The 127,473-nt window shown below is 38.6% G+C and overlaps 3 protein-coding genes across 3 annotated transcripts; 1 reads left to right on the forward strand and 2 right to left on the reverse strand.

Moving 5' to 3' along the window:
* Positions 1–9,866: 9,866 nt before the first annotated feature.
* Positions 9,867–24,700, reverse strand: LOC139744572 (uncharacterized). Its single transcript, XM_071655005.1, has 4 exons — positions 24,362–24,700; positions 13,111–13,303; positions 12,401–12,561; positions 9,867–10,247 (listed from the first exon to the last, which is right to left on the reverse strand). Exons 1-4 carry the CDS (start codon positions 24,545–24,547, stop codon positions 9,867–9,869), a joined length of 921 nt encoding a protein of 306 aa, XP_071511106.1. The 5' UTR covers positions 24,548–24,700.
* Positions 24,701–51,349: 26,649 nt separating this feature from the next.
* Positions 51,350–75,269, forward strand: LOC139744573 (ceramide kinase-like). The gene is made up of 13 exons (XM_071655006.1): positions 51,350–51,373; positions 53,180–53,341; positions 58,380–58,499; positions 63,145–63,273; positions 64,141–64,204; positions 66,086–66,231; positions 67,537–67,611; positions 68,894–69,046; positions 69,657–69,762; positions 70,513–70,580; positions 72,063–72,283; positions 73,472–73,707; positions 74,909–75,269. The coding sequence occupies exons 2-13, from the start codon at positions 53,224–53,226 to the stop codon at positions 75,066–75,068; spliced, it is 1,596 nt and encodes a 531-aa protein (XP_071511107.1). The 5' UTR covers positions 51,350–51,373; positions 53,180–53,223; the 3' UTR covers positions 75,069–75,269.
* A 12,469-nt stretch (positions 75,270–87,738) lies between these two features.
* Positions 87,739–121,310, reverse strand: LOC139744561 (glucose-6-phosphate 1-dehydrogenase-like; the record flags this gene model as incomplete). The annotated part of the gene is made up of 13 exons (XM_071654994.1): positions 87,739–87,826; positions 89,087–89,256; positions 89,924–90,126; positions 90,689–90,718; positions 92,622–92,808; positions 94,182–94,275; positions 95,882–96,007; positions 96,606–96,764; positions 97,821–98,038; positions 99,424–99,532; positions 103,814–103,851; positions 118,275–118,355; positions 121,244–121,310. Coding segments are annotated over 13 exons (1,570 nt in total), but the record flags the coding sequence as incomplete, so codon positions are not given.
* Positions 121,311–127,473: the final 6,163 nt, after the last annotated feature.

The raw sequence follows: 127,473 nt of genomic DNA on the forward strand, positions 1-127,473 counted from the left end.
ATCAAGGTGAGATGTGAGGTCTCGTCTTCTCGGGTCCGGGAAGGCATCAAGGTGAGATGTGAGGTCTCGTCTTCTCGGGTCTGGGAAGGCATCAAGGTGAGATGTGAGGTCTCGTCTTCTCGACTTCTCAGGTCTGGGAAGGCATCAAGGTGAGATGTGAGGTCTCGTCTTCTCGACTTCTCAGGTCTGGGAAGGCATCAAGGTGAGATGTGAGGTCTCGTCTTCTCGGGTCCGGGAAGGCATCAAGGTGAGATGTAAGGTCTCGTCTTCTCGGGTCTGGGAAGGCATCAAGGTGAGATGTGAGGTCTCGTCTTCTCGGGTCCGGGAAGGCATCAAGGTTAGATGTGAGGTCTCGTCTTCTCGACATCTCAGATAGGGGAGACATCAAAATGAGATGTGAGATCCGTCATCTCGACTTCTCGGGTCTGGGAAGGCATCAAAGTAAGATGTGATGTCTTGTCTTCCCGACTTCCCTGCTCTGGGAAGGCATCAAGGTGAGATGTGAGGTCTCTTCTTCTCGACATCTCAGATAGGGGAGACATCAAAATGAGATGTGAGATCCGTCATCTCGACTTCTCGGGTCTGGGAAGGCATCAATGTAAGATGTGATGTCTTGTCTTCCCGACTTCCTGGGTCCGGGAAGGCATTAAGGTGAGATGTGAGGTGTCTTCTTCTCGACATCTCAGATAGGGGAGACATCAAAATGAGATGTGAGATCCGTCATCACGATATCTCGGGTCTGGGAAGGCAGCAAAGTGAGATGTGAAGCTCGTCTTCTTTTCCTTTTTGTTCTGTTTTGGTTTGCTTCTTTTTTCAGGAAGACTTTATTTCCACTCTTCCTGTTTATGATATGTTGCAACAAAATAAAAGCTCATCAACCTCAGGAAGAGACATATTTATATCAACGGTAAAAAGAGACAAATGTAATGAAGTTCATCAACAACATTAAAGAGACCAATGCAGAAATGACAGACAATAACTCGAAACAAAAATTACATGAATAAACTTGAAATCATTTTGCATTATGGGAGAACCTACAAAATCGGTATGTATAACAGGTACAAAAGTGTAGATGGCCTTCCGTTGTCCCGACAATGTCGCGTTAATCAGCCTGGACGGCCTTGCATGGGTAGTATTTGGCAAACGTTCTGACAACACAGGCAGCGTATAGATAGATTGTAAGGAAATAAGAGACTTCTTGAAATGGATTATACTCCTCTCTGAAACCTCCCATGGCTGCAAATGAGTGACTTTGGCCATTCTGAGATTTATTTAAAGATTTTCATGTGATGACTTCATGAAACGGACCTGCGGTATGTAGAGTTGTTACATCATTACGTAACCAAGATCGATACGCTTTACCAGCTCGATTTCTAATTCAGAATGAGCGACTTGACCAATGGTTCATACTTGGTTTTGCGTGTTTAAGTATTGTGATGTAGGTGTGAGAGAAGAATTGAAAGTCTAACATGTGGTAGTGACAAGACGGTATGACAAGCTCGGCTGAATAGCGAATGTTACCGCTGTTTGAGGACAAGGCTGGGGCGACATATTTTGCGACGGAAAGAAACCCTAGCTCCACCCCCGTCAAACTTACATTAGCCTCTTGGATAACTTAGACAAACATAGGTTACAGTCCCAGTGATAATACACATGTATATCTATTATGTTTATATCAGTTTATAATACACATGCACACACACACACACACTTACAGACAGACAGGCATAATACTCAAGACATAGATTATATTCATATATATAGATAGGAAAAGAGAAAAAGAAAGAAAGAGAGTCATTGGACAAATACACAGATAAAAAGAAAGATAAGGAGATAGGCAGATAAATACAAAATGTGATTGAAAGGCCAACTCGTGACAAATAGTGAGTTGGCCAACGGCCAAACACTGCACTTGAACATATTGAGAATAAAACTATACACGTAAATGTAGGCTCTACGACGAATTCCGAATGGCATATTAATCAGAGTACTTAGCTAATCAAGGCAAGGATATCGAGGTCATGACTGACGTCGAAACGGAAGTCGAGACAAGCTATCAATTAACGCAATGTACATTTTTGCTTCCTCACGATATGGATTATCGTTGTGGTACAAGGAGTGAGAGTGGCTACCGCCCTCACTCGACACACTGTCAGTAAACCTCACCGACCACGTGCATTCGTGCAAGCAAATCAATCATGGCATTACCGATACACCATCTAGTACGATATAGGCCTGATAGGCCTACTTATATTTCCATTGTCGTAACATTACTAACCGCAATAATGACTGAAAGAAGTATTCCAGTAGTACATTTGTAGTTAATTATACTGATAACAATGATAAATATAATCATATTTATCATTTATATCCTGCAGGTGATTATCATTAGGATAAAGATAATAGGAAACAGGGCAATGAATAACGACTTGACTATAACAACTTGTTTCAAACCTGGCCCCCACCTCCCTGGCATTTCAGTTACAGGAGGACAAAGTGGCTCAGGCCGTAGCATATCTGCCTTTCATTCGAATAACTCGAGTTCGGGCGCGGGTTCGAATCCAATGGAGTCTTATGCTCTCCTTTGACTGATCATCGGAGGCTTATAGTGTGCGCCCCCCCCCCCCCTTTAAAAAAAAAAGCAAAAAAAAAAAAAGTCAGCGTTCCGATAAGTTCCGATGAAATCTGAGCCAACAAGCTCCAGAGTATCGCACCAAGAATCACCAAGAGTGATACCAGAGAGATCTGTGCCAGAAGAGCCCCAGAACATGGAGTCTGCACAATGACTGTGGTCCCTTCCACAAAATGTGCCGTCTGTGACGGAGTTGATGTTCTGAGAAACAAAACGGCATTATGCAACATGGTCCGGATGCCAAATAATGACTGTTAATCATTGATACCCTCATTCCACAGAGATTTTCTCAAAGACTGGTGCTTCCGGTCACCCACCGAAGTGTATCGGATCCCAGTATGATGAATCTGACTTGGTTGGTCGAGTATCAGTTGAGTGTCAGACATGTCGTGCGTGATTCTCATCGGACGATCTTGCCTCATCGGATCACCACCCGACATGTCTGACACTGACCTGATTGTCGACCAACACAAGTCGGATTCATCGGACTGCGATCCGATATATTTCGGTGGGTGGCCTGAAGCGATAGACTTAGCTTCCGGTGAATGACCGATAAGAGAAAATCTCTGTGGAATGAGGGTATGAACATTGAAGAGACTGTCATAGGAAGTCGGCTGATCACGCCGGTGAAGACGCAGAACACAAATCTGACACATACTGCAACTGAGTCGACACTTAACCAACCGACTCATCACTTTATTCATCATTATCAATTTATCATTATTCGGTGCTGACTCGAACTGCAACCAGAAAAACTTTGCAGTGGATGACCATAAGAAGGAATTAAAGAATAAGACTTTGCTTCCGACGAGTGACCGAAGGCCAAAAAAATCTCAGTAGTGTGTTATCATGCCTTGTACTCTCGGAGAGGCAAAACATTTTGTCCCTCGGACAAATAAAATGGGTCTCCCGTGTGTGAGAGAGTCACAAAGCACGGTCATTCATTCATCGCAAGTGTGCAAGTTGCATCGCTTCGTGAAGTGGTAAGCCCCATATAAATGCATTTAGAAATTTGCGAAAATTTCTTTTTTTACTTTCTTCATATTGTTTTCCATACATGACGTCACAAAGTGTTGTAGTCTTCTCATCCCGCGATGGCGGCGCCGAAACTGTAAAAAATCATAACTTTTCAGTGGATTGTCCAATTTTCAACAAACTTTTACTAAATTTGTTTTACTAATAATGGTACATTCACTCAATCCACGTTTACTTATCGTATTACATTTGGGTCTGATACGGCTCTGACAGACATTGAGGGATACTGCCCTCTACGTCATCTTCAAGACGCAAATGAGAAGGCTCGTTCCGATTTAAAGAGCTAATTAATGGTCCGTTCAACTGAAATACATGTATTCAAATTTGCATATTCCTGACATCACGTTATTCCTGGCAATAGAAGTCTTTTCAGAAGATTGCCGTAAGTATCAACAATGGATGCAAAGTGGTATTGAATCAATGACTCAGGAGAGGGAAAAAGGGGGTAAATAAAGTGAAAATTTTAGGGGCTGCGCACAGTGGCAACCCCTGCCCATCAAACGCTGTGACAGGCAGCAAAAAGGTGTGGTTTTAACAATGTTTCCAGATTAAAATTTTGACTGTATGGTCATAGATTCCCATCAGAGTCTCATACGTTTATGTAAACATAGAGCTATGGAATTAAGGATGGTGGTTACTGGTTGGAAATCGACGCTTAATGCTCAAAAAAAGTACAAATCCATCCATGCAGGGGTATGCGGATGTTGTTTTTATTGGATTAAAAATGGAACCGCATTGAAAATAATTTGCCCCAGCCAAGCTTAACGTCAAATCAAACGATACTACAACTGTATAAACAAATCAAATGATTTTATTATTTAATCCCATGCTAGTAAGATGTCTCCACGAATGATGAGCTCATGTCATGATTATAATTGTTTCAATAGAAAAGCTCATCTTTTTAAGTCTCCATCACATGCCAGATGGAGCTCATTTAAGAAAACAAATGAGGTTAATGATCTCTATAAAGGAGCAAAAAAGAATACCTATGTTGCATCACCTGGATATGCCATACTCGATACTTCCCTTTCACAGTATTTCCTAAAGTATATCCCTGAGTAAATGTAGAGTGTATAGCATGGTGACATTAAAATGTGTTCATATATCTCTTGAGAGTGACAACATAGTTCTCAAAACTTGTGTGTAATAAGCTGGAGGGTGTTTTTCTTTAATTTGTACACCATCACAGAGCTCAGTCAGCAATACCTCGAGTCATGACAGTACACCCCTAAACTGTATCTTACCGATTTCGGGATCGCTGCTTCAGTGTAGAAGACCGCCCTCATGCGACAACTTGGAGGGATCCTACAGTGCGTGTCTATACATTGTATTATTTCCTGCATAGACTATACTATAGTTACCTTGACGTACCTTGACGGTTGTGTATGTTTTGATTATCCATTCGTCGTGGTAAAAGTGCCGCAGCGTTTTCCATCCTGGGCAATTTGGTATTAGCTTTGTCTAGGGACCTACGAATGCGTCGAGATCTACGCCTCTCAGAAAAGGTTTCATTAGTTATAATAAGATGAACGGGCTACTTTTGTCAGTAGACTCTTTCTACGCAGCCGGGGGCACTATTCTTGTTATCTTGTTATTCGTCCATCCGTCCGTTCCAAGTCTCGCTAACAATCTTATCTATGTTTTCCTTTTGATCGATCTCATTATATGCATTTTACTTTTTTTCGTCTTTCTCCCATTCATGATTTAACAATGTCCCTTTGTTTGTTTTGGGTCTTTGTCACGATGTATTTTGCAAAATAAATCGAAAGAGGAAATGGTTCTAATCGGTCATTCAATCAAATTCATAGAATGCATGAAGTTATATCAAAATGGCGGAAACACTTAAAAGTTTTCATGTCACATCTAGAACAAATATTTCCTCTGTTGTGCGCGGGATGATTATGTAAAGCCAGTTGGTATTATAAAATGGGTCTCAGAATGCAATTTATTTGGCTGATGCATATTCATAAGGATGCTGTTGCTGTTGCTGTTGTTGTCGTTGGTTTTTTTTTTTTCATAGCTAACTGTGTGTCCATATTCATTTACATTGTTGCCTGTCCCTTCACGAGTCTGCCAATACACCGAACCTCACATCGGTAATGTTTTTTTCCGGTAAATGCGAGCACGGCTTTGAGTTGTTGAAATTGCTTCCGGTAAATTTTTGCGTTAGATGAAGACTTGGTGTTCATATACTCTAATATTGTGTTACATCAACATCGTTAGGGGGGGTCATATCGCCATTTTGCACAAAATACATGATGCATAGGAGCATTCTATGAATCTGTATGCAGGCTGCTGCTGCGCATGCCAGACGTCTGATATATTCACGAATCAGTGATCATCAATCATTGCCAAAACGACAATCATGTACCAGTATAAGCGATCGGAAATTCGAGGCTCACTTCGGTTTGAATAGCCATTTGGCGTTTGAGTAAGAGACGTTGTGTGTGACAGCAAAACTATTGCAGCTAAATTCCTCTTTTGAGTGTGATGCGATGATCATACTTACTGTATCAGTGAAGTGTCTTTTATGGTAATCCACTCGAAACAATAACAACGCACACACACACATTTATGAAGGTGATGTTCTTTAACGATATTTAATCCAAAATATACACAAACCACTGATTTACAAGCACATTATCATTTCCGTAACATCATATTTTACATAGATACTGTTTTCCACATGATACAAGATAAGGCACTCACGGCAGGTAACTGTTTACATTTTTCTAACCGTACACTATATAGCCCCAGTAAAGGCCTATACAGCGGGGGCAGTTTCCCTAGAACTAATACAACTGCATGTACATATTTTGTGACGTGTGTGAAACGTACGCATTTTGTGCAAGGACGAACAGAAAGAACGAAAGAGAACCAGGCGGGTTGCATCCCAAAGTAAAATGTCTTGAAGTAGCAGCGAGCCCTCAGGTCTATTATCCCGGCGAGCTTCAGCCTAGTTAAAACAACAATAACAACACATCGGATACCTATACTTCCGGTGCATTCGTGGCTACCCACGTACATGATGTGATATACCAATTGAGCTGTGAAAAAGGCTGTAGTGAAATGCATTCATGAAGTATGTAACTTTTTCACGGAGGAATGTAAAGACGTTGGGCAAAGATATTAATAATCGACTTGCAAACCATTTTACCTCCAAGTCGAGACAAAATTGCAGTTTCTTTATGTATAAGAAGGTAATATTCTATCACATTATCATGTGGAATCGTGCTTTTATAGATTATATCCCTATACCCTGAATTCGACACACTTCCACGTTTTGCATGGGTTTGATTTCTCCCGAGGTGAAGAGGGGATATTTGTTTTGTTTTTGTTTGTTTGCTTTTTGTTTGGGGTGCATGTGAAGTTAAAGATGAGAAGATAATAGCGTCAAAAAGAAGGAAAAGTGTAAAACAACTTTGTGTCAATGGAGGCTTATTGTCAGTGTATACCTTTATACACTGTTTAGACCGGTGTAGGTCTCTGTTAACGGTAATGTTTACACACGTATGTTCGTGCATCGCTATACACATCTATACCATTAAATTTGTGTATACAGTATCTACACCATTGTACACTAAGTGTTCAATCAACTATAGGGTATACGTGTGTGTAAATATACTAGTTATTAATAGATTAGTGTAAACCTGTGGATAAGTGTACATCTCTCATTTGCCACATGCCTGAAGCAAAAAATGTACAAGACAAAGTCGTGTTGTTTGATTCTTGTAATCAACGTAAATCGTCCTGGGTTCTTTATAGGTCTACAACAAGGAAAAACGGTCGTTTTGTCATTTTATGACTTCAACAATCAATACTGTAACATTAATGTTGTAAGAGCCTACTTATTTTGGCGTGGTACTCTAAAAGGTAACATAGGAAAGATGTGGGAGAAGTATATAGAAAAATAGAAAGATAGACGGATAGATAGAGACAGACAGACAGAAAAACAGATAAATGGACGGACAGATAGATACCAGATAAAACAGATTGAGATAGATAGATAGATAGATAGATAGATAGATAGATAGATAGATAGATAGCGGTAAACGAAGAGGGAGGAATGGGTACACATATATTCGAAGCTCAAGGTTGTAAGCCATTAAATAGGAGTAATTGTATCAGTACGTGATACAGCTTGGAAATACTCATCCATTGTCACCACTACATCCAGATACTTAAAACTGAGTAAAATCTTTAGTTTGATTCATTAATGATAAGATAAGACGGACTCGATACTAGACTGGAGTGTATAATAAGAATGGGGCTTGTATATATATTTCATCGATGTGAAATAGGCGATGACTTATCAAGTTCCCCCCTCTAAGTGGGACAATATCCTGCCATCAAACTATCATGAACACGTGAGCAAGAGAAAAACAAACACTGAGTCTCGTGAATCGAAACCAGGTCTAGGTCTATTGGAGCAAGGATAGTGTCCCGGACTGACGCACTATGGGGGTCAATCTTTCTTGCAATCGGCCTCGTTTTCGGTTTTAAATACGGGAGCCATGTTGCTTTATGTTGGGTAGAATAGGCCTATACGGGGAACCGTTGGAATGGGGTTTGTGGACAGGGGTTGCGTCTGTCGAGAAATGGGTTTGCCGTAGATTTTGGAATGTTAATACATTTACTGTATAAGCCGTAACTTTCGAGAACAGGATCAATAAGGAGAACGACTGACAGTTAATACGCAGAAGCGTCGTGGATGACGTTTGACAACTCAAGATTTCTTTCTAGATTTCATGATAGGGTGGAAACAATGGTGGAAGCTTTATGGAAAATGAAATATCCGATATCGCACTAAATTGCTGGAAGACTTTTTTCTTCTTCTTGTTCATAAAAAGGGAAGCGTTGCAAACACGAACAATTCGATCGGTACCTGTTTTAGGGACCTAAAGTGCCATAAAGATAATCACAACTGACAGCGTATTATCGTTTTCATGATCGTACTCACAAGACCAACGGATTCGAGTTTTGGTCGGCCTCGGGGATTTTCAGTGTGAATTTTAAAAGAAAGGCAAGTTCCCACTACCGTAGGACTTCCGCGATGGTATATCATTATCATAATGAATTACAAAGCAGGAAGACATTAGAAGAGATGAAAATTGCCATACATGTAGATTAGTTGATCGTTTGATAATTTGGGAAGTATTACTAACCCTATAATGCTTTACATCATTATTGTTAAAGGAAGAAACAATGTGCAATGTTTATGATACAAGCGTGTTAAATACACAAGGAATCTTAGGAACATTTTTAATCGTATTTGGCAGCGACGACACGTCCATTTCTTTGTTCCACAAAATTTGATATCAAACAGCTGAGATTCATTCATATATGAATATAAGTTTGTAGAGCAGTGACTCTTCATATAACGCAATGAATATCCGGGTTATTTCTGTGTGCGAAAGACTCTGCGCGTATTGCCAATAAGGAGCGACACAGCCAGATATGTCACAGCCTCGCACACACAGTCATGTCACGAAGCACTGGAAGAAAGACGAAGTCAGGTGGTAGACGTAGGCAGTGGAGATAATTTTCGCTGCTGTTTTCTTTTCAGGTCTAATATCTTGCCTCAAGGTACAAAACCAGAACCAGTCCCCAGAATAGCGGGACCTGGATCCAGAGTGGGGCTCATTCGCTGGATGGTCCTATCTCTTGGGCAAACACAATGTTTTAGACCTGCACGTTGCAATTCAGGTTTCACAGATAACGTGTTAACGAATGTATTGCTCACTGCAAGAAATGTCTTCCTATACAAGAAACGTCAGGTACAGAACACGTACCGTCGAATTCCACTCTCCTCCGCACATAGAGTTGGGTTCGTTCTCAACATTCTGATTGGTTTCTTTCCAAAGGGTTTCACCTTCAACACTTAATAATCTGCCATCAAAGAGTGCAACAGTCATAGCGGGAGTGTCTATTCCGTTCACACATGCTATATGGTTATCACCGCTTGAGAAGCAGTACAAACTTCCCGCAGCAGGAAGAGTGGCGTATTTAGCCCAGATACTCTCGATAGACACTGTCCTTGCTCGCTTGGGCGAAGCCTTGTCCGAGGTACTAAATAGCATAGTCTGCTCACACACAGGAAAGACATGTGGTAAAAAACAACAACAAAATACTTTCAAATTATAGAGTCAAAATGGAATTGTTGGGAATGTTTCCATTTTCAATCTCCGCGAGTTTGGCACTAGAAGAAGAAGAGCGGTACGGGAACCCTCTGCTGGGGAGAGCCGCCATCGCGCCCGTGCTCGACGTCCTGCTCGCGCCTGAGGAAGGGACCGCGGTCGAAGCCGTCGACGTGCTGGGGCTGTGCCTTGGCCGCCCAGACGGAGAAGCAACAGAGGAGGAAGATGCCGAACGTGGCCGTGGCGATCATGCACACCGACACCATGATCTTACTCACGCTAGAGCCATCCTCGTTCATGTCGCCCGCTGCGTCGCCACTGGCCTTGTCGTCGTCTCCGTAGGAACCCATGCTCAACTGCTCGCCCAGGAGAAAGAAACCGACGATGATGACGATGAGGAGGGGGAGCGATGCTGCGCTACCCATGCACATCACCTGACGTGTCTATTAGAATAGGAGAGATGATAAACATTTGTGCGAATTTTATAGATATTCTAATTTTGAAATACTATAGAAGTTACAGGTATCATAAAGGCAGGAAACAAATTCCTGGTGTATCTGAGGAGAACTGCTTAGTTTTCAAGTGTTTGAATTTTCTCTTTTTATTTTTTATTTCAGGTATTTTGTTTTTCTTGCTAAAATATTTTCCTCTTCTATTGCAATGATTGTGTAGGACTGAATAACCTTGATTTGGTTCGTCAGTTTTTGATTTCCATTCATTTTCGTCTTTGCCTCATTTTTTAATTCTTGTTCAGGCGTTCAGTCGTAAATGATTTCCGCTGTTTGACTTGTCATTACCCATGCACTGAATATGACCCCAAAGACTTCAAACAGAATGATTAAAGAGAGAAATGAATATCTATCATTTTATGAGGTCGGCCTTCGAAAACCTCGTTGCTGAGACGGTTGCTTAAAGACACCTTGTCTCGATAACTAAAAAACCCAGAAATAATCTAGGACACAAAATTCAAAGAAGGAACAATTTTCTATAGAACGCACCTTTTTTTTTCTCTCTCTTCTCAATGGGGTGCTTAACTACAGTTTTGGTTGAGATGGAGATTCAGATTTCAACTTTTTGACTTGATGACTAGAAACCATTCACATAAAATACTGAAGATATGCAATTCTGAGAGGATGAAAACCGTGGGTTTTTTTTTAATGACTGCGATATTTTAAAAAAAAGAGGTCTTAATTAAAGGTGATACCAACCTTTTATTAGGACCACATTGTTTTTTCTTGTTTTTGGATATCTCAGCCATTTCAAAGCCGATTTTCATTAAATATGTTTTTAATTCCTCTCAGAATTGTATGCTCTGATAGTGGTTTCTAATAATCTTGCACAAAGTTAAAACCTGAATCCCCAGCTGAACCCAAACTATACCATCCCTTTATGATTTTTGCCACGCCGAGGAATTCTTTGTAATTCCGGACATAAAACGTGATTGATTAACCACACAGAACCGAATACGTCTACCAAGGTTATACACGACTTTGCACTACATTGCACTTGCACGAGATACCATCGTTTTGCTGTTTTTGTTTGTTACTTAAAACACACAAGGGTGGGTTGATTGGTACTGTCTTGCTTCTTCGGAATATTAATGTTTAATTACACGGTAGGGATGCATTTGAAAATATTTGCTGGTAAAACATCCAGTACATGAAATTACATCAGGAAAGAGAGCTGGTGTATTAGGATATGGATGTAATTGCACGAAGTATAATTTCATCGTAAACATAAGTATTCATTACTCCTGAGTTTACCCACCTATCTCTTAGATGCAGTTGTTATTGATTAGGTTTACGTTTACGTTTAAGTCAATATTTTAAACATGAAAGAAACAATTTCATTCCCTTCACAATGTGACTGTAAATTCATTAATTTCTGCTGAATTCAGGTCAGACAAAGGGCACTGGAAATATGAACGGTTTTGCTTCTGAATTTTAAAAAAAAAGTACTCAAAGGAGAAGGAATTAATGTATTGTATATATTTTGCTCGGGAATCATGCAAGTTTACCCGCATATGGCTCGAAAACTATCTGAAATCCGTGATCTAATCGCACAAAATAGACTTGGGTTCAGATTACATGTGAAAGGGACGACAATGGGTCTGACAACAAGTTGATTTGGTGAGGTTTCCTCTTATGGGTCATTCCCCCGTTCCCAGAAATACACCAAGAGGTCTTCGTGCGGGCTGGTTCAGCCTCTCGCAAAATTCGAGGACATATTGTGAAAGTGCAGGGCACTGCCCGCCCGGGTTCAGGTAAAATTGGGTTAACAGGGCAAGCTGACATTACAGGGGTTCTACAATGAGCATGATGCAACTATGAGAATCTAATATATGAACAAACAAGGGCCCAAAGCCAACATGAAGCGGCGTAAGTACTGATTTTGAAGTGCAACCTTGAGAGAGTTCATGGCACAGTTCCTATCACATACAGGTCTGCATCCATCAATGTGGCCCTAAACGAGGGGAAAAGTTGGCAGGATCGTGCACATTGTGGCAGAAACAGATTTCCCGCGTAAACAAGGACATCGGCAAAAGTGATAACGAATGATTATCTTGTGCGGATTCACATGCTGAAAATACACTCACCAACAGCTTCTGACGAAAGCGCATGTACTTGGGCTTGTACGTCTGTTTGCATATCTCACATGAGGTGGCCCCTTTCACATTGGTCCACTTCTGGAGACACCGTTTGTGTGTGAACTCTGCCGATCCGGTGCAGCCGCAGGGAGATACCAGTTTCTTGCGACCTGACAACAGGAAGCGCGAGTATAAACATTTATCTGTGTCTCGCGTGACATGTGAGGCACGTGCGTTTATGCAATTAACCTTTTGGATGAATCTTCTGACCAACTTGTTTACGGGAGTGCACTGAGCTGAGAGAATGTCCATAAATAATTTAATGTCATGTAATGCGATGTAATGTGATATAATGTATACATGAATACATTGTCATATTGCACGAGGTATTAGCATGTTATGGGCAGTACATGTATTTTGATATCAGACAGTATCAATGCGACCTTTAAGTCTTGATCACGTGACTATGGACGTATGCTACTGGACGTGTGAAACTAATGATACGGAAAAGAATATCACGAAAACAACACATAGAATGTAAGATCCAGTATTCATGAACTTCACTCGAATTGGCACCTATGGACACTACAAAAACATGCACCAGAAAGCTTGAAGAATTTAGGGTGATCAACGACAAATGAAACGCGCAGTGATGCCAGTGGTCATATAAGAAACCAGTTGTGAGAGGGTTGAGGTAACGAAAAACGTTCGGCCCGTACCTTTGTCGTCTTCGGTGTCATGGCAGATTCTGCATACGGGCTCATCTTGCGACGTCGTCGATATCGTAACGCGGTCGCTGACGACGGCGGTGGGTTCGAACTTCGTCTTCCCCTCCTCGTTTGTGAGCGTGAAAACTGGTGTTTGCGTCGACGTAGTCGTGATCGCCGATACCGTCTTGACCTGGTACACAATCTGTAAAGATTTGAATGAAAGTAAGAGAGAGGGAGAAATCGTTAAGGAAATTTGTCTTACTAAAACAACAACAAAAAACATTTCAGGTAATTGTGAATACATACTGTAATACACATAGTTGTCATCTATCCGCGTTGCTATAATATCAAGATACGGATCACATTACACTGCATTTTCTTCACTTGAGCACCTATGTCTTTAGAAGAGTACATGGGTTTGTCTCTATATAATAATTATTATGTTTGTGCAAGTACATTGACATGTACCTGCATTACTAGTTCGAAATATATCATTAATGCTACATCAATACGAAGACGAAACTCCATCAAATAAGAAGACAAAAGAGGAGGAAGACGATGACGATGATGATAATGATGATGACGATGATGATGACAATGAAAAATTAAAAGACGTAGAAAATGGAGAAGGTGATGACAAACACAGAAGACAAAGATGACAGCGAAGGAGTTGGAAGAGGAAAAGGAGGAGAGGACGTCGGCAACGACGAATGCATTTACAATGACCACAGAGACTCCAACTCTCCCGCTTTCGACAGGAGATCTCCCGCCGAAAGCCCATTTTTGCAAAATCTCCTGCTCTCCCGCTTGAGATTTAATTTCTCCCGCTTGAAATGGTTTCTTACTTAGTGTCATCTTATGTTGAATAATAAGCCTTAGATAGCATGAGATAGCATCTGGAACCCTAGAGCTGGACCCCGGCCACAAGGAACTTCGCACTTCGCGCACATAAAGTTGGAGTCTCCCGTTTGCTAAGAGTTTCAGGCGGGAGAATCTCCAGATCAGGGGGGTGTTTCATCAACGTTTGTCAGCGCTGACAACTTGAATCACCATAGTAACAGTCAGTGACCAGAGCATCTCAGCCAATCAAAACCAAGGATTTTGCTGAAATTGGTCAGCGCTGACAGTTGTCAGCGCTGACAAACGTTGATGAAACACCCCCAGAAGGTGCTTGGGGTTGGAGTCTCTATGACCACAGTCTGCCTGAAGACATCAGAAGCGCTCACAAGTTTAGAGCTTCACTGTATAGATCCACCGTCCTCGAGCCATCGGGGACTGCATTTGTATACCTATTCGGGTTTAAAACACTATAATTTATGTTGGTCATACAAGGGGGCTTCCAAAATAAAAAGAAAAGATGATTTCAATGGCTTATACAAAGTCAATGAGTCTGGGGCATTGTCAGTGTCTATGTCAGTGCATAACAAATTACTCAGTAATAGACATTGTTAGACATTTTGAATTCGTCGTTTTGTAATCGTCCAAAGAAAGATGTTGCACGAGGTTGCAAAATTCTGCAGCCCGGTTAACCTTCACTAAAAAGTTCGATTCAATATCATCAATTCTCCGTTCTTTAAATTGGGTGCCTGTAGGGAAAAAAAAAGGTGTTTTTACGATTTTGTTATTAGTACATCATTCAGTTTATTCCCCCCCTCCCGTTTACCTATACGTGACTCGATTCCCAAATACAATCCGACACGAAGTCTACATTCATCATCAGATGCATTGCTACTCCAAACACCCAGAATAAAACATGGATGGAGGGATCGTGCTTTCTCCGTTATGGGACCAAAATAATGGATTCAGTTATTATCATTATTACCATCATTATTGTTATTATCATTATCATTATTATCATCATTATCATATGACATACTTAGGCCCCCCTATATGGCTGAAATAGACATTAGCAAAACATCGCCCAGATCGAATAGGTCTATTAGCACCATAACATTTTGAGCCATGAGGAGGATGCTTTCGTGAGATGGAGAGAAAGAGACGAACAAATTTATTGGTGAACGTTGATTGGCGCTGAGAGAACCAAGGGGGGGGGGGGGGGGCGGTGACACAAAAGGACAAATGATGCTACTCATGACATATAACTTGTGATTGTATGTACTGGAAGAATGTAAAGCAAGGAGGAAGGGAAAAGCTAATTATCAATGTCTTCCGACTACTCCGTCGACCTGCTTGGCTGTAGGAAAAGTCTAAGGATCTCATCATATGTCTTCTTATTTTAGGTTTCGATTCAATGCTGAAGACGATGTTTCATCATTTTACACATCAGGCATTCATTTTGTTATTTATATATTTATTTCTATTTTTATTCATTTATTTATTCATTCATTCATTTATCTATTCATACATTTATTCATTTATTTATTTATCTATCTATCTATCTATCTAACTGTCTATTTATTCTCATGATTCTCATTATTTTCTTTCCTCCCCCCTTTTTTTTTGGGGGGGGGGGGGGGGGGGCATGCAGAAGACCCATATTACTCCTACGGGTTATCCTACACAGGATTCTATGGTATGTCAGCCGGTGGTAGGTAGGCAGGGGTGGATCCGGGAATTCCGTGAAGGGGAGGCGCCTTTGCAAAATTACAGGTGGGTGCACGTACCCCATTCCCCCCCCCCCCCATTTTATTTCTTTTGTTTTAATGAAAATAAAGAGGGCGCCCCCTCTGGATCCGACACTGGATAGGCGAACGGCAAAGGAGTTTGCAAGATTTGATACGAGGTGACTAACCACAGTGATATGAAATGGCAACAATATATATATGCAAGGATATAATATGCAAGGAGGCATTCATTCCCGTGTCTATTTCTCGCAACACTTCCCGTTCTATATAGACGCTCGTACCAGTTGGAGCCGACTTGGTCGGTTGCCTCTCTGCAATGTCCTCTGTATGTAATCTAACTCCACCCCTTAGTATTTGCAGTAACGAAAAAAAAAATCCTGGATCTTTCTTTCTCCTTGGCTGTCCCATTGTATTGAGACCACAAACCACCTTACAAAATGTGTTGTGTCATGGCTGATGTACAGTAGTTCTATGCGCCTTTTAGGCCTACACAGCATGCATAATGACGTCTTGTTGTGTTTTGTGCGACCTCAACGGCGCATGAAAAAAAAAAATCTCCGCCGTTACGAGTGTCAAGAAAGCAATGACGCGGGCAATATACCGCCCCCATGCACCCTGAATATGCCAATCGGGAAATTGACAAATAAATGAATAATAAAAAGATCTGTAACGAAACAAATTCACTGGCTACGAGTACCCGCACAATCCTTGTATGTTTAAGGTCAGTAGTCAGATTTACAGGTGTAACATTTCATTGTTGATATCGGTAACTGAAAACCTACCGGGTGATCATGAGCGGTTCGATGCACGAGTTAAACTTGTATTTTGGAACTTGCAAACACGATGTGTATACATGCATTATTTTGTTAGTATGTTTGGCGACGATCGGGCAAGTTGTCTAGTTATTAGAGGCAAAGTTTCCTACAAAGGAAGTGATACACAATGTTTGCGCGACGTATAACTGACAAACATAACAGTTGATTACAACGCAGAATGTCCTTGCATATTTGAAAGCAAACAAAGATTCTCGACAACGTTGCCAAATCATTACTTTATGCACATTTTTCCGGATCAGACCACCCCCCCCCCCCTCCGTCCCCTCTCTCCGGATGTTGCCTTGCATGATACTTCCTTGATTTGGCAAAACGTCTGACAAGGTAAGAAGAGATTCATGTAGTCCACGCAACGGGTTTATGTGATGTGTGTGATACCTCATTGGACTACTACAGAGATCAGTGCCATAAATTCATAATTGTATGTCCCATGTATATTATACTATATAGGGAGATTCACCTCCCTGATTATACAGTCCGTACAGACTTAGAACTGTTCAAGGACTCGCTGCATTTCTTCGCATTGATCACGTGATGTGATACAGAGCATGACACTGAAGGGTGGAAAGAAAGGGACAGTATATACAAAGCGCATTAAAGTCCCTGCCGGAGGCCTTGTATACAGTATAAGACAGTTGGACTGGGCAGCTTCATGGTTGGACAGAAGGCTGAACAATGACAAAGACGATTATTTGAGACGATTTTCTGTGTCGTCCTTTGTGCTGAAGGTACACATAGTTTCAGGTCGATGCGTGCAATGGAGATGTACACTGTTTTTAAGTTGTCGATCGCGCGGTGCATTGGCCCCGGGTATTGGCACACATTACTGACAGCAGTTCGAATTACGCCGCTTGCAAGAGGACCTAAACACAATTGACCCCTCCAAAGATATAGCGAAAAGACTGATATATCATAAGTTAGTAAACACTTAATGATATGTTCTCATATCCAGATCATGGTAAATCGGTCCTGATCCAGTTCCTCGGATAATTATATCTCGTTTTAGGACAAGGTGTTGGAAACTGTAAACATCCATCGAATTCCCGCCGTCTGGGACGACGAAGAATGAGTTATCGTAAAGCGTAGACATCCGCAACAATAATATTGATTGGGTGCCGAGTGCTCAATGAAATTGTAAAACCATGACTTTACAATATCATTTGAACACAATGTAACCATAAAAAACACACACACACGAGAGATATGTACAGTACTTGGTGGTCGTATCCTGTTCAGCGAAATATTTACTTTTCTGACGAAATTCTTACAAACAGGACTATGGACAATATTTTTTCTCGAATAGATTTCAAGAAACTCGCGAACGGTAACACAGACACATGCACCATATAGTATGTTTCCGTGGAAACCACATCCGTCTCGTATGGTACTTCAACTTGTACATGAAACTGATATGCAAATTAGGTTTTCTTTGTCAAAATGTCTTATCTTCTGCTCCGGGAGAGGTTCCTCCATCGTCGGCACAACACATGGAAATACGCACAAACTGAAGTGTCCACATTATTTCAAACCAATGCTTCCTACACCGTATGTCAAGTAAAACTGATTCATGTGTCGGCTAAATTCTTCTAACAAAGTTCTTCAGCTAAGCATGTCTTTCGTCATGCTATCGGCAGATTTTCCAGTTTTTTTTTCACTGAATGCATGACTAATGTATTGCTTGACATTGAGTCGCTGTCATCAGGCTCCCATTTCATGAAACATGATGCACAAGTTTGCTTCATGAAATTGTATGAAATTGGTGGAATTTGGACGGGCGCATGCAAACTCCACAAAACTGCGCCTCCTGGGGTGTTAACCAGTCCATGAGAGTCACTTTGTGTATGAGATTCGCACCGACACACCAACACCTGTGCATCAAGTCTGTAAACCACCTGGACTGCCCGCTCAGTGCAGGGTCTTAATATCTACGCCAGATGTCACAAGGCGAAATGTACCAACGAAAACACACGTGAAATCGGCATATCTTGATCTACCCAGCACTGCTTTGAGGCCTATCCATACTTCAGACAAGAATCTCTGTGATTTTAACCGCTTTTATAGACGCACCGTGTCTGATCAAGTTTTGTCTAAATCCGCCAAGGATAGGCATGTAGAAGCGTTCCTTAATTTGTGGCAGATAGTTATAACAGGGAGATACGTGCTCGTCTTAGTACCTTCATTGGTTGCACCCAATAGGGCCTACAGTTTATTGAAAGATTACTTTGGTCTCAAATAAATTTGCCTCGAAGTACAGAAAACTCATGTTCATGACTATGTGTTACGTACGAGTATGTCATAAGAGCCAGTAGGCCTACTGGCAGGTATACCAGTCCGGCATTATAGACCTGCGCCAATGTGCTGTGAAACGTTCCACCCCTACCCCCCCCCCCCCTCCCATATACCCCACCCTTCTCTCTCGTTTGTCCCAAATTTGGAAAATTACGCGATGGCAAACCACGGCTATCATAGCAGCGCGATAACCGTGCAAGCTATACAGAGATTGCTAACAAAATGAATATCATCCCCTATCTCATAACTGAGTTGAATTGTCGGACAGACCTGATTAGTAAGTCCACGTCACGTGACAAGTTTTGTGTTCACGTTCGCACATTGATCCATGACTTGTGTTCTATGAAGCGCACTTTTTATACTGATGGTAATGTTTGTTTTACACGGTGAAACCTTAAAATGCTAATAATTACCATGGAGTTACAATAGCTCTTTTATGGAATTACAGAGACACATGGCAAATATTTACCGTATGCGTACTATAGCGGCTGTTGTCCCTTTTGATAACGCTTCATTGAGATATTGTATTTTAAAAAAATGAGGGCAATTAAGTATATTGGTCTAGATTGATTTCCAAAGTAGCAGTAAGTTGGCGGTTTGGGTCTTTTTATATGTTCTTTTAACTTTACATTCTTCCAGTTTAGATTAAAGTGTAACTATACGTATTTTCCAGCGATATTAGAACTCTAATCAAGAATTAGTTAGTTGAATATAAAGCTTTACTATAGATCTTAGACATGAGGGACCCACATACTACAAGCTCTGTCTTTTTAGTGGGTCCCTCCATTTTTCGCATTTAAAACAACGGTATACATGTATTTCACTTTGATCACTTCTGTTTCTTTCTTGCAATACAATGTATGATTACTATAGGTCTTCAATTGTTGTAGTCTTTTTATTTCACTATGTTCTACTTACCTTATTTTCTGTTACTAAATGAAGTGAAACATATGTTTTTGTTGAAAAATGAAATAAACTTTGAATTGAATTGAATCCGATTTCATGTCAAGAAATTCTTGATAATGACACATCTTAATCTCATATAGAATCTCATTTGAGAGCAGGTTTCAGGCAAAAATTTCCGGACATAAAAGAAGAGAATAAAGAAATTAATATCTATAGAGAAGGTTTGAATTGAAATAACACACGACATACTGTTTGCAACGCAGGGAAGTTAAATTCATGCTCTGAACTTTTGACCTTACATAAGGGGCCTATACTGATGCAAGCTTTCTATCAACGGGTAAACTTGGGGAAGGTTAAGCCCTGAACAAAAGGTTTACACAACAATACCCAAACTTGGACTCGTTAATTTTTAATCCCTCGGCACGGATTAACGGTTGGTCAAACGCCATTCAAGTTCATGGCTAACTGTTAACGGTCGACGTGAGGTCCAACAAAAGTCCATTATCGTTGTGAAAGTAAACGCTCGATTGAACTTTAAGACGTTCTTTACTCTACTTTACAATGCACTTTGTACAAACCATGCTGAACCTCACGTGATCTCTTCGCAAAGAACCGCTGTAAACATCACTCTATTATATTACTATAGGCCTACGTTGAAAGGGGGTTATGGTTTCTTTAAAATAAATGACTGTATCATCAAATGAAACATGGTGAATAAGTGTACTAACTTCTTAGCGAAACAAAGAGCAAAGTGGTAAATATGACATCACAACATTGAGGAGATGAAAAAGGTTTTGATGAGAGCGCGCGTTGAGCGCTGTCACAGAAGTGGGGAGGACTACTCCGTATAGTGCAGAGGAACCCGGGAGAGAAAACAAAATCGGATCAGAATTCCACACATGCGCCCGTGCAGAACTCGATGTTTGCATAATGGAGAGGTAATTCCCACTATTATACCTTGCACGAGAGAGTTTAATATACCTCCTTGCTCTTGTATACCATCTTGACTTACGCAAGGATTGCAGTGACAGTTTTGTAAGTTTCAGTAACTTATACATAATGTCCCACTATTTGCGCAATCAACCCCCAGTGAGCTGTACTCAATAATTATTTCAGTACTATTCTGTAATGTATAGATGATACTAATAATAACTATTTTTACAACATTGATATGGTCTCCTTTATCCAGGTTATAGCCTCTTCAGTGTTGTCACTCTATCCTCTACCAAATGGCCTGCCAGTGTAATTACCCTATAGCATTGCCATAATAGTATATACCTATATGTATTTGTACCCGTCTCGAGAGGGGCATAATGGATACTTGACGGGATTTGAACTCGGGAACTGACTGTGATAAAACGTACTGCGATGAGAATAATGATAAATATACCATGTGAACGGTCACCACAGTCTTCGTGTCCAGTGTCAAGGCTGTGGGATACATGCATAGTGATGACATGTCCAGAGAGATTATGGAGGAACGCCTTTATTCCTTACTGATCAATGTCATTAATTAGCGTCATTAACTGTCATGCTTTCTCCACTGTTGCGCTTTCACTAAAGCAAAGGATTTATAAAAATAAATAAATGAATAAATAAACAAATAAATAAATAGATAAATGAATGAATAAAGAAAACGTGCACTATCAAGTGACTACTATAAAACCTTCCGTAAACTTTGATTTGTAGACTATTATATACCATAAAATGAAAGCTGATAACAATGATAATATTTGACTGACATTGAATCTTGGTCAGCACATAACAGATAAACCTCCATAACTTAGTTTTACCAGTCAATAAAAAAACACAAATTTTGGAGATAATCTATCAGAAACACTTTGGCGAGCTATATGAATTAAACTATTTGTTGAATTAAACTATTTGTTGAGTTACAACTGGCTGTCTTAAGACTACACTGGCAAAGACTGGATTTTGCTTTTCAAATTTGTCTGCTCAATACCTGTAAAAAGTATTTGCAAGTGGCATCTTGTAATTCGAGTTCATTGCTCTGTATGAGGGACACGAAGAAAACATAGACCGCTTTCACCCAACAAGCATCGAACAGCGAAAGATAAAAGTTCCTTTATCATACACATTTGCTGCACCGTTTAATTCGACCATGGATCTACAACAGAATCGACAATGTCAACGGCTGTTGACTCATATCATACCAACTATCTAGCACACAAATAAAAAACGATAGCAAATCATCATTATTTAATTCCCCCAGATCGGCGCCATCAACACTTGTACTGTTTTCAACGTCATGGTGGTTTGTTGTTTTCAAGCTTAAGGATCAGAAACTATATCGGGCTGTTCACCATGATTTTTAAAAAGAGGGCAAACCTTAAACGTCTGGCAACACATAACATGCATTTCAGCAGATGGGTCTATACGTACAGCCTGTCTGAAGACAAACTAGGCTATAAAATGGAGATAAAGCGATGGCCTCTGTTTCTGACGTTCTATTGACATAAATACATTTAATGTAAATAATGTCTCTTCGATCTACCTACTGCAAAGGACTATAGTACCATGTTTAATATCAGTTTAATTGTGGACTTCAACACCTTCAAATACAAGATAAATTCTGAAGCACAGTGTCAAATAGAATGAAAACATAGATAATGACATTGGATCTCTTGAAAACGTCGTATATTGACAAGTCAAACTGAATCATTTTCGACTTGCACATCATGAAATTACGACCTTCAATCTCGCACGTGGGTTTAAAATCGGCTTTGTTTCCTGCCCTTTCTTTCGACATTGTCTGTCTCAAGTATCGTTCTTCTTTTTAAAAAGTCACCAACGACGTGACCGAGGGATGATAGCGGAATAATTGCTGATAGAGTTTGTGGTCGCCGAGAGAGGACAAGGTAAAACAGTAAAATAAAAATGTCTATACCCGCTGTGATAGGGCCTTGGACTTCCCTCTTAACCAGCAATAATCATATTAACCATTTACAAGCCCTCGGTGCGTACATTTTATTATTTCTATGCGAGGTCGGACCCGATGGTGTATGCCAAATACGAGAGGCCTTCAAATCACGTTCGTCGTCCCATACATTATAAAGACGATATCTACCATTGATACACGCTTATTAGCCACATCACGTGCTTTCAAATTAAGCCCCTCTCTCTCCCACCATGTCAAAAATTGTATTTACATCACATATAATTCATATACAGTTTACCAAAGGTGATTGAAGGGATAGACACCCTTTACAATCATACCCACATCTGTTGCAGACAGATTATCAATATGCAAACTAGAGAAAACTCGCCAGATCATGCGTCAGAATTTTCATTGGAAACGGTCAATCTGATGGGTCACTGGAAAGACAGATTTTTCTCGAGCCATGGCATATGCAACAAAGATAAAGATGGCCAATAATTGACCAATAACATGATAATTATGTAATAAGCGCTGTCGTGTGGACGATAATGAATGAAATCACTTCTTCTTCAAAATAATGACGAATATAATCATAAGAGCGAGAAATGGAAATGTTTGTTTGTTTGTTTGTTAAAATATATTTATTCAGGATAAAAAGTTCAGCAAAAGCTGTTTTACAACAAAGTCCTGCACAAATGTAGAGCAGCTTAGCCTGTGTGAACCGTGCTACGTGATAAATCTGCACAGAATCTTTTTATTTTTCCTTTTTTTTTGTTAGCATACATGTATTCAGTCCAGATCCAGATGAACAAGCCGTTGCTCAATCCTAACTGCTGTTTGAGACATGTGCGTCTTGTACTTTGAACTTTTTAGATTTTCATTCAGTGCGTTTTCTCCTTCCGTCTTTGCAGGGAGGTGGGAAGTCCACCTCCCTGGTCTGTGAGCTACCACTATCACAACGCACCATGCAGCGAGTGACCTGTTTGCACCACGATCCCAAACTATACCGCATCTTTATGTATTGTCCCTCACTTAAGAGAAATCTCCACAGCATGAAACCACACGGTTCAGTGCCATCATAGGCTGAACGGCTTTTGTAAGCAGCCCATAAATTTGGCGCGTTGATATCAAATTTTTATCATAAAAATATATGTGCCAACCAGTATTTAATCAAACCGGGTCACAAGACAGATAGGCCTATACCACACAGATGTATTACAGTTCATCTCGCTGACCAACGGCATGAAAGGGGATTGGAACTAGAAGGGAAATATGGGAAATGATTGTAAGAATTTACTAATGCATGATATAACTTGTAATGAAAACAAATAATGATAATAGTATGGTCTTCTTTATTCAAGATAGCTTATTCGGCTCAGTGTTGTCACTGCTCTACCAGAGGGTACGTACGTCCTGCCACTAAGGATTGATACCTAAGAAGCGCCGACAGGTACCCGTTTGAATACGCCTGGGTCGAGAGGGACAGAGTGGGTAAAAACGTCTCGAAGGGAGGCATTTGACGGGATTCGAACCGGGGATTTCCTATGGAATGTCCAGTGTCTCGTCCACCCTCACTCACAGTGCCCCTCCACAGGCCAATACGATATTTTGGATTGGCAACTATTTTTAGTACAGACGACGGAGCGGAAAGGAAATTTTGTAAATCATGCCATCCTATGACATGATTATCTAAATTGCGTGAATAGGGCACACCACACATAGTATGCAATGTCAGCCTACGAACTCACCGATTTGGACTCCTCTTCGACAATAGGTGTGTCCTTCGCGGGAGCTGTCCCGTCCATGCTTTCGGTTTGTTGTGTCGGAGTTTCCGCCTCTAGCATTGGCGCTCCCACTTCTTGTCCGGTGGTCACCGCCGTGGGACTGGGGCAACCTGTGGCTTCCTCCGTTGTATTCGTCGACTCTAGCTCCATGTCCACCCAATGCTCGCGTGACCTGAAAAATAGACGAGCGAGGAGAGAGATCGGGGATGGTTTGGTCAGATGATAGCTGGACAAGGAGGTACAAACGAGCGTATTATGCGATTAACAGTGTGCCGTTATCATCTACCACAAGCGGTTGTCCGTGATAATCTGCACGACGTATTATGTGGATATGACGACCAGTGTATTATGTGCCAGTTGATATCGTGAGACTCCCGTCGTCTGCATATCAGTCAGTCATGGTTGACTGAGCGAGGGTCGCATGAACGGTGGTGGAGTTTTGTGTACAGTGGTACTGGGTACGCGTGATGAGGCTGTCACGTGTGATCTAGATAGAGGAGGAAGTTCAACCTGTAAACGTGCAAGTTACACCGAGGCGAGGGAGCGTGGAGCGGAGGAGTGTGAAGCAGAGGGGTTACCTTGTTTATATACAAATCCACGTTTTATATATAAAAATAATGTATGTGTATGAGTGTGTGTGTGTGTGTGTGTGTGTGTGTGTGTGTGTGTGTGTAGGCCTATATTGTATGTGCATGGAGATGTGTGAGTGTGTGTATGTGATGTGTGTGTGTGTGTGGGGGGGGGGGGGGGAGGTATGAAAACGTGTCAAACGTGGTGCATGGTGGTATAACCATAGGTCCATGGTATAACCGCAGTCATGATGGGTCAAAAATATTAGTCATGGATGTAACTTAGTAACTTAGTAACTTGCATGAATGTTTCCATGTTACTGAATTTAGAACAAAAGATCGTGCAGGGAAACACGTCTGTTTAATCATAATCCAATCAGTGCTTTAGCAATAACAGACAGGAGATGATGATGATGATGATGATGATGATGATGATGATGATGATGCCACTGGCAGAATCTTGGTTTGGACGATCTTTTTTTTTCTTCTAGACGTATCCAAGTAATCTAAAGAAAAATAATAGAAATATTATCATAAGATATAGGCCTTTATGATACATACTACAAGTATTTAGATATCGTTTGGCCACGGATTAAGTGCCGATCAAGGTGCCATGAATTAATTCAAACCAACGTATTATTGGACTGCTTAGTTTTTTAGTACATGTATATGTCAGCGGTGGTGGGGAGGCACCACATAATCGCGTAGTATGATGTGGGTAACCAAAACATCCATTTCCAACAACAATGAAGAAGGTTCATGTTCTGTTATAATTGTATGTCATGTTCTGTTATAATTGTATGTCATGTTCTGATGTGCTGCATATCATGTATACCAGCCACGTAAGGTGAGGATTCTCCTCTTCTTCATTTTCTTTCCAAATCTGGAACTATAATCAACAGGAAAACAGTCTAAATTGCCGTGAGACTCATACTCTCTGATCATTCGCCCTTGCCACCAATGGTCCTGCATGCGTTTCAGAATTATGTGGTTTTCATGCACGTGCCTTTCGGTAATAACATTTTGTGCCTTTGTGTGTAGGGGGGGGGGGGGGGAGGGGGACTGGTACATTATTGCTCTCTTGTGTTTGGGTAGAGTTTTGTTTTTATTCAGTAATGACGTCATCTCAGTATAGTTTCGACCTGATTTCTTCCTTTCAAGTTAGTAAATAAATTAATCAGTTTAACTTTTATAAAGTGTGGAATGGTTTTAAAAAGTTACAATAAAACAGAAAGTTTATTGGTCCAAGTACCAACACAATCCCCTGACAAGATCAAGTAATCACGATCATTTACATATATTGCATATATGATTATATATATATATATATATATATATATATATTATATTTGTTGAATCAGAAAAAAAGAAAGTTTGCACATTTCTCTGCTCTTTCAGAGCCTGTATACTACGCGTTATACGTGAAAGCGAAATGGCATTCCCCGTCCAAGTTGATTTTCGGTATATAAGAGAAAATATCAGACAAACATGTCAGGAAATCCCTAAATACAATCTGACGAAAATCATCAAAGTTACACACGGAATTTCAGTACTTTCATAGAAAACATATATATTTACGAAAGAGTGATATTACTCACAAGCATACCGAAAAATATCATGCCTGTAAAGAGTAAAGAAATGTGCCTGAAAACGAAACAATCATGTTCTCATACTTACGAACATTCTCGGGATGTAAATCAAGGAAAATAGAAATGTCGCCCATAAACAGAACGTAGCCAATGTCCCGTCTTTTGAGAATATTGTATCTGTTGTGATCACGACAAACAGAATGTAGCTTTGTCCTCGCACTTCACGGATCAATGCCACTTGAGATGAATCAAAAACTTCGCACGCCATTGAAAATCTTTACGAAATAAAGAATATATCTCTCTAGGTGGTTGCTCCAACCCGAACGCCATTCATTCATGTCTAAAAATGTTCCATGTCAATTGAAAAGACCGAGCCACGCCGTTCCTTCTAATGGCATTGAAAGAAAATAATTATCTTTTATCCAATGTTAGCCACAGGCAAAGTATTCCCATCATGTGGCATGTTGGCACGTGAGCTGGCGGTTATCGAGCATACTTCGCAAAAGTATTCATATACTGAGATTTCATCATTTTTCGCACAGGGATGACGAAGAAGAAGAAGGAGGAGGAGGAGGAAGAGAAGAAGAAAAGATTATTGGAATGAGCGAGTGTCCATGCGTGATTGGTTTAATGGTCTGCAGACTGAAAATTTTGACATCAAATTCTCAGAGATCATTTCCGACATTGCGCCAACAAAATACCCAGAGCAGTATACACGTAAACTAAACAGTTTCTCTCTGAATTTTTTAGTTTTGTTACATATCCCGAAGGTCCGTGTATCCGAAAATGAATTAAGTTTCGTTAATCCATAAACTAAAACTAAAAACAAAATAAAACAAAACACTCAAGGGCTAACAAACCTTCGGAATTAATTACGAACCTTCGAATATCATCTGCACTGTCCATACAGAACCGCAGTAAATTCCTTGATATTATGCATTGGTTTCACACAACTATTCGTATATCGTTTTCATCTCCACCGCTTAATTCGGAGGTGCCTACAATAGTAGTACGAGCCTATAAAATGTCAACTATAATAATGTTGGATAAGACTGTGTCTTTAGACCAATCGGTTTTAAAAGGACATTCCAGACAATTTATATATTTCACATTATTTAGTACATAGACTGATAATGCCTTGTATAGATTTGGGGAATTTATTGTGGTCTTTATAGGCAAACAAGCCAATACTCTGAAAAACTCAAAACACGTTACACTGAACACAGATGATGGCATAGACTAGAGGTTAACATATTTCAGAAATATAGCAATGTACTTCCTATAGGCAATACCACTTGCTTAACAAGTTCACCCATGTTGAATTTATGCATTTTTTTTTCTTTTGCGCTGATTCATTGAGTACCCAATTATGCATTCTAAATAATATGTGAAGCTGGTATGTCATCGTCCTCGCTCATTGTGATTTGTTTTGAATTTTGCAAACATTCTTATTCCGCAGCCCAGTCAATATAAATTCTGAAACTCTGTACCCAGTATAACCAATTACTATTTACAGATGTTCAGATGCAAAAGTCTGAAAAATCATCTGGAGGTCTCCTTTAAATCACTGTAGTCTGTATTAATGTCGGTCATAACTGGGGCGGGGGGATGCTTCCAACATAGAAAGAAAAGAATCTAATGATTCATTGTGTTATGCAATGAGTGAGGTACATTGCTATGTCAGTGCATAAATGAACTTTTGTTAGGAATACTGATCCCCCCCCCCCCCCCCCCGTTTTGGCTGAAATAGATATCAACATAGAAACAGCACCCAAACAGAATTGGTCCATAACAATTACGGACCGATTCTATCCTGTACATCGCAATATAGAAGAGGCAAACATTCGCTATATCAAATAAACACGATTTTTAGCCATGATATTACACGCGTTTATTACCACATGATAATTCTACGCACACTACACATCTGATGTAATTGTCAATAGTCTACACATTATATCAATAGGGTAAAGGCCTATTAACCTCCGATACCTCTATAATGGATGAATACAAAGGTAATGGAAAATTACCGTCTTGTCTGCGCTCTTTCGAGCATTACATTCACGACTATTCACCGTGAAAATTCTGTTTACGCATTTGATATGTGTTCAAATCGGGAACTTATAACATTAATTCTTTATTTTCGAGCGCAGGCGATGTCACGCATGTGTGCGTGCGTGTGAGTGTTTACAGGCCCTACTTATTGTTAAATTGCAATTAGGTTGATTTTGATGGACAGTGACTACAAAATAGCACAGTGACATTTCCGTCATGGATTGTTTATGGGGTTAAAATACGATATGAGAAAACTGATTTTCGGGTATGAATACGATAGGAGAAAGCAATACAGTCCCCCCCCCCCCCCCCCCACACACACAAATAATAATAATAATAATAATATTATCTAATGCGTAAGTTTCTGTGCATGTGCGTGTGTGTGTGTGTGTGTGTGCTTGTGTGCTGTGTGTTTATGCTGGTGTTTGTGTAACCACATCCGCAGTTTTAATTTCTACTTGGTGAAAAAAAGAAGAAGCTCTCCGATATATACCATATATACAGACTTACATAACAATAATTTATTTACTTATATTACTTGTTTCCAAATTGTGAGTATTTTGTTACCTGTACAGCAGTGACAAGTTTACAACGGTAATGAATGAAACTACCACTGAGGAGAAAAAGCGACTTTATCATGATTGCCATCAAAACTTTTGTGGAAATGTATACGCTGTTTGCCTTATGACTTTGCTGTCAGGTGTCCTGATATTCTAGCAAATCGCCAAGTGGTGCCTATTTGCCATAATGTTCTGCTTCCAAGCTAGACTCGTTCCTTTGTGCGTGGTTTCCTTACAGAGGATGGGCTTTTAACTTTTTGCGAGATACCAAGAAACTACTTATGAAATAGTACGGAGCATACCATTCTAAAAGGAATTCAAAGTTTATCTGATGAAAATTGGTTTTGGAATCGCTGAGATATCCAAAAAATAAAGTAAAACAAAGCGATTGTAATAAAAGGTGGGTCCCACCTTATATAAGGATCGCTCTGTTTTGGATATCTCAGTCATTTCAAAACCAATTTCCGTCAAATAAACGTTGAATTTCTCTTAGAACTACATCCTCTTTCACATTTCAGAGGAGACTTCTCATTATCTCACCAAAAATGTTAGGAACCTGAAGTTAGGTCTCAACCAAAACTAAACGATCTGTTTACATTCAAATACAAACACGTATATCATGCGAGCTATACTAGTCGTCAATTCCAAGGTCCACTGTGTTATACAGGCGTGAGTAGATCGGCAAGGTTAAAGCGGGTAGATGGAATAATAATCTCCTTGCAGCCACTACTTTGCTCTGGATCTTCGCTCACGTGAGCAGGCGCGAAGGTTTCTTCTCTGGATCAAGGATATTTCCTTGTTTGCATCAGAAGAACCTCAGAAGAATGAATAGATAATATACTCACAACTTACAATACATAAAAGTTTCTTTTATGGCTATCAGAACGCAGTCATAATATACTGACTGCAATGAGGAAATATAATATAATATATATATATATATATATACATTACATATATATGAATAATATGTGTTTGTTACCAGTGTTGGTGCATGTATTAGTAATATAAAGATATGCCCAGCCGTTAAACCAATTATATCGCAAGAACAATGACCATATACCAACATGTGCTTTCATACAGTCGCATTGTTACTGATATTCGAGATTGGTTCCCCCTCTTTTTCTGTGTCAGGATGTGATCCCACAGGAAATAAATCCTGCGAACAGAGGGCATTTCACATCCGAGAAAGACAGAGGTGATACTGTCCAATAAGCAGTGCCACGTCTGTTTCATACTGTGATGATCACGGTTCTCCATATTGTTTTATTTTTATATTGCTATTGTTTATAATGATTTTTTTGTTACAAATGAATTAATTTCGAATGATATATAGTGCATTTATTATTAACCCTCAAGTGACCCACATCTTACGAGCCCCTGCTTTTCAGTAAGCCACTTTTTTTCCATTCTAATGCTTTTCTTTTTGTCAATCTTGAAGTGTACTTTGATATCTTGGTGATTTGATAAAATTGTATGTATAGTTTAGTATACTTCATGATACTTTTATTGCGTATTTTCTAGAAAATGATTTCAAAAAATGATTGTATGATTGTATACTCTGTATTTTAACTGGGTTTTTGTTTTGTTTTGTTTTTTGCGAACGAATGGAATGGAAAGAAATAAGAAATAAATCTCAATTGAAGTGAACTGAACTGAACTATATTCCTGTCTCTAGTCACGGAAGGGATGATCTATAGCGGTCTCCCACTCCTTGACAGTCCGTCAACCAAAGTTCTATGCCCTCCAGGTCCCAATGAATGGCTGCATGTCTATGCTATAGGGTGTGACCATCGCTGCATCCACTTAGAAAAATGGTCCTCGACATTACTCGAGGAGAATGTTCGAGGTTCAAGGATTTACCAGCTGGGCATCAACATCCATCTTATATACCGAAAAAGGGAGACTACCATAAACCATAGGGTTGGCGTCACACTCTCCCGAAATAGACACAAGGATGGCCATATACGAACATGAAATTTTCAATTTCGCACTAAGTTGGCCTCAAACTCGGATTAAAATCCAATCAATAGCCGAAGCAAACACGATACCTACAGAAGACCACACGATGACACCAGGGCCACGAAGATGTTGATGTTTATCATGAATGAACCTTCGCAAGATCTTCGGGCTACTTTTTATTATTTTCTTTTCTTTTCTTTTTTATTTTATCACTGGGTTTTTGTTTTAGTTTTAGTTTTTGTTTTGTTTTGTTTTTTCTTTCTTTTTGCTTGGCGAAGATTTTGCAACCGCTCACGAAGTTGCCGCCGGATCCTGAAACACTCCATCGGCGGTCATAGTTTATTACAATGGCTTGAGATGTCCTCATGAATGACCTGATAAGTTTATATACGATCGGAGCCGAATTTGAACATTATTTATTTATCGTGTGTCCATCTTTATCCAGTGTGACATCTGCATTAAAACAACAACAACAGCAGCAGCAGCAGCAACAACAACAACAACAACAACAACAACGACAGCAATGGCAACGACAGCAAATTTGAGACTGTGGATGGGAGAGAGTCAAGACTTGATTCGAGAGAATAGCTCAATGGAGTTGGAAAACGTCATGTGGAGCACTTGAGACGACTTGATCACCGGTGAGATGAATGGGGGACCGGAAACAGATTGTGTCAAAGGTCAAACATCATACGTAGATCATTACAGATTACAGTAATGACTTGCGAGAAGGTTATCTGGGTGGTTTTTTTTTTTCTACAATTATATAATAAATTCTCTAATCGTCAAAAAGTTTTATTTGGTCACATCATTACATTATCATCAAATGGCTAGTGTTTTGACTCTATTATGAAGTAGGGCAATTCAATGGGGCATGTACAGAGTCATCAAATCATTTAATTGTAATTTGGTGCTCGGTAGAACAATGATTGGCAATGTACAATCTCCCCACAGCTGGTGTAGCAATGTAGCTTGTTTGGGACTCATTCTGTTATTTGCATTAAATTATGGCAAATGACACGAAGGGTTCAAAGCCAAACCAACAGGAACTAATTATCAATATAGGCTGCCAGAATAGTAGCCTTTCCTAACGTCATGGGTCCTGACATTACCTCGGTCAAAATATCATACATGATCGTATACCCGTATATGAGAACGCACTGCATGAAATAGTCGTTTGTATGACCAAGAGGGTATGGTTTAGTACATCCTCGGTATGGCCAAATATAGGCTTAGTGTGTGAAACTTCCTTGGTATTGGGGCAGCGAAGGTAATTTCAAGAATAACGAAACAATACAACGAGCACCTCCTCATGTACCGCCTCTTGAACGGCCACCTTGTCACGCTGCCAACTGATAAGGCGCCCTCTATTGACTCAGTTGCAATACATCTGTATGTGTGTTTGTTTGTTTGTTTGTTTGTTTGTTTGTTTGTTTGTTTGTTTGTTTGTTTCAATTTTCCAACTGAGTGGATTGGCAATATTCAGCTGCAAGAGCTGGTCTTCCATGGGTGTGAAGCGGACCACTTCACTGATGAATGAATGAAGCGGGATCTTTTATTATCCCCATCGGTTGTGACTCTCTCACACAAACGGACCTCCATTTTATGCCCTATCGGAGGCACAGAGTGTTTTGCCTCTTTATAGAGACAACATTAGGATAACAGGGCGATTGCACATAACATTGTATACAAATTTAGACTCATGAATCGAACCCGGGTCCTTTGGATTTGGAGACAGACGCGCTACCGACTGAGCCCAGTCACCGCCCTTTATGACTTCATTCATGGAAACTTCCGGATGACTTTCGGACTTTGGCATTTGAACATTTATAAATTGGTAATACTGGGTCATGGGATAACGAATAAGGGAATTTTCAACGTTCTCGACAAATCACAATCAACAAGGATGATGGCATACATGTATCAGCATACGAATGCATGGTTGGGTGCGTCAAGGAAGCAGAAAAAAGAAGAAGAAAGCATGCATAAATTCTTCACAGGTGAAATTGTTGAGCAAGTGGTATTGTATAGTACCAAGGTACATTGGACATTACTGGAATATGTGAGCCTCTGTGTCATCATCCTTGTTCAGTGTATCATATTTTGGGTTTTTCAAAGTATCGGTTTAAGGACCACAATGAATTCTACAAATCTCTACATGGCACTAGTTATTTAGTGTATCTGTTGCCTGATGTGAAATTATATAAACCATCTGCATGAAATACTCCCTTAATTGCTTAGCGCACAATAGACCAATTCGGTTTGGGCACTATTTGTCATGGTAATTTCTAACCGTGGGGGTGGGGGGGGGGGGGAGGGGCTTCAAGTACGCCTAACAAAAGATGATTATTTTATGCATTGACATTGCAACGCACCTGTCTCATTGCATAACCCATTGAAAGTGTTTTTGATCTTATTTGGAAGCCCCCAGTTATGGCCGCCATAAGACTTAGTTACATCGCTCTAAAATCGGATTCATCTATGTTGGGGGGGGGGGGTGGTATCTGTTTTGTTGTGTGTTTCCTTTTCCCCTTTATTCGTTCTATTTTTTTTTTTTTTTTTTTTTAACGGGATGAGAATGCCCCGCGTCTGCCTGACCTGGGAAAGATACGCGTCTTCCTTTCTAGTAATTTCCGTACAGGAATATAAATATCCCATCGCGGTAGAACAACAACCGCATCAAAATCAAAGAGCGTGTTTCTCCGAACATGGCTATACTATCGCATTCACCATACCTGGTGTTTGTTCCGTACCTCAGTGTTTTCATGTACATCTCAACAAGACGTCTCAGTCATGGAGACGGCTGTGTAAACTCCAATGTCAATCCACTTTTGATAAGGATGCTGTTTGTTTTGTTGTTTTCGTTTTGTTTTAATGTATACTTACTTACGCAGTCTGCCCAACATCCGCAATGGAGATCTAGATTTCAATTCAATTCAAATCAGATTTTATTTCCACTACCATGGATTCTTTCAGATACAATCTAATCACGACAAATCACTGTAATACAATATAGGGCCTAAATATAGATTTGATGCGGAAAAAATGAGCGGTGCATAAACTATTTGTTCAAAATCATTGTGTTGTTGGGAAAGAGAGGCCCACGTAAAAGACAAGCTAGTAGAGAGGTGTGATGGGCCATTTAGTGAAATAATTGGGCAAACAAAAGGAAAAAAGTGAAGTAGACCTATAAATGGAAGCACACAGAAGCACACACACACACACACACACACACACACACACACACATACATACACATACTGCACAGAGACATGCAGGCACTCAGATATGAAAGTGCCATTGCTGAAAAAAGGAAGCGATTTTCTTTTTCTTCCACAACCCTAACTTACTTTCAGGTACATTTAAGAAATGACCCATCTAATTTCTATACCTACGTTTACTTTTGTGTTACTTGTTAACACATGGATTGTTATGAAATGATGTTCGTATGATAACCCTTTGACAGCCCATCACATAATTATAAGGCACACTATTCTTCTTGTTATGGTGATGATGATGATAATGATGATGATGATGATGATGATGATGATTATTATTATTATCATTATTATTATTATTATTATTATTATTATTATTATTATTATTATTATTATCATGTAAGTAGTAATAATAGTAGTAGTAGCAGTAGTAGTAGTAGTGTGACAAGTCTTATATATCATCATCATTATCATTATCACCATGATTTTTGTTGTATTATCATCATTGCCATCATGAGTATGAGTGTAACTTCTGTTACTAGGTTACTATTACGGCTACTGCTGCTGCTATTACTACTACTACTACTACTACTACTCACTGGCGTAGCCAAGGGGGGCGATGGGGTCGGTCGCCCCCCCCCCCCCCCCCCCCAAGATTTGGACCGGGGATTTGGGAGGCGGGAAATAAATGTGTACTGCATGCATGTACACGAAGCTGGTCTCCCTTTCAACCTTTCATCAAGTAAGATCATTTTTTTTTTCAATGTTTCACTCAAAGTGTGCACCAGATCGTTGAATTTCAATTAAAAAATGCAAAATCTCTCGTGCTTTGGAGGGGATACCCCCCTCCCAAACCCTCCCCCTCTGTGCCCCATTCCCTACCCTTATAGTACCCTTTTTAGATTTACAAAAAAAACAAACAATCTGAATGATTCCGAGTGCACAAGACTTATAACTTACATTCCGAAAACTCACAGTTCAATCATGTACAAGGGGAATATCCCCTTTTAATCAACCCTTTCCTCCCTCAGTTCCCCCAGATCATTTTTTTTTTAATTTCCCAAATATTCCATCAAATATGCGTAACCGAGATATCTCAATTTCAACTTTAAAAAGGCAAAGGCTCCATCGTACGGGAAGGGTGGTGATAACACTCGCCCACGCCTTCTCCCTGCTCGCCCGCCCCCTCCCCCTCCCCACCCCCCCCCCCCATGCATAGAAGTAGACTGTGGCTACACTTTGAACATAAACAGTTCTCCAAATATGCCACAAAATGTGTGCACAAAAACGTTTTACTGCAATCAGAAAATTATACAGAATCTCCTTTCACAGACTTGCTACTATTCCAACAAAGTCTGCGCCAGATTGTTGAGTTTCAGCTCTAAAACTGAAAAAGCGCCCTTGAACATGTATGGGAGAGCTACCTTGCCACCCTTCCATTGCTTGGTTATACCCACTATAGACTTAGTACTCACACTTTGGGGAATGACAATTTCGGAATTTTCCACAAAAAGTGTGCTCCAGATCGCTTCATTTCAATTCTAAAAACGCAAAAGCTCCGTAACACCCTCCCCCTAAGCTCTACCTCACTAGACTTTGTACATACACACAGGTGATGCACATTCGGAATAAGAGCTAAATTCCGTGATTTTAACACTTTCCTGAAAAAGCCCTATCTATTTCCATTACTATTTGGCACTGGAAAAAATTCTAAGTATATACTGCACCAAAAGTTTGCACCATCGCTGAATTTCAGGTCTGGAAAAATGCAAAATCACCTTCGTGTGGGAGGAGAAATGCCCCTTATCTACACCCTCGTGTGCACGCTTTTTCTGTTTAATTGCTGAACAGACAGCGTTCATGATATTCATTGTAAGAATTGATACAAGAAGTTTATTTAAAAGATACCCTTTTAAATAGGCAAATTGTTTAATGACAATCTACATCAAAATAATTGCAACCTTAAACAAGTGGGACTGTTTCAAGTCGATAAAACACGCAAAACATGCATCAAATTGCACCATTTGAATTATCAAAATGCAAAAAAGTTCTCACCGTGGGAGGGGGACACCCCTCTCCCACACCCTCCCCTCCCCCCTCGCTCGCTCCGCTCGCTCGGGCTCAGTCGCGCTCATGATATTCAGTGTAAAAATTAATACATGAAGTTTATATAAATGGGTGCGCTGTGGCATAGTGGATAAGACTCCCGACTCCCGATCGGAAGACCCAAGTTCGAATCCCGCCCAGTGCTTACGTCCTTGAACAAGAAGTTTTTACCCACTGTGTCCCTCTCGACCCAGGTGTATAAATGGGTACCTGGCAACGCTAGGGTAATGATGATAACAGGCCCTCTGGTAGAGCAGTGGCAACACTGAAGAGGCTACCCTGGGTAGATAAGACCTTATATTATTATTATACATTTTATAGGCAAATTGTTCAATAATAATCTACATCAAACTGTACTACTAAATTAAACAAGTGGGACTGTTTCAAGTCGATAAAACACGCAAAAACATGCATCAAATTGCACCATTTAAGACACAAAAATGCAAAAAGCTTTCACCGAGGGAGGGGGACACCCCCTCCCACCCCCCCCCCCACCCCCCGCTCCGCTCGCTCGGGTTCGGTCGCGTAATAGAAGTTAATAGAAGCCAAATTGTTGAATAATAATCGACATGAAAATATATTGCTACCTTAAACATTTAGTGGGACTGTTTCAAGTCGATAAAACGCGCAAAAACATGCATCAAATTGCACCATATACAACATCAAAACGCAAAAAGTTCTCACCGATTCCCCCCTCCCACACCCTCCCCCTCGGTCGCTTCGCTCCCTCGCAGACTAACCGCCCCCCTCCCCCCCCCCCCCCCAAGATCAAATCCTGGCTACGCCGTTGCTGCTACTACATTGTACTATATACTATTACTACTATACTGCTGCTGCTGCTGCTACTACTACTGCTACTACTACTACTACCTGCTAGTAGTAGTACTACCAGCTTGAGATAGATGACCTCGGACATGACAAAACATTCAAAAGCATAAAGATTCATCATCTTTGGGCATGACAAGACGAGCCAATGTCTTAACTTTCCTTCTACCATTTGCCATTTGGTCTTTTTTGTACCTTTCCCTCGCATGGTTTCATTCAATTACTCGTCTCTGGACTGAACATTGCACTACGAGTAGAATGGAGTTTATGGGATCCTCTGGTCTCGTGGACTCGATGCGAGCTTTCGATGACGAGATCTAAGGTTCAATGCGCTTGTGTCCCAGAGCAAGTCACTTATTATTCTCCTCACTCCCCTCCCAGGGTTTTCATCGAGTGTTTGTCGAATGTGCGCTAGCTAGTTGAGAGCCCTCTGTGTGTGGGTTTCGACCGTGTGTCCTAGACCAATGACAGAGGCAGAAGTTCGAGGTTGTTGACAGACGCTTTCACAAACGACATGACGACTAGGATCACATTTGAGTTCTACATTATTTTTTTTCCCTTGACTTACTTTTTAAGGTGCCTCCCTGTTTTTCGAGTTAATCTTGACATATAGATTGAACCCCCTGTAGATCAGTGGAGTCAAAACGCAGCTGTCATTTCGTTTGGTCCTCTAACCTTTAAGTAATATGATGAGTTACTCGTAGCCACTTTTGGGTTAGGCAAGCAGGCGACACATCCCCTGGTTACAGCGGAAACTGCACCGTGCTCTTCTATCGGAACCGAGAGAGCACCCTGTCCTCTCCTTTCTCTATGCACGTAAGAGGGCGCTATTTCCTCTCAGGATACTGATCTTTGATAGAGTTACATAGAGATTAGGCCAGTCACCACCACCTAGAGTTCTGTGGTCACCACTCGCCGCGTTTATACCCTCCATATCATATTGGCAAACATCACGAAATTTAGAGCCAAAACGTAGTTCTTTACGTAGGGCTTGCAGAACTGTCGATTTTTTGCTCTAATTTGTACACTTGTGTGTACTCTTTTAAGTAACGTGTGAAGGAACGACATGATAACACGATTACTAGGCACTGGGTAATGACGAAAATGCGAAATATTAGCCAATAGGGTTTATCGGACGGACTACAGTTTCAGAGCTTACCCGATCATGGTTGCTACGGAATGTTTTACATTCGATAACATCGATTACAGACAGCGGTGTCTATCGCTCGCGAGAGTGAATTGAATGCACTTTTTTCTGCGTGTGGTTATACTGCTAGAACATGATTCGATCATCACGTAATAGCAGCGTTCTAGGAATGAAAGTCGGTATACTGACTTTATTATTTCACAGTTTTAATCTAAAAATACTATAAAATCACTTTCGATATACTCGCAAATCGTACCAGCCAGACAGTTTCATTGTAGATCTTTCCTATAGGAACAATCAAATGTTTTAGCTTAAAGGGAATGTCTAGTAACTGATCAGTGGGAATCAGTGGGAATGCTGGAGGATGATTGTTCCAATTCTTGTAGGATTCATTTAAGAGTATACATCTATTGTTGTGTGAAAATTATTTGCTTCAGAATGGTCTCATATTCAAGTAATGTGCAGTTTAATGGTTCCAGGCTAGCATGCCTGTACAGTGATGGGACATTAAACTGCACATTACTTGAATATGAGACCGTTCTGAACCAAATGATTTTCACACAACAATAGATATATAATGTACTCTTAAATGAATCCCTCAAGAATTGGAACAATCATCCCTCAGTATTCCCACTGATTCCCACTGATCAGTTACAGCCATCCCTTCAAACCACTGGTTACCATTCAGAGCAGTGATTACAAAATGTTCGAGTTATCACATTTGATTCTTATGTATACATGTAATTACTTATACAGAAGTGTTGTATCACAAAACGTCGTACCGTATAAAAAATTCGCAATAAAGCCACAAATATAAGGAGATATCACAAATTTTCTCAGTAAGCCATAACTGTATAAACGGCTTATTCTATAAACGATTTTAATTAAAGGTCCTGTTCACCTTTGGCAATAGTGATTTTAAATTTTCAAGATATGACATTTAATCCATTTCTGTAGGTCTGTTAACACGATATCATATAAAATTTTTGCACTAAAGCTGAAAATGTAAGGAGATATCTGCATTTTTATCAATAAACCGTAACTGTAGACGGTTTAGTCTGGAAACATTTTATTATAAGTATTGTTCACACTTGGTACATTTAACAATACTTCACATTGATTTTTACCAATTCACGTCTTCACAGTGGTTGTTTCTATACCCAACTCACATTTAAGAACTATTTTAAAACACTAGTGCTGTGTTTTTGTTTCATCTGCAAATGGTAAATATTATGCCTTTAGAATATTGTTCACATTTTGTATATCTAACAATACTTTTTTTTGATAGATTATTATTACTGATTAACATTTTCGCATTCGCTGTTTCTATTCGTTACTTACATTTTAGAACTATTTTGAAGCACTAAAGCTGGGTTTTGTTGCTATTGTTGTCTTCCATCTGCAAAAGGTACATTCTGTGGTGGCTTTTATATTTTGGAGTTTTACCAGTGTTACTGCAAACTTCTCCAAAAGTTGTCGCAAACTTTCTCCCGTACGCTTCGCGGACCCCCGCCAATCTTCTTGCAGGTTGGGCAGCCTGAACGCCCGCTGCTGAAACTTTGAGAAGTTTGTCACGTGACCTGTCTACCACCTGTTTGTGGGCGGTGCCTCGGAAGAGCGCGCTCATTGGAATGTTTGTGTGTGAACTGTGACGTCACCTGTCACACGGCGACAAACGGGCTCTTTTTTCTTTGTTGCGGCGATGCGCACCAGTCGCCAGTGAGGGCCTATGTAGGGTGCTGTTCGTTATTCCGAAGGTTTGTTATTCCGAAGGTTCGTTAATCCGATACACACAAATTCCCTATACCTAGAGGTTCGTTAATCCGAACATTTGCGGCGTTATTCCGAAGGTTCGTTATTCCGAAGATTTGTTAATCCGAAAATAAAATTCGGAATAACGAACCTTCGGAATAACGAGCTGTAACCGCCATTGACCGTAACTTCGAGAACTGAAATATCGAGAAGTTTGGCTGCCAGTGTGGACGGGTGAGGAGGACTTCTCGAAGTTGAGCTTTGGGATGTTTTGCCACTGACTGTGACCGCGGCTAATGATGTCAGTAAACTTTGGAGGGATATGTCGTATCCAGGGTGTTGTTTTCCACCCTGGTATGTTGTAGGATCCTACCGCGCCTGAATAAGCTTATCCCATCCTTTCTTGCTCTTTATCAATGTGGTCTCAATAGTCTCTGTTTACTTAACCTTACGATACTCCATCCGTTTTGAAACATGTTCATAACTGATAGCACAATGCCATGGTAAAGCAGTTTGTCTTTCTGAGTGGGCCGAAAGCTTTTTGTTTTCAGACCTTTGTTTGTTTTTTTCTGGTTGTTCTGGTACGAAGCTTTCTTTTTCCCGCTGCGCCGTGGTCCTCAAAGCATGTTATTCCCGCTGCAGTTGGTATTAGTTACCTCTTCAGCGCACACCCTTTAGGGCGCTTTTTTCAATTCAAATTAAAATCAAATTTTATTTCCAATATTGCATTTTTCCGGTGTAATGCAAAATGTATAATATTCTACCATTCTACATTCGCATTCCACGCATACATTGCAGTTGGGGGCATGGTCTTTCTCATACATTGGACTTCATTTATGGAACACTCTCCCACTCAACATCCGTCAGGAAACTTCAAACTCTCATTTCAAGACTTTAGTTAAATCGCATTTGTTTAATTGTAGTTTTGGTTAATTTTAATGTGATATCGGATACGAACTGGGTTTGAAGGGTTGTACTGTTAGCTGTCCATCTGTACACAGCATGTGCTGAATTATACAGGCTTTCATGCGCCGAGAGTATCAGTAATGATAGATACGGCGCATTAATGTACTTTATCATTATTACTATTATTATTATCATGTATGTTCACAACCAGTTGTAGCCAGTCTGTCACTTTGGGCCACAACAAATGTCACTGCAGTTGCACAAAATTCTGTATTTCTTGCCTATCTACACACGAGATGGGAAGGAAAGAGCAATATGAATAATGCTTTTCCCCTCATGGACACGAATTCAATGCCAGGACCAGATTGTTACACTTTGAGAATGTGATATATAAGTGTACAATCGAAAGGACCCCTTTAGAACCAAAACTGGTAGATTTATTTGATTGTTTGGGCTGATTTCTTGCACGAAAACATAATTATAACCTATTTTCACTTGCAGAGAGTTTGCTTCATCAATGCTTCAAACTAATGATCATAACAATGCTTAATCAATTTCGGCAAGCTGGAATAAAATTTCATTAGCACTTCGTACCCACCGCTGTTGAATTCAGCCACGATAACAAGGCGCGCAGCCTGTGTGCTAATGATTCTTTTCCGCGAGTGTCCGTGTATCTCTCATTCAGAAGACTTACATTAACATCGATGCTCTCATTCTTCCAACAATTAACACATTCGTCCAATCAAGAAAACGGATAAACTTTAAGTTATAAGCAAGGGATGTTTACGACATACACAGATCTTTACTCCTATATTTATGCTTCCTGTTTTGCTTCAAAAGTTGAGGGCGCCGTCTTGCGGATTAGCCACTGAACTTAACCTGCGAAGCGATACACATTCCGCACAGTGTACTCTTTTATCTTAATCCTTATTTGCCAAGTCCTGAAATAATATATACATACGAGCAAGATGCTAACATTGGCTGACAACAATGACATCAAACAGAAGCGGGGTACACGCGCTTTGTACAATTGTTTTTTATGTCGATCGTAAAGTGACCCACGAAACACCGTGTAAATAGTTGCGGAGAGTCTCCCTTATAATTGAAGGTAAACTACCCATATTATTATCATAACAAGTAAGGAAAATAAAATCCGTGCCGTTACATGCTAACTCATGCTTAATAAAGCAAACTCATGCAATACTACTACTAATAATTAATAAACTTTTCGTCTCATTCTCAAGCTGAAGAAAATATGTACATTTTAAATGTCTCGATCCCATGTGCTCGATTTTACATAATCACGCCTTTGCACCCCTCTCAAAAAAGTAGTATACAGTGTACAGTAGACTCACAAATTATTTTTTGTTGCTTCTGTTTATGTTTTATTAGATGAAATCGCTTCACTCCCTATCTAGGAATGCCCTTTGTCGTATTGTTCAATCTATTTTCAAATTTCTCTATTTATAGTGATTATAGCTGAGTAATTTTCTCGCTTTGTGTGTATGTTTATCAGTTTGTATCAGGCCAGTTCTTTCAGACTTGTTGGAAATCTATAGATGACTACATTAAAGAGAACCTACATGTATACGTTGTCAAAACCCTCCCACACTTCTTATTGTCATACTTTTCCCCATTCACTTGACGTTCATGACACTGAGGTCGAAACTGCATACCAGTGTATATCCCATCCCTTCTCACTTTTCCCTTCAAGAACGAAGTGGGTAACACAATGTTTTACCAAAATTAATTAGTATTTTTCTTACATACCTCTCAACACCAGTCAAAATCTGCAAGAAATATCAGCATGCATGTGTCTAATGTTCCCAACCTTTGATAGACGATACTGCGTGTATTTGCATACTTTCATATTTGATTGTCATACAGTTAAAAAACAAAAACAAAAACGAAACACAGACACACACCCACACAAGACATACGAAACTGTAGATTTTTAAACATGTTAAAAACAGGGGGTGGGGTAATTCACTTTTTTCATAATCTGTCGAAATATAACTGTCGTTTTCGGGTTTTGTTTTCCCTTTCCCGTGATCATTTTCCCCTCACATTAACAATGAATAACAAAATTATATTGTGATACATTGGCATCAAGGGCACAAAACATCCGCAGATTGATAGACCGTCGAGTATGTTGCAATCCTTTTTACATTGTACGTACAATGACCGACGCCAATATGTCAAAACAGAGAGATGAGACTACAATGTCCATCTCCCTGGTCAAAAGAAGTTCACAGCATTATCTCTGGTCACAGTTGCATACACCGTATACATACATGTAAACACTTACCCCTTGGTGGTTGTTGGTTGAAATCCTTGATATTGAAGTTCAAGTTTTAAAATGAAGACGAAAAGTATTATTCTCGGGCTGACTTTACGAATCGTCGAGCATGCACACCTGAAAGATCAAATCTTGACTGAGCACATACCGAGGGGAAACACCGTCCACCAACTCGATATTACATCAACCATCTGACACGGCCGCACTTACTCAAAGGCTCACCGGGCTATTCTTCGGCAGGGGACGCCCCAGAGTTAATCCTACTAATTCAAACATCATTAATCCGTCCGTCTTAAAAACCGTCTCAATCAAAGCTAGAAGAAAAGGGGGTACTTTTACCAGAAAGCTCTAGGTGTCGTTCTTTGTTAACGATTTTGACACAATAGCTACTTAAACTTCTACAACGAGGTCTGAAACAGGGAGGATTATTAGCGGCATGTCGCTATGTAATCGCTCGTTATATCTGACAGATCGGCATTGATAGCAAGATTGTGATCAGAGATATCGCTGGTTGATAGCCTGTTGAGTACTTAATCTTCACTGACGGCAGTCTTTGAAATGCGGTTGAAGTCCAAGAATTCGGGATTATGTTGCCTTACCGAAATTCCAGCTAGCTCCGAAATTGACGGACTTCTATAAGACCAACTATAACAATAGCAATTCGTTGACATTGAAGGCCAGGATTTACCGAGTGTGTTGCGTAAATCAGCAATGGATCAAATCAAACTGAGTCCCACTGTGCCGTGGCGAAAACATTGCCAATGTGTTAGGCTGTTACAACTTGTATCTACAACACCTACGTGTAGAGTGGTCAGTTGAGAGTATGCAGGCATAGCATTCTTCCGCATTCAGTTCAGGAACCTGTTTCCCTTTAATGTGATGGCTAGATCATTTCCTGGAGCAAAGATATTCAAGGAAATCCTGATTGGCTCATTTCCTTACATCTTTCCAACTTACAAGACGTTCACACCTGCATGCTGCAAGTCGTTAATTGATAACATTATAATATCATACAAGCTTCTCCTACTGGTCTACAAAGTAGTCAACAATACAGCTCCAGAGTACTTTGGGGAGTGCCTGGTACGATACTCTCACTCTAGGCGCACTCGTCTTTCATCATCAGTTAGCTTCACTCACCCACGCACGAACAAACTATAGCTGGCGATGCAGCTTTCTCCTCTACTGCTCCTAGGCTGTGGAATAAGCTCCCCCTCTTCTGAAATCATCACCATTACACTGGATCACTTCAAACAAAATTTGAAGACCCAGTTATTTTGATATCCCTATATATGCACTGGACTTGTACTGTCACTGCCTGATAATCAATATCTCCTATGGCGACCAGGGATGACGTCTCATATCGTTTTGTATCCAGAAAAGGCGCTCTGAAAATGTCAACTATTATCATTATTATGCATAAAACAGAGACTGATCGGTCGAATTGAACCTCGCAACCACTGCAGGTCTGTGTCAGTACAAATTCAATTTGTTATATGATAAACAAAGTTCGATGGATATTGAGATGTCATGGGCTCAACTGATTTCAATTTGATAGAGTGTTTGACGTGCTTCGCTGATTATAATCTCGTTACAAACAACACTTTAAAGAAAAATATAATAGTGCATAATCTAAGGAAAACCAACACTTGTTCAGAAATATCGCACATGATCGTTTTGCCGCTTCGCGACCAATGAAGTATTACCACTACCCAATGATGATCAAAAGAAATATATCTGTATGTCAACTCACATCACCTATACACCACACTTTTACGACTTGTGTTTATAAAACGCTACACACACTCTCACCGTCGTGTTTTGAACAATAGCATGTTATAGAAATGATTTCGAAGTCATTACTAGAAATCAATTAATGTTCACAACAGATTATTGATGCGCTCCCCGTTTTTGAAAGGCAATCAAGTCTGGGTTAATATCAATAATTGTCTATACTTCTTCTTTTTTTTTCCAACGACAGGCGCAACGTCTATTTCTTCTTGTGTGTGTTAATCAAATTTAATGTGAGAGTTCGTGCGTGTAAAATGTGCTGGGTACTATGAGTGCAGCAGGCTTAATAATTATACTGAGATTATCATGGCACAACAAACTGGATTCAGACATTTACTACGTAACTATGTCAAAAAAGCAATCCGTAGAATGTAGCTTTCAGTAAGTGCGACATCTACGGTCCCAAAGTGTGCAGTGCAAAAGAGTGAGCGCAGGCTTGTTGTGATAAGATATTCCCACCGTTGCTTTCTCTATTCTCTTTTCTTTCGTCTTTAAAATGTTCGACTCTTTTGCGTCAAGTGTGTTTTTCCTTTTCATCATTCAGAAACAGTACTAAAATGTATGTCTGTTACTTCTGTACTAAGGTTACTATCCATACCTGGTGCAGAGCCGGTTTATGGGAACAGGGACGTCGACTCATTTGGAGGATGGAAAGGGGAAGACATTTTGGACGACAATTTGTAGCAACAAGGAAAAAAAAACAACATTACCTCTTTTTTTTTCTGGTGCCACCCCCCCCCCCCCCCCCCCCGGTTGCGTCGGCCCTGTGGTATGATAAATGACAGTCTTCGGGGTTTTCTTTTCTTCTTTTGTTTTTAATCATAAAGTTTTCCCCAAACATGATGGTTTCACTAAAATGCAGAAATAAGAGAACACATAAGTGAAACTAAAGGAAAATGGGACAATCCATTCGAAAATTTTGATTTTTTTTTAAAGCTAAATCCAAGTGTCGTCATTGCTATAATAAGAAGGGCGCATTAGTTCATGACGTTACAGTAGTGGATTGATAAAGAGAATACAAACTAAATTCCACAAAGTTTCATTTTTGTTCACGAAAAGCACACATTCCGCTGACTTGTTATTGAAATGTGTTGCGGCTTAAGATATTAATAATGGTAATAATCTCCCCTGCTTTGAGAACTGAAAATAAGTGAAATTATCTTTATATTCTCTTTTTATCTTTCAACTAGTAAGGCATCACAAAATTGTTGCAGACTGCTTTTCTAACAATGGCGTCACCAAAACCTGAAAAAAGAGGATCATACCTCATGAACAAATTGTCCGATTTACCACAAATTCCATCATAATATTCTACCAATATTGCAGCAAGCAGTGAATCCACACATATAGGGGTAAAATCCCTTACAAGAATATTGATGTTTTGAATACAACACAAAACTTTTAAATCTGTGATATTTTCTTGAGGGCACTGGCTTCCCAACCTTTACTGAGATACAGCGTCTTTTAAGCCCGCCGCACACTATCCGCCTCACGACTACTAGTATACGACTGACAGACTTTGGATTCGAAATAAATCATAACAGCCTCATAATCAACATGCTTGTTTATTTCAGATCCACTTTCAGTCGTGGAGCAGTGAGTCGTATAGTGTGCGGCGGGCTTTAAAAAAATATAGCGGTTCCTCTAAGATCCTCAAGCATATAGGAAGGCGAATTATCATGATATGATACAAGTATTTTGGTGCATGGAGGTTATAGGAGGTTTGTATCAGGTTCAAAGGTTATTTTCTCCGATGCCAGGTAGCAACCCCCCCTCAAAAAAAAAAAAAGATGTATTGCACGTTAAATGTCGACGAGAGGTATAAGGAAATTGCCTTCATTTGCACTATTCAAGACTGTTCTCAAGACCCACTTGTCTTCACATATAATGTAGAATACCAGCTAGAAAGTTTCCTGTTGCTTTAGCAATACTGTTAGAATGTGTGGTTTTTTTTTCACGACTTTCTGAACAGTAAGTCTACGTGACTGTAAAATGGTAATTATGAATCCCAGTATACTTGCATGTAAAGGGAAAATATGTTTGACTTATGATTCTATTAAATGCTCTATAAAAATCACAATTCTTGTTCTAATTATTGTTATTATTATTTTCATTATTATTTTTAATAAACAATGATAATAATAATAATAATGATAATTATTATTATTATTACTATTATTAGCATTATTATTATCATTATTATTATTAGCATTATTATTATTATTATCATTATTATTAATATAATAATAATTATTATTATCATTATTAATAGTATAATAATAATTATTATTAATATCATCATCATCATCATCAGTATCATCATCATCATTATTATCATTATCATCAGTATCATTATTATTTGGTTGTATATAGCTCAGTATATAAGACCACGGATTTTTAATGTCGTGATGTCCCTGGTTGAGTCAGCTCACAACAGTGGTCGTAGACTTATTTTGGCAAGGCCTTTGTACTACTTTGTCCCCCGAAGTCGGTCTCGTGGGAGCTTACTCATGAGGCATCAAAGTGCTTCGTAAGTGATGGCCATGTTAGATAAATCCAAACCCACAAACAGCTATTTCCGTCAGGTCATTCCACCGCGGTAGCCGTATAATGTTGAAGACTTGTCGATGACGTCACTATGAGCTTGTTGGGCAGGTACTCGTCGGAAGCACCCATTGAGTTAGAAGAAGGCAGAACAACTAATGGATTTGGATCTGTGCCTCTCTTCGCTTGCAGTCATCACTTTTGACACCATCAGTCTTCATTACCATGCACATTTCTGTATGACGGCAACATGCTGCTGATTAACTTTATATTTTTCGCAAAGAGCAATCAACTATACATCGACAATTGATTGTCACGTCTTCCAGTCGAAATTCTATTTGATGGCTTAGATATTTCGCAACTACGTGTTAATACGGACATGCATCAGTTGATGAGTCAAAATTACGTATTTTTCTTCATCACCATGTGCTAATCTCAACAACTCATTAGTACCACTTGATGGCTTGAAACGTTTTAAAATTGAAATACCCACGGCATGTCCAGTAAACTCTTATGATCGAATAGATCAAATCACACAAGAATAAGACAGTGACTATCGGATCAAAATAAGACAGTATTGCACACAATCACATTGTATATCCGGTATACAAATTAGTTTAGCCTGATGATATCATCATTCAAACAGCCTCACAAGTCAACCACTTGATTGGAAACAAATATTCACTAATTATAAGAATTTCTTTGTGTGTGTGTGTGTGTGTGTGTGTGTGTGTGTGTGTGTGTGTGTGTGTGTGTGTGTGTGTGTGTGTGTGTGTGTGTGTAATGAATGCAAGAAGAAGAAATGACACATCAAATTATGAAGAGTTATAACAATTTGTCCATAAAACTTCGTAATTTGAAAGGGGTATAATAGCACTGTACGGTAATTTACTTACAAACAAGACACGAAATGTAATGCCCTTGATATACCTTACATTATATTCTTGTGACTGATTTATCTCTTTCAAAAGTGTGTGAACTGCAAAATTCCATAATATTCTTATATGTGGTCCGACCTATAATATATTGACATTGTAGCTGCTCTGTTTGTTTGCCTTTACTCTTGTTTATTGAAGGTCAACTACGGTCGATCAAGTATACAGGGCGAGTTGCAATTCAGTGACTTCAACGCAGCCGGTTCGATAGCATTATTTTCTATGACCAAGACTTTTGGGCCGAATGCATAAAACAAGCAATTGCTTGTAAGCAATTGCTTCAAGCAAAAGCACAAGCTCGTCTAGCAGAAGGTCTAGCTCAAGCAATTGCTTAAATCCATATGCATAAACTCTTGCTTGTGCTTATACCTTTTGCTTGACCCGCACAAGCAATTGCTTGCGTTTCCAACAAAAGGGACGTCACGCCTGTGCGAACACAAGAACAAAGGAGTGTGGCAGCATGTATTTGAAAGGGCATGTGTGTGCGACAACATTTCCTGACATAGCAGAAGAGCTATGAAATGACACTAATAAATGCACACACAGAAGCACACACACAAGAATACACACACACGTGTATTACTGGCTGATTCCCATCACTGCTTACAGCAGCCCGGATCTTCCAGATCGCACGTGGAGCGGGTCTCTTTGCTCTCCACCGAAGTCAGACGTCTTACCTCTTTTTCATCACATTTTGCGTGCTAACCACTAGACATTCCCTTTGTTGAAATAAAAAAGTTTTTTTACTCTACTTATGAGTAATTTCTTGTAGATTAAGACCACTCCTTCACAAATGTGGTTTTTCTTCCATGAATATGAAAATGATACTTAAAAGGGAACGCTAAGCAAAAGCTCAAGCTCATTTTACAGAGCTTGGAAAATCGTAAGCAATGCTAGCAAAAACTAGCAAAAGGTATGTTTTATGCATACGTTTTTAAGCAAATGCCTGGTCTCTAAGCAATTGCTTGAGGGCAGTAAGCAACTGCTTGTGCTTGCTAGCAAAAGCTTCTGCTCGCAAGCAATTGCTCGCTTTTATGCATACGGATTCGAGTAAAAGGCTAGCACAAGCAATTGCTAGCGTTTATACATTCGGCCCATTAATGACACTGGGAATTTTAGGTCTTCATTTTATGCAGCAAACATGCAGTCTAATATCCATCCAAATACATATATACACATGATTACGTTTAGGCCATACACTTTTTTTTTTGTTCTCTATACCTTTTCCTCGTGTTTAGGCCGACCAGTGAGGTGGAAGAGGAGATACAACTTTCTACCATGATGTCATTTTTGCGCTGAAATTCTATAGTCCATTGAAATAATGAAAGTAATGGCGTAAATTCTGTGTACAGCGATCTACAAGTCAAATCAACCTCCATGATCAGAATTATGTTTTATCATTATGTTGTTGTTATAGGTTGGGCCTGGGGATCGGGTAAGCACCCACCAGACCCACTGAAAGATTATTATGTTGCTATAGTGTGATAGATTTTTGTCTTTCCATTGATGACCTCATCGTTGACGTCGAGAGAGATCGCAAATGGTCCAGTACAACACGAATTACTTGTTGAAACGCATCGAAAGATTAGTATCTAAATATTCCCTTCACTGAGTGTATATTCACAACCACGGTGTTTCGCGCCGAAATTCTCCTTTTTAGGGAACACACCACACCTCTCACACACCCACTTTTATACTTTCTTCAACACTGCGTCACAAAGCACCGTTCTTTGGGTGAACAAACTTTCCGGGCTAGCGCAACATGTCAACAATAGAGCTGAAAGTTTGTTCACCCGTTCTGGCTCGATATTAACATATTAGATTCTGGACCAAACCCTTTAATCAGAATGAAAAAAATAATTGTACAATACCATGAATTTATATAAGTGGATGTACTTATATATGAATTCTGCAAAGGCTTATACTGTTCAAACTTTGAGTGAATTCATGTGAGAAGTTCTACGCATTTACATTGAGAAAATTATTACCAATAATCTACGGTTAGGTCTAGTAATGTATCGGCGTCTAGACTATGCAAAGTTTGTTGGCCTTTCACTGCCGAGTCGTTTCCCCACACTAGGCACTGTATCAGTGTGTGCACTCGTACTCCTCCACGGAGTTGACACACACACTCCGCGATCCGCCATCTACTCTCTGCTGTGTCCTACAAACAGACATGAGACCTCAGACGCACCGGTAGTGACTGGATGTGAGCATCAGATTCTCTGGCGTTGCTGAAATTCTGCTATTCATACATACAATTTGACAAAGAGAGGGTGAGGGAACCCGAGGATTTGCCACTTGACCATATCTTGTGAGGTCTGAGGTTGACAAGTTTAACAATTTTCATCATGTAAAGAAGCTTTCATTTGCTTGATGCAGTCGCCAATGTAAGACGGTGTCTTCAACGGCAGGTCATCCTCAGGACAAACGAATAAAACAAAGAGAGCAGGTTGTAGGATTCAGGAAGATTGGTTTCTCGATCGGGATCGGTAAAGATCAAGAAAGTGCGATCGACGTGGGGAGGTAACCAGCATAGAAAGATGCAGTTAGATCTGCATCCCAACACCACCAGCTCAAGCGAGCGCGAGCGAAGCCTGCCTGAACTTCAGGCGACATTTGTCGTCGATAAGAAGTCTTCTGTCGTGCGACTTTCATCGAATTGTTTAAGCTGGAGAGAATCATCGTCATCACAGCACAGGAAATCATTCAGACATCGTCGTGAGTAAATTAAGCATGTAGAATTTAGATTCTATGTAAATTTTAATTTATTCTATAGATTCTTATCTTGTTGCATGTAATGATGGATCTAGTGTTAACACAGTTAAATTTAAAGTTAAGTTAAGTTAACACAGTTAAGTTTAAAGTTAAATTTAATTTAAAGTTCTAATTTAACACAGTTAAATTAGAACGTATTTTCCTAAGTTTCCTTAATCATATATAACGTTTAGGGCTTTAGCTTGAATATTTTATTAGGCAAATTGATGCACAGCAGGGCTCCAACACTTGAAACTAGTTGAGAGTGAGACTCCCATAGGCCATGCTATAATTTAGGAGTCAAAATGAGTGAGATCAATAGAAATGCATGCAAATGAACTAAAGTTTTATCTGTTAGTGTTAGAGTGAGAAAGGACCAAAATGCGTGAGAGTTGGCAGCCCTGTGCACAGTCTTTGAAAATTTATGTCAAAATTATAAAAATCGACCTTGTATGGATTTGCAGAGAGTTTACAAATCTGTTCATGGTACCATTAAACATAGATTCTAACTTAATAGAAGGTTTCTAGACCCTGTGTATGATGTATTAATTTTATTCAAACAAGCGAGTCAAACTCTTCTCGGTTGGTTGGTTGTTCTTTATTTTTTCCCATTCAAATTCTTTTTTGGCAACGATGCACTAACACACACCACTTTCTTCGTTTATGTCATTAAGATTCTCGGTATTGCCAATACCTACGTGCCTCGCGGCAAGCAGGTATTGCCAATACCTACGTGCCTCGTGGCAAGCATCGCTTTAGATGCATCATGTTGGGATAGCTCAAGGGACAAACTTGCCCTGGTTTTGGCTGCATATGCACTCGGGTCACATTCCGTCTTTATCAAGGGGTATTTGTTGTTGAAGATTTCTTTGCTTTTCATCATGTGACCAGCTTTAATGAAAAACCTTCAATACAGTACAGTCAGTAGTGAACCATGACTCTAGTGACCGCAAATCAGTAAAATTTAGGAGTTTTAAACTTTTTTAGCTTAATTCTAACCAAAGGAAAAGGCAGGAACAAAAGAAAAACAGATGAAAATTGCATTGAATCGCATGGGAACTGAGACACGGGCAAACCAACTGGAAATGACAATGCTTCAGAAGAATCCCACAGTGCATCTGCGACAGGGCTCTGCAGCGTGCGCAGAAGTTTTTTGCGCATTGGCAAAACCGAGAATCGGTTGACTATCTTAAAGGCATTGTTTGTTGGTTATCACTTTGAAAACACAATTAGGAATTACCTTAGTCTAGAGTCTTGAATCAATTGTTTATATCCCTCCTAGATTATCTATTATATAATGTTAAAGATAATATTCACAATTGGGGATTGTGAATATACAAATAATTGGCGTCTACTTTATATGAGCTTACACTGTAGGAACACTGTGATTTTGTAATGACTGTGATTTTTAGCTTTTATTAGTAGTCTAACATTAGTATTGGTGTTGATATTAAAAAAAAAAATGATGTTACAGGGTAGCTGTTAGCATTTCCCAATACTAACATTGATAATTAAATGCAAATATCTGCATATCATCTGATATTTGAAGTGTTTGTGGTTGAGTTAAATCTGTCTATTTATAAATAGAATTTTACTCTGCAGGAAAAGACTTGCAACAAATTTCAAAACAACAACTGTCACCAGAGTCCCCATCAAATACTGGTCCTGTATTTGTCATTAGGTGTCAACTTACAAGTTGAGGTTACTTAATTGAAAGAGGTTGACCTTACTAGATTACTATTGTATGTCTTTTAAAATTTGACCATTTAGATGTCCATCGATGTGTTCAGACCAGTCATATTGTGGGGGTGAAGATGAACGCCCCGTCTGATCAGCTGACCAATGGGAGTCCAGTCATAACCCTGTCAAACGTCGGTCAACTCTTCCATGTGCTGGGCACAAACCAAGATGCGGCCAATGCCAGTTTTACAGGTGAGATTTTTCCTCTTCTTCCAGGTGATTATGGACAGACAAAGTCATATGACAATCGTACCCTATTCATACAGAGTGGAGCCCAGGAGCACTCCTGACGTGCTACAAGTTATGCCCCTCTGAGTGTGTTCATTCATACAGTAGAGAATCACTGCTCTCGGAGACCACAGGCAAAGTGGCTGAGAGGGGCATAAATTCCACACTGACCTTCTGGTGTGCAGGAACTTTGAACATTCAATTCAATTCAAATTATTTCACATGTTATCTCTTAAAGATGCACAAACAGAGACATATAACAGAACATAACACAGAAATATACACAAGACAATTTCAAAACACGTAAACTATGCACAGCCAGCACCGCATGCTACTTTCAGAGCACTCTAAACATTGGTGACCATTAAATAGAGTTTGGAGGGCTTCAGGAGCGCTCCTAAACATAATCTTGAGAGGGGCGCAGCTTTAGAGGACCGGATTGTCTGTTTGTACAAAGTTTAGAGGGGTTCAAGAGCACTCTTGGAGCGCTCTACGTAAGTGCCCTGTATGATTGGGGTATCACAATCATCATCATAACACTCAAAACATGCTAGCAAGTCCAAGGTGTTAATGTATACGCTGTTCTTTTTGCGTACAGATATTTCCGCGAATGAGGAGATCACAGACATTTTTGCGAGATGTTGTTTTTGCGAATTGATGCTGTGCTGTTAAACATTATTGCTCTAGCGCATGGCGACATTTCAAGTGTTGTTAAATTCGCAATCCAACTGTGAATTGCGAAATTCACGAAAATTAAACCCTTGCGAAAATAACAGCTTGTACAGTAAATGATTGTGACTTATACACTTAGACCGAATGCAGTACACATTGGGGAAAAAAATGAGTTCATGCAGTCCTATGGAGAACATCTCATGTAGAAAATCTGGACTGCATGCATGTACATAATAGCACTTGACAGTATTAGGTCCAGTTGAGTACTCTTTAAAATATCAACTTTAGACACTGTAGGAGATAATGCCTGGTTTTACAATATGTACACTTGTATGTATGACAATTTGTTAAGGTTACATGTTACTTTTTATCACGATGATGTAAATCTGTTCTACTAGTCTGTGATAATACGTAAATTCATAGAATGGCACATAGGGTTCTATTGGCAAGGAATACATTATTTTTTAAATTTTATCAACAGACCAGCAAGTAATCTACATTGTAAGTAAACTGTCAGTTTGAGAAGCAAAGACATATTGAAAGCTGCAATTAATCTCAAATTATACACACAAGAGTGCCCAGTTTACAATTTAGGTCTCTTTACACGGAACCATTCTGCTAATATACTCCGATCACTCAAGTCTGTGCAGCAGTTGCTTTACAATTTTTCTTTCTCCGCAGTTTATGACATTAATCTTCCATCCTTCATGTACAGTGTACTTGGCTTCACCATTTGCTGGCCAGCTAGCTAGACACACATGATTGATTACAGTCTAAGTTGGGGTGATTCCTAAACTGCATTTCAAGTGGAGTGCACAGCAAACATTTATCAGCTACTACAGTAGTCGATACTGTAGCCACTTCTGTCGTGGGCAATCAAGACATGATTTCAGATAAGCCCGCTGTCATGAAATTTGCCTGATCTAGCAAACCATTCATTTGTGTGTGTGTAGTGTGTGTGTGTGTGACTTATCCTTACGTAAATTTTCTTTCGAAGCTATGTTGTTATGTAAGTTAAGAAAAGAAATAAAGTGCTACTGAATATTTACTGAGTAAACTTATTTTTTGTCATTTTGGGTGTGTGTGTGTGTGTGTGTGTGTGTATTAGCATGTATTTGTTTATCCCATGTAAGCACATGTGTGCTTGTTCCTGAGGGCAGAGGAACCATGTCTTCTCTACTGTGAAAAAAAATATACTTGTTAAAGAGACTGTACAGTACTGGTTGAGGTGAGGATTCAGATTTATAACTTTTTTTGGCGAGATAATGAGAAACTTCGTATGAAATATTAAAGAGCATGTAATTTCAAGAAGGATTCAATATTTATTTGATAAAAATTGGTCTTGAAATGGCTGAGATATATCCCAAAAGTGATCCTAATAAAATTGACATGCCATGACGTTTATTGGGATCTCTTTGTTTTTCCTCGTTTTTAGATATCTCAAACATTTCAAAACCGATTTTCATCAAATAAACGTTTGATCCCCCTTGGAATTGTATGCTCTTTAACATTTTATAGAGTGGTTTCTAAATATCTCGCAAAACGTTAGAAGCTGAATCCTCACCTCGACCAGATCTTCACAGTCCCTTTAAATAGGGCAATTGTGGTGGTGAGTGCTTTGTCATCCTGGACAGGGGATCCAGATTCTGAACATGACATGACATGACATGACATGATAAACTTGGTTAATTGACAATTGATAAACAGTGACTAATTGTGGCTGTGATACAAATTGACCACGGTGTGGACTGGAGGTGGGCAGTTTGACAGCAAACTGTGTGGCTTAAAACAGAACAATCACATGTGTGTATTGAAAAAGTAATTGCTTCATGTCTGTTTCATAATGATAACAAAGATATTTTATAAAGTGCAAAATCCCCTCTTTCTTGTCGTGCAAAGCATAATGATACAAACCTATGACTTTGAAATTTTCCCTCAGATGTCCTATTTGCTGTGGAATTGCCCATTTACTCCACACTGCTTTCAAATTGTGACAGGATTTTATATTGTATGATGGTAAATTAGTCATCCACACACTGTAAGACACTGTATTTGCTGCAAATTGCAGTCATTAGACAGTGATTAACTTGCATACACTGCTGAGGATAGTGAATAGGATAAATTGTTCAATGTGTCATGTGTTATTCTAGGCACAGTGATGAACTCCAAAAAGTGTAAGCAATAATGACATTGCCACAAATTCCCAAGGTATGTCTGCCAGAGAGTTCATTTCAAGGTGACTGAACTAAAAATAATGGCAGGAAATCAACACAATGAAGTCATGTTGAAAAATACAGCTACCAGTGCAAACAGAAAATTCCCCGTTCATTGTATTGAAATTGGGTTTCAAGACACAGAAAGCCATTGATTTACATATTGTATGTACAGATGGTACCAATTTTACAATTTAATTTTCAACTCTGTACTGACTTGATTCCAGCTTACATGCAGTATATGAAATATTCAAATGCAGTTGTGTGCTGTTATTGGAAGAACATCAATACAGTCTGGATATTAAATTCCACTATTATCCCCGATAAGAGCCATTTCTACAGAGATTTTGGTGGTGTGATACACAGAGATATTGTCTGCAGCAAAGTAACCCTGTCTGTGTAATTGAACACTTGCTGCATCTAGATGGCATGGGCCTATTGAAAATGCATGTGCTCACTGCACAATCAGGAAGATACAGCACGGTTCCTTTGTGTTTCTAAGACCAACATCATACCAATGTGCCAAGATTCATGTCAAAGTAAAACAACTCTGTGTGCAGCCACCAGCTACACAGGAAATGAAATCAGTGGTCATGCAGGGACATGAAAGGGAAATTCATCCAAAACTGAAAGCCACTTCGAACTTTAAAGTGATACAATCAACACAGCAACTCGGTGAAAAAAATTTTGACGAAGGTTTGTACTGCACAGCTTTGAAATGTTTGCATTATATACCGGTAACCAAGTCATGTAATGCAATGCACAAAAGAGTCCTCAGCAGAATATCAATCTTGGGATTTAGTATTTTTTCCCCCTTTTTTCAACAGTATTAAGTAAAAGAGTATAGTATTCTCCCTACTTTTGATTTGATGGAAAAAAGTAGAAGAAAAAGGAAAAAGAAGGAGGCACCTTTGAAGAGATTGAGCGTATTGTTTACAACATGTATGGTACTCTGGAAATGTTGCTGGCAGCAAGATTTTCACTTTTTTCCTCTTTTTTTTTTTGAATCCCAAATTATTTTTTTTTCATGAAAATGATAGTATAAATGAGAAGTCTTGACCAAGCAGAGCAATTTATGTTTCCTCTTATTTGAAAACTCTATGACAGACCTATTCAGACATTGATATTGGGATGACTGTGTCTACACTGTACATAATTTTGCTGAAATATTCTCCAATGTATAAATGTATGTACATGTATGTGCAGCATAAGCAATGTCTCTATGTTTCTTGTACATGTATATATTATACTATCTTAGCAAAGAAAGCAAGTACAAAATGTAAGATAGAGTAATCTGGACGCTTACAGTGCACATGTACACTGTACTCGGGGATTTCCGCCATTGTTTGAGAGTGAAAGTAACAATGCATTGATTAGAACTGTGTACGTAGCAAGAAGCCACATATCTCATTGTATGGTACAACGTTGATTGTTGCTCTGTCTCTGTCACTGTCTTCTTACATGTACGTACGTCATCTTGATCATTCATGCGAATGAATGCATCTGGAACAGAATCAATGCGGATGTGGCACTGTTTGTGCTTCAGTCTTCGTGCATACATTCTATTTGTGTATGCCTTACTTTGGTTTTTTTTTGTACAGGAAGACTTTTACAGTAAGAAAGGTCTTTCATAGCCCCTAACCCATCCTTTCTCTGAAGCAGTTTACTGATCGTAACACATTAAATTCCTGTCACTCTTGTCATTGCATTCATTTTGCAGGCTTTTCTTGTGAACTGACGTTAGACAAAGCCAGTGACTATGTTCTCTTCTTGGGATGAGATTAAAGCACTCTAGTTGCACCCTATAACCTCCAAGTTTTTGTTACATTCTTGGTTCAATCTAAGCATTACCTTCAATGTTTTATCAGATTTCTGCTACAGTTTTATACATGTATACTATAAAGATGCATGGTCAACTTGCCTCATCTAGATGGAATGTAATAAACTCCCTAACAGATTTCTGTTCCATTCCTTGAGGTTCATGCATTCAGTTTCTATCTATCTGAGCCTTGCCTTAAATTGCAGTATGCAAGACCATCCTTTGGTGAACATGCAATCTATCAAATATCTGAAACTTGAGATCATGTGTCTTTAAAAAATTATCTTTATCTCTTCAGTTTTTGTTGGCAAGAGCTGCTCAAACATGAAATGGAAAGTCCAAGAATTTGTCTTCTCATCCCCCGACCAAGAACTCTGCCAGAGATGGGTTGAGAGAATCAAGGAAATAATTGAAGGAGGTGAGTAAACTTTTTGTTTCTTTCCATTCAAGATTTTGATTAATATGTCTAATTGTGTCATGAATATTTGTAGCTGGTTGTGATACTGTAAAAGAGGAAATTTTCTTGGTGTTGAAATTTTCGTGCATTTTGTGCAACCAGAAACAAGCGCGAAAATAAAAGCACACGAATAATTTTGCTTGCCATATGTTCCTGTGCGTGATGTTTTGATTACGCGAAATTAAAAACATGTGAAACGCTTCTTACCCGGCCAAGCGTGAAAAATTACTCGCGTGAAAATATCTACTTTTACAGTTAGCGTATTGAAAAACATCCATACTGTGATACACAGTATAAGTTGACAGCAACATGCGTTTAGAAGATGGGGAAAAGGATCAATTTTCAAACATGTGATTCCAAAAGCCTGGCTCAGAGTGCACTTGCTACATTCACATTCTATGAATTTATCAAAATCATTTTTTTTTTCTCTCTCTCTCTCTCGCTTTCCACACATAGTCTGAGTTTGCTTTCACACAAGCTTACAAACAAATTGAATTCACTAAAAAAGATTTTGTGACAATGATAGATAAAACATATACATGTATATGTGCCACCAACTGACTGTAGATCATATTATATTAAACTTTTGTGTGTATCTTCCAGAGTCCTAGTAACACCCAAAGCTTTGTATAGGAAAAGAGATTTTATTTTTCTCGATGTCCATTCTAGCTGTTTATCTATAGATTCGGATTGTACACAATGTCACCATTCACAAAAACTGCTCAAGTATAACATGGAAGGAAGGTTGACTTCACAAGTACAATGTTGCCCATGTGAAAAGCTACTGTAGTTGCGGAATCAAATTATAGGGACCTGTGCCAGCAGCTAGCATTCCAGGGTCACTGGACAGTGGAATCTATTTCGAATTCAGTGCAAAATGTGGGTGCACAAATATTGGGCAGTTTTAGAGTAAACATGAGAACAAACTTGACCCTATCAAGGTATCAAGAAGTTCTTGGAGAATGGTAGAGGAGGTCACTGCTAAAAATCTACTTGTGAAATGTCAGTAGAACTGCACAGTTGTGTGTGTCTACAATATTTAATAGCCTCTCATCAAACCATCTTTTTATGCCTCCGCCACGAAGTGGTGCCGGAGGCATTATGTTTTCGGGTTGTCCGTCCGTCCGTACGTACGTCCGTACGTCTGTACGTCCGTACGTGCTAACGAGAGTATGCTTGTGTGGCTAGGAGAACAATAGTGCACAATAGATGGCCTTTATTCCGTCAGGCTTGTGTGGCTAAAATTTTTGCTTGTGTGTCTATTTTAACAAAAGGGAGAACAAAGGGGTAGACACACAAGTATATCACCGTAAGGTTGTCCGTCCGTACGTCCGTACGTCCTTACGTCCGTCCGTACGTCCGTACGTCCTTACGTCCGTCCGCTTTCGTTTACGCGATAACTTGAGTAATATTTACTGGAATTTTACCAAACTTGGTCCAAGTATGAAGTATGATAGGGCAATTATTTGATTAGATTTTGGGTGAAATCGGCCAAAGGTCAAAGGTCAAGGTCAAATCATGAAATTGTATCCGTTTACGCGATAACTCAAGACTGCATCAAGCAAATTTCACCAAACTTTGTTGGAGGATGATGTATGATGGGACAATTACTTGATTAGTTCTTAAGTGAAATCGGACAGAGGTCAAAGGTCAAAGATCAAGGTCAAATCCTAAAATTTATCTGTGTACGTGATAACTCAAAACTGGATGAAGCAGCTTTCACCAAACTTGGTCCAAGGATGATGTATGATGGGACAATTAGTTGAGTAGATTTTAGTGACATCGGCAAGAGGTCAAAGGTCAAAAGGTCAAGGTCAAATGCTACAAATGTTGCAATTTCCCCCATATCTATGCAATGCCCAAAAGGTATTTTCTTGAAACTTGGTGTGGACATGTACTACTGCGTAAAGATTCTCCAGAGAGAGTTTCATGTCATAAGGTCAAAGGTGAAAGGTGAGGTGAAAATGTTGCAATATCACTTTTCTCGCAAATGGTTCAATGTATCTTCGTGGAACTTGGTAAATACGCATGTTCTGACTGGCAGGGATTATCTAGGGAATTTAGGGGTCATGGGTCAATAGTCAGGGGGGTCAAAGGTCAAGGTCAACTCCTCAAAATTTTCTTATTTCCCTCATATACTAGTATATGCAATGCTTGCATTATTAGTTTCAATACCGATGCATTACCTAATGGAGATTCTCCGGGAAATTTCCAGCCAGAAGGTCAAAGGTCAGAGGTTAAGGGTCAAAGGCCAGGTTTCAATACCCCCCCCAAAAAAAAAAAAAAAAAGAAAAGAAAAGAAAAGAAAAAGAATCTATTTTGTACCATCATTACACTCTTTCTTCATACCTTGGAAATTACTCAATGCATAAACTAATAAAAAGGTCCATCAGAATTCAAGTAAAAATTCTCAATTCCCCAAATATGTACCTGCACTCTTAGAAAATTATAGCAAACCCAGATCAAGACATTTCTGACAGACCTGTCGTTTCAATATTTTGCCAATTATGTGAAACTGTCATGGATCACACATTGTGAAGACATTGTACTATACGCCTATTGGGATAATCATGCATTATGGCGGAGGCATCAGTCGCCATAGCGACATTTCTAGTTCTTTAATACCTCCCTTGTTCTCATAATGTGCTGTATGCCATGCGGAGGCATAATGTATTTGTCACTGCTTATCATTTTCCTTGCTTGTGTGTGAGCATGTGTGTCTTTTGAATTGTATCCCTCTCCTTGAATGTTTATGGGTATTACAGGCAGCTTGACCTTGTCATCAGGTGCTAATTTTGGATTTACGCATGCTGGTAGCTAATCACTTTTATTATGTGTAATGACCCAATTTACAGGGTGTTCACAACCATTCAGCCATAAACAAATTGTGCTATATATCATATCTTGCTATATTTGATGAATGGTTGTAATAAAATAGATTGAGTAGGGATTAAAAGCTGGAGTAATTTTGTACATAGTGAAGACTATGACGCTGAAGTAAATTGTGGCTATTAAGGACACACATAAACAGCAAGCAGATGGCATAGTTTACACTCGGTCGTACTTGTGCAGTCCCTGTCTCTCTTTTAAGAGGAAGACTTGAAGAGTTAAGGTCAGGTTAGTCTGAACACCTGTCCACACTACCTGGGAGTCTCCCTGCCTCTGCTGGGCCAGTGCACATCCTCCTCAAATGAATCGCTGACTGATTCAGAACATTTTTTAAAATAAATACACTGTAGTCTGCCACCACTGATGCAGACAGTGCAAACTTCCTCTGGGTGCCAGCATTGCAAAGGCCTGGCAAAGTGCCAGCGAATAATCCATCCTCGTCGCACCTCATGTGATACAGCCGACACGTTGCATAAAAAAGGACCAGCATCGTACCAATTTTGTTCAGTGGTCCTCGTTAGTCGGTGTCACGCAGCAATGACTTTTAATTTAGTCGCTGACGGTAGATGTATCATATTCACCCAGCAAGTTTCATTGCTTTGCTGAGAGTTATGGGCATAGTGACAAAAGAGTGAGGGAAGAAAAAAGGGGGTGGGGAGGGAAACAAACAGGTATCAATCAAAGAAAGAAAGACAGACTGGCAGAGCAGACAGGGAGACATACAATGTAATGCACAGACAGACATCATACATTGTGGGGCATGCCATCTGGAATAACACTGTCAGTGTTTGTGAAATATCCATGCTGTACAGAATTAATAAAATGACTGCTCTCATCATGGCTACAGGGGTGTATCCAGGAATTTTTCTGGGGGGGTCGTAATCCAAATTTTTGGACCTTTGCACCTTTGCGAGGGAGCGGAGCGACCGGGCGAGCGGGGGAGGGTGTGGGAGGGGGGTGTCCCCCCTCCCACGGTATGGAGTTTTTGAATCTTATATCTTAAAATGGGTCCATTTGGTGTATACAAAAATGACTTTTTCGGCATGGCAGTGCGGCTTAGAAATAAGGTACCAGTATGGCATATTAAAACTAAGTTATGAAATTTACGAGGTTTTTGACAATTTGCTGGTACTCCACCTGGTCACTTTTTGTTCCTGTTGTATAGGGTAAAAAGCCCTCGAAAAACAAAAATGTCTTTTACAAAAAGTGGACCTTTTGAAAATTTGGGGGGGTCGTACGACCCTCCCGACCCCCCCTTGCATACACCCATGGGCTAAAGATTACATTGTACTTAGAGTAGAAGTGATTGGAAATTTAGAAGAGCTCAGGACTTAACCTGGAAATCATTTCCCTTGAAAATTATACTATTTAGATTTCTGATGTGATATTGATGAGGGAGCACACTGTTGAGTGATTGAGTATGGTCAACTGTAAGAGGTACATAGTATATGTATTTGTGCATGCAGCATGGTGTTTTTTCCCCATAAAATTGTTTGATTTGAACTACACTATACGAAAACTCCAGTACAGCTTTGGTTTCAATATGCCATTATCAATGTTCCTCACACATTTCCTGAAATTCCCCCTTGGCCGGCTATGTAAGAAATGAATTACAGGGGCTAGAAAAAGAGGCCTGTTGTATTGGGACAAATGTAATCTGTCAAAAGTACTGTACAATTTTGACACATGAGCCTCATACTTCCTTGTATGCCTACAGATCCGGACAGGCCACACAGACTCCAAGTCATAATTAACCCATATGGTGGTAAAGGCAAAGCACCTTCGATATATGAGACCAGGGTGGCGCCCTTATTTGAAATTGCTGGTATCAAGACTGGTGTTACAGGTAAGACTTTACATCCTATGTCTGTTGTCTTGTTCGTCTATCAATATTTTTACATTGATGCAATGATGTCATGCTGAAAAATACACTTTTGTACTGTCTGTCATTAGAATGCATTCCTTGTTTGAGTACAGAATTGTTCTTTTCTTTCCTTTCCAGTCAGGGTCTAGATGTCTGCCAAAGTCTAAATGAGAGATTTAAATGCAAATTTTCAGGGAATAATTTTTCTGGTGTGGCATCGCAATTGGCTACGCATTTTTGATGATGACTGCTATACAAAATTTTTTGTGTGTAGCAAGTTGGGTTTTTTTTTTTTCATAGGACTGTACAGAACTTTGTTAAGTATTTTCCCATTGATCAAAACTGCTAATCAAATTTGAGAAATAGAATTATTCCCTGATTCCCAACTGTTACTGCTCAGCCCACTGATATTTTGTTGAATTGAATGGAATTATTTTTCAGCTTCGATTTGATACCTGCTGTTATGGTGCCATTCACATTTTTCCTGGTGAAATTCTGGTCAAAGTTGAGGTTTTCAAGGGATAGCTCCTACATGTACCTCAGGGCAGTTTCCCATATCTGGAATTGATGTTCATCACTATAATTTTTTATTCATTTATTTTTTTTTATAGAAAGCCAGTATGTACAGCTGTATCATTAATGCTTCAATCATTAACTGAGTAGTATAGATATCTAACATTGCACAGTCATACAAGTCTACATTGTGTACATTGTACATTTGCACAAGCTCAATATTAGCAATCTCGACGACTGATAATATATGAAAAGAAAAACACAATAAAACAAAACGAGCTTGGGTCATATGCAAGAAATGAATGAGCAGTTCCTATTGTCATGCTTTATTCACAGTGACTAAGAATGCTGACCATGCAAGGGCACTAGGCGTTTCCATGAATCTGCATGGTGTTGATGGGTAAGAACCTTTTGCCTTTCCTTTTTTTTGTGTGCGGAACATCTTTCTAAATGCACAAATCCCTGATCCTATTCATATACCGTTGAATACTGTTGTTATCACTGATACATATACCGATGGTAGCCTTAGGAATATGCTAAAAAAAAAAAACATATTGCAAAATATGTAGGGTTACAGCTTCCCTAACAAGAATCAAGACTATGACATACATTATGTATCATTTACAACTTGTCTGTTTCATGTTTTGCCCAGACTTTATTGCGCCATCATTCTCTAACTCATTAGGTACTATCAATTCAATTATCGCGTATATTATTTTGGCTTTTCATGTACTTAAACTTTGTGATAATGTTTATGGTAGTGAATCTAGTATCTCGTTTTAGCTTTTTGTTTAGTCAAACTTTGTTATCACACTGGAGTAGTTTGATAGTTAATCATTAAATGAATGTGGACGTCAAGCTACTGGTTTCATTCTCAAGATGATAGCGCAAGTGTCGAAACTGTCTCTTTCACTCCGATCGTTTGTCTCAAAAGTCAACAGACTTTGTTTTGTAGTGGGAAATTTGTGCAAGGCCTTTTGTATCATCAAAGGAGATTATATGCAGACTTGATTGGAATTCAGTTTAGTCTCTTCCTTACAAGCATTTTCCATCCGTCTGTTTATTTTTCAATTACTTATTGATAGCACAAAGAAAAACTTTGATTACTTACAGGCTCTCAAATTAGATGTGATTGGTGATAATTTTCCTGACATGGGGAAATATGCATTTTAATATACACCTGGCAATGGGCCGTTTATGAATATCTAGTATTATGATCAGTGATCAAAGATCAACAAACTTTCCTGGTCAAATCTTGTCAGCACAGTTGGATGACCTGCTGTGCAATTAGTCAGATATTAACCCACATGTACACTGTCAAGTTTTGTTTTGGTTTGGTTTTGTTTGGTGTTTTTTTAATAGATATTTTATAGAGTTTGGCAAAGGTAAAGAAGTAATCTACTGCATGAAGTACCTTAGAGAGCCTTGTTTTGTCTCTAATTGCAGATGGATATTGATATTACTTGTTTCAATAGGCTGTGAAATACATGACCCTACTGCATGGTAACAACTATGTCTTGGCTATGAAATTGTGTTGCTATGGTAGTTACCATTGATTGCAGAGATACCATCAGTTGTAAAGTTACAATATTATTATGCAAAGGGGGCCCAGATGAGTAAAACTGATTTGTTGTTGTTGTTGTTGTTGTTGTTGTAAACATCCAAACTTCTAATATTGTGGGACTAAATTTTTCATTACTGAAGTCACACATAGGCACTGTGTGTGGAGAAATAGAATGATGATGTTGGAATCGATTGATCTTATGTTAAATATGTGCAATGCGAAATTCTAGACTATGCGTTCTTCACAGAAATAGTGTAAGATATATTATGTCACGTCATGAGTACAAGTGACATTTACTGATAATAAAATGTAAGCACAGCTACTGTAAATATCAATGAGAAAAGTTGTGATGTGAAGGAAAATGAGCAGTGGTCATTCCAGTTTGTCTGTTGATGTGACAGATACACAGGTAACACAAGAAATATGACTAATAAAGCATGTTGTTGTAGGCAGCACTTAAGAACATACACATTGTACATGTATGTTTGCAGGTGGAATAGTCATATTGCCCTCAACAGCAGCTACTTATGTACTAGCTTTCTTACATGGAGCCCCAAATTGTTATTTTCAATACCCTTTCATTACTTCTGCTGCGTGAATCAATGTTCATGGAGACAGTATTGATGAGCCTCGCATTATGGGAGGATGAACTTTGACATGCACCCAGTCCCAGCATCCTTTGCCCTCCATGCGCTTTATTGTTCATTTCATCTGCAGCGTCGTGTGCGTCGGGGGCGACGGCACGTTTGCCGAATTTGTCAATGGCGTGCTGGTGAGGACCCAGAATGAGAATGGAATCGACCCCGATGACCCAGCCTCTGTGCCTGTACCTCCAAGTGTGAGGTTTGGGGTCATACCTGCAGGTAAGTCTTTCTGAAGTTGTTGTTGTTGTGTTGTTATTTTGATTTTTTTGGCGTGTGCCCTGGTAGTCTACTAGACTTGCTTCCAGGCTTTTCCTATTTCCTATCAACAATGTGTCATTAGGTACTGAATGCCAAATCAAACAATGTGTCATTAGGTACAGGATGCCAAATCAAACGAAGTAAGGCATTGTCACTTTAAAAAAAAAAAAAAAACTTTCCAAGATGAAATGATTTGAATTATGATGGTAATGATTTTCAGTTTGTTTGTTGAAGTTGTGTCAATGTAGGAACATGCCTATCTAAAGCACATATGCTCACAATAGATGTGTGTTGATGTTTCATGAAGTAAGACCAGTTGACTTGTTCTCCAAACAGAGGTATTGTGATCCATTTTTATTTTTATTTCTTTGTTTTTTTATAGTTCTAATGATATTTCAAGGAAAAGGTAAAGGAGTTATAAGGGCATTCATGTTTCATTATGCATTATTGCCCACTTTGCATGTACAATGTACATTATTGATATCCTTTTACTTTGTGCTATGAGGTATGCAGTCTGTTGCAGGTGTTATCTGGTTTTGAAGTGTTCGGCATATTCTAAAAGAATGACTCTTATCAGGTCACGAATTTCCACAATAGTTATCAATGAATGATTTATAATTGTAATATAGATGTATATAATGGATGCTATATTGTTACCTTACTGTTGTGACTAGTTCTCATGAGGGAATATATTTTTATTATAATCTTGATTGATACAGGATTGATAGCTGTTCATAACAAGGAATAGGAGCATCTATCAAATAGATTGCTTCCAATCAATTTTGCTTTCATTTTTTTAATAATTCACTTAGCATGCTTAATTAGTAACAGAGTTAGTGATCATATGTTTTTAAAGACCCTCAAATACCAAGTGAGAAGTAGATAGCAAATATGAAGTCAAGTTGATATGAGTGCATAGTCCTCTCAACAGCTAAAACGTTTGTGTCAACGGACTTTGACATGTTCCCCTGCATTGTCTAAAAAACACTGTCAAATCATGGAGTGTATTTGCTAAACAGTGTAAGGTAGTTTTGTTTTCATTACTGATAGCTGTAGGTCGATAGTGCTACGTCAATGTTATTGTGGTACTGATAGCCACGTGGGAATTGCGTGCCCATTTTGGAGTTTGCCCTTTTGGATGGTAGCACAGTTGAAACAGAGAGCTGTGTTTATCAGGTACTTCTGTGCCAATCTTACCTCGTGTCAACAAACTTTCATGTGAGAGTAACAGCTTTGCCTGGGTTTATTCCCCTTTGTATTGTTTAGGTTCCACTGATGTGATCGCCTACGACACCACTGGCATCAACGATCCCGTTACTTCAGCACTACAGATTATCTTAGGTATGGTGACAGAGTAGATCTTGTTTGCCGTGTTTCGAGGAAGTGTTGTTTCTTCTTCTTTATCATTGAAACAGTGACTAGTGAGAAGATAATGAAATCAAAGAAATAGGATGCATGAGGAAGAGGGACACAATCAAGTGTTGCTGAAGATTATTGAAGTTAGAAAAATGAACCATTGCATGGAAGAGAAGCACACAGAATCACACTAGATCTTGGGAAGATTCAGCTGCCTTGTACAATGTTACTGTAGTGCTGCTCTGAATGATTGTGGCCTATTACATTTATTTTAGCGAAAGAGCACTCATGATGATATGGCAGTCGAAGAAGTAATATTTGTAGTCCCAGCTATTTTAGAATATTAGTGGATGGGAACCAACAAAGACACATATTCACGTCCTGTTTGCTAAAGTGTATCGATTCTCAAGTTCCATCTGTAATTTTTGTGATTTCTTTGTCTATTCCATGCAGTGATTTTTTAAAATATAAATGTGTAAAATTGGACAGATGCCTGTAATCTTTCCAATATTTGTATTTCATACTAAAGATTCGTTGCTTTGAGCCAAGTCAATAATTTGATAGTGTTTAACCATTATTGTGCTTTTTTCACCAATTGGCACGCACGCTGGAATGCTTTTTTTCACAGATGTCTGGAAACTAATTGTCAATGAATAGAGATTACCTTATCTCCCTTTTGTGTCATCATGGCCTCCCTGTTGGACCGAGGCACATTTCTACACCTGAGTAGGCTTAATAATACTACTGGGTTTAGGTTGGAGGGACTACTGAATGCTAAAGAAAAAAAAAATTAGCTAGTTAAACTAAGTGCCTTTGCACATTAAGGCCCGAATTACAAAGGTGATACAAATGAAACCATGGTTTAAACCATGGACAAAAACCATGGAGCGCCAAGTGTCGCACGGAATATTTCGTCGACGAAATTGGTCATTTCGTCGACAAAATGACCGATTCATTAACGAAATAATCATTTCGTGGACGAAATGTTCATTTAGTTACAAAATGTTGTCATTTCGTTACATAATAATCATTTCATCAACGAAAAGACTGATTTCGTAACGAAATATTCCGTGCGACACTTGGCGCTCCATGGTTTTTGTCCATGGTTTAAACCATGGTTTCATTTGTACCACCTTCATGAATTCGGGCCTATGTGTTTAAAAGATGGTTGAGGACATTTCATGTATATTTGAGTCAGCAGAATGAAGTTAACCTAAAGAGAAATTATCAAGCAAGCTGTTTATTTGATGTTTGGATGCCTGTCCAGGTTTCTCCCTTGGTCTGGACGTGTGTTCGGTCCATCACAACAACTCCCTGCTCAGATACACCTTCTCCTTCCTTGGATACGGTTTCCTTGGTGACGTCCTGAAGGAGAGTGAGAACTACCGGTGGATGGGGCCGGCTCGATATGAATTTGCAGGTATGTAGAACATCCATGGTGACAGTGTGCATTGGATAAGATGTTTTCATTAGCAAGATAGATAATGATGAAGAAATGCATGTTACATGTGATTAGAAAGAAACATGTCTTACCTGTGATATTACATTTGATGTTATTCCCATGTGTGTAATTTTGAGGGCTCATCAAAAGTATATATACATGGAACAAAACAAGCAAACAAACAAATGAAAAAAATACTTTTATTAGCACAAATACAAGTATTGTATGTGCAAATGTGAATCTCATTCAATACTGTTTTGTGATGGTTATGATGATTGCATATCTCTATCTTTGTGTGCATTATACATAGTCGGCAAAACATGCAACTTTTTCATTGTATAGAATTTGTGTTTTAGTGTGTAGTTGCAGAGCCTGTTGATCTGGGTTACGTATGTGACCAGTTATTGATTGTGATTGTGGATTACATGTAAAACAACTTGCCATCTGTATATTGATGATAAAAAATGAAAAACGGTAAAGAAAAACATTGCACCAGAAAGGAATATTTCGGATGAGTTCAGCTTAAGTTGTGTCTGTGTGTCTGCTGGGAGTGACCTTAACGCCACAACGTACTCTCCCCCCTCTCTAGGTGTAAAGGAGTATCTGAAACATCAGGTGTACCGGGGTGAGGTGGCTTTCCTGCCCAGTAAAGATGAAGACAACTCGCCGTGGGACAAGGAAGGTTGTAGAATAGGGTAAGAACACTAAATCCCCCACCATCACAGCACAATTACCTTCACCCATTGTAAGGTGACCCCCATTTAAGGCCAGGTCAACCATTAATCTCTCATAATCCACACGGCATGGAAGAATTGGATGTGGTATGAAGATAACTTGTAGGAAACAGGAAAACATTCAGATGCCTCAATGTTTCAACACTAGCATTGAGGTATGACAATAATTGGATGAAAATTACCGTAGCAGTGTTGAGTTTGACATGTATAGTTTTTGTCAGAAATCCAAACTGTGAGGCACTTCATTTGTTTGCAGTGTTTTAGTGGTCTAGGAATGAAGGGTCCAAGTTTTAATGTGTAAGTTTTTAGAAACGACACATCTATAGGGTTCTATCACACAATAATGATTTTTTACTTAACAGACATTCTTCAGAGAAAATTTTGTGTCTGTAGCCACTTTTTTCAAAGCTTAACTGTAACATAAGTCATGTAGATAATTTGATATACACTGTATCACTTTTATTAAATGCGGCAGTGAGTGGTCAGATAAGCACCCCCTCCTGCTATCTTTGAAAGACAAAACTAAATCATCTCAACTACCAGGAACTACCATTAGTTCAGCCATGGTTGAACATATGGACACATCGTGAAACACTTGTCATGTGCATGAATCAAACTAATAAGGCCCTCTGTGATGTTTGGTTGGTGATGTTGGGATCACATGCTTTGGAGATTTGCTGCTTCAACAAACATACTTTCTCTTCCCACCAGATGTGGTGTGTGCTCAAAACGAAGGTCACAGAAACATCGAGAATCATATCACACACCCAGGAAAAATGGTAAGTTCTGTGGTTTGAATAGTGGCGAGCTGCCAAGTCTACCCTAATTGTGCAGGAGACTTCCCGGAAACTTCTAATATTTCTTCATGACTAGATAAAAAAAACCATCAAAATCTCTCTGATTTGGAAATCATTTTTGCCTATTGAGTTGTATGTGATACAAGATTTCTCCCCGATTGCTCTTTGGAATCTATTTGATTTTGGTAGGTGAAAGTTGGCAGCCCGGCTGATGATGCCTATTGTTGTGCAAGAATCGTGGTCTAATATTCAACATGCATTTATCTGTAGCAAGACTGTTCTTTTTTTTTTTAACATGATGGTATAAAATGTGACCCGCTACAACAAAATGGTCCTAAAGTCGCGCACGGTCGAAGCCGTGAAAATCGAGTTTGAAGTCAGAGCATCAAAATTGGTCAAAACTTACGATTTTCTGAATTTGACATATCATTAGAGTCTGACATGTCTTCTATCATCTGTCGAAATTTTGAAGCAAAATGATGAAAGGAAAGACCAAAAAATAGCGTTTTTCTGGGCCATGTTTTTTGGCGTTTCAACGAAGCAGAAACTGGTTCGAACATTTGGATTGAGCGCCACACAAAGGCTCCGCCCCTAACAACAACCAGCGTGATCTCATTGGTCAGTTTGCCGCTTGCCGCTTGCTGCTAACCGAAGCGTGAAGTTCGCACACTGCCCAGTCGACTGGTGCGTGCTGGCGGGGTGCTCTATGCCCAGCCGGCCCAGCTGCTTCTTCTGGCATCCTGGTCACTGATTGGTCGGTGAGGAGACCGCCGACGCTGTGTTTGAATGAGCATTTCGGGGGTTGCTAGGGCTTACCTTCTATTGTCCGGAGGTGAATACTGACTGCGTGTCCCGTGATCGTGATTGCGTCGCAAGGAGAACTTTTAGGGCGCTTTTCTCGAAACTGTGATTTCCCAGACGTCTTGACATGCTCTCTTTTAAACATCGATATCTCCGCATCCGATTATTTTTATAAGATGTGTTATATATCAATTTAAAGCAGAAAGATTAGGGAATTGTGTCATGCAATTTTCAAATAATCGACCTCGCCCGACTTTAGGATCATTTTGTTGTAGCGGGTCACAAATGTATTCCCTGTAGATGTGACTAATATTTCTAGCATAATTCTAAATATGAGTATCTGGAGGTTTAATTTGTACATTTGTTTGCATGAGAATGTATTTGTTCATCTGTAGTTTAAGTGAAACAAATTTAGCACTTTTTATCAGTACATGCATATTTTTGTAATTGCATGAAAAAAAAAAATGCAATCTCATATGTGCTGTAAAATGTGCATATTATGTAGCTGAAAAGTAATGTTGTAAGTAGGGTAATGGCTCTTAGCATGTGAAAGGTCTTGCTAGATTTAAAGTAAGATCCTGCATTTGGAATTGCAATTGTTATCGTGAGATCATTACATGCAGAGTGAAATATTTTTGTATCTTCCCCTTCTCCCAATGAAAGACTTTGATGACATTGACACTACCTCCAAGTGGCGCTACGTCACCGGTCAGTTCACGGCCATCAACGCTGCCCTCGTCAGCGGCCGATGTTCCAGGACGGTCACCGGCATGTCTCCGGCCGCTCACCTTGGCAATGGCTGCATCGACCTCGTTCTGGTCAGACAGTGCTCCCGCTTCGACTACCTCCGACACATGCTCCGCCTCGCTTCGTCGGGAAACCATGTAAGTCTGAAACTCAATCAATCTTGTCAGTGCTCCAATCACAAAATCATTATTGATGTATGATTATGTTTGTGAAATGATTATGTAGCTTTGCTGCCCTTGAAAATTTATGAACCCATTTCAAATTTACATTTTATGTCTTTGCTTTATGAGCCAACGTACAATTAATTTATATGGAAGTTGGCATCATTTTCCAAGCACTACTTTTTGGTGGATTTTCCCCAATGTGTATTATTTACTACCCCTTTGAAGACATTAAAGAGCAAGTGGAAGTGAAATTTGTGCCATGTGACTTTGGCTAAAGTTTGACAACAAGCCATGTTGGATTTGTCCGTGCATGTTTAGATTTACTTGATGAGGCATGCAATTTTTGACCATGTTTCCTTGATTGTTTTTTAGTGATAAGTAGATAAGAGAAGGAACACTATATTACAATTAAAATAGTTTTTTGTCATTTGTCAGGGGATTTCCCAAGCCTGTAACTATTAGGCAATAGGTATCTCATGATCCATGTTCAAATGCTTGTCAACAAGGAATCCCAAGTGTGACAAGGGTGAATAGGATGCTCTTTCAAAAACACCCCAAGGGAAAAAATAAAAACAAAACAACTCGTGTACTGTTTTTCTGAATGGGTTATAATTCTCCAGTTCACCAACTATAATGCTGTTCTCAAGATGAATCAAAACGTTTAGTAATGGAAGGCTTCATGGTGTATCACATATTCTTTCTTAGGTATGTATGTGGCCCTGAAGAGGGCCTACCCACTCGCATTGTATCAAAACTGCTGTAGGAGAAAGTGGTAACATAAACTGCCTTTTGTCAGTCAGAAGGTGAAGAATTTGACTTTTAAATGCACCTAGCTCTTGAAATTTTAGCCTTAGGTCTTAAAAGGACACTTTGTAGAGTTAGATTATTGTCAGAACGTGAAGGGACATGAATTTTACCAGACAGAGAGGATGACAAGGAAATGGATTGACTTCTTCACTTCCCAAAACAAGCAAATGGCCTCAACTCTCAAATTCCCAATTTGACAGAGAGCTGACCTTGTTCGGAAGCAATTTTGTGTTGCCACGGAAGTCTGTCTGGCAACTGTGGTGCCTGTCATGTGCTAATCAGGCATTGAAAGAAGTACCCCACCCCCTCTGTGTATGCAAGCTGTCACTATAAGTTTTCACGTTCATCCTTCAGTTCAACTTTGACTTCGTGGAGGTCCACCGCGTGAAGGCCTTCAAGTTTCGCTCGCTCAACAACGACCTGGAGATGGCTGTGCCAGCTGAGTCGGAGTTGAATGACCAGAAGAAGAGCCTTGAGGAAAGCCCGAGGAAGGGCCGGTCTTTTCGGGTGAGGAGTGTCGGCAGCGTGGGCAGCACCAGCTCCTGGAACATTGACGGCGAAGTCGGGGAACCCCCGGACATCGATGTTAGGTATGCCATCAATGTGTGAATGTGAGAGCCGTGTGTTGATGGCAACATCGTTTTAGGAATAGTGAATGAATATGAAATTGGTGATATCTGCACAGGTGATGATGATAATAATGATGTCAGGAATATAAAATAGACATACAAATCATCCTAGTGTGTCAATCATTGGGCAAGGAGCAACTTTGGGGTTCAATAGCGAGGATTTGGAACAGTAAGAGCTTGATACTCTATTGTGCTTCTGCATACTGTGACATTATCTCTCGGACTGTGACAGAAATAGCATTAGCAGTTTAGGGAAATATATTGATTCTCCTTTTGCTTTTGAAGGTAAACATTGCTTTTCTATAGTCCATTAACAAGTTTGAAAACGTAATGCCTCAGGTGACACTTCGTGGTGGAGGCATAAAAATCGCAACTTGATGAACATCATCTTATGGCAGGTTTTCATCTTGTGGCAAGGAGCAGGCAAATGTGAATATCAATCTGGTCATGTGACCAATTTGAAATGCTATAGAAAAGGAAGGTCTTCATCCTCTGTGGTCACTAATTCCTTTCTTATATGCTTGACAGTAGATGCATTGGCGAAACAAGGAAGTAGATAGACAGATAGAGAGGAAAACAGACTAGAGCAAGGCTAGGCCATAGAATGAGGAATAGTTGGGCTATGAGAAATAAATTGGACTTGGCAAGAAAAGGGAAAAGAGAGACAATAATGCTACGACGAGAGACAAATGCTGTGCTGGGTTGGCGGAGTGACCAGGGGGCGCAAAAAGCAAACAAAGGCTTAAGCGGTCAGTTGATCACAACCAGAGACTTACACAGTCAGTTGGTCACAGACAAAAAAGGAACAAGGACACCATCTGATGGACATTCATTCAACCCCTACACATTTCAAGCAAGTGCCTGGCATTATGCCCTGTCTATCACTCTTGCTGATTTTAAAGTGGTGCTGCACCAGCATTACTATGGTATGTCTGTGTTGACCCTTTTAGAGAAGAGCTGTATGAAGGTTTATGGTATTTGCTATGTTGGATACTTTATGCCTGTGTGTTTATATTGAGAAATATAATGAGTAGTTACCAGGTAGTCCACCTACATGTAGTTGTAGTCATTTTGCATAATATGCATATATTATATGCATAGTACCCTGTAACCACACAATGGTGTTCAAAAGATGTTTATTCATTATCTTGTTTTGTCTTAGGGTCCATTGTCAGCTGATCCGAGTCTTTGCCCGTGGCCCTGAGCCGTCCGAGGCCAAGGAGATGTCCGTGCCATGCTGCTTCTGTCGCATTCCCAAGGCTGACCCTTTGGACGTCTACACGCCTCACCACGACAACGAAGCCATTGTCGATGACGACTGAGTGTCCAGTGCCATGTCTCGTGTGATGGCACCTTATGGTGAAAGGGATAGCAGTGCAATATTTGCTGTGATACAGGAAGACATCACGTGGGTCTCCCTTGTTGCCATGGTTACTGTGAAGACGTCTTCTTCAGTGATATTCATCAGTGTTTTGGCATCATTGATGTCTTTACTCCAGCAAAAAAAAAAAAAAAGAATTTAAATGCGGGAAAGCATTCTGCCATGTCTGTAGATTTCTTGCTTCATGAACTGTAAAGCTTCAATTAATAGATATTTGCTTGACATCATTTTTTTCTTCAAACATAGAAAGTGAGTGTTGTTTGTTATTTTTATGCTGTGTGTTAATGTTTCTATGCACTTTGGTGATATCAAGTGAGGGTATTTTGGGGGCATCATCATTCTTGCCTAATATATGCACACATAAGCCATGAGAAGTCTTCTTACTATAGACACAATTACTCTGTCACATATTGGAGTAATTTTCTGTAAGATTGTGATCCTGTAAATTGTGCAAGGATGCTGAAAGTACCTGTCTGTATGATGAGAAATTGGACCACGTAGGAGATATCAAAACAAACGTAGGAGTGGTAGAAATCTCATACTTGATACCTCATCGGCGACAGTTCCCTTTTCACTGACATTCATACCTCTGCTTGGTTGATAAGTCACATTTCACATTGACCATTTTCTTTCTTTTTTTTTGGCAGTCATTTTAGTTTGGTCATCCTTGGAGCCATGTGTATGTATGTTTATGTATAACTATATATATATATATTCACCCACAGTATTTTTGCACACGAGGAGCGATTTTATCATCCGACGAGATGTACAATTTCTTCCAGTCATGTACAAACTTCACCATGCCCATCCGCACAATGTTTTCACCTCCTCACAAACGTTTCCATGGAATGCTCCATGCATTGACTGTTCACAAATTGCTGCAGATATATACAGCTGGTGTGTCTATCTACACATATTATATGGACAGCTTGATGATTCTGTGGTCATCATGTTTGACACCATGCGTGTCATGCACACCTGAATCTTGCCACATCCATACTACTTTCACACAGATTTAGGCAAAGAAGATATGCTTGTCGACCAGTCATCAACGTAACGCTTAACTTTTTTCTTTGTCTTCTGTATTAGAATTCATTCAATAAAGGAATCATTTGGTGAATTTGTTTGGAAATTGTTGCTGAGAAAATGACGATGATGTCTGCCCTCAGTTTACTATTAATGAAATTATGTGTAGAGATGTAATATTGCAGATATTTAAAGATGACTTTCTTGGAAGTAATAGTCTTTGTAGGTAAAGGACAGAAACGTCACATTTTTCTGTTTTATTTGTCATTTGTTTCAAAAGTAACAATTAGGCCTATAGGGCACAGATAATTTGAAATTTTCAGGATTATGGAGTTATATCATCTTACATACTTTTATGTACAGCTGTACAGCTGTAGACCCTTGTTGCTAGACTCGATGTGTTTGACTGCAACATAAGAGAACAAGTGAAACCAGAAGCTACTGGTTGATGTTCGTTGGCAGCACACCTTGATGTTAGGTTATTTTATATCCAGTATGTAGGAAAACCTGTGCAGTGTAAATTTACAAGAGTATCAGAGGTCTTGTATATTAGACAAAACATGTCACAAAAGAATGGCTGGTTCCCTTCAAAGTATACATGATGAAAGTGACACAAAATGCACCTTACCCAAAATAAAACTGAAATATTTCCAAAATTTACATTTAACATTAATTGCATTATTAACACCAATGTACTGGGCACGAGTATTAGCTTAGAAATATAACCCTGCTCAAAGTAATGGCGATGGGTCCAGTGAGCACTGATTGAAATTGCTTGATACATGAAACCTAGGCTGAATTTTAAATGCTGCTGTCATATAGGACTGATACAGATGACATGAAATGTGGATTTAAATTTTCTTTTATGAGAGTGCTTCTGTGTTTCAGATTCAATGTTTGCAATTACATATGATAAAACATGGCATTTGATGTACTTAAAACCTTGGAATTGTACTTAGAACTCCAATTGCTATGCCAAGATTAAACACACTATGACTGGTTAAACTGCAGAATCATTGGTATAAATGTGCAAGAACAATACCAATGTAAGCCGTAAATAGCACAATTGAAACAATCAGGTCAGGGGATTTTTACAAAATCTGCTTGGTATTTTTATCTCTTTTTCGGTTGTTGTTTTTTTCCCTTCTTTTGTTTGTTGATACAATCAATGAAGGTTAACTTTTCACTATAGTAGGCGAAGTAGAAAATAAGAAAAAAAAAATGACTTTTTTTCAAAAAGGATATTTCTGATATAGCTGTGATGATTACAATTACAATATATGATCTTTTACAAATATTCTACCGATTAAAATGCTTTTTTTTTAACTTGTCTTGCAGGGTATTTATGGTAATCCCCAGTGGGTATACAGCTAGATTTGCCAAACGATAAATCAGTTTTCCTGTTTCATGGTAGACCATGAAAACACTTGTATTGCTGCATCTTCGATACAGTTTGGATCAATGAAACAGTTTTCACGGTTATGGTCACATGACAAACAGCATGTGCTGTTTCTACATTTTCGTTTTAGTTAATGTCAATCAGGTTGTTGTTTGGTGGAAAATTGTTATATAATCATACAATCAAATTTGTGTAGTGTATCATGTACAGTATCACAGGGGAGTTAATGAGCATGTGTTCAGCTAGTACTGTTATTATGAAGACACCAAAGTCTCTTCGTTTTCACCTTTGATCACTGTATGATGCTCTCAGCAATCATTGTTCAGGCAATTTTCTGCAGACCAAACACCTATTTTACATATTTCAGCTTGCATGGTGTAGGATTAGAAATCACAGCTTCGTGCATTTAATCATATTTGTGAATCTTGATTATTATTCATAAATTATTTGTGTAGTGACCTATTATTTGTCATGTTTTAAATTGACAGTTCTGTTTACGTGATTCAGTTGCAGTCAGTACATAGTACACTCATTCCAGTTTATGTTTACATTCCACATAGATGATGATTTAAGGATGATAAGTTGATGCAATTGTTAATTGTTTTTATTCATCCTGTGTAAGTGCACAATGCAATGTAAGGTAAGGCTGTGGAGTACTCAGCGACAGGGTCTTTGTTGTAAGGCTTGGGCATTATGACATGATGTTAGTGTGTGAATCTTGTGGGTCAAACTGAAATGAACTCGTGTTGAAAGTCATAGCTGGCAGATGCACAGGGCTCATCGCTTGATTCAAGTCACTTTCATAACACTGAACTTGCACAATCATGTCATGTCATTGGTACTATCGTTAGGAATCATGGTCGTAGGTTAGGTTGCACTGTAGAATGCATGCTGAATGTCATGAATTACAGATACCCCAAGTGATCTTGTGATCTTGCTCGTGATCATTGCATACCCTATTTTTGTGTTGTTAGGAAAAAGATTGAAGAGCATGTGTAGGTCCTTTTCAGTTCATTGATTTCAGAATGATTCATACCATGAATATGTAGTAACCGTAGAATCAGCTATCTTAAAAAAGAAATGAAATTATCGCTTAAATTCTAAACCTGGCTGGAAAAAAACAATGAACAACATCCCACAAATGTTTTTTTGACATACTGTTTCAAACTCAAAGAGAGAAAAATATTTGCCAAACACTTAAAAAAAAAAAGAGTAATTATGCCAATAGCATTTCCAATCAGTGTGCCAAATTCCGTCCCACAAAACAGAAGAAATGATAGAAAAAAAAATCAGAGACAAAAAAATTCTTATACTGTTGTAGTTGTCAAAATTTACTTTGATCACAAATGGTAAATGGTAATCTCGATGCTTGGTATTTAACCTTTCTACCCTTGATAGATAATGACAAATATTGATTTTTCTTAAATTCTTGGCTTAGAATCAGGAGAATGGTTATACTGTATTTATCTTGACATATCTACACAAGATATTTGCTTGCTCAGTTGGCTGAGAAACTTCCCAAGTAAATGAACTGCTTCGGATGGCTGCCTGCTGTATGAATACCAAATGACGAATGCTGAATTGTGTGTGATGGCAAAATGCAGGCAAATGAGTACCGCAATAGCTTGTGAGTGTGATCAGTTTCTGATGGTATGTAAATTGTCTTTTCGCTTTATCTCATTCATTGCTTTAGTAAAAGAAAAAAATGTGCAATACATCCTGAATGATGACACTCTGTATCTGATATTCAGACAGATGTGTTTGATAGTAATGTCTGTATTATTCTGTTGGGGAAATGGATTCATTGATCTACTTCAAGCAGCCTGAGAGCTGCTTAGGTATTGTGAAAGGTTTCCCATATGAGGTGGTGTTACATTGTGGTAAAGATTCAATTGATATTGGAACAAGGAAAATTGGTATTTCTTGATATCATTGTTTATGCGACTGGGGATCATGCACTTTGTGTTGTGTATTTTTGTGTGATACAGAGTCGGGAAAAAAATCCATGTGAATATTTTCTATTCCACCAAAGGCAGATTGAAAAAAAAAAACAAAACCCAGCTATGATCGTAATTTATGTATTTTGAATAATTGGAGCATTGTTGTGTAGATGACAGAATTTAATGGCATTGTGTATCTAGTAATCATTGAAAAAAATGGTGAAAAAGAGATTACGAAAGATTCACGCATTGCAGTCGTTACATTGTTATCACATTTTTCCACTCTTCAAACCAAATCCTGTAAGTCCACAGAGTCTATGTTTTTTCGAGATTTCAGTCATCCGTAGCTATGTCTCTAAGTTGTTGCAATCTCATGTAAGTTGTACAGTGACGGGCGATATTTATTTCTCAAAGTAACAGTCTTAAAAGCAGATATCTCAACCTGTTTGAAAGTGCATCAGTATTTGGAGCTTGTGCTGTTGTAACAGTTGTATTTCATGTGCCTTAAAAAGGTACTACATGCTTGTTTGTATGCTGCAAAATGCGAGCGAGTGCCAGCACCAAGTGTTAATCAAAGACTTTAATTACATGTATCTGCCTCCATGCATTTTGAGTTGAAACCGTTTTTACTGTTTAATGGATACATACCCAGAGACTAAAGGGCATGCCTATGAATTCACCATCACAAGACTCTCGATTGTGTCTGTATTTTGCTCATTGTCCAAGGACACAAATTGGAGGAGGTATCTTGTATATTTATATTCATGAATTTTGTGTCGCCCTCACAACGAAACCTTCCATGGGTGTTCACCTTTCTTTCTGAATTGAGAAGATATTAATTCCATTGCAGTGACAGACTAACAAATCTTTCTTTTTTGTGAAACATTGACACAATTTGCAGCACCTTCAAAGGGGTTGCCCTTGATGGTCGTGTCAATCTACAGATCTACATCCCTGGTTGACTTCAACCCATAGCAAGAAACATATTCCGTGTTGCAATCGAGTGTTTGCCAGGTAGCCTACATATGTAGGTACGAAATGATTGTTGAAAGAACCGCACCTCTTGGATGCTGGCAAGTACAACATCCAAATATTAGATAATTTTGTAGAATAGGTTGCCTGTTGTTGCAGTACGTTTGTTTGAAAGGACGCTGTTTGTTGATATTTCAGCAAAGCAGCAAAACATTCCTCCCCTTCCAACCCTAAATAAGTGTTTGAGCCAAAAGTAGATAAGCCTTTTAAAAAAATTTCACAAGTAATTGATGCAAATATTGGCGTTTGTCACTGAAATGTCGGGTCTCTTTTACAAGACAAATTAGTCACATGTATGCGGCTTGTGGTTAAAATACCTTTGGTAATCAATATGGTCAAGGTAAACTCATTGTGCTAGACACATGCATTTTAATATATACAGTGTGTGTAGGTATGTAACAGTTGTGAATGCACGACTTGCCGAATGTTTTGTCATATTCGACACTTTTTGTGACATTAAAGAAATAAAGTCTTTGTGAATTATTCTGCACACAACTAGCATGTAAACTTGATTTTTGTCAGTGTATGTGTGTGTGTATCTAGTATATTGGCTAAGTGTCATGATTAAAGTGATATCAAACAATTTAGTGTCGCTGGGGATATGATATTTTGCTCAATGTAACCAGGCATATTGCATATTTGTGACCCGCTACAACAAAAGGATCCTAAAGTCGCTGAGAGCTGAGCCGTGAAAATCGAGTTTAAAGTCACATCATCAAAATCAGTCAAAACAATCGGATTTCTATTTTTGGCATAATTTTGTAGTCTAATGTTTTTGTCTATCATCTGCCGAAATTTCGAAGCTACATGTAAATGATCAAAGGAAAGGCAAAAAATCAGCGTTTTTCTGGGCCTTGATTTTCCAACTTTCAACGTAACAGAAACGTGTCCGACGATTTGGATTTAGCGCCGCAGCTAAACTCCACCCCTAGCAACGAGGGAGTGATCTTATTGGTCAGTGCATGGCATCCTGATTACTGATTGGTCGTGCGTAGACCGCTGGCGCTAAGCTTGAATGAACATCGCGGAGGTCACTAGGAGCATACCTTCCATTGTCAAGCGGTGAAAACTATCTCGCCTCCCCTTGATCATGATAGCGTAGGAAGGAAGACTATGAAGGCGTTTTTCTCCAAACTCTGATTTCCTCGACCACTTGACATGCGCTAATAAAATCATCAATATCTTCGCAACCGAGTACTTTTATGACTTGTGTTATATATGAAATTAATGCAGAAGAGTGCGGGAATTATGTCATGCTATTTTCAGAAAATTGTCCTCTCCCGACTTTCGGATCCTTTTGTTGTAGCGGGTCACATTTGTTTCTGATTTTTTTTTTTTTTTAATTGACTAATTGAAATTGATAACCATCAAAAATAGCATTTCAATTCAGTTTAGTAAGTGAAGGATAAGGCATCATGTTGTGTATAGGTGCATACACAACAATCAAGGATATGTGTTAGAATTTCAGAATTTCCCCATTTCGGTTCAGGTACTAAACATGCAGAACAGGCAAGTGCACCCATAAGGTACCCCTAGGGCCTTTAGAGGGCACTTTTTCATTCGTCTTATACTCTGAACAAACAGGCATATGACCTGTGTGAAATGTATCCATGCTTGCCAGGTTTACGAAAACGCTTGCATGCATACGCACGCACAAACAAACACTTGCCCACACACAAACACGCACACACATCCACAAACACACACACACACACACACACACACACACACTTGACATGGAGATGCCCAGATGGATAACTCTGAATGTCTAATCCATCACTGTGGGGTGGGCAAACATTCAAAGATTGTCATACATAAAAACATTTCACTCTCATTGTCACATAAACACAAAAACTCTAGAATAAATCTTCATTTCTACAAATCTGCCACCGATATTTATTTTCATATAAAGCGAGAAATGCATCATGCAGAGATAGAATATATATTTCTTTTTTTATCTAGCACAATATATTTGTGTCATTATGACTAAGTCTACCCAAATAACAGCGTTTGAGCTATGAAAGTGTGAATGTTTTGTTCATCAATACATATATGTCTGTATGTATGCATGCATGTATGTCTGCATAGATGTAGATTTACAAGTATACACTTAAATACATACACACATACATGTATAATACATTCAAATATACAAACCAAAATTCATATATGCTGCACATAGTGAGTCTATTTTAATCTTTCTTAGTTTCTGTTCATATTTGTAAAAAATATTGAGAATTCTATCTAAATATATTCAGCTTCAGTACTTTCAGAAAGCATAACATGCTCCATTCAATTCAATCTTCTAGATGCACCATCTTTACGCCTGAATGTAACTAGTACAGGGTGATTGGCACAATGTAGAATTCATTTGAATTCATTAGCATACCAGTCAATCATTCTACTATTCCTGCTTGCTGTTTTTACTAATATTAAAATGCTGGCATTCAAATGAAACATTATTATACCTTGGAATAAGTAGGTAGAAATGTTCACTAGAAACATACGTACGATAGAAAAAATACAATTGTGTCAATTGCAAGTCTTCAAATTGGTGCAAAACTTTGTTGTGTCTCAGCTCCATGGAAGGAAAACTATTTTTCTGACAAAACAGTTGATTTGCAAAATAATTTGTTTCTCCAGCAAGCAGCAATTACCTCCAGTAAAGAGTTCAGTACAAAATATAGAACAGTTCTACATATCTTGTTATCAAATTTGTCTGGTGCTAAACATTTTTTTTTAATGTCTCATTTCATGAGATTGGAAATAGCTCAATATAAGTAATTGCCTCAGGCAACCTAAAAACACATACCAGGAGTCTGGTCACTTCAAAAAGATAGTTTTGTGATTTGGATCGAAGATGCACATACCCCTTAGAACAGATGAACGGTTTACACAAGACTTTGTACAAAAACCTAACAACACAAATGGCACTAACACAGTACGTTTTCCCTGTCTATGTTTTAAATAAGAATGCAAGGTGACATGTTTGTTGTTTTGAAGGTTTGAGAGTAATAAACAGGCACAAATATGAATCGTATGCCATGAATCAGGCAAACGTGCCGACGCCCATTCCACTATACCTTGGTAAGAAGGAAGCACCTAACAAACTGTTATGTCTCATAAATGAGCAAAATGGTAAGATGTCTGAATTTTAGCTATATGCCCTTCACATTGACACCAGTGTCATGGTATGACGTCTCGACTTAGATATGTGACCATTTCACTTGGCTAAGAGTTTCTGCTCAAACTCACGAACGTACTAAGTCTATTACAAACTAAAGACATTAACAGGTAAAAATTTGAATGATTTGTTGCTTACTTCCTTATGTTAAAAGGCAGCATTCCTGATGAGCATTTGATGAAGATGGATTATGACAATGACCTTGCCAGTTTTATCTCTTTGACTCCCATGACATCTATACTGCATGTGATGTCACTAGTCTTTTAACATATCAATTCTGAAAGATTTTACAGTTGTTATCTCTTGATGATTTAAGTTTTGTCCACAAAAGGCATTTATCCCCCGGACTCAGCATATGGTATTGACAGGTTCTTGAAATGCTCCATACCTTCACAGCATGACAACATGAATTCAGTACAGTGCATTCAACTAGGAGGATGGCAGTACATGTATTTGTGAAATAACATCCATGCGAATGTACACATCAATGTGGGAGAAATGACATTATGCATACAAGATAAAATGTAAGCTATATTATTTGTTCACAGTGGGATGGGAAAGGGGTTGGGATTCTGCCAAGACAGGTGGCTCAATTACAGAACATCACTGTCAAACAAACCACCTGTAAAGATTTACTTTACTACAGCGTGAAATGTCCACTTTAATAGTACAAGAATAGCCTCTGTTGATGTTCAAGCGCAGACATATAACGTAAGTACACAGCTAACTCTCAAAACATGAAGTGCCCGAACACTGTTATGCAGTATCTTTTGGTCCAGCCTAGCTGGCTAGTGCCTTGTGCTACTCAGTAGCTGTTCCCCCATGGCTCTGGGCTACTGCATTGCTTACGGATGCTACAGTCTGTTGGAAGGACAAGAAAACACAAGATGAAGGGCTGAGAATATCTGATGCATAGTATATCAGTATCATGTACCACATCAAGGTCAGAAGTGCTCTGAAATCACACCATTGACATGTAGGCAGAGAAAAAAAAAATTCAGCCTGTATACATGTACTTATGTCCCAAGGAACCACCAAGCAGTGTAACACCTCATATCATGACAGATTTAAGTTTTGTTTCCTTTTTTTTTTAAAGCTCAAAGTAATTAGAGATTTGGTGGGCTAGCATTTCTATTTTGCAGATGCAAATTACTGGTTTCATATTTGTGATTCACTTTCATTTCACAAGATAGATGATGATACCAGAGTGCTGCGAGGATTTTCAGAGAACCATCATATCATTAGCCATATGAACACTTCAGGAGACTAATTCTTATTTACAACTTAGTCCCATGCATGCAAAATGATGTCAGGCTATGGACAGCACTATCTAAGTATCCCTCATTATGCATAACTGTTGTTAATCACAACAAATTTGCCAAGGTACATCAAGCTTGTAAATCTATGTGTAAGGCCAATCGCTTCAAATAAGCAGTTGATTTGTGCGTACCATTCAATAACTTTGCTTAAGAATTAAGTTCACTTTATAGCTGATGTGAATGTAGATGCTCTGTAATAAATACCACAGGTCGTATTCACCACGACTTACTGTTCAACATCACAATTATGTGAGATATGGCAGTGACATCTGCCAAGCAGAGTGGTATTTGTACCACAATCTTCAAATAAAGATTCTCCAGTTATCAGTGGGTAGCCTCCTCATGCAAGCAAGGAGGCAGTCAGCTATAATTAGGGATGACGTCAGTTGCCCTTTGTATTTCTGTGCCATCATGTTGAAATATATCAGTACATATGACTTCTTCAATGAATGTTCAATGGACCTTCGATGAGCTTTGCCCAAACCTTAACATCCAAATGGATGCGTTCACTGTGACACACGTAAAGACTGTATCATTCCTCCGTATACATTAATGAGATCCATCATAACTTCATTCTTGCAATCAACAGATGACTTAAATAGGATAATTTGCATAGAAAAATAGATATTCACTTTCAGACAATGACTGGATCATGTATAAGTCGGTTAATAAACAAGCTTGTCATTTCAAAACTTCAGTATCCAGTCATGTAATAATGGTAAAAAGAATGCCTACAAATTCTTCTAAAAGGAAATCCCTACAGATGCTTCTGTGTATAGGCATGGCTTCATACCCTGTCAATTTCTCTTCTGACCTGTTAACACTAATAACACATGGCCTCACACATTGTCACTGAATGTCTTTAAGGTGAAGCATTAAATGTTAAGATTAACAGGACATTTAAACTGAATAAGTAGTTTGTTCCTGTTTAAATAAATGTCTGTCCTGGTGTTAGTATTGATAACTATGAAAATTGTACATTGATCAACACATGGTATGCAGATTATGCACAAAGACCCTTCAGTTGGTTAACAGCAGATATTCTTGCCGACCAACAAGGAATTCAGTTTTGAAAAGAAATCATCCAGTGCCCTGATAACTATCACCACAACATCATATCAGAGACTATAAAATCTTATTCATTCATGATAAACTCCTGTCATGAGCCTCTCGTCAATTTCATTTAACATTTGTAGAATTACACATTGAGTTAGCATTACTCATTACGTTAAGCAGGTCTATTTTCAAACAAATGAAAAAACAAAACAAAACAAGAAGTCTACACACAGAAGCCGTACATCAGTGAATTTTCGCAGGGAGACTAAGTTTAGCATTCGAGAAGACGTTTGAGAAAGCAGATACTTGAAATTATTGACAAATATGTCTCTACATATACAAATATCTCACACGTGACCACTGAAAGCTAAAGCAGCATCTCATTGTTACAGCAGCACATACCTCTGGGTGGAAGCATGTTACGTTCCAGCAGCGGATACCTGACACCAAGCTGGAGTAACAAGTTTTTATATCACATCACTTGCTCTACAGTATTATCAAATATTGCTGTGTTTGTGTCATCAAAAATATCCTCTTCTATAGAGATAAGGGGAGCAGCGATACACATGTCCAAAGTGCAACTCCATCAAAGACTCCAAATGTTCTGGGAACATATGTGATTTTGCAAAATCATGTTTGATGCCTCCCCCCTCCCAAAATAATATCAAATGACATGAAGACAGTGTTTTTGTTTTCAATTTGTTTTGTTTTGTTGTTCTTGTTCTTGTTTCTGTATTTTGTTTTTTTGTTTTGAGGGAGGAGAGAGGAGGGAAGAGTGTCTAATAAAAGATGGGCAACAAAATTCTTTGGCCTCTTACTGGTATGATGAAATTTCAGTTTACCCCGGTAACAGCCTTGCTGATAATGAATGCAAAATTTCTTCCAGCACAAGCAAGTTGTATTTACTATATCATGAAAACCCTTATGTTTTGCTCTGCTCACAACATAACATCACTGAGAATATCAGCAAGGACAAAAGAAAGAAAACATCTTTCATATTTTAAAACCTTGACTCTGCCAATCATTCATTCATTTGTTACCTGTCATTTGAGCAAGAAGCAAGTGATGTTACATTTTGTTGTTGTTGGTTTTTTTTTGTCTTAACGAGATGCAAAATATATTCAAACTTTTGAAGTTCTATTCTATAATTTTTACAGACAATCTGATCACACAAGCTGGTGTCTAATATCACTCTGCGCAAGCTGATTACATGTCTTGGTCAAAGGTGAAGGAACACTAACAAACTAATTTTGGTCCCATTTGAAATTGAATTCAAACAATTAGTTAATGAGAGAGATCTGTATCACTGGGGGAATCTAGCTTTTGGCTTCGGAATTTAGGATTCTCTACAACAAAGAAAACATCTCTACAAGAAGAAGAGCTTGTAAAACTCAAATCAAACAAATAAACAGACAAAAACATAATGACACCTTTCTTTTGCACTTTTCACCTTGAGTCAGAACCATTCAATGGCTGATTGATCATGCTGTAACAAAACTACAAATCTTGCCGATTACTCGAGATCAATACGCCACATTCTCGAGCAATCCTAACTATACGCTACTGATGCCGATGCAAATCGTTTCCTTTGAGAAACGTGGGAAGCATGAGTACTCTAGGTTGTCATGGTAATGGATACGAGGATGACTGGGCATTTACTTGTTTGGGTTGCTCCACTTGTAGGTTCCGGTGAAGACAAAATTACTCTTGCTCGTCAGCTCATCAGCCTCCGCGGGTCCTCGGCTGCAATGGAGACAGAGACAGAAAGAGAAATGGGAAATAATTTGTGAGAGAGAATAGTCTCTTTGTTATTATTATCATTATCATTATTGTGTAATACTTTGACATGTTTGATTACTTGCATTTGTTGGTTGACGCTTACTTTCTCTTTGTTGCCTCCTCTTGGTACACCTTATTAGGGCTCGCTCTTTGCTCAGCCCCTCCCCCCCCCCCCCCCCCCCCCCCTCCTTCCCCTTGCTGTTGCTATTTCACTCTTTTCCTTTCTTTATCTCTCTGTAGTTCCTCATCTTGTTTGATGTTGCCTCCCTATTCATCCTTTTCCTTCAATGGTTGCCCCCTTGGTCCTCAGGATCATTACTGACCCTCCTCTGCCTTTTGTCTGTCTACCCTCCTGCTCTAATCCCCCTCCCTTTACCTGTTGGGCTCCTTGCCCATGACCTCCTACCCTATCTTTTTGTTTCTTTGTTCTGTGTCCCTAGCCTGTACCTGACTGTTCTTGTTGTATGAAGTCCTTCTATGTGATTGCTTTCCCTGCCTGTTTGTCATTTTACCTCTGACGAAGATTCTGCTAGGATCGAAGGCTCAGGCCCCTTTTGACTCCATAGTCTCTTTAAATATACAAATAGCTCTTCCATAAAGTCTTCGAGGAGAAAAGAAGAATCAACTTAAAAGTGGCTTCATGTATATCCTTTCTTGATGAAGCACATTCCTTGCACATATAGGCCGTATGGCCATATTTCTCTCTGAATCAGAAAAAAATAAATAAACATATGATCCCTCCTCTAGCTCATATATATTACCTTCTAGACTATCTCAGTTGATTGCCCTGTCTTGGATTATACGCCTGCACAGATGATCAAATGTCAACGTTTTACTGAGCAGTCTAAAGATTTGCAAAACTTAATATATTGACCTTTGACCTGTGACTGCTGCACCCTGCTATGAAGTCTTTGACACAACTTGAATTGAACAAGGGTTGATTGAATTTCATTTTGATGCCTCACATGTTGTGCAACACAGTGTGGTGTGACCCCCCCCCCCCCAAAAAAAAAAAGAAAAAAAAAAAAAAAAAAAAAGCAACAACTACTATACCGGAATAGATGACTTAGAAAGAGATGAAAGCAATACCACATTAATGATGAAACCAACTGTATCCTGATACACAGACATATAGAAACTTCTTTCATGATCTTGAGTGAGCACATATTTTAAAAAGGTCACAATGTGACAATTCCAACCCCAGGGTTGTCCCCCGCTGCTTACCTGCCATATTTGTAGGGAATTGGCTTGGGTTTCTTTTCTTCAATCTCGTGTAGTAGAGGGGTAAAGATCCGCCACGCCTCGGCCAGTTCATCATTCCTAACAAAATGGATCTGACTTCCGCAGAAGACATCTAGTATCAGCCTCTCGTAGGCATCGGGGAGGGGAAGATCCTGTGGATTGGAAAAAAAAAAAAAAATTACAGCTATGATTCTCAGCACATAATGATCATAACACATTTATTGTGACAGTCACAATTATACAAATACATGATATCTCTCAAATTTACAGTAGTATCTTACCCTATTTAATGCTATTTGTGGAATCTATTTGATACAAACAACTTATGCTCATTTTGGATCGTGGGCAAAGATATTCTTCTTCTACTATCCTTTGTTCACATATCCAACATCGAGACTGGCCTGGGAGCAGACTCAGGTAAGTGGTTCGGACTGACTCTAACATTGCTCTTCCAGCTTGGAAATTCATAGATATAATTTCATAAAAAATGTGTTGATATCTCTCGTTTCTTTTCCAGAATGAGCATGAAACAGACTATTACACTATGGTTTTCCACGCTCTTCAAGAGAAATAAAAGGGGATCTCAATCATGCTTGGCTTATAGCTCTTTGACACATGTGATGTCTATTTACTACAATCCTGCATGATATTTTTCCAATGCAGGCAGGGATGGCAACATGATGTCACAATATCAAAAATGTTGGCTTAAACTGGGCTCGGAACCAGCGACCCAGAGTGTGTGAGATAAACATGCTGTCAGTTCGACCAGCACATTACTCTCGTCACTGGAACCATATCCAGTCCAGACCCTCTTCTCACCTTGTACCTGGACCCGTAGGTCAGGTCCAGCTCTGTCTCCTCAGTACCGAACTGCATGCCTGGTTTCTTGGTCATCAATTTGACGTAGACGGCCTCGTTGGGCTGGACTCTGATCACCAGCTCGTTACGCTGCACGTTGCCGAAAATGTCGCCTGGCACGTCGCGGAACTGCACACGCACCTCGGCCTTGCGCTCATTCAGAGCTGAAAATCAAAAAAAAGGCAAAAGACTTGCTAAAACCTTGTATTGAATGCGGCACCTTCGTGTTATTTTAGTTAAGTGGACACTCAATCAAAAAGTGAAGTTGGCAAATTTGGCAAAAATTACACATTAAACACATTAAACACATAGAAAATTAATAACACTGTACAATGCCTGCAGGGTCTATCTTTGTGTTCCTTTTACGACAATTACTATCTGATGTTTTTGGAAATTTAAAATATTAGAGAGTATTATAAATTCATTCCTAAGTGACATCTGAAGAAGATATATAATTTTGGCACTTGATTTTACTTATACCAATGCATTGATGAATTCTAAACACCAAAGAGCTGTAAACAGACCTAAAAGAACATGATTCACACTATTCATATAAAACAGCAAACAACATCTATGGATTTTATGACCTGTCTAAAGAGTGATAAAATAAGGAAAACATGCCCACCTAACCACAAAGCATAATTCACACATCATGTAGAAAATAAAGTTCAACACTGCGTTCACACGTAAACTGAAAATAGCCTTGTAGATATCATTCAGACGTACCTTTTCCGCACCTGAGAATAAATGGTACACCTGTAATGAAAAGATAATCAAAAAGAATTAGTTCAAATATTTGATGCACATTTAAATCGCATGTTTCCTTCATGAAATTTGTGCTCTACAGTCACTTGATAAATTACCAGTAAATGGATTGCTCCAGTCACATTACTTCAGAATTAAAGGGATCGTATAGTTTTGGTTAAGACCTAACTTCAGGTTTCTAACATTTTTGGGTGAGATAATGAGAAACCTCTCATGAAATATGAAAGAGCATGTAATTCCAAGTGGAAATCAACATTTACTTGATGAAAATTGGTTTTGAAATGGCTGAGGTACCCAAAACAGAGCAATCCTAATAAAAGGTGGGACCCACCTTTTATTACGATCGCTTTGTTTTACTTTGTTTTTGGATATCTCAGCCATTCCAAAACCGATTTTCATCAAATAAACTTTGAATTCCTCTTAGAATGGTATGCTCTGTACTATTTCACAAGTGTTTTCTTGATATCTCACAAAAAGTTAAAAGCCCAATCCTCATCTCCACCAATACTATACCATCCCTTTAATACTTCTCCTTTGTGACTCTACATTGATGTATCATATCATATCAACAGTAATCGTGATTACTACTGCCTTTATTTCTATCTCTGTCATCAGACATGTACCTTCATACCAGCAAAAATGCCAACATATTTTTTTTTCTTCATCAAGTTGAAGAGCAAGAGCAATATAGGCATACAAATTGCAAACCAGTCTTTCTTCAGTTAACAGTAAAATTGTCCTTGCTGATACTGCTTTTTCCTATCCTTCTCATGTCTAGTCATGACAGTAGTATGCTGATATATTTGTTCTCTGGAAATGGGATTAAAGTTACCACTTACCATCGGGAGCTCAGTGATTTAAAAAATGTTCGAGTTATCATATTTGATACATATGTGTATGTCAGTGTATCACAAAACATCCTACCATATAGAAATTTCACATTAAAGCCTAAAATATCAGCAGACATCACTATTTTTGTCAATACACCAGAACTGTAGACAGTTTAGTCTAGAAACAATTTTATTATAACTATTGATCACATTTTGTATATCTAACAAAAGTTAACATTGATTATACTGATAAACATTTTCACATTGGTTGTTTCTATCCCAAACTCCCATCTAAGAACTATTTTGAAGCACTAAAGTTGGGTTTCTGTTTTATCTGCAAATTCTTCAATGGGCAGGTGGCAGTTGACTGCTGTGAAGAAATCTACACTTGGTCTCCAATTCTCATTCAATTTCAGAGAATTGTAGGCCTGTCTTGAAGTCTTTGCATTTGAACTGAGGATTTCTTCAGAGCTAGTGTAGTTACTACCTTGTGACTGAAGTTTCACAAAACATAAAAGTTGATTTCAGCATCCTACACAGATGAACACTGAAATGATCTGGGTCCAGTATAAAGTATAGTATAGAGCATCTTTTAATGAAATGTGTTTTAGAATTTGTGGTTATATATATCTTTTGCAGTTGTTGATTCTTTATAGTTTCTGTGAATGTATATATATACACATATATTTTTATTTGCACGTTCACCACATAATAAGTTGTGTTTTGATGTATATTTAGTTCCTTTTATTTCAGTATTCATTCAATTTTATATGTAATGTAATTTGTTTTTTATCTGTTGTCAAGATGTGTCTATAATGAATGTGTGACAAAACCAATGTTCCATGCCATATTTTCATAGATAATTTGGACAAATAAAGAAATGAATGAATGAATGAATGAATGAATGAATGAAGGAATGAATAAAGAAATGAATGAATAAATGAATGAATGAATGCATGAATGAATGAATGAATGAATGAATGAATGAATGAATGAATGAATGAATGAATGAATGAATGAATGGATGAGACACAAGACAAACTTTCATCAAACATCTTTCTCACCATCCCATCTCTCATTCTTGACCATAAATTTAGCCAGGGCATAGGTGGGCGTGACCGATCCCTTGGGTACAGTGGGGTCGTCAAGGTAACCCTCCCTGGCATCACCTTCACCCTCTGGGTCGCCCACGTACTGGCCTAGAACGACGTCCTCCATCTTCAGTGGCTGCATACATTTCAGAACTTTGACCTTGCCAAGAAAGAAACATATAAATATATACATATATACTTCACATGTCTCCAAACCATATAATTTATACATATATACTATCAAATGGAGTGAATTAGGATTTGTTTACGTGACCACTAAGAGAACAAAGAGTGCTTGTAAGCAAGCAGGACTAGGCAATGACGATACAGTGCCTTGTCTAGGGGCATAACTACTGCTGCCTGGACGACTTGCACCGAGAACGGTATAACGGAAAGTCTGTGGTCTCATTTACCTAGTTACAATAGATCCTCATATTGTTTGCCACTGCTGATCTCAAGACCAATTTATCTTTGTATCAGTACACAACATCACAAGCAGTATAAAAAACAAAGAATGACTTTCCACTAAACACCTAACGTCTCCTGAACATGACAAGATAATCCGGAAAAAGTTCTGCATAAGCTGTTATTTTCGCGAGGGTTTAATTTTTGCAAATTTCGTGGCTCACTGCAGGACCACTAATTTAACAACAAATGAAAATGTCACCATATGCAAGGCTAATAGCGCATTAACGATAAGCCTCAGTGTCATATCATACAAAACTACATCTCGCAAAAATGTCTGCGGCCTCCTCATTTGCAGAAATATCTCTATGCAAAAATAACAGCTTATGCAGTATATGACTTGTTCATTAGGGGTCAAAAATGTATTTCCTTGGACAATATAAGGTACATGCGGTATACTCCCAAGACTTATACAGGATGAAATCACAATGTCAATGAGAACATAATTTCCATATTTTTTGGATGCAGAGCAGAATGTTAACTAACCTGCGATCTTTCAAAAAACACTTGTACTGCTGGCAGAATTACAAAGTACTTACGCCATATATTTAGCGAGTCTAAATTTTTGTGAATCGGGACTTCAAGACAATTTTGCGAGTGGTTAAATTTGCGATCATGGAGCACTGAACTGAACGGAGAAATGTGCATACCAATTCATCACATTCATATCAAGATCAGAGTCAATTTTTTCACGTGTCTTTAATTTCATGAATAGCACCTGACTCGCGAAATTCACGAAAATAAAATCCTCGCAAAATATTTGGCGTATACAGTACATAATCACAGCAATAGTGACAGACTTCTCAACAGTAGTTAATTAAAAAAAAGACAAAGGATCCCACTTCATAAAAAGCTGCTATGACAGCAACTCTTGTTGCAATGTCAAGTGTCATGGTAATGACAAGAATCCTGCTTCCTGTTTGAGACACTCTGAGAGAACTCAGAGAAACCAAGTCGTGGCTCTAGAAAGAGTTGGTATCCTAAATATCTTTTATGAAATGAAACCAAGACCTTGAAGAATGGATTAATTATAGAGAAGACCCAACATAAAACCAAGAGATATCCAACCTTCTCATCCCTGATATCCTCTGCATTGGTTGAGGATGGCTTCTCCATGGCTGTCAGACACAAAATCTGTAGCAGGTGGTTCTGCATCACATCCCTGATAAAACAAGTTACAAATTGGCAACACTGAGTACCATAAGTTTGCATACTTTTTTTTACTGCTTCAATCAGTTCTTCACCTCTTGGATATTTCTCACATTGCATGCTTTAGAAGATTCGACATCATTAACAAACTAAACAAATACCTCTCCCTGTAATTACCATGACAGTGTCAATTCACTTTATAAACTTTAGGATCATTTGACATAAGTATATGCCCAGACAATCAAAGTTTGATAAGAATAAGAGTAACATATGTGCTATGACTATATCGTGAGGAATGATTGAACAGACTGCATATCCTAGATTAATCTTTTTCTTTCTTTCTTCCTTCTTTAGTGAAAAAACAGAACAAAACTGTAAAAGAACTAAGTGAACATCTTCAAGGGCTGCTCAATGAAAAGAATGATGTACTGTAATGAGAAACTAGTATGGGGGTGAGAAGACCTAATGGGAAAACCAATGTAAAGGAGTGTCACCTAATTGTATTTATTCAATAACTAGGAGGAGGAGAGGTGAGTAGAAGAGACAGAAGGAGAACAGACAGAGGGTAACAGAGAAAGGGAGGGGGGCAAGATGGAGAAAGAGGAAGTGGAGGAAGATAAAAAGTATGAGAAAATGAAAAGTGAGTGAAAAAAGAGAGAAAAAAGGGATGAGGAGAGAAACAAACAGGAAGAGTAAGAGAAGATAATGGAGGCAGAAAACAAAAAAGGAAGCGAAGAAAGAGTATTAAAGAAAACCAAAACCCAAAGAGCAATGTGGATTGAGCAAAAGCAGCAACATTAGTAGAACACATCAGTGAAAGTTTGAGGAAAAGCGGACAATTTATGCAACAGTTATTAATTTTCAAAGTTTTGGTGTTGTAATGACTGGATAAGGAGACTACTAGACTTCATGACGTCATGAAGAATTCCACAAAAATGGATTTTTTAATGGAAATTACACATTCCATCAACTCGATACTGACATATGTTAAGGGTAGTAATTATTCCCCCTGCTTTCTGAAAACGGTTAGTGAAGTGCTCTTTCATTACGCTAGAAAAGTTAAAGCATATTGAATTTTCTTTATATTTCCTTATATTAGATACACTTGGTTTGCGGTTCACCATGTATGTATAGTCCTTAGAAGGACTGTTGAAATGACAGGAGAAAGATAGAAAGAAATGTGGGATGAGAGGTGAGAAATTGAGTAAGAGTATTCTTTCTGGAGTGAGTGTAGTCCTGAAAAGGACTGTGAACCAAGGAAGTATGGAACCAAGGAAGTATAGAAGAGTTAGAAGAGACTCAACGTTTCGGACAGTTGACTGTCCGTCCTCAGGAGACTTTCCTTATATTGTTGTCCACACATGATGTCATAAACTCATATAGTCTCCTCATCGAGTGGTTCCAACACAAAAACTTAAAAAATTCCTAACTTTTCCATCGATTGTCCAATTTTCCTCAAACTTTCACTGATGTGCTCTACTAATGTTGCTGCTTTCACTCAATCCACATTGCTCTTTGGGTTTAGGTTTCCTTTGAGAGGAGAAGAAGATTGAAGATCGGAAGGGGAAAGAAGAATAAAAGAGGAGAGGAAGGAGGAAGGAGGGGGGCTGATGGTTTACCTGATGATTCCAAATTCATCGAAGTAGCCTCCTCTACCCTGGGTACCGAATGGCTCCTTGAAAGATATGATGATGGAGGCGATGTTGTCCCGATTCCAGATGGGGCTGAAGATCCTGTTGCCAAATCTGTATCACGGGAAATTCACAGACATTTGATGATGGGTTTTTAGTATTCCATCCTTTTGTCTTAACTGCTTTGAAAGCTTTGGGAAAATTGTCATTCACTGGTGGCTCCAATAAACGTTGAATCTGAATACTTTGGACATCTGTGGATCTGAAAACCAAGGATTTACAATAACATTACATCTCATATATAATTGCAGTGGAGGGGGGAGGGGGGACATGGAAAAGGTCAATTTCATGAAATATATTATATTCAGTGAAATACTCAAACAATGCATTATATTACATCTGTACAGTTTTATTTTTTAAAAATCTCAAATGGAATCTTGCATTGGCAATGAACTCTCAGCTATTTCAAAAAGAAGACCAAAATATATCCGCAAGTATGTGTCCTTGTGTGTAAAATGGTGCCAGCCCATTTTGAGGAGATACACAGTGGCATGTATTCTATCTTGAGATGTCATAGAAGATGAAAAAAGAAAAAAGAAGAGGAAATGCAAGTTAACTGAGACATGCATCATAACAATAAAGGCTTTCAGCTGACCACTACCATCACACACAAAGGAGGTAGGGGGACATGACTGACCGCTGGGCACTTTACCTGAGCACCATGAGGTTCTGCACCATCTCTTTGCCGAGGTAGTGGTCAATTCGGTAAAGCTGCTCCTCGCTGAACAGGCCAGCCAAGTGGGTCGAGAGCTCGGAGGACGACTCCAGGTCACGCCCGAATGGTTTTTCCACGATCACTCGCGTCCAGCCACTGATATCGAGGCAAATATTCAAAGATTATTGATGTTATCTTCATTCTTATCATTATTCGTCCCCAGCAACATCACAATCATTTACATTTGCATTTTTTTGAAGCTTGTCTTAGATATCGATTCTTATTTGAATTGAATACAACAGAATGTGATAATTATCACAGGTATTTCTGTCAAAAGTATGTTTTCAAAGGTCTTTAAAGGTCACTTTAGTAGATGATGGAAGCAAAATATCAATGTTGTGGATGTAAATACAAAGCTATGATACTGAAAGACAAATTTGAAAATAAAACTATATTTTGTTCATTCCAAATTTACTAATTTCAGAGTCCCCCAAAACACAGCAAGACTTCGAGAGGTTTGTGCCATGTTTACTCCTGACGATGGGGACTCTAGATGGTCACGGCACAAAGCACAATTCTGGAGTGAGTCTGGCATGAATGTCGTGCTAGACAGACTACCACGAGTCTTCCAAAACCTCTAGAGGTTGTGCCGTGTTTACCACAGACGAGGGAACTCTAAACTGTCTCGCTGTTGACATGGAATACACTTCTGGTGAACTGCACTGTTCGTGGCAGAGTGCGCCTATGTGCGCACAAGAAACTGCCTGCCTCTCTCGAGGAGACATGCACGCCCACTGGTTTCCATAGAAACATATGCTGCCCTCGTGCTAGACAATCAATGAACTCTACATAGGGGTCTCTCTCACCCCCTGCTGAGTTAGTGTAAAAAAAAAAGAGTTCATTTTCATCTGGCATGTCCTCTGGAGATTCTACTAGTCGGGGGACTCTATAAATGGGTTAGTATACTGTATACGCTGAATATTTCGCAAGGTTTTTATTTTCGCGAATTTCACAAGTCAGGTACTATTCGCGAAATTAAAGACACACGAAAATATTGACTCTGATCCCGATGTGAATGTGACGTACGCCTGTACTCTTCTCCGTTCAGTATAGGACTCCACGATCGCGAATTTAACCATTCGCGAAATCTCTGGGAATTCCTGATTCGCGAAAATTTAGACTCGCGAAACATATGGCGTATACAGTACTCACTTTTTAGCCATGCACGTTCCCTTGATGTGCATTGTGACATCTTTGAATACGGATGGAGGAAGAGCAAGGTAGAACAGTCTGTTTGCCTTCTGGCCTTTCTCGATGGTTTCGAGAACCCCGTTCAGATTCTCAAAAGCCGCGTCGTCCGTATAGGAGCCCTTGACGTACCGGTTGGCCTTGAAGAATTCATTCACCTTCTCCTCCTGCCCATCCTTCAACTGTGTAATCATAATAACATCAGAGCCACGTCAGAGAAGGCTTGAGAATAGACTACATTAGTGCTAACTCCATATTAGTTATTGCACTTTTTAACCTACGAAGAGTAAAACATAGCATAAGCTTGTGTGAAACTGACTAATGCTACCTTCCCACTGTCATGATAGCCTGAACAAAGAAGACCATATTGCTTTGTGTCATACATATCATATTCCTTTCTCTCTTGATATAACTGTTTATCATGCATCGTTCATCATTACACTGTTCAGAAAGGGGTGGAGGAGGCAGAATCAGCCCCCCTCCCTCGACATTTCGCACAATAATTCTGTGACATGAGAAGGCCTCATCAAACGGCTTCTTGACTTTTTTTGTTCAAGTCTCGCGCAACTTTTAAGACCAAATTTGCAATGTCAGCACAAACTTTTTATGAAGTTGCACCCATTTTTGTAGCTGCATGTCACCAAACGTGCACAATTTTGTGATTTGTGTACATTTCTTTTATAAATCAGTGCTCTGTCATAAAACTCATAAAAACCCATTTTTACTACTCATCACTTTGAATGATTAATTTCACACTAATTATGGTAGGAAAGTGGTCAGTGACAATATAAACAAAAAAAATCGTCTATAAAAACAAGGAAAGACCCTAAGAAATTCTAAAATAATAAGATACATAACTGAAATGGACTTTTGAAAGTTTTTGTGATGAATTGATGAACATTTTAATACAGATACACAAACCAAGAAAGTAGTTTTAATCAGGCTAAATCAGATCTTGATCTTAATTTGCATAATCATTTAATCAGAATTGATAGTTCCAAAACAAGACACAATTTTGTAGATTACAACATGGGTGTCAAAAAAACTTCAAGTTATGCTGCGTTTACATCATGTTCCCAGCGGCCACAGCAGTCACGTTTCAGGCTATCATGGACAAAATGGGCTGGACGTGAGACAATGCATTGACGGGGTGGGCAGGTTGTGATTGCCATGGATGCTGTGTCAGATTTTTAAACCGTCAACAAATTTGCCATGGCAGTCCCGATGCTAACGAGAAGACTTGTGGGCCATAATAAAACAGGGCAAACGCAACAAAACATGACGGCACGTAATAGGTTGTAACAAAACTTGAATGCAGTCCGTAGCAGGCCGCGATGGAAAATATTGATAGTCTAGTCTGACCGGAAGCCGTGAGGACAGCATCTGATAGCTATACATTATGTTCACTGAGAGAATGTCTCATCTACTCACGGTGCATTACATTTCGCGCAAATGGCGTTGCCGTGGTCGCCAGGAACATGGTGTAAACACTTTGTAACAGTGCACTGTCAGGTAGAGACCAAATTCAATCCATTGCACCTGTCAGTATCAGTGTGGTTCATCTTACCTTCATGTAGGGAGTCGCTCGTTTCCTGAGTTCATCGATGGACATGACAGACCTGGCGTAGCCAACAAAAGTTGTCTTCTTTGGAAGTAGACCATCCTTGTAAAGCCACCTACCGAAGTGAACACATGATGATACGGCATAAGTTATATACAGCTTTGCTGGAATAAATATTCAATTTCTGGGCCATTTCACACATTGTGGAATCTACGCATTTATTCAAAAAAGTTCCCCCAAAACATCTTCTTTAAAAAAATCTTATATTACATGATCAGTCGTCAGTCAGTCCGCAGCGCGTGCGATAATGAGGCACGAACGACAATTTTATTCAGAATCACGTTTGCGCAGTTTGTGCCCTTGAGACTGACGAGATTTCGCGATACTTTGCGAAAGTTTTTGCAGAGGTCGCAATAACAGCTTTCAAAGCTTTCGCAGTGCATTGTTTGACCCAGGATGGTTGGGTAGGTTATAGAGCTGATTATGCTCATTAATTTGATACCTAATTTCCCTATTTTTGATCTCAATATAGTAGTCCATTTTAGCATCAAAGTAAACGATTATTTTGCCAGTGTTCAAGAAGCTTTTAGATCATAGTTTGATGTTTTGCTAGTTCCTGACTGGTATTGAAAATGGATCTCCGTAATTTCTTCGATTTCACAATCGTGAAACTTGAGCGAGTATGATCAATTAAAAAACGAAGAGGGGCACCATTTTCAAGGTTGTGAATTTTCCTGTTGAAAACAAGGCAAATTATGTTTTCTTACCGAAAGTGGGGTAGTGAATGAACACGCGTGGAGTGTGTTGTTGATACCCAGACAATGGTCGTGGACAATGGCCAGGATTGGAATGTTTCATGAGGAATTCCACTATCGCAGCTAGTCTTTGTTCATTCTGATATGTGGTGTGTGCAAGCACATGGAAATATGTGCTTACTTCTTTCATGTGCATGCATTTCACCCTGTGTCAAGAATTCAGACTAGCAGTGCTCAGGGCAATCCACATGAATAATTGATAAAGCATTCATGTGCCTTGCAGCAGAGCTCGGGACAGGTGGTAGCCAGGTCCATTGTTCAGGGTCATTGTAAGTGCACACTCACATACACATCATTGGTTTCTGTGTAAAGTTCAAGTTTTGTATAGAGAGTGAAAATTCGATCACAATCTGGAACCTAACATTTAAAAAAAAATCATGGATTCATGAAACTAATATATGGCTTTCATTTTCAAATTACCTCCAACTCCATTGTGCACTATTCAGCTATTACTCATATCAATGACACTTTTATCTGATACATAGTTTTTGAACTCACAGCATTGAGTCAGCAGCCAATGGATACTATACGCAATGCGACACGCCGCGTCTTGCGACAGATTTCGACCAATCACAGACCCGGAATTCCGGTGCGAACGCGAGGATAATCTTTTTAAACTCGACGCTAGACATGTCTCTGAATTTTGCTAGTTCCTGACCCGTATTGAAATGAAGATGACAAAACTTGCCCTTATTGTGATACTATATACTTTAGCGGACATAGTCTTCACCATATTTTAGAGGGGCATGAAAGATTTCAGGTTAGTTTTTTGGCGTCAAACATGAAGGAATATTTTTGAATACTATACCGAATTCGAGAGATATTTTGATATTCTATATTCTTCTTTTCCGTTTTATTTTGATCATGAGCATATTTGCTAATGTTTTCTCTTTCAGTCGATATTAAAAATGTCGAAAACTGACAAGAAATACTCGTTCTACACGGATTTATTAATGACCATGTATCTGCTCATTACGTATGCAAGCACCGCTCAGCCGTGCATACGACTTGAATAAATACGTGCGTTTTCGCTCGCGCTGCGGACTGACTGGTCGTGAAACACTGAAAACAGCATAGGTTCTCTTCCTTGTATCTTCTGAAACTTTCTTTTTGTCAATTAACTGGTATTTAAAATTGCCTTTTAGATTTTTAAAAGAACCTATGAATTTAATGATACCATGAGCCAGTTTAAACATAGGCTTATTTTGTAGTGTGAAAAGTTTCATCAATTTGGCACTCAACCTTATAGCAAGTGAATGTCACTAACACTGTAGGATATTGTGCAAAATGTATCAAGTGAAAATTTTCTACATTTACAGTACAATAAAAGTAAGCAAGCAACTATCCAAGGACTCATACTCGGATGGGGTCCTATCTCCATCGTTCACTGCTGTACATCCCGTTACTTACTCCCTTCTAGCATCCTCTTGCCTTTTACTTGTCAGTGCTGATCAGGAGTGCATGTGATAAGGACATGAGCCAATATTGCAAGTTACATAATTGCGGTTACCATGGTAGTGCAGCTGACTAGCAACAAATTAGTTGCAGGTTTTTTTTGTTTGTTTTTTCTTGGCGAGCTTATGATTTGAGAACCTCTTTCTAAAAACAGGCTCTACACCTAAAGTTGTGTTTCATTCTCTTTCGCTCTTACTCTCAGAGCTCATAAGCATCCGATTCCACCCCCCCCCCCTTCTGCTTCCTTCTCTCGCAGGGCTCTATCTGTCTCTCTGAGTGTTTCTAGTGCCGAGTATGAAGAAAACGCTGATTGCTTGTTTGCAGTCAGCATAATTCATCACCCGGACAGAGGTGTTGATTAGACTATACCCCCGGGCATTACCTGCATTTCAATGCTGCTTGCACAACATGGTATAGTCCAAGGGAAATTCTTTGCTGTCTTTGCATGACATTGTGTACAGTTAGCGAATGCATGCATCTATTCTTGTATGTGCAGACTAGTACTCCAGCAAAGCAACAGGAAATATAACGACAATTATACACCACTACACTACATTATTCAATTATCTGTGACATTCAAGGTTCCCTGCCAAATCAAGGTAACTCAAACTTGTTGCTCACTGTATGATTTTCCTTATGCATCATATCCCATTGACCAGTATGTATAGCATGGAGTAAGGAATATTCATCAGTATTTTAATATGCATTCTATACCAACTACCATGATTTTAAAAATAAGAATTAACATATTATGCAATATCATGTCTTAATGGCTTTCATTATGGGCCTTCAGGGTAATAGTCCATGGGCCAAGACCCGAAAAATGGGTTGTTGGTACCATCTGAGGTGGCACAACCTTTTTGGTGTCATTTTGTTTGTCGGGCATAGATATGCTTATCAAGCTATGATAGCATTTCCAAATGAGTAGCTTAGTCATAATAAATGAATTTTTAACCAATTTGGTCTCGTATTTATATCCCTATACTTCTGAATCGAAACTAAACGGCTATACAAAGAAGAGCACTGCCTTCTGTATGTCCACAGGTGTTCTGTTGTAAACGCGGTGCGCTTAGTCTTTATTCAAGGCAGCGAAGGGAATATCCAAAGGGTTATGATGTCCACAGCTGTCACGCGGTGCGCTTGGTTGTTTATCTAGACCAATGTACCGTTATCATATCTTAAGTTCCTCATAAAAGGGATTATCTATACTGTTTTTATACCACCCTATCAACAAATACATCAGTTTTAAGCAAAAATCACTCTGTTCATTTACAATGTTATTTATTATAATGTATTGTAGTGTACCGGCACATTCTTTTTGCATTATCTTTCATTGTTGGAGGGAAATAAAGCGACATTGGCGTGGTATCAGCGTTTTCACCGTAGCGTTTTCGCCGGAAAATGGTAAATAATTGAAAGATACGGTAAAATTCACGAGGAATTGCATTTGTTGTTGTTGTTGTTTTTAGATAAAAGGATATACACTGTATCATACGCTTTGGACATTCCCTTCGCCGTCTAGAATAAAGACTAAGCGCTGTGGACATCATAACCTTTGGATATTCCCTTCGCTGCCTTGAATAAAGACTAAGCGCACCGCGTTTACAACAGAACACCTGTGAACATACCATAGAGCTGCATTTTACAGCTCTATGGAACATACAGAAGACAGTGCTCTTCTTTGTATGGCGGTTAGTTTCGATTCAGAAGTATAGGGATATAACAACGAGACCAAATTGGTTAAAAATTCATTTACTATGACTAAGCTACTCATTTGGAAATGCTATCATAGCTTGATAAGCATATCTATGCCCGACAAACAAAATGACACCAAAAAGGTTTTGCCACCTCAGATGGTACCAATATCTGGCCTGGCCCATGGACTATAAGTTCTGGCATTGTTTTCTCTGTAGCATACCAACTCATATCCACAAAATAAGGATTTGAACTATTTTTTTTTAACATAAAAACTCCTCCATAACACACTACAAGCAGCTGAGGGTTGTTTTTTTCCCCCACATATCAGTAACCAAGAAAGATAGGTATCTGGTTATCAACAAAATATCTAAATTTTACAGGCAGATTAGTTCATTTTCACTTCAACACACCCAAAAAGAAATACTCACCAGAGTGTCGGATAGATCTTCTTCTTTGCTAGGTCTCCCTGTAGACATGAAATAAGAGAGAGCATAGACCTCTTAATAGCATTCATGAGTTGTATAAAGTACAAAGTTAACATTCTCTTTGAACCATGCCTATCTCAAAATGAACAAATAACTTGTTTGCTCTGACCTAAGAAACAAACAGCATAATTAGCACTGGGGGTACAAGTTTTCTTCAATTGCTGATCTACATTTTTAACAAACATGTTGGAAAAGTGAACCAGCAGGAATCAAACCTGTCATCCATTGCTTTCTGGGCAGCAACACAACCACCAGGCTATCCCTGGTTGCCAGCAGTGGCATGATGAACTTGGAACAAATATACAATGTATCTAAGCTCCAAATTCTAGCATTGTTATGTTATGTTTGTCCAAGATGGACAAAGCATATTAAATGAAAACAAGACATTAAAAAGTTGCTTCATAATCTCCTGCTTGCAGCATTGGCATTCATTAAAGTTGGAATTTCCCCCAAAATACCCATAAACTACTGCCCTTTCCGCTTTCAGTAATAAATGTGAGTGATAAAGGTAATCACAGAATTGGATCCCTTCTACCTACCAGGTACATGTCCAGGTATGCAATAAAATGTACTGGGTATCTTGTACAACTTGCTATAAATCATTAGTACTCAGGTAGGTGTTGATATGGATTTATGTACTGAGATTAGGGAGGCAAAAGGCGAAAGCAGTCAGGAATCCATCAAAGGCAAGCCTGAGATTGGTTTCTTGCCACAGCTGAGACGACAACTGATCTCTCCCATCCAATATAGCTCAATCCCCTGCCATGATCCATTCAGTCCTCAAGCACGCCGCCTCCAGCTAGAGACTCAAAGCACCATATTGAGTCCCGTCTCAAGACCGCCACACAATAAGTTTCAGCTTTAAAGGGTGTGTACACTTCTGGTTGAGGTGAGGATTTAGCTTTTAACGTTTTGCGAGATATTCAGAAACCACTCTATGAGATGTCAAAGAGCATGCAATTCTAAGGGGTATCAAAAGTTTATTTGATGAAAATCGGTTTTGAAATGGCTGAGATATCCAAAAACAAGGTGAAACAAAGAGATCCTAATAAAAGGCCTGGCCTGTCGCCTTTTATTATTATCATTTTTTTGATACAATGTGTATCTCAGCCATTTGAAAACCAATTTTCATCAAATAAATGTTGAATCCTTCTTAAAATTACATGCTCTTTCATATTTCATAAGAGGTTTCTCATTATCTCACTTAGGAATGTTCAAAACATGAATCCCCACCTCAGCCAGTACTGTACAGTCCCTTTAAAGGGAACATCACTCACAAACTGGCATACCAGCAAATTTCCCTTTCACACCACTCCGGATTGATATAAACTACAGTCCAGAATGGCCGACATCGCACGTGGTATTCAAGGGACATGAATCACTAGACACATGTAGTACACTGAAAAGGTGAAACAGCGGACTAGCAGCAGAGGGGTAGGTTACTTGCTAGCTTAGTCGCATTGTTTTGGGCAATGTCAGACATTTAACAGCAGTACAACACCCATACATGAAGTCCTTGAATTAATTTGAAGTACAGTCTAAAAGCAGGCTTTTACATCAAAGAAAATTACTTCATGGTACTGGGCATACCTGCAGTAAGTCATAAATGGTGTTATACCACTTATCATGATGCAACAGCTCGTTTTTGTTCTCTTAACGATAAAATATCAATGAATGTTTCAAGACCTCTATTCCAGTGCCCAGTTTGTTGAAACATACAGTCAAACCTGTCTATAGCGGCCACCCAAGGGAAACAACAAAAGTGGCCGCTATTGACAGATTGGTGGCCATTTTGAATTTCAACACTTGCATTTTAATAGCAGAAAGTACCGCATGTTATTCTTGAAATTTAAAAAAAACACACAACAACAACCAGCAAATAAGTTTGTATGTGCAGCTATTTATGGGGATTTTTGTTGTATACAATTCACTTCATTTTATCTTTTTTCTTTGCCTGCATCTGTTCTTTTGATTTCAGTAACATTTCAGTCCTGCATGAACGGGGTTCACGAGTGCGAAGTTCGATGGAGACTGATAATGTGTGAAGCTTACGTAAACAACAAACAATACCCAGACAAGAACCATATTGTCCTTATTCAGAGGAACGGAACTTAATAACTAATTAGTCGGCATTTTGGTAAAATTCTAAGATGTTAGGAGTTAGTCTTTGCCTTTGTACCATCTATTCAGGGCGGCATTACTGAAGCCTAAATCTAATCTGTCATGTTAGTGGTAAGACGGCTTTTCATGGCAAAGAGCTGTGCATAATTTTGTCAATCGTGTCTGTGTGATTGTGACTGAGCTAGGACTCAGTAGAATTCACGCAAAGAACGTAAAAGATATTGTATTCATGGTTGATTTAACGGTTCAGCTAAATTTTTGTGGCCGCTATACGAAGGTAGATATTCACCACGGGATACAAAATGAGTGACCGCTGGCCGTGTTAGGCAGGTGGTCACTATATAAAGGATCCATAATACAGCAATTTCGTCCAGGGGATGGATTTCAGTGGCCGCTATAAGCAGGTGGCCGCTATACAGGTGGCCGCCAAGACAGGTTTGCTTGTATACCATGACTGAAAGCCAACTTCCTTTATACAATTTGTCAAAATTTACTTTTAAATTTCATTGAACTGTATGTTGCCTCTGTCTTTATATCTACAGAGTCTGAATTTATCCTTTGCAAACATTGTCCATCAGGAATGATACAGAATTCTCATTTGTCTGATATTTGCTGACCTTATTATTGCTGACCTCAGTAAACTTGGCAATCATTTCCGTGACTTGCAGATTGCAGTATATCTATAGACAGAAATGTTCAAGTAATTATAAACCAAGGTCCACTGCTAAATACTAAAGAAACAAACAAGATGTTTTTTTGACCTCATCTTCCATCTAACATGGATGGGTGCACTGTGGCAGTGTCCATACATTAACGTCTCATTATCACGTGATAAAACTGTGATATCTCAAGCACATTCACCTATATTAAATTATTCTATTATCCAGCCAGTCAGCAAACATCTATAAGCAGCCATCGCACACACAAAGTCAATATCAAAGGGGACATTATGTCAACAATGACTAGCATTTTTATGAAGATACAAACGTAGGCCCTACGTTATGGCTTGCATACTATCTGTACAACAAAAATTGCAGACAAAGCAGAACATGTATTCTGACTTGAATTTTGAGTTGTTGATATTTTAAGTAAAAGGGTTTAAGTGCTGAAAGCCATGGAAAACCTCTTAATAGACCTCAAATTATTCAAAACCATGTGATCATACATTGATACATCATGTATGAAATAAAATACACATCGTTCAAACAATATCCAATGAATAAGAGAAAGTATTCAAATCAATAATGTAGCATATTTAATCCAATCACCGATTTTTGTAGTTGTATGTTATTTAACATGGAATACCCTGCCACCCAGTGGAAAAATTCGATCAAAATTGCTCTTGAATTTCCATTTGTGTCAAGCTTGGGTGGATGTTTATTCCAGTTCACCAAATATTCTGTGGTATTGGCCAAACACCATGTCAATTTTTAAAGATACCAAGTAAACAATGACTTGCACATTTTGGTGAGATACATTCCTATCTTATGTGATGCATAGATCTGTGTGCCACATATCTGCATCAACATTTGTGATCAACAGCTGAATGAGAAATTATTCACCTGAACTACCTGACCCCACACAAATATGTTGATTATAGCTGCAACATTACATGGCAAATAATGCATGCCCCTATCTCTTCTCAATTACAGCTCAGCAATGTTCTTCTTTTTGTTGGAACTTTGACACAAACTAAGCCTTCAGAATCAAACAAATTACAAAAACACAGCAACTTTAATCATGATTTAAAGGGATTGTACAGTACTGGTTGAGGCCAGGATTCAGCTTGGAACCTTTTGCGAGATATTTAGAAAACCACTCTATGAAATGTTTTAAGAGCTTACAATTCTAAGGGGAATAAAAAGTTTATCTGATGAAAATCGGTTTTAAAATGGCTGAAATTTCTAAAAACAAGGTAAAACAAAGAGATCCTAATAAAAGTCATGGCCTGTTGATCTTATAAGGATCACTTTTTGGGATATCTCAGCCATTTTAAGGCCAATTTTCATCAAATAAACATTGAATCCTTCTTGAAATTACATGCTCTTTCATAATTCATAAGAGGTTTGTATCACCCCTAAATGTAATATCAACGCTAAATGTAATATCGACCCTAAATGTAATACACCTTAACCCTAAATGTAATAACAACCCTAATAACGCTAAATGTAATAATAAAGTCAACCCTAAATGTAATACATTTTAACCCTAAATAAACCGGAGACAACCCTAAATGTAATACATGTCAACCCTAAATGTAATATCGACCCTAAATGTAATACATGTCAACCCTAAATGTAATATCGACCCTAAATGTAATACTTTTTAACCCTAAATGTAATATCGACCCTAAATGTAATACATCTTAACCCTAAATGTAATATCGACCCTAAATGTAATACATCTCAACCCGAAATGTAATAACAACCCTAAATGTAATACATTTCAACCCTAAATGTAATATCGACCCTAAATGTAATACACCTCAACCCTAAATGTAATAACAACCCAAAATGTAATACATTTCAACCCTAAATGTAATATCGACCCTAAATGTAATACATCTTAACGCTAAATGAAATACCGACCCTAAATGTAATACATCTTAACGCTAAATGTAATAACAATCCTTAATGTAATTCATGTCAACCCTATCAAATATAATATATTCAACGCTTAATGTAAGTACGACCTTAAATGTATACACCTGATTATAGAGAGGGTAAGCAACGCAGAATATCGGGCAAAATGTCAGGGGGTATACAAAGGAGATATGACGCAACTTTCTCTCGCACTCTTGAAAGAACGATAATTGTTGGTTAGACTTATTTTTGTTGTTTACCCAGGTAAAAATCACACAGTCTTATTAAATCTATCGTTTGCTGCAAAGTTAATTAGGTCCATGTGACATAGTTCTTAAATCTATTAGCTTTATCATGCTATCACATAAACATTTTGTTTTCCAATCTTTATTCAGTGTTCATTATTGCTTAGAATTTTGTTGAAAAAGAAAAAAAAATGGGCAAAAGTTAAGTCAGTTTGCCTTACTCATATATCATAGAAAAGTCAATATTATAGATGGTGACTCAAAGATGATAAAAAAGACATCTATTTCTTTTTGCTTTACTGGCATTTCAAAATTTATTTCGTGTACCCTCCCCAAGACCAATTATTGTCCCAGTTTCGTGTAAGTATAGTCGTAATTACCAGGAGTCGTGAACAATGTCATGAGGCTAGTATTTCGGACAGTGATTTGCTGCGATGTCAATGAGTATTGTGTGACAGATATTTCGTCATTGAAAACATTACATAGATAATGATGGTTCGTAAGAAAATTTGCAAAATCTTTCTAAATCTTTCTAATTTCTAATTTTCTCAATCTACTCGCTTTATCATCCCGTTTCATTAGTAGGTATATGTTTTTTTTTTCTAGCAATTTCATTCATATTCAGAATTTCCTTGCAAAGAATTTTTTGCCCATTTTTTTTTCTTTTTTATCAAAACTTTAAACAAACGTGAACACTGAATGAAGATTGGAATACAAAATGTTTATGAGATTGCATGATAAAGGTATAGATTAAAAAGAAAAACTATGTCGAATGTACCTAATCAACTTTGCAGCAAACAAAGGAATTAATAAGACTGTGTGATCTTTACCTGAGTAAACAGCAAAAACAAATCTAAGCAGCTATTGCTGCTCTTTCAAGAGTGCTATAAGAAGTTGCGTCATATCCCTTTCATATACCCCCTGACCTTTTGCCAGATATTCTGCGTTGGTTACACTCTCTATAATGAGGTTTTTACATTTAGGGTGGTAATTACATTAAGCGTCAAGATGTATCACATTAAGAGTTAACATGAATTACATTTAGGATTGTCATTACATTTAGAGTTAAAATGTATTACATTTAGGGTTGTTATTACATTTAGCGTTAAGATGTACTACATTTAGGGTCGATATCACATTTAGCGTTAAGATGTATTACATTTAGGGTTGAAATGTATTACATTTAGGGTTGTTATTACATTTAGAGTTAAAGGACAAGTTCACCTTTATAAACATAAGGATTGAGAGAATGTAGCAATATTAGCAGAACACATCATTGAAAGTTTGAGGAAAATCAGACAATCCGTTCAAAAGTTATGAATTTTTAAAATTTTTGTGCAGCAACCGCTGGATGAGAAGACTACTGCTGTGTATGAATAACTTGCGTACAACAATATAAGGAAAATATAAAGAGAATTTCACAAAATTCCATCTTTTGAAAAAAGTACACATTCCCCTGACTCGTTACCGACAAATGTTATGGGCAATATTATTCCCCCTGCCTTTAGAAAGAGGCAAGTCAAGAGCTCTTTTATTATGCGAAAAAAGTGAAAATATGTTGAATTTTCTTTTACATTTTCTTTATACTGTTGTACGCATATGACTCACAAGCTGTAGTAGTCTCCTCATCCAGCGGTTCCAACACAAAAATTTTAAAAATTCATAACTTTTGCATCGATTGTCCAATTTTCCTCAAACTTTCACTGATGTGTTCTATTAATATTGTTGCATTCTCTCAAATCCTTATGTTTATGAAGGTGAACTTGTCCTTTAAGGTGTATTACATTTAGGGTCGATATTACATTTAGGGTTAAGATGTATTACATTTAGGGTCGATATTACATTTAGGGTTAAGATGTATTACATTTAGGGTAGATATTACATTTAGGGTTAAAAAATATTAAATTTAGGGTTGATATTACATTTAGGGTTGACATGTATTACATTTAGGGTCGATATTACATTTAGGGTTGACATGTATTACATTTAGGGTTAAAATGTATTACATTTAGGGTTGACTCGATTATTACATTTAGCGTTAAAATGTATTACATTTAGGGTTGTTATTACATTTAGGGTTAAGGTGTATTACATTTAGGGTCGATATTACATTTAGCGTTGATATTACATTTAGGGGTGATACCAGGTTTCTCATTATCTCACCAAAAAAAAAAAAAAATGTTATGAACTTGAATCCTCACCTCAACCAGTACTGTACAGTCCCTTCAAAGGAGGAAAAGAAATGGGAGCTAGGCAGTATCAATATTAGTCTGAAATAGTCAGTAACAGTCTTTAACAATTCTACACCCAAAATGAGCAGCTTGGCTGAAGTCAGTTCTTCTCAGCACTTACAAATCTTATCTTATTTCTTGTAGACAGCATATCTGTAATAGGATTCGCTGCTGCTCCAGTAAGAATCAACTGATGCCCTTGATTCAATTATATCCTCCCTTTTATCCTATTATCAACATTTACTGGACTGCATTTTATGCACCTTCCATGGTTTCCTAGCAACACCATTTTTGCAGGGTCAGCAGCGAAGAAAAATGCAATGTCATCACACAGGTCTGTCAATCATGTGAATGGTGATATTTGTTCAAATATCTTGACATTAATACATGACTGTTAATTCAATCAAGCACAGTGGTGTCTATTCTTAAAACATACTCTATGGTAAAAGAAGCATTAACACAGAATCAAACACTAATGCCACACACACACACACACACACACACACACATGCACACACAAACACACATAATGTATATGACCACTCACACACAGAGCTCCTACAGTGTCCACAACAACATGCATAGCCGTAGGTCAGATATTGCCAGCCCCTCCCCCATATTTCTTGAATGCAATATATTCTTTATAAACTTGATTTCAAGCAGCAATTCAGACAGGTTGGGAACATGGTCTACAAACATAGCTACAATGCATACTATTTCATTGGCCTACTTCCCTCTACTGCGATTTCTGTTGTCAGTATTGACTGCATCATCTCATGCTGAAAATGCGTCAGACAAACTCTTGCCAACACTAGTGACTACCCATTCTATCATAATTTTATTTCCCTCTCTTCTGTTCATTTCTTTACAAAAATGAACCATCTTTCTCTCTCTCTCTCTTTATTTTTTTTATTTTTTATTTATTTATTTATTTATTTTTTTTTTTGGGGGGGGGGGGGCATTCCATGCTCCAATCAGCCCATAAATAGCTCATGCTCAGTGGCTCTATACACAACGATCATTTTCCCCATACATCACTTCCTCATTGGGCATTTCAGTGCATACTTGTTAGAGAAATAATATGGCTGGATCCTTGATAGAGGGCTGATGAATATCCTGGCTTTTTAAAGAAGAAATCAAGGACAATAGAAAGGGTCTAGGGCAATTACCCCCTGGGCAATTACCCCGCACCCTTCCCCTAGCCCTAATCCTAATCCTAATCCTGAACCTAACCCTAACCCTAACCTAAACCCCTAACCCTAAACCTAACCCTAACCCTAATTTTTACTCTAACCTTACCACCAACCAGTATTTGGTCGGGGGGTAATTGCCCTCTGGGGGTAATTGCCCGGATACGCAATAGAAAGTTTATAGTCTCAAAAGGAAAAGTGAATATTTTTTTTCTGAGCCAAACAATGAAAATTTGATCAAAATCAGATGAAAATTCAGGAGTTATGGAATTGTGAAGTTTTGCTAATATTCATGAAACAGTTCTTGAACAGTCAATATGAATATATCGGCAAATAATGAATCGATGATGTCGTCCCCTCACAATTTGCCACACAGTTTGCACACACAATTTTAAAATTTCAATTTTTTTATTTTTTTTTTTTCAAATGCAATTCTCGCTATCGCCAATGACGTAAAAAGTACCCGGATGTGGCTTTTTCGTCAAGATTTTAGTGCATTTCGTGGGCAAGGGCACTTCCGGTGCGGGGCATATTTTGCACAGCGCTAGCGTGCGCATACATGTACGTGTACCTTACCTATAGCGCCGCGCCGACCACGGATACTTGTACAGTATATAGGCGGCTGTACCGCCCAAGCCAGCGAGTGGCCAGGCCTGTCATACTCGTACATTGTAGCTCAGCCCCCGCATGCATTGCCCTAGGCCGGCCGGCTGGCCTTGCATTAGCATGCACCACCCCACGCATAAGCTAACACATACTGGTACATCGTACTGCTTGATCATGCAATCGATGTGCACATCACTGATCAGTCATCTCTGCATACGCTGAAAATATGCTGGAAAATATTCACCCACCTGGATATCGTCATGGAATGCCCATCTTTTTTTAATTTGTTCTCTGTCGAAGTGTCGCGAACACGATCAGAAACGAACCGTGATCTCGAACTTATCCTGTCTCCGAAGCAATTTCTTCCAAGCAAGTACTACTACTAGTAAGTCGCGCGAGCACGTACTGCGCTGTGGAGTCACCCGCAAACTTCACCCACGCGGCCACATCACGTCACGCATGCCACTAAGGGTCCTATTTCTATAGAATTTTTTCATTTATTGTCGTGCGAACAACACATGGCAGCTTCGCAGCAACAACCAATAGTCGTATTAACAGCATAAGAATGGAGAAATTTTAAATCATATTAAAACTAAAATTCAAGTCGAGAAAACAGGAAGTACATGTCGATTACAGTCGGTTGTGTGTGTAAATAGCATTAGTCACGTATCACACGCGTACGAACGGAAGTGACTTTGCTTCCGGACTATCCAATAATGCACCGTAAATGACGCTTAAATCAACATCCGGGTACTTTTTACGTCATTGGCGATAGCGAGAATTACCGGTATGCCCCAGTCTCAAATCCTGATATCTCTGACTGATCATTATTTTGAAGTTATTCAACCAGGGCCCTGTTTTATGAAGAGTTAAAATTGATTATATAGTTGATTTCAACAGTAAGTCTATGGCAGCCTGTGTGGTAAGGAAATTGAAAATTAATTCATCTTTTGATAAAACAGGGCCCAGGAACATAACATTTTACACTTTAATATCGGAAAAATTGAATTTCCATTTTTTTTTACACACGATCAATAGAAAATTGGGAGGTGATGACATTTTTAGGTCATAAATTCATTTGCATATTCATATTGACCGTCATAGAACTATTTTGCAAATATTAGTGAACATTTGAAATTTCATAACTTCCTTTGATTCTGACCAAATTTTTACTGTTGCGCTTTTCATCATAATTATGTCATACTGTCTTTTCAGACTGACATTTATCTGGATTGAAATTCCCCTTTCACAGATATCTATCTCTCTTGGTGACAGAACGTAAAACTCTTTCCTGAAGTTTGCACTGTCATTACGATACAAAGCCTGTAGAAATCTTACTTTTCAAAAGGTATGCCAACAAGCACACACAAACACATACTCACAACAATGATTAAAACATTTTCTTCACAATCCTATCACATGAAACATAATCTAAAATATGGTAATAAATGTCCAGAAAGGGTACTCGTAAGAAAACAAAAACCAAAACAAAAATATAGAAAACTGTCTCAAAATTGAAACTCATTATTAGGGTGGCCTTTAAAAGAAAGACTAATATCAAATACACAGAGTGGAGAGGGTTTCATTAAAAGTCAAATTAAAATAATAAAGTTAGTATGAATGTATGAAGCCATCTTTACTACTCAATTTGGGGGTTTGGGTTGTGCGTGTATGTGTGTTTGGTGGGGTTTTTTTTCGCTATTTGCAAACACATCAATTTGCAACATTGTAGACAGTTAACACTGGCACAATAAAACTCTTACATTATGCTCAAAACATTTGCCACCTCGCATCTTGCAAATAAATCAAAACACAGTTATCAAAGCTTAAATCAATACCATGTAGTCATCATACACAACTGTAAATCATTTAGGCCTATTTGATCTCTCTGATTACTGCCACTGTGGCTGATGATTACGATCATTTCTCCACAAATCTAGACTAATTGCTCATAATAGCTCCCCTAATTGCGCTTCAGTCATGTTGTTCACTTATTTTTGGTTGCCTCATATGCGGCTGAAGGTAAGGACAAGTCCACCTTCGTATACTTGTGGATTGAGTGAATGCAGCAATAATAGTAGAACACATGATCAGTGAAAGTTTGGGGAAAATCTGTGAAAAAGTAATGAATTTTTAAGTATCTGCGCAATCACTTATAGATAAGAAGACTGCTACAGTGTATGATGTCACATGCATAGAACGATACAAGGAAAATATAAATTATAAAGAGAATTTCACAAAATGTTATCCTTTGAAAAAAACTACACATATTTCCTTGACTTGTCACTGACGTACATTATTCCCCCTGCCTTCTGAAAGAGGCAATTCAAGTGATTTTTTATTATGTGAGAAAAGTGAAAAAATGTTCAAATTTCTTTATTTTTTTTTATCATTCTACACATGCGACATCACAAGCTGTAGTAGTCTTTTCATCCATCATAACTGAGCAGAAAATTCAAAAGTTCATAACTTTTGAATGGATTTTCCAATTTCCTCAAACTTTCAGTGATTGTGTTCTACCAATATTGCTGCATTCACTCAATCCACATGTCTATGAAGGTAGACTTGTCCTTTAAATCTAGTGGAGCAATGCTTCTCTTTTTCTCTTCTTGAGTGGTTAGAGCATGTGTCGTGAGTAAATACTCAGTGTTACACACTTTTGTTGTTTAGGCATGGGCACATACATAATAAACGGGATTCAAATACTGATTGTATGGTGTATGCTCCTTACAGTCAGGACAGTTGTTACCTACATTCTACAATTAGTTTTAAATTTTTGAGCTAACATCTCCAGAATCATTCTAGTCATGTGATCATATGATTCAAAACCACAAGGGAGGTTTATTGCCAACCCGCTCCCCACTCCAAAAGATACTAAAACCCAGCACAAAATGTTAAATACCATGATCTCAAGAGATTACCTAGCAAACTCAAGGAGAAATGGATTTAAATTACTGCCACGAACAGCAAAGCTGGGTATTGCCAACAAATTGGATGCCATAATGGACTGTATGCTACAGTGGTATCAATGTTGTACCCTGATATTATCTTGTACTGGACACATAATTTTGCATTCTATCATCAGCCACAGTTTCCTTCCCCCCTCCCCCTTTACAGTTTATAAGAATGCCAGCATTTCAAAAAGAATTCTATGGCTGACTGCCTGTTTTACTGTCTTTTTCTCAAACATCTTACATGAGCACTCAAATTTTCATTTAAACTTGTCTAGCCCTATCTAAAATTGCCTGTATTGATATCTTGGTGTCTAAACCATAATATTATGCTTCGCAATACTTTCTCTCCTAGCATTTTCAGGTAGGCCTACTGTCATATTGGTACACACAAACACTCACTTACAGCCACGTTAACAGAGTACATGTAGAGAGTAGAGGGAGGCTTGTCATAATAAAGTATACCCTCAGGGTATTAATTTCATTACTTGCTCGAGTCAGCTGCGCCTGGTACTCAAGAGGGGGAGGGGGAAAGGGATTTGGCTGTGGGTTAGCCACATGACAGACAATTTTTATTCAATTAGAGCAAATATAATATAGCATTCTATGCGTGTAAAAAATTGTGATACCATCTATGACTGTTTATCTATTCCTGGTAATTACAAAGCTGTAATGGTGCTGACAGTTCCAATTGTCATCACCATTAACATCATCATCTTCATCATCATCATCATCATAAATACATGTACTCCCATCATCATCATCATCTTCATCATGATAATGCAGTACAAACAATAAGGATGGCTAATAGCAAATCGGCTCAAAAGTGCATAAAAATATGAGTACATGAAAAAGTAATCAAATATTCATATGTCAGATCCCCTTGACTGCACACAAAGTATTCAGGCCTACCGTCTTTGACAATGTTCTGAAGGTGGGGCCAAAATGTAGATTCTGGCATGGCTAAAAACAATTATAATGTTGGTCTTGCATTTCTCAAGAACAAATTGAGCGTGAATCATGAAAGCCAATTTAAGTAAATCCCATGTCTTCGTTGTAAGGTATAGTAAATATACCAGGAAGAGTACCCTTTAATCATCTCTTCAGTTAGTGTTGTTCAACAAAGATTCGATGGTACCCATGTATCCACTGGGTATTAGCTGGTACCATGCATTTCTGACGAGACAGCAATGTGCTGTATTGGAAGGGAGTTTGTTGTCATGGCAACCACTTAGGGTTGATCAAAAAGCCTGGAGGTGATGTTTTGAGGTAGGAGAAGTGATTGATGGCGCTTTATTTCGGAGGTGAGGATTGTAAGCGTTCATCATACACACCAAGAGTCATTGGCTGCACATCATGTATTCTTCACACCCACAGTGGTGCTAAAATCAGTTTTTCCCACACACAGTAATGGGGGAAAGTGAGGAGGCAATAATATAACACAGTTGCCTGAATCACTAAGTCATCTGCCGAAGCAGAACACGAAACCATGTGAATGTCTGTAAATCCTTAATCACAATAGCCACTCCTACTATAGAATTTATACAATAGCTTTCTAGCTTCCTCTTGGAACTTGTTGAACACTCATTTGCAAATTTTCAAATTCTTTTACAGAAGTATGCTGAAAGGGAAGTAGAAAGTGCTACTACTTGTTCAAGATCAACTAAAACAACACAAGTTTGGCAAAATTATTGAGGGGAAAAAAAAACCTTGACACAAAAACAATTCAGGGCCCCGTTTTATCTAAAGATAAAATCAATTTCAAATTTCCTTACCACACAGGCTGCCATAGACTTAGAGTTGAAATCAAATTTATAATCAATTTTAACTCTTCATAAAAAAAGCCATGAACAGGTCATATACATAATGAACAAGATTTCAGTATTCAAGACTTTCCAAGATTTTAATTATAGAATAAGGCATTTAATTTGCATTCTGCAGGATTACTAGCCCATGGACTATTGTAAAAGTGAAAACTTTGCTTGAGTCAATTTTCATACCGAGCCAATTTTGGTGAACTCGATATTACATACTTTCATTTAAAAAAAATAAAAATTCACATTTTCCCACAACTTTTGTATTCTCTAAAAATTATTGTGCTTTATTTTTTTTTTGGGGTGGTAGTTTGGTCTCACATTAAATTTGCAGAATAATCCTCAGTTATGGTACCGCGTGGTGTAAGATGACACAAGGGGATTTGTGAGCTACATACTGTATACACCATATATTTAGCAAATCTATTTTTTTTTTCAAATTGGGACTTCCTGACGATTTTGCAAACTTGTGGTTAAATCTATGATCATAGAGTACAGTAGTGAACGGAGAAAAGTATGTTTGCACATCATATTCATGTCAAGATTAGAGTTAATAATTTCATGTGTTCTTAAATTCGCGAATAGCACTCGACTATGGAAATTCGTGAAAATAAAAACCTTGCAAAATATATGGTGTATACATTAGATATAAAGCAATACTTACCGAAGCGCCGAGCACGACAAAGATGTGAGGAACTTCATCGTCCTGACTCATGCTTTCCTTCAGCATAGAAAGTCCACTCTCCTGGAAAACAAAAGAGCAAACAAAACAAAGAAAAATAACATCAAATTCTGTTATTTTTGAGAAAGTAACCAACCCCAAGTTATTACATTTTGTTCCTTTTTTTTTAATTGCTATGATTATTAAGCAGTCTCCTTGATTTAGGCTGTAGCGTTCCTTTTTCACAGTGGCGAAGCAAAGCACAGATAAAAGAGAAGTTAAGGGATGCTTGGTGAAAGATTAGTCACAAACACAGCATAAAACAGCTGCAGCAGGTTATTGATTAGACGATTATTTCACTATCTAATAGCCAAGCTAGGCCCATTTTGGATTTTGTGTGTATTTGTGTTGTATTTTTGTTGCTTTTTGTTATATTTTGCTTATGTGTTTTTATCTTTTTTTTTGGGGGGGGGGATTAGGGACCACTAGACTGACCCATAAGTACAAGTCTACCAAAGTAACAGAATACATGAATGAAGTATGTCTTAGGGTATGTTATTTCAGGCAAAATAGATAAACCAAAGCCACAGACTGGCAAAGAATTGCACAAAAGCTGTAAGAATCAAAAGTTATGGGCAAGTTATGAAAACTTCACAAAGAGAAAACACGAGCAGGCATACTACAGAGAATGGGGGGGGGGGGGGGGGTAGCAACGTTGCAAACCATATAGACACAGCAGAAGTCATAAATCATCATACTCCTCTAGTAAATAAAATTGTTGGGCAAAAGAAACTAGCGACAGGATTGCATCAAGTGTAATACACAAACATGTGCAAGCAAATGCAGGAATGCAGCTGAGGCATTTTAGTCAATACAATGCTGAACAATAGAAAATGCACTACAAAAGAGCAGATCTCGCAAACAAACACTTCTCCTGGGGCCAAATTCAAGCTGAATATGAGACAAGCACACCGTATGGAAGCTTACAATGGTAAAAAGTTTCATCCAAATATCATATGGACCATTATATGTACACACACATTATGATTATGATTGTGATTATGATTATAAAAGAAAATCTGAAACCGAGCTCCAGAAGGATTAAAAAACCCTTTGAAACCCAATTGAAGATGGTAAGCTTTGCTTTAGAATGGATTCTTTGTCCTTTTCACCAACACTGGAGGCTCACAAGCATGACAGAAAAAAAAACAAGCAACAAAAAAAGGAGGAGTAGTAAAATGTTCATGGAATGGTAGGATCTGGGAGACTAGCTTTTTCACACCCTTTGGGTATGCCTTGCTAACAAAAAGGGGCAAGTTTACTGTGACCACCATGTGCAGTACAAACACAGAATACCATTTACTCTATAGCACTACAGACCAGTGTGCTGATGTTATGATATTCATGTTTAACCCGTTGAAGACAAGTCCCAGGTATACTCAGGCAGGTGTGTACCGGTGTGGGTAATCATAATGCGTATTATCAGCAAAATCAGACTGTCCTCAACAGGTTAATACATGCCTATCACACCTGCTATTCCCATCAATCAATCAGGAAGCCTGCCAAAAGTCTTGCCTGACAAAGCAATATATGGCCAAGACTTTTTCCTGTCACAGTAAATGGTACCCTTTACTCAGTCAGACAGAGACTGAACAAAAAGAAGAAAACAGCTTTACCTTGCCTCCCATTATATTTGCTGCTGGTGCCAGCAATTACAATATTGGGCAAAAACAGATAGATGCAAACAGTTTATTCTTGACATACCCCACCTTCATTACTTTATCTTGTGTGAAAGTAACTCTCCAATTGAAAAAAAAAAACCCAGATACCATGAGACAACAGTAAAATTCATGCAAACTTGCAAATATCACACAAATTTACAAAGCTATCTGTATCCCCATAGTACTCAATTTAAGCTAGTGAAAGGGTGACAAGCTGAGCACTACAAAAAACCTCATAGCATGTTTTAAAATTACAAGTACAATCTGGTGATTAAACATTCATGTTGATTTATCAGACTCAACCTCCATATATGGTTACTTCAAGCATTTTGTACAAGATCAGAGTATAAAAGGTAATTTTCCTCATCTTTATAGAGGGACAGAGTAATTGTAAAGACTGTGGTCTTAGAGTATTAAACAACACTTTCAGTTCTCATACAACTACCACAAAAATAATTAGGCAAACCACATTTTCCCACTTCAAAAAATACAGCAATATCCTCATATCTCAGTAGAGATACATTGTATCACTACACTGATGGGACTTCTTTTTACAGTATTTGCTCATATCCATAACAATTTTCTGAAATGTCAGACTCCTTTTTACTTTACGTCCTATTTCAGGAAGTAAACATATTCTACATAACAGGTAAGTGCATGCTCCAATGGATAGCTCAGATTTCAACTTTTGACCCTGGCCAGCAAAAAGAGAATCATTCATACACAATCACAGACAAGATAATAATGTCAGCGTAAGGTTCAGGTAATACAGTAGCCCTCCCCCAAAAGGCATGGTCATTCATGAATTCAGCAATGAATAATTGTCAACCACCGCCACCACAGCGAAACTGAATGTGACTGTGCAGTCACAAAAACAAACATTCATAATTGCTTCTCCACGATAATGTAGCATGTATACTCATACAGAACCATGAAAAATGTGTAAAATGAGAAGAAAACTTATCTACATTTGTCAGCTAAATCATGCACAGCAACTAGTAATGCACACTAGAAACTTTCATACTTTTAAACTGAAATAACAAAATTACTAGGGTATGTGTCAGTCACAAAGTTTGGACATTGGTTTAAGACATTTGCTCTGTTCAAACATAAAAGCATTGTACATCTTCTGTCCGGTGAGGAAGTGTATGTACATACAATACAGACCGGACAGCATATAAACACACTGGCACTTGTGCTGTTGTGCCAAAGTATTTGCCAAGCAAGACTATCTCGTATCAAGGTACATACCACAGGCAAAGACAGAGACCAGAGCAGCAGGGCACAAGAGCTAAGAGTAAGCCTCCTCTCAAACTCTCTGAGGTCGCAGTATCTCAATGAAAGAATTCCTTGATGCTTTTCCCTTTAAAAAGATTCAATGGCTTTGCGACCTCTGCCTACAAAAGTGCGGTATTATGAATACCGGCGGTGGCGACGTGACTCTGCAAGACTTGGGATCAAGAGTCGGTCTCTGTGGGCTCGGCAGAGGAGTGTCAGTTACCCTTTTGGACTTCCTTCATACCGAAGTGCAAACACAACTAAAAGCCCCCTGTCGAAATTCTCCAAGTCTGCAGTTGCTACCAATGATAGCATGCATTCACCGGCTGGTTCAATGTGTATGTGTACGCCTTCCCTATTTCTTTCTCTCCCTCCCTCTCTCTCTCACTCCGCACAGTGACAGCCAGCTATTGTGCTGGTACCATGAAGGATACTGTGAGGGTGCTCTTCAAAAATAGCTAACAATTCAAGTTAAAGTGTCTACTCGGTGTGACTACCGCTAGTTGCGACCATCAATAATCACAATATTACTGTGGACATACAGGAGATCACAAGTACTGTACACTGCAAGTGTTGGTCCTCATAAAAAATATGAGGCAACAGGGAAAAAAGGAGAGGGGTACCAACCAGAAACCATTAAATTTTGCTGGTCTATTGGGTGTGGGTTGGTAACCAGAACTCACTCTAGGGCCAGTAGATTATAAGTTCCCTCCCTATTTGACTAAATAATCATGATAATTAATAAGATATTTTTCATGTGCCACATAATTCACAAACATAACATTTTGCAAAATAGAACTTGTCTTACTACGTCAATGTTGTTGTTTTTTTTAAATTTCCAACTTGTTAAAAAACACACACAATGAAAAGCAGTATCTTACAGGCAAAGATGATATTTCCAACCTTAAAGAAAATACATTTCATTTGTGTTATGGGAAGCAATATCTAATGTTGGATTTTTACAGTAATACACAATATCCTTTATGGAGGATTATGTGAACTAAATCATGCCAATAGTTCCTTTAGAGAATGGTTGCAATGCATCAAACAAATGCATCTTTCCAATGCATTCTTTTTAAATAGAGGACATAAGATTGTTTGTCAAATGTTTGTACATCAATAGAATAAATTCCAAAAATTTGTGATCATAATTAGGTTGACTTGGTGAACTTGTCACTGTAATGTTGTCAAATTCATCAAGACCAAAAGTTTGCCTGTAAAGATATTGCAGTTACCATATCTGCCGGCAGTAAAGCCACAACGCCTGATAAGCCGTATCCCGACATTGGTGACAAAAAACGGGGGAAAAAAAAATCCGAGGGATTTTGTTCTGATCAAAACTTCATTAATTTTCTACATTATCTCTTTTTGATAAGAAACTTGTTATTTCTATGTGTTTCCACACGTTTCCTAACAATAACAATAATAATCGGCACATTGCATGTGTAGTCCCATATATGATTATAAGTGTTGGCCAGGCAGATGATTCTCTTGAGTTGGAAAGACAATGCAGTAATTTGCTTGTGCTGGCGTATACGCCTCAGCCTGACTTTACTGCTTTATTTTTGTTAAAAACGTGCGCCGGCAAATATACATATTGTAGTATGTTCATCACCCCTATGCGTCAAGCTGACAGATAAAATGATTTCCAGTAATAAAGACCGATTGGTGATTGAAAGGGAGTGATTACGGAATGCACGCTGACCATATCAATCTTCTCTATAATGACAACTTTATCCTTACATGCACACAGCATCAGTGTCACACCATAGTACAGTCCCACATTATTACAAAGCATTATTCAGTCTGGAAAAGACCAGACTATGCAGTTCTCTAAATACTCTTTTATGCCATGCTGTAGCTATACATTCCAGATAATCTACAAGAAGAATTTTAGATCTGATATTGCAAATTTATTAACTAGACGTAAAAACTATTTTGAAAGTAGTCTGGTTAATTTTGTTAAGTGCAAAACTTGTCACATTTTCATGTCTAAATTTTAAAAGGCAAGACCAACAAGCAACTGCAATACACATTCTGTACCATGCAACATATGTGTGTCTTTTTACAATACTGGAGAGAGAGATTACAGCAAAGAAGACTTAAAATGTCATATTTCTATTATTTCAAAAACAGCTGTGATATTTTCAAAAATCTTTCATATATGATAATGGTATATATATATGTGGAAGAGAGAGTGAAGATAAAATTCTAAAATATGTCTTCCTGTGCAATTTCATCAGAGTTGTCTTTGAATTTATGTCTAGGCATTCACACATTATCACAGTTTGCATCAACTCATATTCATAGGATTCTCTTTGAAAAATGATAAGACTCCAAAATGGTGACAATTTTGGAAATCTAGTGGTAGAGAGGACAGTAATGACAATTACTACCAAATTAACTCTAGTTTAACCTGGCTACAATGTACAATGATCCTTACTGATGATTTATATGTATACATGGGCAAAATTTTTCTCACTTCACACACACAAAAAAACAACAACTTCGTCCGGGGTAATATGATCTCAAATAAATCAAGATCAAAATCATAATCATGTTTGTAAATTTCCTTTGATCATCAAGCTTGGGCAAAGTTCAGGCACATCCGGCAGACTGTTCTCCTTATCATGACTTTTTACATCTATACACTTATTGAGGGACACACGGCACAGAGAGTTACTAACTTGTGAAGCCATAAACCTGGACTTCTGAACTATCCTTAAGATTTAACACAATGTAAACACATCGTGTAAGCTGGTACTTGGAAGTAAATTATGCGCATACAGTGATGTTTACAAAAGATATTCAGTATCAAAATGTCTATATTTACTCTATCACATAAAAGCAAGTAGCACACATGATTTCTATTACCGGTACACACTTTATAAACTCCGAACTTGTCTATGAACATGCATAATGTGAAGAGACCGAGATCTGCATGAAATGTACAGAATGCCCATGTATTTTACTGTCAATACATTTTGCAGTGGTTTTCATCTTGCGGATTTTGCTGAGTGATTAATATATTACGCAAGTAATGCAATGCATGGTATGTACAAGTAGGTATCAATTTCCACTGTAAACACACACACACATACACATATATACCATACACATTTTACAAAGTTACTACTGGGTATATGTAACATACATACACTGCAGAAAACACACAAATATCAAATTGTATGTGATGCTCGAACAAATTTGAATTGAACCTAATTGGGGTGGGGGGGGGGGGTAGGAATGCACCACAAAGCCTACCCAGTATATAAAAATATTCTATCCCTCATTTTGCGATTCTGCTGGGAAACCCTTTGCTGTTTTTAAAAAGGATCCCACTGGCAGTGGTAGCGGGCAATTATAATGAGGATCCTTGACATATAGTATGCTAGTGTTTATCAAACAACTACGACCCTTAGTTTCGCGTGTTATTCAACAGATGAGGTATTGAAATTCATCCTGTGCTCCCATGAACTTGATGAATCATATCTGCTTTGTACAATGGTAGTGATAGCACTGGGCACACACAGCATTTTATAAGCTGAGCAATGCATCAGTCCCTCAGTTTCCTTGGACATGCATTTATAATACAGTGGGTTGAATAATTTTGTGTGGACGCTAAAAAGTGAAAAACAACTACAATTCACCAGTAATTGCAACACCTGCTTTTTTATAAAAGAGGAGAACATAAGTTAATACTTCTTCTTCAGTTATACAGCTGTAGTGTAACTTGTACAGCTTCAAGCTTGGAGATAAATGCACTGTAGCATGTGAATATGTGCAGCTGCATGCGTGCTCTTCTAGTCAAATTCCACAAATATAGTGTATTTAATAATGTATACAGAGAGTGCAAATAAAATCATTTGTTTCTTTGTATGAGCTGGAGTGATGTCTCCCTCAAAAAGGGCTTGAATGCCTTAACTCTTTATGTGCCACGTTCGCACGTCCGACTCAGTCGACAGCGTGCCAACTTCGCATATTCTGCTCAACAAACAAAGCCGCCAAAACCGAGCGATAAATCACTAATCACTGCTAATCCGGCGGCACAATGAAAGCGTTTCTCGTGCTTTTGTTCCTCTCATATACAGCTTGCATTCTATGTGGTGATTGACTATCCAGCGGTGTTCCCAACTAGATTTGTTCGAACATTCTAAGTTTTTGTCACGGTTTTATGTGCAAAAGTCATGCCTTTACAGTAATGTAGCAACTGGTCATTCAAAAGAAACATTTAAAATAGATTCGTCATACAATTTATATCGAAACAAAGCTTGGCATTTCTCTTTAACTTTGCCTACTATTATGCCCAACTTAGCAGAAATTTGTAGAACAGAACAGAATTATTTCTCAAAGCATGACTACCTTCCTATCTCAAAATAACGTGGCACACAGGGGGTTTCCACCATGGCACATAAAGAGTTACTTGTAAGGGAGGGTGAGTCAGCCGGGTCTGCTGGTAAGTGATTCCAGTCACTGGTAGATCTGGGGAAGAAGATTGAGCCATACACCCGATTGGTGCATAATGGTGTTCTGAAGCAGTACAATCTACATTGTATACCCCCCTTGTAGATTAAATGTTGACTTCTGAAGGTATTGCTGCCAGTCTATGTCCACCAGATCATAGCGGATACAATACAGCATTACAAGACACAGCTTTGTAGGATGGCAGGACTCGAATCATTGGTTTAAAAAAAAATCGGATCACCTTAATTTGTCAGTGCCGACAAATTACACTCTCTAGTGTATCTAGCATTGTGGTACTGTGTAGATTTGTTTTATTATCATCATTACCAGTAATTTTTTGCTTTGCTTTTGCATTTTGCTTTGTCAGACTGCTGGTCTATTCTCAATGCTGTAATGCTGTACAAAGAAACCCTACAGTAATGAATGCTTGCAGAATTGTAAGACATGTACATCCGAATGGCAGAGTTCTTCCTGATTCGGGGGGGGGGGGGGGGGGGTTCTGCTCTACTGCCTTTGAGGAAGTACATGTAGCAACAGGATATTCCACTCTTTTCTGACATTCCGCAAGTAACAAGTCATGATAATAACCCAATGCTCATTTACAAGTCTTGAATGGCACGATGGAACCACAAGTACAGCTACAGTACAACCACAAGGGTAGACTTGATAACTGTGTATCAAATATCATTACATTAGAATATTGTGGATAAGAATGTACAATGTACTGTACATAACATGTGGACGCAAAGCATATAAGGGCAAAAGTACATTGACGATAACATAAATACTGGATGGCTCATGGAAGAAGCACTACTGGATCACAATATGTATTGTATGTTGCCTGCAGTGGGAACATTTTACAGTCCGAGTTGAGGATGACCGCAAGATAGAAAGAGGAAGGTCAACATTGTCCACGGAGGCGCAAAAAATGTTCACAGTACAAAAGCTTAATTCCTTCCTTCTTTATAAGTAGAGGTTTAATTCATGTTGAGCAAATTGGAAAGGAAAGTAACTCTGCTTGCGAGGTCTGGTTAACATTTGAATCGGCAAAAAAAAATTAAAAATTCTGATGACATATATGAAACACTCTTCATCTGTTGTCTGCAACTTTCCATCACATTTTCAATGTAGAGAAATATTCTTGCTGTGTTTTCCGACATGCGGTTACGATAACTTTCACCAAAAAAAAAAAGTGGAAATGGTTACATAACTCACAGCTTGCAATACAGTAGGTACATAAAATCTTGAAATATCCAGAACTTTGTTTTTGTTTGAATACAAGTATTCAAAAGGCTCAAATCCTAATATATCTTACTGATCATTATTTTGAGATTTTTATTCCAGGCTTAAAATAAAGTTACTTATAAAGCAGAAGGATTTAATTTTTATCTTTTTTTTTCCTTGCATTTTATGATCAATGGGAAGTTGTGAGGTAATGACATTAGATCAGCTAACCTCTTTGAGAACTGTTTTGCAAAATCTAGCAAATTTATACTATTTGATAGTTATGACTTTCTTGCTTTTACTCTAGTTTTGATACAATTTTTGCTTAACATTATGCTTGTAAAATTTTACCTTTCCTTTTCAGACTAAATTTGTAACTCCTAACTCGTCCAGAATTACCTTTTAATTCTAAAATCACCTCGTTTAGTGTTATAGACCAGTGTGGTGCTTTCTTTTCACCAATTTAAGAATAAATTTAGTAGTACCTGCTTACAACTCCCAGAAGTAGAATATTC

The sequence above is a fragment of the Diadema antillarum genome, unplaced genomic scaffold (assembly GCF_040938485.1).
Source record: "Diadema antillarum isolate AM-2024a unplaced genomic scaffold, OU_Dant_1.0 seq00001189_RagTag, whole genome shotgun sequence".
Classification (NCBI taxonomy): domain Eukaryota; kingdom Metazoa; phylum Echinodermata; class Echinoidea; order Diadematoida; family Diadematidae; genus Diadema; species Diadema antillarum.

Coding starts and splice junctions, on each gene's coding strand:
- LOC139744572 (XM_071655005.1), bottom strand. CDS start 24,547: ATGGAGCTAGAGTCGACGAATACAACGGAGGAAGCCACAGGTTGCCCC. Junction 12,562..13,110: donor TGACACCGAAGACGACAAAG/GTACGGGCCGAA, acceptor TCCTGTTGTCAG/GTCGCAAGAAACTGGTATCT. Junction 10,248..12,400: donor GCTTTCGTCAGAAGCTGTTG/GTGAGTGTATTT, acceptor CTATTCTAATAG/ACACGTCAGGTGATGTGCAT.
- LOC139744573 (XM_071655006.1), top strand. CDS start 53,224: ATGAACGCCCCGTCTGATCAGCTGACCAATGGGAGTCCAGTCATAACC. Junction 69,047..69,656: donor GGCTCGATATGAATTTGCAG/GTATGTAGAACA, acceptor CCCCCTCTCTAG/GTGTAAAGGAGTATCTGAAA. Junction 70,581..72,062: donor TCACACACCCAGGAAAAATG/GTAAGTTCTGTG, acceptor TCCCAATGAAAG/ACTTTGATGACATTGACACT.